At 34.1% G+C, this 144,179-nt stretch overlaps 1 long non-coding RNA gene and 1 pseudogene across 1 annotated transcript; both read right to left on the minus strand.

The window, feature by feature from the left end:
• Nucleotides 1-37,443: 37,443 nt before the first annotated feature.
• LOC135970819 (uncharacterized) lies at nt 37,444-105,181 on the minus strand. The gene is made up of 3 exons (XR_010586669.2): nt 105,063-105,181; nt 102,318-102,381; nt 37,444-38,095 (listed from the first exon to the last, which is right to left on the minus strand). It is a non-coding gene; the product is annotated as an uncharacterized lncRNA (long non-coding RNA).
• On the minus strand, nt 95,931-96,655 carry LOC102141601 (small EDRK-rich factor 1 pseudogene; annotated as a pseudogene).
• Nucleotides 105,182-144,179: the final 38,998 nt, after the last annotated feature.

Here is a 144,179-nt window from a genome sequence, read left to right on the forward strand (position 1 = left end):
CATTAAAATCTTTCAGTTCTTCCCATAACAGTTTTTGGACCTATAGTTATTACTTAAAATTCTATAACCTCATTTACATGCAAATATTATGCACTTGGTTTGCTACAAGTTAAAATAAAAATATTTATTGGACCTGGGAAATGAATAAACAAAATACTGACATGAGACATTTTTATTTATCCTGTATGGAGACTGTTGTTGTACAGAGTAATATTTTAACATATAAAGGATAGTTATTCAGTACATTAGGCATCTGGGTGTCAAAGAGAAACCTAGAAAATAAGGGAATCTTAAATTGTTATTTCCTATGTGATCTGGGTGTAGCTAAAATAGAACCAGTCGTAATCATTACTACTCCCCATAAAATATTAAGTAGAAGATGGAAATAATTTTCTGGAAAATAATACTTTTTTGAAGAAAATTAGGGTATTAGTTGTCAGAAAGTGAGTGAGAAATAAATAAAATGAACAATAAAATAACTTATTAGTGCAATTTAAACTTTAAAATGAGTGAACAATAAATAACCTACTAGTCTAAATTTTCAAATTTTCAACATTGATATTAGTTATCCCTTTATTTGAAGTGTATTTCATATCATATGAAATGTGCAGCATCAAAATAAAAGATAAAGAGGACCATTATATAATTTGTTACTTTATACCTTTTTTTCTTTTGGAAATTCATAGAAAATGAGGATTTGATACTCTAGAATTGAGATGCAGTTTCCATGACAACCATGAGGCACAATACTGCATACCACTGTTGAAATGGCATTTGAATATCAAAAAGAATCTACTTCATTTTGTATTATTATTTTTCTCGGTTTAAATGATAATAATATAATCTTGTATTTTGTTTTTAAGTAGGTGCATTTGTTATAATTTTAGCAAGGGAGGTTGATTGAAGAAAGAAATGTGTAACAAGTGAATCATTTATAAGAAATTCCATGATTTTTCTAATATTTATTATTTACATCAAGATGTCACAGTAAAAGATATTTGCCTCGTATAAAAGACAGCTTAAATTAAATATTTTAATTAGTGTAATATTCAGTAATTCAAATTGTTTCATGACATTTACCCTAATGTAAATTACTTTCAATGCACATGTATCAGCCTGACCCTCCTTAAATCTATATGGTAACATTTCCAACTTAGCTATGTTATCTCTATTACTGTGTACTCATAAGCAACCTATTTCCAAACTGAACACATTACTTCCGCCTAAACCTTCCTCTTTGCATAGTCCCTGAATTCTGCTACTGGCAACACTATGTTACCAATTGCCCAGCCTCAAGCATTAGTCACCTTTTGACTTTTTCTTCTCCTCGTCATCATATAATAAGTGAGAAACTAATCCTACATAGTCTATCAGAATATTCTGGTGATCTTCTAATTTAAACATTAGTGCAAAACTCATTTAGTATTGTCAGAAGAAATATTAATTTTCTATTAGTAAATGTTTACCTATTTGTACATGAATTACAAGCATTTCCTGGAGTCAAACATATTATCGTGATCTAGGAATGAAGAGACAGAGGAGTGGAAGAAGCCAGAAGGGCGAAACTGGAAGAGTATCCATGTTGCAGCGCTTGCTATTATTCTGTAACTGTGAGCAAAACAAGAGACGTTGTTTGGAAAGGAAATTATTTTTTAAAGTTACATGGAGAATAGTTCTTATAGAAGAATGCCTTAAAGGGGAAAGATTAGTGGCCAAAAAAACCATACACACACACACACATACACACAGACATAAATATCTTACCATAGTTCAAGAAATAGACAATGCAGACATGGACTAGAATATTGTGAGTGAGATTTTAATAGATTTGATGAGTTGAAAACTTGTCTTGGTGTTTTAAGCAAGGAGATATGTTGACTGGTTTAAAAAGTGGAAAAAGTATGGTGTTTTGTAAGTATTTGGAAGAATAGTTAGGATTTCGATAGATAAGTGGGAAAAATGGAAAGAGTCCTTGAAACAAGAAGAAAAAAAACATAAAAGAATTATATGAACAGTGTAGTGTTTGTTATGGAAAATAATATTATTTTTTTAAAATTGAGAAACCTAGAAAAATAAGGAATCAAAAAATAAAATTATGGTTAGTCTCTTTATAAAAATGCCAGATCATAAGGATACTTTTCATAAAATTATTTGCTAACTATTAGACTTCTTCCAGGTTCTGAATTATTTTCATACTAAGCAATTAGGTTAAATGAATAACCAATAATATAATTTCAGTGGGCAATTTTGACAAATGAGTTAATCTATAATTTTACTAGCTATATGTATACAAAATCAAGATTGTGCAAAAAAAATGTATATTTTCTTGGATAACTTCAGAATCAACCTGGGATGTTGAATATATATGTTTATATCTGTGCACACCTGAAATTCCATGATACCAGTTAAAAATATACATATAAATATTCAAAGGGAAATAGAACCAGAAAGGCAACCATGATAGACAAGATTTCAACATTTTTTACAAGGTGAAGGTGGAAAAGGAAAGGGAACACAGAAAACTGAAAAACTGACTGCAGAGAGAGAAGACAGTGAGAAGCAAAACTGTTCATAAAGCACAACTATAGAAAGGTTCAGGAACTGAAGTTACTGGCTGAAGGGGCAGGTGGAGGTGAAGCTTGATGCTGAACGGAGGATTGGTCAAAGGTCTACAGTAAGGGTATTTAGACCATGAAGTCATATTCTCTATTGCATTTCTCTAGGTGATAACTCTTCCTCCACCTTACAAAGGAGAAACTGGACTAGAAAGCCTCCAGCATTGGACCCACAAAGCACAGTAGAAGCCACAAAGAACCTACTTTCATAAAGCATAGGGCTCAGTGAGAAATCTTCCTACTGTAATAACAGCAACACCCAACCATCAAGTGTGTCTGGTCTGTAAATATACCAAATACAAAGAAGATGGATGATTCCACTCAGGAGAAGAAATATTACCGTGGCAGAAGTATCTTTTTTTTTTTCTTTCACATTTTGTAGTCTTTCAACGAAATGACAATTTCTCTGCCATCACATGAAACAACTTTCCCTAAGACTAGAACTTCTATCATTTTATCGTTTCTAGAGGGATAACAGATAGAACAGTAGTTAACACTTAAATTTCATATTTATTCAGAGCACCATAAATTCAAACTTGTAGCATGCACCCAGGACCAATTATCTGTGAACTAGACTATTGAACCCAAAGCTTTTTTCCCCCGGGGTAAATATTTTGAGAAAATTCTTTAAAAGTTAATCCAGGACATGCTGGAAAGATCCTGGATACTCGCAGACTGTCCTTTTGCTTTCAAATAAACCAATAAGGTGAATATTATACAGAATTAAACATCTATCACCTTTCAAGACCTCTCCTGAAATTTCATCTAGGACTAATAAAAGGTCATGTTAAAATGACTACATTGTTTGTTCTTTCTACACCAGAAAACTAAAGAACTAACCATCTTTAGTTGAGTAGGTTATTTCATATTATATTTAGCATCTCTATTCATGGATAGTCTCATAAGAATAAGCTAGCATTTCCATTAAAGCAAAATATATTTTCATGATATATTTTAGTATTGCCTGACAAAGCTAAATATAATACTTAATGTTGAGTTTTTCAATGATATAGGCCTAGACATATACCCATTTTCACGTAAAATACTCTATACATATAAACACCATCATGTTTATAAGAAACAAAATATATAGGAGTTGCTATTCTTCGAGCCCTTATTATGAACCTAGTGCTACTGAATTAATGCTCCTGTGAGGACAGTACTATTTTTATATCCATTTGATGGACAGGAAAAGGCGTAGACGTGTTAAGGCAATTTCCCAGGTTATATCATTAGTAATTGTCAGAACCAGCATTTCCACCTAAGTGGTCTTGCTCCAAAAGCACTATGCTATACTGCCTCTAATAATCACAATGTAAAATATCATCATAAATTTATCCTATCTTCAGACACAAAATTTGTTCACACAATTTGAGTTTGAAAAGATCCTCTCCACTGATGAGTTTTCCTGGTCTCTGCTTACCCAAAGCTGTGGAGGCAGGCTGCTGTGTTCTTAATCCACTCTCCTTTGTTTCTCAGCACAATTGCTCATTGTTCACCATTAAAGTCAACCCTAGGCTCTATGCTTATTTCTACTTCTCACAGCTTATGGCTTCCTACTGCTTTAGCCAGTGTTTCTCCAAGTCTGATTCCTGGACAGCCTGAGACACTATCACCTAGGGTGCTTGTTTAAAATACAGATTCTTATCTCCAGCCGAAATGTATTCTATCAGATACTTTGTGGTGTGGTATCCAATAATCTCTGTTTTGTCACAAAATCTTTAATGTGGTGAGTTTTACACAAACAGCACATGTTATACTCATATTTCTGAATGCATACATAAGAAACTGTAATAGTTGTCATTCCTCTTCGTGGAGCTAAACAATGAGAATAAGGCTCTAGAGACACTAGAACTTGCTAGTCTAAAGACACTAGCTTTTTAAGCAAAACATTTTGTTTCAGAATGTTGTAAATTTTTAACAAGCACCTAGACAATTCTTAAGTTCATGATTTTTGAAAACCAGTGCGTTATTCCAACATCCCACTAACGATTTAGGATAATAAATATTACCTATTAAATTCCATAAGCTTCATAGTTACATCCAAACTAAATTCCTTTGTAATGCTGTTATAATTCCCTTTCTTCCTCATTTGAACTGGTTCTCTCTGACTGCAATGCTATATCATCAAATTTCCATGTGGCTTATTACCTCCCTCAGTTCAGATCTGCTCATCAAAAGTCACCTCAGCAGAGAACTTCCTAGACCAATTTACAAAATAACTCCTCAAGCGTGGAGGCAAAAGGTGCTGACCTAATTAAATTTGAAAAAGAGTGGAATCTGTATGACTAAAAGCAAAAGGAACTATACATAGACACTATACATTATTTGATAAAGTTCATTTTTCAAAGGAGTACATGTTAACAATTTTGAAACTACTATACACGTATACTTGAACTGAACAAACAAATAAATGAATAGCAGATGGTGGAAACCATGTTTCTCACCAATGAAGAGAGAGATTATAGATAAGCAAGGGACAAAGTCTACAATGACTCATACAACATTGGATTAGAGTTGGAGTCCTCAAATTAAATATAAACATATGTTTAGCATAATATACATACAGGTGGACATATAGTGAAAGTTATAGATATATATGTGTAGTAGCCTGTGCATACACACATGTATTAGGTTAGTATACACACATAGATTTCCAAACTCTCGACTGGAAGAGTCTAGACACTGCGACACTGCAGTAGCAGCAAACTCACCCAGTGCTCAGATCTTGGTTTGCATTATCTTTACCTTCCCCAATAAAAGGTATCAGGGATCCTTAGAGAACCAACTGATTCAAGGGCTGGGACAGGGAGTATACAAGATGAGCCTGGAGCATCTTGTAATGTCAGAAAGTAAGGAAGTGATTTTTAAAAAGGATGACATATCAAAGAGACACAGGAAAAAAGCAAATGATTTCCCAGTGGTCAAATCTGGACTGGTTTGTACAAGAAAATGAGCATTGGATTATAATCCAAAGTATAAAATAAATATCCATGACTCCATCCTGATATAAATGAATGATTGAATATAGTTTTTAAGTGAAGGGGACTAGACAAATCTCCTGTGCAGGAGAATTCCAAATAGTTGATGTAGATACTGCTTCCTTAGGGAGGTAGAGTACAACTTACAATTGCTTGAGTGTGAGCTGCATATAATGACTTTCTTCTAAAGAGCACAGTATGGAAAAAGAGAACATTGTTTACAAAGGAAAAACCTGACAAAGAGTACTTCAGCCAGGTAAAAGACTTTCATCAACATGTTGATAGAATACAGTCAACTTTCATAAGGCATGTTGATAGAATATAGCCTTGATGTGATGTCATGACAATGGCATTTTGCATTTGTGATTGTCCCAAAAACCCATACCCTTAGTTTCTGAGTAAAACACAAGACAAACACAAATTGAAGGATATTCTACAAAACACCAGACCAGTACTGATCACCACTATCAAGGTCATTAAAAAAGAGGAAAACCTGAAAAACAGTCGCAATTTAGAGGAGGTTAAGAGATATAATAACTAAATGTAACATGGTATCCTAGTTGGTGACCTAGAACAGAAAAAGGACATTAGGTAAAAACAAGGAAATCCTAACAAAGTTTAAGCTTTAATATATATCATCATTGCTTCATTACTTTTTACAAATATATCATATCAATAGAAGATATTATCAATAAACTACCTGTGAGTTAAAGAAGTATATATTTGCAAATTTTATGTAAAGTTAAAAACCTATTCTAAATTTTTAAAATGGAACATAATCTCTCAAGCACAGTATTAAATGCCATATAAACTTTTTTATTTTAGTAAAATATATCTAACATAAAATATACCATTTTAACTATATTTAAGTGTATAATTCACATTTACATTGTTGTGCAATTGTCACCCCTATTAATCTTCAGAACTTCTTCTTCATTCCAAGTTATAACTCTGAAACTCATTAGCAAACAACTTGCCATCCATCCTAGACCCTGGTAACTACCATTCTTCTTTCTGCGTGTATAAGAGTTTGAGCACTCTAGGTACCTCATACAAGTGGAATCATACAATATTTGACCTTTTGTGTCTGTCTTATTTCATTCAGCAACATGTCTTTAAAGTTTATTCTTGTTGTAGCATGTATCCGAATTGTATTCCTTTATAAGGATAAATAATATTTCATTGTATACAACACATTCAGTCAGTGGACATTTGGACTGTTTCAACCTTTTGGGTGCTGTGAGTAATGAACATTGGTGTAGAGATATCTGTTCAAGTCCCTGCTTTCAGGTCTTTTAACTATGTACCCAGAAGTGGAATGGTTGGATCACATGAAAATTCTATGTTTAATAATTTGAGAAACGTCCATACTATTTCTGTAGTGGCTGCACCACTTTATATTACTACCAGCAATACACAAGGGTTCAAATTTCTCCATATCTTCACCAACACTGTTTCTGTTTTATGAGGTTTCATGTTTGTTTGTTTTTCTTTTTGTTTTTTATAATAGCTACCCTAATGTTTGTGAAGTGGTATCTCATTACGGTTTTAATTTGCGTTTCCCTAGTGATTAGCCATGGTAAGCATTTTTTAAACGTACTTTTTGATTATTTGTATATCTTCTTTGAAATGTCAATTCAAGTCCTTTGCCCGTTTTTTAATTGGGTTGTTTTTTCTTTAGTGTTGAGTTGTGAGAGTTCTTGACGTATTCTGGATATTCCACCCATACTCATTATTTTTTCTTTGCACTAATTACCTTATATAATATATGTTATACTATATCCACATAACAGGAGCATAGAATATGTAAATGTAAGTTAATACTACTGCATAATGTAGATATTTGTAGTGTATTCTTATGGCACATATTTGTAAACATTAAAAATAGGCCTAGGTTGGTTCTTTCCTTGTTTATTTTATTCTTATTTAATGTATTTTACTCCAGTAAAAGTTAGAATATGTTAAAAGCCAAGATGTGTCAAATAAGGTGGATACTCTGACTCAGAGTTCACTTCAAACTTCTAGTATGTGTTCTATAGAAACCAGAAAGTCAAAACTAAATTTCCTAGATTTCCCTTTTGTCTGGAGTTCCCACGTGACCACATATAAACAATGATGAAGCAGAGGAAAATAGAGTTAGGGAGAATAGATCATGTGGTGGAAGTATTTGATTCCTCTAAAATAGCTGTGTTAAATTCTACTAGTTGATTTCCTAGATATTAGATTAATAGGTTCGAGGCAAGGTGTACCAACAACAGCGGAGTTTTGTCTCTGTATAAGATTCAAGATTGGTTTTGTTTTTTCCCCCAATACTGTACAAATTTAAATTATCTGATGGATCTCCTTTAAAATGTCCTTTATAATTAGTTACTACAATCCTGACCTATAAAGATAGGTTCCTAAAAATCTATTTTCTTTCTACTTTATACATTATAATTCATAATTTTAAAAATGAAATTACCTTCAATTACTCCTTCAGTAAACTATATACTCACAAGTGTGCCTGTAATTCTTTCCACAATTTTGGTACCAACAAATTTCTCATTTAGTGGCACAAATAAATGAGCGAGTAAATGGATCAATGAATAAGTGACTAGTCATACTATACAAAGCAGCTAAAGACAATGTAATTTTAGATAAATAAGTTCTATGACTGAGAGGAAATTGCTTAATCTCTCCCAGTTCTATTTATTTATAAAGTAGGTTTAATGATATTTACCTCATAGGATTATTGTATGAATTAAATAAAATAATATCTTTAAATTATTCATCAGCATGTCTGTTATATGTAGCACAATATAAATGTCAGATATTACTATGATCTGCAGCCTTCAAGAGATTAGAATTTTTGGTGGGTGTTAACAGGTTACAGAAGCACAGAACATGGTTATATTAACTAAATATACAAATTATAGAAATTATGACTTTTGTTACTATTGTAAGTTGTTGCTATTTTTATATTAAAATGTCCAATCAAATTTAAAAGATTACAAATCACACACACACACATATGTATTGTCACTTTTTATACAAATGATACCACATTTAAGACAAAGCTCAAAATACTTATAAATTATTGTAAGACTAATAAAAATTAGTGTAATAATTCACATTATCCTCATTTCTCATGAATAAGGATGACTTCATTTTATCAAAGTAGTTTTATTCTTAAGCCATTTTTAAATTTACCATTGTAATTCTGTAGCAATATATGTATTCCATGAACAACATATGTATGCCATGAACATAACCTTTCTAAATTTATATTTCAAAACTCTAACCAGAATAAAATCAGAAACAAAAGAGGAGATACGACACCTAATATCACAGAAAAATAAAGGGTCATAAGAGACTAATATGCATAATATTATGCCTACAAATTTGATAACCTAGAAGAAATAGATAAATTCCTAGAAACATAAAACCTAAATAGACTGAATCAGGAAGAAACAGCAGGTCTGAACAGACAAATAACAAAGCAAGAGACTGAATCAATAATAAAAAAAGATCACCTATCAAAGTAAAGCCAAGGACCAGAAAGCTTTGTAAAAAAATTTTATTAAACATTTAAAAAGAGCTAATATTAATCTTCTCAGACTCTTCCATGAAGTTGAAGAAGAATGAATTCTTTCAAATGCATTTTACAAGATAAGCATTATCCTGATAAAAAGTTACTCAAGGACACTAAAGGAAAAAAAAAAAATTACAAGTCAATATCCTCAGTGAACTTGGATGTAAAAATCCTTAACAAAATATTAGCAAAACAAATTTAACAGCACAATAAAACAATGATTCACCATGATTAAGTGGGATTTATTCCTGGGATGCAAGACTGTTTCAACATACACAAATTAATAAATGTGTTATACTGTATTAACATAAAAGAAGAAAGCCATATGATTATTAAAATAAGTGCAAAAAAATTTGACATAATTCAACATCCTTTCATAACAAAAAAATTCTCAACGAATTAAGTATAAAAGAAACATACTCTAACATAATAAAGTCCATAAACCTCATTTATGAAAAGGCCACAGCTAATTTCATACTCAATGAGGAAAAGTCAAAAGCTTTTCCTCCAAAATCAGAGACAAGGACAACTTGACTAGAAGTAGAAAGACTACTTCTAGTCAACATAATAATGAAATTTCTAGCCAGAGCAATTAGACAAGAAAAAATAATCCAAATTAAAAAAAAGAAATGAAATTTCTCTGTTTGCTGCTGACATGAGCTTAAATATAGAAAATCCTAGACTTCACCGAAAAACTGTTAGAATGGATACAGGAATCCAGTTGAATTGCAGGGTACAAAATCAACAGGCAAAAATTGGTAGTATGTGTTCACACTGACTATAAACTCTTGGTAAAGGAAATTAAGTAATCAATCCCATTAACAGTGGTATAAGATGATAAAATACGTAGCAGTAAATTTAACCCACTAGATGAAAGATCTGTATATTAAAAACTGTAAAACATTGAATAAAATTCTATATGACACAAATGAAAGGAAAGGTACTTCATGTTCATGGATTGAAAGAATATTGTTAAAAACTTCATAGTACCCAAAACGATTTACATATCCAATGAAATCCTATCAAAACTCTTAGAGAATTTTTTCAAGCAAATAGAAAGAAAAATACTAAAATTTGTATGAAACCACAAAAATAGCCAAAGCAATTTTGTGTAAAAATGATAAAAGTGGAAGCATAACACTACCTGACTTCAAAATCTGTTCCAAAGTCAATCAAAACAGCATGGCTTTGTTTTGAAACTGGCATAAAAACAGACACATAGACCAAAGAGACAGAATAGAGAGTCTAGAAATTCATAAACACATTTATGGTCAGTTGATATTCAACAAAGAAGCCAAGAATACGTAATAGGGAAAAGATAGTCTCTTTAATAAATGGTGCTAAAAAATTTGGATAATCACATGCAAAAGAAAGAAATTAGAACCTTATCTAACACCATATACAAAAATCAATTCAAAATGTAATGAAGTCTTAAACATAAGACCTGAAACTATAAAGCTATTAAAAAAAACACATAGAAAAAATGTTCCACAACACTGATAAAGATTTATTGAATATGACCCCAAAAACACAGGCAACAAAAGCAAATATAAGCAAATGGAATTACATCAAACTAAAAAGTTTCTCTACAGCAAATGAAACAATCAATAGAGGAATGGAATAGCCCACACATTGGAAGAAAATATTTGCAAGCCATGATTCTGAGAAAGGTTTTATAACCAAAATATATAAGAAACTTGAACAACTGAATAGCAAGAAAACAAATTAATCAATCAAAAAATGTGCAGAGGACTTAAACAGGCAATTCACAAAAGAAGATATATAAATGTCCACTAGATATGTATTATATTATATTATACTATATTATATTATATTATATACATACACACATATATTATACATATATATAAGCTCATCAACACTAAGTATTAGGAAAATGTAAATGAAAACCACAATGAGTTGTCACCTCACATATATTTGGCTACTAACAAAAAGACAAAAGATAGCAAGTATTGCCTAGGGTGTGGAGAAAAAAGAACCCTAATGCACTGTTGGTGGAAAAAATAAATTTAATACAGCCATTTTTGAATAGTATAAAGGTTTCTCATAAAAATAATCATAGAATTATGATATAATCCAGCAATCCAATATGTGGGTATATATACAAAACAATTGAATTCAGCATGCCAAAGAGACACCTGCACTCCCACGTTCATTGCAGCATTATTCACAATTGCTAAACTATGGAAAACTAGGTACCCACCATCAAAATAATGAATAAAGAGAATGTTGTATATACAAGCATTCCTCATCTATTGCACTTTGCTTTACTTTGCTTCACAGATTTCCACTTTTTAAAAGAAGTGTTTGTGTCGAGCCTACAGTGAGCCAGTCTATGCCATTTTTCAACAACATGTGCTCATTTTGTGTCTCTATGTAATATACTGATAATTCTCACAATATTTCAAACTTTATCATTATTATTATATCTGTTATGGTGATCAGTGATCTTTGATGTTACAATTGTAATTGTTTGGGGGGTGCCATGAACTGCACCCATTTAAGATGGCAAACTTATCAATAAATGCTGCTTGTACTCTGACTGCTCCTTTGACTGCCTGTTCTCCACCTCTCTTCCTCTCCTCTGGCCTCTCTATTCCCTGAAACACAACAATATTAAAATTGGGCCAATTAATAACCATAAAATGGCTTCTAAGTGTCCAAGGGAAAGGATGTGTTTAAGATTTCAATGGAGGACGTAACAGAAGATGTTGTGGAAATAGCAAGATAACTAGAATTGAAATGGAGCCTGAAAATGTGACGGAATTGCTGAAATCTCATGATAAAACTAATGAATGAGGAGTTGCTTCTTATGAATGAGCAAAAAAAGGTGGTTTCCTGAGACAGAATCTACTCCTGGTGAAGATGCTCTGAACATTGTTAAAATGACAACAAATGATTTGGAATATTATGCAATGTTAGTTGATAAAGCAGCAGCAGGGTTCGAGAGCATTGATTTGTATTTTGAAAGAAGTTCTACTGTGAGTAAAATAGTATCAAATATCATTGTCTGCTACAGATAAATCTTTCATGAAAGGGAGAGTCAATCAATATGGAAAATTTCTTTACATTCTTATTTTAAGAAATTGCCACAGCTACCCCAATGTTCAGTAACCACTAGTCTCATCAGTCAGCAGCCATCAACCTTGAAGCAACATATTCTACAAGAAAAAACTTATGACTAAGGGCTCAGATTACTGTTGACATTTTAGCAATAAAGTACTTTCTAAGTAAAGTAGGTACTTTTTAGACATAATGATATTGCACTTAACTACAGTATAGTGTAAGCATAATTTTTGTATGTGCTGGGAAATCAGAAAAAATTTATGTGGCTTGCCATATTGCAATATTCACTTTATTATGGCTGTTTGGAACCAAACCACAATATATCTGAGGTATGTTTGTGTAAGTAATGAAATATTATTCATCTGTAAAAAAGGAATAAATATCATCATTTGCAATAACATGGATGAACCTGGAAGATGTTGTGCAAAATGAGACAAGCCAGGCACAGAATGACAAATACCACACGATCTCACTTATATGTGGAATCTTTAAAAGTTGTACTCATAGAAGCAGAGAGTAGAATGGGGATTGCCAGGGGATAGGGAAGAGTGGTCAGTGGGGAAAAGGGACATGTTGATCAAAGGGTACAAAGTTTCAATTAGATAGAAGAAATACGTTTTAGTGATACATTGTACAGAATTGTGACTATAATAAATAATAGTATATTATCTATTTTAAAATTGTTAGAAGAATAGATTTTTTAAAATTGGCATCATAAAAAAATAAGTGTGTGAGGTGAAGGACTTATTAATTAGTCTGATTTAATCATTCCACATTGTAAGGAAACATCAGAACATCACATTATGCCCCATGAACATATACAATTATTATTTGTCAATAAAAAATAAAGAAATTAAAGAACATATTCTAATCAGATAAGCATATAATTTCTATTTTGGTTTATGTAATACACATCAGCACAAATATGACTTTTTCTGTTCTACCCAGTGAAATACACATTATTTCCTGAAAGTTTCAGCAAATCTGCAAAACTATGTTGGTTTTGACCCACTAGAATTTAATGAAATAAATATTTCTCAGTTTTAAAATTTCTTTGTGATTATGAATTTTTTTTAATATAACGTCTTCTGACATTACCTTGTAAATTGAACACAATACTTATTGTTGTGAAAATGGCATCCCAAAAATATTTAATTTTTTCCTTTGTACAGTAGACCCTTGTACAAAACAGGTTTGAACTGGGCCAGTAGGCTTATACACAGATTGTATTCAGCCTTTGCCACCTCGGAGACATCTAGATGCATTCCTTTTTCTCCTCCTCCTCAGCCTACTGAAAGTAAAGACAAGAATGAAGATTTTTATGATGATCCACCTCCACCTAATAGTTTTGAAATATATTTTCTTTTCTCTTCCTAATGATTCTCTCCGTAATATTTTCTTTTGCCTATTTTATTGCAAAGATACAGTATTTAATACATATAAGGTACAAAATATGTGTTAATCAAGTGTTTATGTTATCAGTAAGGCTTCCAGTCAACAGTAAGCTCTTAAGTTTTAGGTGAGTCATGAGGTATACAGATTTTCTTTTTATCTTTTTTTTCTTTTTTTTTTGTCCTCCAGGCTGGAGTGCAAACCTCCACCTCCTGAGTTCAAGCAATTCTCCTACCTCAGCCTCTCAAGTAGCTGGGATTATAGGCATGTGCCATCGCACCTGGCTAATTATTTGTCTTTTTAGTAGAGACAGGATTTCACCATGTTAGCCAAGCTGGTCTCAAACTCCTGTCCTCAAGGGATCCGCCCACCTCAGCCTCCCAAAGTGCTGGATTTACAGGTGTGATCCACCATGCCTGGCCGTATATACGGATTTTCAACTCCACAAGGCATCGGTACCCCTAACTCTTCCACTGTTCAAGGGTCGACTGTATATGCACTCACTTACTTAAAATCTCACTCTGAATAAAAAATGTTATAAGTGAATTAAAAGTTTTTTCCATTCTTAGGTACAGTATCTTAGCAGTAGCAGTAGTAGTAGTAGTGAGAGATGAAGCCAGCTAGACTTCCTGGGTCAAGTGGGGACTCAGAGAACTTTTCTGTCTAGCTAGAGGATTGTAAATGCACCAATAAGCACTCTGTAAAAACACACCAATCAGCGCTCTGTGTCTAGCTAAAGGATTGTAAATGCACCAATCAGCACTCTGTAAAATGGACCAATCAGCACTGTGTAAAATAGACCAATTGGCTCTCTGTAAAATGGACCAATCAGCAGGATGTGGGAAGGGCCAAATAAGGGAATAAAAGCTGGCAACCCGAGCCAGCAGTGGCAACCCACTCTGGTCTCCTTCCACTCTGTGGAAGCGTTATTATTTTGCTCTTCACAATAAATCTTGCTGCTGCTCACTTTTTGGGTCTGCACTACCTTTATGAACTGTAACACTCACCGCAAGAGTCTGCAACTTCATTCCTGAAGTCAGTGACACCACAAACCCACCAGGAGGAAAAAACAACTCTGGACATGCCACCTTTTAAGGGCTGTAACACTGCAAGGGTCTGCAACTTCACTCCTGAAGTCAGCGAGACCACAAACCCACCAGAAGGAAGAAACTCTGGACACATCGGAACATCTGAAGGAACAAACTCTGGATACACCATCTTTAAGAACCGTAACACTCACCCTGAGGGTCTACAGCTTCATTCTTGAAGTCAGCGAGACCAAAAACCCACTGGAAGGAGTCTATTCCAGACACAGTATTAATGATAATAATAATAGTAATGTCTAATACACAAAGAGTACCACTATGTTCCAGAAATATCCTACATACATTAGTTTTACTCAATGATAAGACAATTCATGAAAATCTGTTATTATCTTCAGTTTACAGAAAGAAAAACTGAGACTTAGAATAATTAAATGAATGGGCCCAGATCACACAGCATATTAAACTCTTGTTGTCCAACTTCAGAAAAGATGTGCAATACGCTTTATTTTTTATCAACGTCTTCATTTTTTGTTTGCAACTTTTATTTAGGAAATCTGGAGCAGTTTTTGGGCCAGGAAATATCAATGTCATTTTTACATGTTAAAATATACCATTTTTTAATGTATGAGATTGGCTAAGATTCAAAATTTACATGCACTTTTTTGGAAAGGGGAAACAGGCATTGTCTTGCATTCTCAATGGTGTGGTAAATTATTGAGGTGCTGTAGGTGACAATATAGCAATTTGACACAGCTATATTACTTTTTAGCTCCATATTTCATTGATTCTAAGATACCCATAACTGTACTATATTATATTGATTATGAGACATATTTTACCATCTTTAAAATTGGATATGTATATATATATATATATATACACACACACACACATATATTTTGAGATGGAGTCTCGCTCTGTTGCTCAGACTGGAGAGCACTGGCACAATCTCAGCTCACTGCAAGTTCCACCTCCCGGGTTCACATCATTCTCCTGCCTCAGCCTTCCAGATACCTGGGACTACAGGCTCCCGCCACCATACCCGGCTAATTTTTTTGTATTTTTAGTAGAGACGGGGTTTCACCATGTTAGCCAGGATGGTCTCGAACTCCTGAGCTCATGATCCGCATGCCTCAGCCTCCCAAAGTGCTGAGATTACAGGCGTGAGCCACCGCGGTCGGCCAAAATTGGATATATTAAATAATTGATGGAATGTACTATTTATCTCATGTTGTTTTCTCTTTCTTAGTGATACCAAAATAATGTCATATCTCACAATCAAAGGAAAGATTTGGCAAATATGATAAAATTCTATGCGTATATTTATCCAGATACACACAAATACAAGTAGTGTCAACATTGGTGTAAGAACTAACGTTAGAAACTATAAAACTAAAAATAAATTGTAATGTGCCCATCAATGGGGTGCTTTGCAATCTTAAAAAAGAAGAAATCAGGACTATATTAATTTTTTAAAATTACTTTACATTATAACATGTGGGAAAATATGTAAAAGAACACTCCGTTTATGTAAAGATCTTGGTTTACATATGGTTTTTATCATGGTTGCATCTAGGAGGGAAAGGGGCAAAAGCTGATTTTTCATTGTATACGACTTGCAACACTGAATTTTTCTCCAATTGCAAATTTTACCTTTTCAATAATTGAATACATATTTTAAAATATAATTTCAAAATACTTTCTCTATAACAACTTATGTTAGAACAATTGCTTTTAATTTTGAGATTAATTACTACTATATGGCTTCTGAAGTAGTTCTAATTTTTAAGTTTGAGAATATAACCATTATTTTTTCTTCTTTACACTCTTTCCTAAAGTAACAATAAATTAACTGTGATATTCTGTATCAGATATGTTCTATAATTATTTGAAATGTTATTATTTATGAAATTGAATTTTATTTCTTGAGTTAGTCAAAGTAAGATTACATTGGTTAATATGATTTTATTTAGAACAAAATATTTGCTGTTAAATTATTTCTTTTATGGCTCTACATATATAATATATATGGCTATATATATAACAAGAAATCTCTGCTGTGGGATCTGGAAATAACTTCTGTTCTATCAGAAAGTGAAATATATAGAATTAAATGATCATCAATAGCTTTGGGGCCAAGAGCCGAAAGAGTTAAACGTGGAAATGATGTTAACTCTAAATAGGCAACAGCAAGGTTCTAAGCCCAGAAACCAAAGAACCAATATTTTTTTATACAAACTACAAAAGAATGAACCTTGCCTCAGCTATACCTTGCCTTCTATATTTGTTGTTTGTGTAGCAGGAACTAAAAAGCCCTTTGGACACATCCTGGAGTTGTTTATTATCCTTTACGAAGGCTGAATCTTAGTTTAGAGACTTATCTAACCTTCTTCATTGACACTTTAGAGTATGAGCTCCAGTGAGCCATAAAAATGCTCATTTCATTGTAAAAAGACCCATCTGTTTCTTCAGTAGGTTTGTTTTATCCAGAGTTTTATATGACTATTGTGACTTTCTTCATGTTCAATGCTTTCTATATTTATTTTTCCTTTCATCTCTCTTTAGAGAAATAGAATTTGGTGTCCTCGTGTATTTTTAAATTTTTACTCTCTACTTCTGTCAAAGAGCAGCAATAATGAAATCATGTTGAGGTTACTTATTTGGAAAGCTAGAAGTATAACATTTAAAATCTTAAACTGAGAAATCTTGCACAAGTGACTAACCACAAACAGAAAGCTGTAATCACATGTTGAAATGAAAAATGCAAAGAAAATGTCATGCACTCCTCTGCTGTATTTAAGTGTAGGTGTTCCACAGAAAATGAAGCATAAACATTATCAATGTGTTTATTCTTGTGAAGAATGAGCATCTTAATGTCATCCTGAATAAATAATGTGGTTCTTGCTGAATTGATCTCTGAAGAAAGTACAAAGTATATAGCTAGAGGGGCCTCATTTACTCTGGTGAATAAACTTGTATGCTTGTGTAGGTGTCATATTTATATGCAGATGAACTAAACACCTGGAATCTTTAAAATAAATCATAAACTACTTACAAACATCTCTGCATTTTGTATACCAGTGGATAAATATTCACTGATGAAAAGTCATTCATTGGTAACTAATATTTTGTAATTAGTTTTTCTAATATGCAAGAAAGAACACAGAACCTCAAAGGATTCAGTAGAATTACACCACAGAGTTTCATATATAAACTTTCTTTCATCCTCTTTCTTATTAATTTACAAATAAATTTTGAATTTCCCAATAGCATTACTGAAAAGGTTGTGTGACACTGACCTTTCCTCTATCTATAATTCCTAAATGAATATCTAAAGGAGTGTGGCTGAGAAGAAGGAACTGCATCAGTCCTCTAGGGTCTCTGGATGCAATTTGAAATAGTTTCCAGCAGATGGTGATGGAGGTTGAATTGCCAGGTAGTTTACTTTTGATACTAGACCTAAAGAGCTCCAGATATACAGGCATGCAAATGATAAACAATCTAATACATGTTTATAACAAGACATGTCAGGTAAACCTGAGGTCTATTCCTACTCATATGAGATACTGGAGAGTTATATCCAACCTCCAGTATCTCCATTTGAATTTGTGCACTTTTTCTATGTATTAATTTATATCTGCCAATTCACATGATCGTCTGAAGAATCCTTTAGGGATAAAAGAAACTTGGATTCAACCGACATTGATGATCTATCATATAAAACATTTTTGGGTGAACGTGGACTAGGAACATTTAAGCAAACTTCATTGGGGCTCTGATAATTGAAATACTTCAAACTTCAGGGAGTAAAAGAGAACCAGTGATGTGTCTACTACCAGAGTTAAACGTCATCTAGTCATGGAATCACCATTTTCCATGACAGTGGTGTTGACAGAGATTTGAGGAAAATATCTGTTTCCTTTTGTTTGTGTCAGTGACTCTGTAAATTTAAAATAATTCATCATTTGTAGCAGTAATTTTTGGTCCTTAGACAATTTTGCTGTGGAATACTTCCTGACGGTGTGTAACTTAGAACCATGGGCACTCAACCTCCCATATTAAAGCTAGCTCTGATACATGTTATTGAAACACCTACAATGTCTGTTGTCTTCTGTCTTGCATTTAGAAGATATTTATAGAATTCTTGGGCCAAATTGTATGAATTTAGTACTGAGATTATTTTGAATATAGTGCCAAATTACTTTCCAGAAATAGCAATGCAAAGTCACACCAGTGGGTACTACTGCCAAAACACCTTTTTTCAGTATTACATCATATAAATTTTAAAGCTTTTCCAATTGTAGAGGTAAACATGGTATTGTGACTGTATATATTTTCATTAATTCTTAGAGAGACCAAAAATTTTCCCAAATGTATATTGCTCTCCCTATATATATATAAATTCTGTTTACATTATCCTGTTCATTTTATGTAGCACGCAAGTATCAGGTTGGTGCAAAAATAATTGTGGTTTTTGCCATTAAATGTAATGACAAAAACCACAATTATTTTTGCACCCAGCAAAATGTCTTGAAAGATTCCTCGCAGACAACATGTTTGGAAGGAAACAAATTAATCTGTATAAGACATGAACAGTGAATCAGAATAAGGTAGAGAAAAGAAAAGAAGAGAGGAGAATGAGAAGAGAGAAAAAAACCACAAGATTAGGAAGCTCTAGCCTAAGGGAAAATGGGGCAAGAAAATAATTTTCCAGAGTCAGGATGGTCAACAACTGAACAACAGAGGTTTCACCTATACACAGTTTATGATGCTATAATGAATATCACCACCATGAATCAAAAGAAAATGGTAATATAAACCCCTAGGAATTTGCATAACATTTGGGATAGCATGGGCTTTACCTTTAGAAGCAGGATTCTTGCTTCAGTCTCTAACTAATTGTATTTTTATCATAAAGAGTAACCTCAATTGACTTCCAAGTTGGGACAGTAATTAAAAGCAGCATAGGTTCTGGAGTCTCACTTCTTTGGTTCATATCCTGGATTCCACAATAACTAGATTTGTAAACTTAATCTCTCCAAAACTCATCTCATCTGTCAAATGTAGATAATATTGGTACTTACATCAAAGGGTTCTTATGAGGACTTACTGAAATAATCCTGATAAAACCCTCAGCTCAGTGTCTGACACAAAGTAAGAGCTCATTAAATGTCAACCATTATTTATATCTTTCTGCATGTGTGTGTATATTACATAATCGGGAACAAAGAATTTGTCACAGAAAATAATTTTATATTCTTCAATTTCCACTGAATATTCTAATATATGTATTTAGAAAGTATGTGCATTTTCTAAGTGCTTTAATAGTTTTCAAAATAATGCTTTTGATGGTATCATCTGGATATAACTTGTTTTATTTAAAATGTGGTCATAAAAGCTAATTCCCCAATTTTCATTATATATATGCAGACATAGACACACATATTTGCTGGTATAAGTTAAATTATTATTAACTTGTATTTTTGAATGACTAATATAATCAAAATATTTTTATCATTTATTAGCATTGGCATTAATTTTTTCAATTGGCTTTTCATAATTTTACTATTGGTAGCTGATCAAGATTTTTAACTGTACTGAAAAAAGAGGATTTGTATTATGCTGTAAATGAATAATTAATAGATGCACTTTTCATATTCAATCTGTTTGCAATGTGAGGATTACCTGATATTTTGCTCCTTTCTTATTTATTTGTTTATATTCCAAAGATTTTTAAAGACAGAATTAAGTCAGCTTACAAGTATATTAGCACTGAAATTAAATATCTAGAAGGAAGTTACAACTAAATAAAAAATGCATAACATATAACAAATGCCTACATATTTACTGTGGCAGTGAATTTGAGAAAAAGTTCTGATTAATTCAGAAACGTTCAAAAGATATATAATAAAAAGAAAACAATTATTCTGGATGAAAACAAATACTGAAAAATATATATCCTTTTGAAAAAAAAAATGCTCAATTTTTATTTTTCCTAAATGTTGCTTTAGTCTGTTTTTGTTTGTAGAGAGGATTACCTGACCGGGCGTGCTGGCTCATTCCTGTAATCCCAGCACTTTGGCAGGCTAAGGTGGGCCCATTGCTTGAGCCCAGGAGTTCCAGACCAGCCTGGGCGACAAAGGAAAACCGTCATTACTAAAAATACAAAAATTAGCTGGCTGTGGTGGCGCATGCCTGTAATCCCAAGTACTTGAGCTACTTGGGAGGCTGAGATAGGAAAGAATAGCTTAAACCCAGGATGGTGGTGGGGAGCTATAGAGCAAGATTGTCTCTAAATAAATAAGAGCAATATCTGAGGCTCCATATTCCTGGTTTATTTGGCTCACAATTTTGATGGCTGGAAAGTTCAAGGTTGGACATCTGCTTATGGTCAACAGCCTTAGGCTGGCTAGTGAAAGGGGGTTCTGAGTACAGAGATCACATGATGCAAATGGAAGTAAAAGAGAGAAGGTAGAGGTGCCAGGCTCTTTTTCACAACAATATCTCATGGAAACAAAGAGAATGAGAACTTTTGCTCCCCAGGGAGGGCATAACCTATTCATGAGGTATCTACCCTACTGACCCAAATACCTCCTATTGGGTCCCACGTTCAATATTTTGGATTAAATTACGACATGAAGCTTGAATGGAACAAATGTCCAAACCATAGCAAGGACTGTATGCATTTGGCTGTTTTCTTTTGCTTACTATTTATTGTCTGTTTACTGGAATAGAATATAAGCTTCATGAGAGTAGGTATCTTAGCATGTTTACCAATGTATCCTAAGATTCTACAAGGTGACTTCACACAAAATTGTTGCACAATATATAGTTTAAATGTAAAAGTTAATACAAACAAACAAAAAAGTAGAATAAACAAGCATATATGTACTACTCAGCCTAAAAAACAAACAAAAACCCTCACCACAGTTGAGCTGAAGTATCCAATATGGTATACACATTCTTTATTGAATCTTCATCTTTCCCCTGCAGAAGGAAAGACTATTTTGAATTTTTTAATTATTCTTATGCAGTTACTTATATGTTTATTATAAATTACTTTCTTCCAAAGCAATTAATACGCATCATTTCCATATCTTAAAACTTTACATGATGCTTGCTTTTTGTACTTAACATTTTGTTTGTGAAATTCATCCTTACGGATAATATATTTGCATTTCTCTACAGTGATCCATTATATGAATGTGTCACTCTTAATGGACTGAACTGCATTGCATCCTACCAAATTCGTATGTTGAATCCCTAATCCCCAATATGATATATTAGGAAATAGGGCCTCCAAAGAGGTAATCAAGGTTAAATGAGATTATAAAGATGGGTCTCTACTTTAATAGGACTAGTGTCATTAAAAGAAAAGGGAGAGACACTAGGTTGGTACAGAGAAAAGCTCGTGTGAGATCTCAGGAGAACCAAACCCACTGACACCTTGATCTTGAACTTCCAACTTCCAGAACCCTGAGAAATACATTTTTGTTATGTAAACTGTCCAGTCTATGGTATGTTTTTATAGCAGCCTTAGCTGAGTAATACAGTCACTATTTTTTTTTTTTATTTTCATGTTACCAGACATTTGGATCCTTTCTGTTTCCCCAGTAAAAACAATTGTAGATGTATCTTTCTTTTACTTGTTACCTTTGTACATGTGCAAAAAATCCTCTGGGTTGAATACCAAGAGGTAGGATTATTGCAACTTAGAATTTTATTTTTTCCAATCTGATTGATAGAGAATACTATCTCACTGTGTTTTAACTTTCCTAATTACTAGTAAGGTTAATAATTTTTCATTGGTTAGTGTTCAGTTATGATCCCTCTCATGTGGACATCCTTTTCCATATTTGGTCCATTCTCCTCTTGTGTTGTCTTCCCTTTCTCAATACCTTTATATATATATAAAACTTTATATATATATAAAACTATATATATATATAGTTTTTTTTTTTTTTTTTTTTTGAAACAGAGTCTTGCTCTGTCACCCAGGCTGGAGTGCAGTGGCGTGATCTCAGCTCACTGAAACCACCACCTTCCAGATTCAAGTGATTCTCTCGCCTCAGTCTCCCAAGAAGTAGCTGGGATTATAGGCGCTTGCCATCATGCCTGGCTGATTTTTGTGTTTTTAGTAGGGAAAGGGTTTCGCCATCTTAGCCAGGCTGGTCTCAAACTCCTGACCTCAGGTGATCCGCCTGTCTCGCCCTCCCAAAGTGCTGGGAATACAGGCGTGAGCCGCCGCGCCCGGCCAATACGTTTATATTCTTAATATTGGTAGATAATTTGCCCAAACTATGGATCTTACATTTCAGTTTTTATCATTGTGTCTTTAAATGTATTTTAGTAGAAAATTGACAGAGATTGCTCAAAGATCTGCTACTCAGATGGCATTAATATGAGAAATTCTCCACTGTAATATGTTTAGAAACAGAATATGAACATAAATAATATTGTCAAATAAATACACGATAGTTTGTTGACAAACTTTACATTCCCCATGATTATGAAGTTAATTTTTCATTTGAATTAGTCTAGGGTTTTCTAGGTATACCATCATTTCATTAGCAAACAGCAACAGCTGGACTTTCTCTTTATCAATACAGATTCCCTTTATTTCTGTCTCTTATCTGATTGCTCTGGCTAGAACTTACAGTACTATGTTAAATAGAAGTGGTGAAAGTAGGAAATTCCTGTCTTATTCCACTTCCCAGGGAGAATGCTTTCAGCTTTTCACTGTTCAGTATAATGTTGGCTGTGGGTTTGTCATAAATGACAATTTTTTTTTGAGATGGAGTTTCACTCTTGTCATCCAGGCCGAAGTTCAGAGGCATAATCTCGGCTCACTGCAACCTCTGCCTCCCAGGTTAAAGCTGTTCTCCTGCCTCAGCCTCCCGATTAGCTGGGATTACAGGCCCGCACCACCATGCCCGGCTAATTTTTTAATTTTTATTTTATTTTTATTTTTTTTTTATTTTTAGTAGAGACACAGGGTTTCGCCATGTTAAGCAGGCTGGTCTCGAACTCCTGACCTCAGGTGATTCGGCCACCTCAGCCTTCCAAAGTGCTGGGATTACAGGTGTGAGCCACCGTGCCCGGCCCATAAATGGCTTGTATTACTTTAAGGTATGCCTTTCTATGCTGATTTTGATGTGGGTTTTAAACATAAAGCGATGTAGGATTTTGTCAAGTGCTTTTTCTGCATCTATTGAGGTGATTATGAATTTTTTGTTTTTAATTGTTTATTTGGTGTATCACATTTATTGACTTATGTATGTTAAATCAACCCTGCATCACTGGTATGAAACCCACTTGATCATCTCTTTTATATCCTGTTGGACTTGGATTGCTGGTATTTTGTTGAGGATTTTTGCATCTATCTTTATCAGGAGTATCAGTCTGTAGTTTTCTTTTTTGTTGTTGTTTTACCCTGGTTTTGATATTAGGGTGATATTGCCTTCATAGAATGATTTAGGAGGACTACCTCTTTCTCTATCTTTTGAAATAGTGTAAGATTAGTACCAATTCCTTTCTGAATGTCTGATAGAATTCAGCTGTGAATCCGTCTGGTCCTGGACTTTTTTTGTTGGCAAATTTTTATTATCATTTCAGTCTCCCTGCTTGTTATTGGTCTGTTCATAGATTCTATATCTTCCTGGTTTAATCTAGGAGAGTTATATATTTCCAGGAATTTATCTATCTCCTCTAAGTTTTCTAGTTTATGCAAGTAAAGATGTTCATAGTAGCCTTGAATAATCTTTGTATTTCTGTGTTATCAGTTGTAATATCTCTTTCTTAGTTTCCGAGTGAGTTTACTAGGACCGTCTTTTTTTTTTTTTTTTTTTTTTTTTTCTTGGTTAATCTCGCTAATGGTCTATCAATTTTATTTATCTTTTCAAAGAACTAGCTTTTTGTTTCATTTATCTTTTGTAATTTTTTTGTTGTTTCAATTTCATTTTATTTTGCTCTGACTTTTGTTATTTCTTTTCTTCTGCTGGGTATGGGTTTGGATTGTTCTTTTTTCTCCAGTTCCATGAAGTATGACCTTAGATTGTCTATTTGTGCTCTTCTAGACGTTTTGGTGTAGGTATTTAATGAGATGAAGTTTCCTTTTAGCACCATTTTTGCTGTATCTCAGAGGTTTTGACAGATTGTGTCATAATTATCATTCAATTCAAAGAATTTTTAAAATTTTACCTCGATTTCATTGTTGACCCAATGGTCATACAGGAGCAAGTTATTTAATTTCCATGTGTTTGCATAATTTAGGGGTTCCTTTCAGAGTTGATTTCCAATTTTATTCCCCTGTGGTCTGAGAGAGTTCTACTTTAGATTTTCTTAAATTTACTGAGACTTATTTAGTGGTCTATCATATGGTCTATCTTGGAGAATGTTCAATTTGCTGAGGAATCAAATGTGTATTCTGCAGTTGGTGGGTAGAATGTTCTGTAAATATGTTAAGTTCATTTGTAATGGGATATAGTTTAAATTCATTGTTTCTTTGCTGATCTTTTGTCTTCATGACCTGTATGGTGTTGTCAGTGAAGTATTATATTCCCCCATTATTATTGTGTTGCTGTCTCTCTCATTTCTTAGGTCTAGTAATAATTGGTTTATAAATTTGGGAGCTCTAATGTTAGGTGCATATACATTTAGAATTGTGATATTTTCTTGTTGAGATAGTCCTTTTATCATTATATAATGTCCCTCTTTGTCTTTTTTTTAACTGCTGTTGCCTTAAAGTTTGTTTTATCTGATATGAAAATAGCTACTTCCTGCTTGCTTTTGGTGTCTATTTGCATGGAATATCTTTTTCCATCCCTTTACCTCAAGTTTATGTGAGTCCTTATGTGTTAGGTGAGTCTCCCAGAAACTTGGTTGGTGAATTCTTATCCATTCTGCCATTCTATGTCTTTTAAGTGGGAGATTTAGGCCATTTGCATTCAGCGTTATTATTGAGATGCGAGGTGCTTTTCTATTCTTTCTATGCTATTTGTTGCTGGAATGTCTTTTTTATTGTGTTATTGTTATATAGGTCTGTGAGAATTATGCTTTAAGGAGATTCTATTTTGGTGTATTTTGAGGATTTGTTTCAAGATTTAGAGCCCCTGTTAGCAATTATTTTAGTGCTGGATTGGTAGTGGTGAATTCTCTCAGTTTTTTTGGTCTGGAAAAGACTATCTTTCCTTCATTTATGAAGTTTACTTTCATTGGATACAAAATTCTTGGCTGATACTTGTTTTGTTTAAGGAGGTCAAAAATAGGACCCCAATTCCTTCTAGCTTGCAGGGCTTCTGCTGAGAAATTGTCTGTTGATCTGATATGTTTTCATTTATAGGTTATCTAATGCTTTTGCCTCATAGCTTGTTTTTATTATTATTATTATTATACTTTAACTTCTGGGGTACATGTGCAGAACATGCAGGTTTGTTACACAGGTATACACATACCATGGTCTACACCCATCAACCACATCACGGCTTTTAAGATTATTTCCTTTGTCTTGACTTTAGATAACCTGATGACTGTGTGCCTAAGCCATTATCTTTTTGCAATGAATTTCCCAGGTATTCTGAGAGCTTCTTGTACTGGGGATATCTAGATGTCTAGCAAGGCAGGGGAAGTTTCCCTTGATTATTCCCTCAAATATATTTTTCAAACTCTTAAAATTCTCTTCTTTCTTGGGGACACCAATTATTCTTAGGTTTGGATGTTTAACATAGTCCCAAACTTCTTGAAGGTTTTGTTCGTTTTTTAAATTATTTTTTCTTCATGGTTTTAAAATTCTTTGATGGATTGAATTAATTCATAATCCTTGTCTTCGAGCTTTGAAGTTCTTTCTTCTGCTTGTTTTAATCTATTGCTGAGATTTTCCAGTGCATTTTGCATTTCTCTACGTGGTCCTTCATTTCCAGAATATGTGATTGTTTTTAATTTATGCTGTCTATTTCACTGAAGACTTTTCCTTTTATATTCTGTATCATGTTTTTAATTTCTCTAAGTTGGACTTCATGTTTCTCTGCTTCCTCCTTGATTAGCTAAATAATCAACCTTCTGTATTCTTTTTCTGGCAATTCAGAGATTTCATCTTGGTGTGGATCCATTGCTGGAGATCTGGTATGATCTTTAGGGGGTGATAAAGAATATTGTTTTGACATATTACCAGAATTGTTTTTCTGGTTCCTTCTTATTTGGGTAGACTATGTCAGAGGGAAGATCTGGGATTCAAGGGCTGCTGTTCAATTTTTTTAATCCCATGGGGTGCTCTTGATATGGTGTTCTCTCCCTTCCCCTAGGAATGGGGCCTCCTGAGAGCAGAACTGTAGTGATTGTTTTTGCTCTTCTGGGTCTAGCCACATAGGGGAGCTACCAGGATCTTCGTTCATGCTAGGGATTGTTTGCAAAGAGTCCTGTGATGTGGTCCATCTTCAGGTCTGACAGCCATGGATACCAGCACCTGCTCTTGTGGAGGTAGCAGGGGAGTAAAGTGGATTCTGTGAGGGTCCTTGGTTGTGTTTTTGGTTGGTGCACCTGTTTTGTGTGGGTTGGCCTCAAGCCAAGGTGGTGCTTTCAAGAGCACATTAGCTGTGGTCATATAGGGAGGATGCAAACTTACCCTAGGGACACCTGGTTAAGTATTCAGGTTTTTTGGGCATTGGGCAGGCCATCAAGCTCTCAAGAGAATATGAGCTTTGTCTTCAGCAGCCAGGGCAGGTAGTGAAAGACCACCAGGTATCAGCAGGGATAGGCTTGTCTGAGCTCAGCTTCTCCATGGGTGGGGCTTGCTGTGGCTACTGTGAGAGAGAAGGGTATGGTTCCCAGTCCAGTGGAGTTATATTATTCCCCAGGGAGATTATGGCTGTGTCTGCTGAGTCATACAGGTCACCAGGAAAGTGGGGGAAAGCTGGCAGTCACAGGCTTCACCCTGCTCCCACACAGCCCATTGTCTTAAAGGCTAATCTTGCTCCTATCATCCCCCCCACAACAGCACCGAGTCTATTTCCAGGCAGCCAGTGACAAGGGCTGAGAACTTGCCCCAGACCATGAGCCTCCCCGTTGAGAAAGTAAGCAGATTCACAGTTTTTCGGCATCTCAGGGAGCCTGCAATGGTGTCCCAGTTCCTTCAAAGGGTCTGTGGATTCTCTGAGATTTTCTGGTATGTTCTTGCGGTAGTTAATGGAGCAAAAGTTTGTGATGTGAGTCTCCACACACTGCTCTATCCATCCAAGTGGGAACTGCAGGCCAGTCCTATCTCCTATTTACCATCATTCTAGTATGTCAAGGATTACCTATTTTCATTGACATGATGATCTCTCAAGAAAATATCTAGAAGTTCATTTTTATTCACCAATTTGCTGACGTTTATTGAATTATTTACTAGGCACAAGGTATAAATATGTTTAAGTCATGATTTGTGTCCTCATGTTAATCTCTAGAAACAGAGAGGTAAACAAATGACAACAGAAGATCCCCATTGATATAGGACAAGTGCTTAAGGCTGCAAATGCTGCAAAAGTGTATCAGAAAATGTTTCAAATATTGGATGACATAAAAACAAAAATTCATGCATATTTTAGATATAAGGAAAATTGAGAGGAAAAAAATGACACTTGCTTTTACAAATGCTCTAGTAATCTAATTGGATGACTTGTCAAGATCAACAATAGAATAAAAATAAATTTCAACCTTGTTGACCTCCTAGGAAAGACAAATATATTGTATATAGCATACTAAAATAAAATAATCTGGCAATGCAATAAAAAAGTATCAAGTTATATGGTTCAAAAAATGTGATTTGTCATTCAAATTACTTTTCCCAAACTTTTTCTACTTGGTAACTATTCTAGGAAGTTCAAAGGGCAAAATATTGGTTCTTGTTGCCTTTTTACAGGATAGTTGAGTTCGCTTTGTGAGCTGAAACTGCATGAGCGAGTGCTCATTTCCAAGACCTGTGAAAAAACTTATTTTTTTTTTTTTTTCCTGAAAACAATGGAATCAATGAAAAGGTATACTGGATAAGAGGAGAAATCTAGATCCCTAAACAACGTTCTGAAATGGCTTCCAGCTGTTGTAAATATGACCTACAAGTTGTTTACTAAGCTAGATGTAATATTTTGCTCCCTTGGAATGACAGTGATTTTTTTTTTTTGCCCAGTCTTTCTCAGAATGAACATGGTGTTAATATGCTATTACTCTGTTACTACTTAATTTGTGATGTGTATGATACAAAAAAGCAATCAATGTAGCAATAAACCAGCTTTATCAAATATTAATAAATTTGTCTTATTTGTTTGACTTTTTGAAAAATGAGTTCACATTTTTTGAATTCCTACTAACTTTTTAAAAGACTTATTTAGACTGATGTATGAAATATTTCAATATGTCTATAAGTACACAAAACAAAAAAATATACTGCCCAAGATTTATTACAAAATTATTACCTTCGTAGCCACTACCAAAGTTAAAAAAAGTTTGCCACAACCCACAGATTGCATTCCTGTCCTCTTTCATTACTATTCCGTCTCCTCTCCTTTTTTTTTCTTTTTTTTTTTTGAGACGGAGTCTCGCTCTGTCGCCCAGGCTGGAGTGCAGTGGTGCGATCTCGGCTCACTGCAAGCTCCGCCTCCCGGGTTCACGCCATTCTCCGGCCTCAGCCTCCCGAGTAGCTGGGACTACAGGCGCCCGCCACTGCGCCCGGCTAATTTTTTCTATTTTTAGTAGAGACGGGGTTTCACCATGGTATCGATCTCCTGACCTTGTGATCCGCCCGCCTCGGCCTTCCAAAGTGCTGGGATTACAGGCGTGAGCCACCGCGCCCGGCCTCCTGTCCTAAAGTAACCACAATCTTGACAATTTCTATCAGGGGCTTAGGCATCATAACAATCCCAGATCAACTAAATCAAGTATCCGTGATTAAATTTAATTGATTCTGGGTTGCAGTTCCTCAGAATGTCAATTTCACTGTAAGTAAAACTTGCTCCTGTATTCCAACACTTTAGGATCCCAATACAAAGATGAGGAATTTCTCTAGGGCATCTTTTACATCATGGAAATGTATGGACTCTAATTTTTGTTTCCCTGGTCTCTTGAGACTCTCAAAAATAGTTCCCAGGGTCTCAAACTCTGTTACCTCTTCCTGGATTGGCACATACCCAGAGGGCTAAAATGGCCCTAAATGCCAGGCTCAGATGCCTTGAATTGTACATCTTCCAATAGTTGGAGAATTGGTGACTTGCCAATTACTTCAAGTAGATGCTTCTTTAGTCTTTGTCCAGCTTTTCTTGTAGTTTTTAGTAGGATTGTTGATTCAGATTTACTAGTGCACCAATTCTGGAAGCTAAAGTCTCATTACTATTTCTTAAATACAAACATTACAGATATAATTAAAATTCTGAATTCTCCTTTCTTGATTGATATGGTTTAGATCTGTTTCCACCCAGATTTCATGTTCAATTGTAATCCCCAATGTTGGAGGTAGAGTCTGGTGGAAGGTGATTGGATCATGGGGGTGATTCTCCTGAATGGTTTAGCATCATCCCCCTTGCTTGTGACAATGAGTGATTCTCCCAAGATCTGGTCATTTAAAAGTGTGTTGCACCTCCTTGCTCGCTCTCTCTGGCTCCTGCTCCAGACATGTAAGACGTCCCTGCTTCCCCTTCCCCTTCCACCATAGTCGTAAGTTTCCTGAGCTTCTTGTACAGCCTGCAGAACTGTGAGCCAATTTAAACCCTCTTTTCTTTATAAACTACCTACTTGTGGGTATTTATTTACAGCAATACAAGAACAGACTAATACATTGATCTTAGTCACCTCTTTTTTCCCTTTGTCTAGCACAGAATTACTATCCTAAATTATAGTGATTTTTATTCCAAACATTTCATAGTGTTTTTCCATACATATGAGTTCATACTTAGTACATACTAACCAGTTTGCATACTTTTATATTTTAAAATATAATATTGAGATTCCCATTCTACAGTTGTCTTACTTCACAACATTTTTATGTGAAATTTCTTTGTTTATACATGAATTCTACTTCAAATATTTTATCAACTAAATAGCATCATTTGTAAAAATATACAAGTAAATTAACACTCTCCTTTAGATAAAAAAATACTTCACTCTTACAACTAATGTCCTAATGAATGATTTTACACAAGTAAAAGATGTCTGAGGAAATGAACTTAGAATGTAAGCAGTTAGTTTTAGAATATGTACATCTTCAACTTTACTAAATTTGTGTAATTATGTTCCAAAATTACCTAGTTTATATTCCCACCAGCACAGAATCTGGGTTTTCTTTGCTCTACATCCTTGGTAACACTTAATATTTTTAGAATGTTAACATTTATTTTCAATATAAAAGTTAAAAATATGATATTTCCTTTGAATTTGAATTTTTGTATGCCATTTTTTTTTCAAAAACATCTTGGCTACTATGATTTCTTCTCTGACTTGCCTGTTGATACATTTTAACAGTTCTCCTATTAGTTTTTTTTTGTTGTTGTTGTTCTTATTGCTTTGTAATATCTATATACATTTGAGGTCTGAATCATTTAGTTTTATATTTTTATAATTCCTATTGTCTCTAAGAAGCATTTATGTCATTTATGTTTGTATTTGATAGTGGCTTATTTTAATATTACCATATTTATCAATATTTTCATTTATACTGTGTTTTGTAAAATTTGTTTAAAAATTTCTTGTATAATATATAGGAAAACATAATTTAAGTTATGTGACTGTAAAACGTAATCTTCAGTGGTTTAAAATTACAGTGTAATATTTCACACTTACATCAAGTCCACTGTGAGATGAGTCAGTTGTGCATGCAATGATTGAGTGTTGCAGCTTGTTTATCCAGTTAAAATGAAAATATCCTTCCATTACTGTTTAATGACACCTTATAATCTTTAACCAAAACACTTCCTTGTAAAAGAGAAATGTAATAAATTATCCTCTAAGTTTCTCAAATAATTACCACAATACATCTTTTCTATGTATAAAATATTTTCAAGTAAATTATCTAATTTATGCAACATAGCACATTATTTAGTAGTTTAATAGCAGAGAGATCATTCAATCATGTGACTTTTGACTCCACAGAACTACTACGAATTTCATCTATGAGTTACTAGAAAGAGTAGTTATAAAAGAGTGATTTACTTTTGGATGATGTGGTGGCTCAAAGTATAAATTCCTCATTTTTATAATTGACCAGTGTAAAAGATTGTGTCAAATCTATTTCCTGTGTTTGATGGCAGGTACATATTCTGCCCAAGCTGTTATTTAAAACAACAAAGCATATTTCAATTGTGTTGATTTAACTGAGAGAGGCAGAAACTACACATTACAAGTGAAACTACGATCTTACCATACAGGAAAAAAAAAAAAAATGTATATGTATCTATCCAAACTAGCTTGTCCTTGTTGTGCTGAACCAAAGTCATGCCAATCACTGAAAAGAATTCTCCCTATTCAAAGTATATTAGCAGAGAGATACAAGCAGACCACGAACTGAGAAACAGTTCAAAAAGTGAAACAAAGCAGTTAGTCCCACACAGTCATTTTTTTTTTAAGTCTATGTTTTCTTGATTTTAAACTTTCCTTTCTATGTGTAACAGGAACATGAAAAGCATGTTAATATAATCATCTATCCTGTTTTTTTATTAAAATAGATATTGATTTTTTTTCTCTGATAAGAAGTTATGACATTCCACTTTCAAAACATACAAAAAGAACTTGTATCATTACAGTTCATTAAGTATGTTTCAATTTACTAAATATATCACATTTCTCAACAAATTTTCCAGTGTACTTGGAGTGGTTTCACCTGCTTATATCTGATTTGATTTTTAGCTCCTTTTGTTCATATTTTAAATAAATAAATATGTGTGTGATTTTTAAGCAATAGTATGGCAATGTAGGACTTCATGCACCTATTAAAATTTGACCCTATTAATCATTTGTCCAAAGTACCTGGCACAGAGACTTTGCTTATTTGCACAGAAACTGACTTTTTATCCTCGAATGCAATGTAGTAGGCTGACAGAACAAATATAATAAAGGATAATCCTTATTTTAAAATGTTTTCTGAAATTTAGAAAGCAAGTGATTACGGAGTGGTTGAAAAGCAATGAATTGGAATCACAGTGACTAGCTCTCTTTTAACCCTTGCATGGCCTTGGGAATTGTCTCCCCTCTGACACCTAGTTTTATCATAAAAACTGGCTATATTGTATGCTCCATATTTCTCCTTTATGTTTCATAGTCGAATAATTTTTACTCAGACACCGTCTTATAAAAATGGCTTCCAAGGAATGCTCTAAGGTGGGCTAACGCAAACAATATCCTAGCTTCAGACTGACCTCAGATATTTTTTGAAAGACAAGAGAGAGAAATTCAGGCATTACCTAAGATTCATCAAAATCTGTAAAGGGGTTCCTAATGATTTCTTACGATAAGGTTCCTTATTTTATCTTCTGTATAAGGAAAAAGCTCATGGGAGACTAGACCCAGTGACTGAAGCCTGTAATCCCAGCCCTTTCGGAGGCTGAGGTGGGAGGGTCACTTTAGGCCAGGAGTTATAGAGCAGCCTGAACATGTAACAAGACCCAATATCTACAAAAATAAAACAATAATTAGCTGGGCATGGTGACACATGCCTGTAGTCCCAGTTACTTGGGAGGCTGAGGTGGGAGGATTCCTTAAGCCTAGGAATTCCAGGCTATGTGAGCTATGATTACACCACTTCACTCCAATCTGGGTGACAGAGCAAGACCCCACTTCTAAAACAACAGCAGCAACAGAAAACAACCTCATAGAAACCTATTAGTAATTATAGATTTTGATATATTTATATCTAAATATATGTTTAGATATAAAAATATTTAGATATAAAAATATGTTTTAGATATGTATACATGCACAACCGTCTGGCAATATCCACAACCCATTCACGTTTCTCCAGAAAACTATACTCTAATGCCCAGATCAAAGGAGTCAGATAACACAAGGGCTTAAAGAACAGTTTAAGAATGTTGAACTTCATCTTAATGAGAGTAAAAAACCACTAAAAGGTTAAAAAGTAGTTGTGTAAGATGACTGAATATGAGTTTGGGGAATATCATTTTGGCTATATGAAGATTGTATGGAAGGAGCACAAATATAGTTATAAAAGCTATAGGAAGCCCAGTAAAGAGGCCATCACAAGATGCCAGGAAAGAAAAGATGGGTCTCTAGTGGAAGGCAGCTCCTGCAGAGTTGAACAGACTTGAAGAGAATTCAGAGCAATTCAGCTGTGCCCCGGCCTCTCCTGTGCTCTCTGATTGCATAGAGATCATTGATTGTGCAGTTGGTTAAATCTGAGACCATCTTCTCAAGCTGCATTTTTCCATATTACAGAAGGACTGGCCGAGAAATTATTCTCCCTCATTCTCTGAGATCGTTTTCAGTGAACTGTAGGGCAGCATCTAAAGAGTAAGTCAGAAACGCACTTCTCCCATTACAACTTTATATACCAGATAGGATCCAGTGACGTAAGTCATAAATGGTAAAGAAAAAACCCTTGAAGTCTCAAAAAAAGAAAACACTTTATATTCAATATATGTTAAATTTCAATATATGTTAAATAACATTTAATATATGTTAAATTTCCTTAACTTCTGAGACTTTTTGCCTAAAAAATGAAGAACACATACTTCATAAAATACTGTATTAAATGAAAAAAATATATATAGAATATAGTACCTGGCACAAAATAGGTGCTAAATAAGTACTAATTCCCTTCTTTCAAGTTCAACCCTTTCTTAGTTAACAGACAGGAAGTAACAGATGTCTTAAAAATATATATTGTTAATCCCTAAATATATGATTAATGGCCCAGAATAGAGATTCTAAAAACTGCAATCCATGCATCGATTAACAGTGGGGATACATTCTGAGAAATAAATCATTAGGGAATTTTATCATGGTGCAAGCATCATACAGCATACTTGGACAAACCCAGATGGTGAAGCTTGCCACACAACTAGGCTACATGGGATAGTCTGTTGCTCCTAGGTTACAAACCTGGGCAATATATTACTACTGAACATTGTAGACAATGGTCACACAATGGTAAGTGTATGTATCTAAATACAAAAAATGTACAGTAAAAATATGGTATTACAATTTTATGAGACCATCATCATATTATAATCTTATAGGACCACCTTCATATATGCGATCTGTCTTTGACCAAAATGTCATATGGTTTATGACTGTAGACCTTTCCAGCTTGCATTGGAAGTACCTAATTTATCATGCTAAATATATTTAGAATCTTTGTTGTGACCATATATAGAGATAATATTCGTTCTTCTTTAAGCCCCTATCTTTACCTAAGGAGTAGCTATGAAATAGTGACCTTTTTATATATTGAAATTCTGCAGTAAAATAATTTAACTTCCCTTCCCTGGCAGATTGGAAACAAAATCCCAAGGAAAGGGAATAAAATAGAATGTTAAAATCTAATCAATATCTATATGTTGCCAAAAATCTGTGATGCTCAGACATATCATCCACAGTTTCATAAATGTAGCTGTCTTATTATGTATTATCCTCCACACTCAGAGGGTTTCTAACAACTAAAAGAAAAGATTTGACCACAGATCAGAAAGTAACTTTGGCAATTAAAAAAAAAAATCAAAGAATGTAACTAGACAATATGTAGAAAAGTGGACAGTGAGGCAAGATGGTAAAGAAACATTGATATTCAGTGAATTAGAGTGATCATAATAGTTTGCTTTCTCTGCTCTAGCCTATGCACCCCTCTGTTCAAACTCAAATGTGTTTAAGTCACTACTTTGTGGGATGTGGGAAGTGGGACAGAATTTCCATACCACTCACGCCTGATAAAATGACCTCTGTTCCACCGCCGCTCTGACTAAACTTGTCGTAACTCTGAAACAAGAAGCTAGATTTAAATACGAGAAAGTGGTAAGAAATTCTTCCTTGCATACCACTGTACCATGAGGTGTTTTTTTTTTTTTTTAATCACATCTTTCTGTGAATTTCTCATGCCTGTTTTTAAATCTTTGACTTTTCCCATCAAAGTAATTAAGCTCATTCCTAAAAAGGTCATCAAGACTTAACCAAAAAACTAAATGTCCGCTATTTATCTTCTTACTATGAAATGGACAGGCAGTGAACCTGTGCACTGTTGAATGAGGCAGGCAGGAGGAAGTTGATTCTGCAGTGCCAATTGCATTGCATAGAAAGTCGTGCCTAGTCAGCTTGCAATTGTACTTCTGTCCCTTTCTCTGCCCCTTCTTTTACAAGCTATTTGCCTCCCTATCTCTCTCTCTTTCTCTCTCTTCCTTTCCCTCTCTCTTTCTACTCTCTCTCTCTTTTACAGTACCCTAAATTAACATGCCACAAATTAACATGTTGCAAATTAACATGTTACAGTTAAAACCCTAGTTTAGAACAGAATTCTCACAGAAAGTTCCTTTATTCTGAACTGTGAGGAGGGATGGGGGCATTTCTGAACTAGATTCATCTTTCAGTTACATCTCCTAATTACCACTCTGTTATTTATTTGTGGGGGTAGAATGACCTCCCCGTTATATATTCCCCACTCAATACAGGCATCATCTTATATTGTAATGGAAAATTTTTGAGAAGCACCATTAGACATACAAGAATTTTGAACCTAAATAAAACATGCAATTTATGTCCAATAAAAGCTAAAAATTACCTTGAACAAGCCGTTAAAACGTATTGTTCAACTGCCTCTGCATCTGCAAATGAAGACGTTTAACTCTGACCTCTAACGTCCTTTCAAAAAATTATAACACTTAAATTATATCATTAAATTTTAGTATCTTGTATAGCAGTTTATTGAAATGGCTTTCTTTTCTTTGGTTAAAAATTCATAGCAGGCAGAATTTAGAACCTAGTATTTAATAGAGGTTACTCTCTAGTATGGAAAAATGTATGGCAGACAGAACTGTACTTTAATGGTGAAATCAAATAATAAAATACAACTATGTATGTGTCTCTACCTATTCTCTAATATTACATAAGGAATCACATTATTTTTGACAGCTGCCTAACTCAGAGTGCAATCCTTGCTTACGTCTCAGTCTGATTCAGTCTTCATTTTTTTGCAGCTGATACCATTGGGGAAGTATATGAAGACATGAAGGAGAGAGCAAAGAGTCAAATTTGTATTCATTAGCTTACCAGACTAGGCTGCTGAATGAAAACTCCCCACAGCCCTTCTGCCTCCACAGGCACGACCACTTCCAGGTCTGTAGTGGAGTCTGAGTGGAATAAAATAAGCACTGTTACACTTTCCTTTCTAACTTAATCTTATTAAAATATTGATAGTTCTTTTCTATCAATGAGAGAAGATTGGTTAAGAGAAACAGGAATGCAGATTATGACAAAAATATTGCCAACACAGGACATTTTGTAGCCATATACTTGTTTTGTTTTACATGAATATGCATGAGAGTTTATTCTTATATTTTCACGTGAAAATATTTATATTGTGATAATATAGTTTGCCTTTGCACTTGAAACATGAGACTAGTTATAGATTGATAAAATATTGTCTTTTTAACACTCATGGATACATATATTGTTTCTTGAAGTGATGAAAAATTTATTGTTGCTAAGCTTAAACATAAACATTCTTATATAATTGCATGTGAATAGTTAAATGGTGCATAATTGGAAATGGAGCATGATGGGGAGAAGTATGAACCAGAGACTTTATTTTTGAAAGGAAGAAGTCTGAATTCTGTGTGCTTTATACACATTTTTCATGAAGTAGGTCCACAGCTGTAAAGAATTTATTCCATAGCGTACATTTATTCACCATTAACAATATTTCAAAATAACCCTTTGTGCATAAACACATGTATGAGAACAAGATAAACTTGTTTAAATTTCTACTGAGGATTGTTTAGAAAATATCCGAATGATCTGAATGTAACCATGCTGAATATGCATACATCTCTAATTTGTTAAAATATTACTAAAAATTAAAAATAAGGTTTGCATCTAGGAAGGTGACATATCTAGAGTTTACAAGATCATGTTTAACACTGTAACCCATCTATATAATTTGAATTTCCTTTTTTCATATGCTGTGTGACAAACAATTCCACCATTATAAATAACCTTCTTTATAGAGTCATACTAATGCTGCCATAAAAGTATTGCTTGATGTATTTCCTACATTTTTCTCTCCTTTGTGTTTGAAAAGATTTATAGTTATTTCTCTATTTAGCCAGCAGATGTGAAGTGATTTCAGGATGATCTGTATCCATCAGAAAGTGCCACATGTTTCTCATTTAATTCCATTTCCGTGGAAACCTGAAGACACTTCTTGCATCGTCTTTCAATTTCCTGAAAAAAGATAACTTTCATTATTTTGGCATGAGACACTCTTAGAATGCCCTATGTCAAGAATAATTAGAATTTCACTCTTCAGCTTCTCTCCTGCAGTATATTGACTGTCTAAAAGAGCCTCACTGTCTGGTGCCTGATAAATGTATTCTTGAGTATATGAACTGAAGTGAATCTGAGCCAAACCAGTGAGAGCTGTCCATGTGAAAGCCTAGATAAAGGTGTAAAAATGTACATGTTGAGACATTCATTAATTTACTTCATGACTATTCCATTTATTAAATAGAGGCTACTGTGACAGGCTAGCTCAGATGTTGTGTCTATGGAGAATAAGAAAATAAATTTGACTACACAGTTACCATGGCACTTGCAAATTGAGTTTTAACAGTTATTTTCATTTCATTAAAACAAAGCACTAAATTAGTACTGGTCCTAAACCCTTTCAAAAGAGTTTTGCAAACTGTGGGGGTGACAAAAGAAAGTTCTTATGAAATACTGGTAGAAACAAAGACAGAAAGCAGGGGAAAGCAATTATTTCTTTAAAATCACAAGCAAACTCTGCCTCATGCCTTACCTCACACTGCTTTCCTAGAGCCACCTGCCATTTCACAAGAGAATACTTTGTGCCTCTGCCTAGAAGACTTTGTGCTCTCTCTCTTTCCACAAAATTGAATCCTCTCTTCTCCCTTGTAACATTCAAATACTTCAGAGATTGTTCTTTCATAGCATTTTTGCCATACCATAATTGTGATATTTACCACATTGCATTTTAATATTGTATTTGTTTTCTTGCCCAATTGGATGTAAGCATTTAAAATACAGTGACATCTTATTTATATATGTATATAGGGGTGTGTGTATGTGTGTATATATATATATGGGTATATATATGCATATATAAGTATATATGTGCATTCACAAGGGTTTGATACAAAGTTGATGCTCATAAAATGGCTAATGAATGAGTGGATGAACAAATGAGAGAATGAATGAAGAGAGAAAAATATGATCAATCACATGTTTTCAATACTGAATAGAATGAAAACGCCACATTTAGTTCCAGGGTTGGTCAGAAAAGATAAAGAGATTTTTAATGGTTCTGAATTCAAATGTGGATGTCAAATTCCAAAGTAATTTACCCAAACATTGTTTTAATACTAGACCATATATTCGAAGAAAAACTGTTCCCCATTTAATTGCATTATTTGATTTTAAATATTAGAACTCTTATCTACGTGGCTAACAGAAAACATGCTAGACTTGTCTGAGCAATATAATGATCACAGAGTATATAAAATACAATTAATGTCCATCCAAATGTATTTAAAAATACAGTTAACAACCTAAGGAGCCATTTGTGAGAAATGTTGAAAGATTTTAAATAGCTGAATCTGGAAATGGATATTGAAAAGTGGAGGGGTTTTAATTAATGAGTTAAGAATCTTGACGTAATGCAATAGAAATGGGGCGGGGAATAAAGTTTGTTTAAGAAATTCCAAGGCATAGCTTTATTATATTACGGTAAGAATATGAAATGTAAAGATCAGTGTTTACCTATTTGCCTGATGCATATTATGAAGGTTTCAATGTAAGTAGTAGCTGTTTAAACAGAAAGGGAAGAAGAAACCAAGATGCTTATTTAAGAGGGTATAAGCAGACTTTAATGGTAGTATGAACACATGAGAAGCCAATGAGATGGTGAGTCAAAGTAGCCATACAGTTGCTTTCTACCTATGCCACTTTTGAATAAAGATTGATAGTAAGGTAGAATGATGTTGAATTAAGAATTGTTCAAATGTTATGTTTCTTAGAGAAGTTAATAAAATTAGCCTTGACTTGCTAATTTTGAGTAACAATTTATATATAACGTTAGAGTAATACTGACGCAATGGAAAGCCCAGGATAAAAAGAGGCTGAGATCGCTTGAAATGATCAGTTTAAAATCCAGTACTTGGATGTATGAGTGGTATAAAGGAGACAGTAGAGAATGAAATAAACATAGACAAAAGAATTAAACATGGGGTTAATGAGTAAGGCAATCAACCAAAAAACATCCATACAAGAAAACCACATTAGAGGCAGAGCAAGAAGCTAAATATCTAAGAATCGTGAAAGCATTAACATATTTTTTCCAAAGAAATATTCAAGTAGAGGAGTCAGACAAGTCTGTTGAAGGTGCAGAGTAGTTAATCCTGGTGATATCAGGAGTGGAGATATCCACTCACTCCAACTGCATGAGTGTAGTGGGTGTGTCTGGGATATCATTGATAATAAGTGTTAGAATTATGAAGAAAAATTTAAACATAAAAAAGAGAAAAAGAAGAGAGAAAAATGAAATTTGCTCTGTGCTCAGAAGGGGCTCACTCAGTATACATAACTTTATAAAGTATTCACTGGTTAGGTGAAAGATTAAAGGCCATGCAATTACTCACCCAAGGGGATACTCTAATATTGTTGGACATATAGAAATGGACAGGGGAAGACAGGTTCTCTGTGGCTTATCAAAACTTAATCATGAAGGATAAGATAATCAATTAAGACATAGACTATCTAGTACTGTCACAAGCACAAGTGAAGTTTTTGTTTTGGACTTTTCAATTTAGAGGGAAGTCAAAATTGGTGAACGTTTGAAAGCAAGCAGACATTTCCAAATAGAATTCTGGGACAAGGGAGAGAAACATTTTATTGTTCTTACAAAAATAATTATAGAACACCTATGTTTATAGACTAGAGAAAGTTTGTAAAAGGAAGCAAAATGCAAAGGCATTGCAATTTACATGGAGAGAAATATTTTACAGCAAGACATTCAAAATGTTACCTCATATCTAAGTACAGGCAAGTCATATTGTTGAGGTATGCAAGAAAAAGCAGTTCCATCAAGCATTCTATTTAAAAAAAAAAAACTGAAAACAACATAAAAATAGAACAAGCAATTCCTTGCTTTTGGTGATAAAGTAGATGATTCTGAAAGTTGTTCAAAACAATACTAGCTAAGGTTAATAGGCTTGCTGGAAGGTTGGAAGTTAGGAAGCTAGCCAATTTTATAGAACTATACCATGAATGATATACTGGCAAATTTTCCAGTGTATTTATGTTTTTTATTGTCAACAGAATGTGCACTTTAGATGCCAATTTCCTTCATCTCTCTGAGAATTTTCCTGAAATAATGTTTTCTTATAGCTTAGTTCCTGATTTGATTATCCAAACAATTATGTCACATTCTATTATATTGCAGTAAATGGTAGTATCCACCAGTTGCATTTTGACTTTTCATGAAATATTTTGAAAAGTTAACCTTTTGCTAAAGTTACAGGCATTGGAAAAAATCAAGTTTAAATTATAATTTCACCACTTAATATCTTGCAAGTTTATTTCCTTAGATGGAAAATTAGCTTAATAGTACCTCCATTGCAGAGCTGTTCTTAGAATCAAAAAGACTTGTAAATCTACTTGAATAGCACCTGTTACACAGTAAAGGTAGAAAAAAATAATAAAGGGCTTGAAATGCAAATTGATATTACACACATACACACACACATAGTATTATATTTCTAAAAAGGTAAAATCACAACTCTCATCTAAATATAATATAAACACATTTAAAATATGTAATTTAACTCATTAATCAATGAGAGAACATGTAAGATGTTATATCTGTTCAACAGATTATTCTAAAAGCAAACATACATACATAAACAGGAATGATGAAATTATTGTGCTCAATATAATAGATAATAAACTGGCTTCTTCTACAGGGTAAATGAAAATCAATTGCACCTCCACCTGTCAAAATGCATTATCTGTATATGGATAAGAATTACTTTCACCATTGTCAGTACCTACTACTTAAATGGTGCAAAGGCCGGGCACAGTGACTCATGCCTGTAATCCCAACACTTTGGGAGGCTGAGGCAGGCAGATCACAAGGTCAGGAGTTCGAGACCAGCCTGGCCAGCATGGGGAAACCCAGTCTCTACTAAAAATACAAAAAATTAGCTGGGCATGGTGGCACGCACCTGTTATCTCAGCTACTCTGGAGGCTAAGGCAGGAGAATTGCTTGAACCTAGGAGACGGAGGTTGCAGTGAGCCGAGATCATGCCATTGCACTCCACCCTGGGTGACAGAGTGAGACTCTGTCAAAAAAAAAAAAAAAAAAAAAAAAAAAAGTGTAAAATAGCTCAAGGTAAATGAAAAACAGAGATAATTCTGATGTATTTGCAGAAAAGGCTACCCAGGAATAATTTTGGTTGCTGTAGCCTTGCATTTCAATTTGTCCATTCACATTTATTTTTCTGACAGTCCTCCCAACTTATTTTCATATCATAATAACAAAGAAAGACTTTGTAATTAATAATTACAAAGAATTGACTAGTTTGGTTAGGTTTGGCCTGGTTGTTTATGTAGGTTCAGCAAGAGTTTTAATTAACCCTGTAGTTCTCCTTATGTGTTCTTTTGGAAATCAAATATCACAGAATATTTAAAAACCTACAAAGCCATAAAATTATTTTTTTAATTTTCATTTTTATTTTAGATTCAGGGGGTATACATGCAGATTTGTTATAAGGGTATATTTCTTGGTGCTGAAGTTTGGGCTTCTGTTGATCCTATTACCCAGATAGTGGACGTAGTTACCAGTAGAAAGTTTTGCAACCTTTGGCCCCTCCCTTACTCCAGCCATTTGGAGTTCCCAGTGCCTAGTATTCCCATCTTTATGTCTATGTGAACTCAAGATTTAGCTCCCACTTATAAGTGAGAACATGTGTTATCTTGGTTTTCTGCTTCTGTGTTAGTTTATTAAGGATAATGCCCTTCAACTCCATCCATGTTCCTGCAAAACACATGATCCCATTCTTGTTTATGGTTGCATAGTATTCTATGATATTTATGTACCACATTTTCTTTACCCGGCTCACTGTTGATGACCTAGGTTGATTCCATGCCTTTGCTATTATGAATAGCACAGCAATTAACATAAAAGGTCATGTGTAGTTTTGGTAGAAGTATTTATTTTCCTTTGGGTATATACTGGGTCATGAGATTGTTGGGTTGAATGGTAGTTCTATTTTTAGTCCCATGAGAAATCTCCAAACTGCTTTCCACAGAAGCGAAACTCATTTACATTCCCACCAACAGTGTATAAGCATTCCCTTTTCTCTGCAACTTTGCCAACATGTGTTACTTTTTGACTTTTTAATAGTAGTCATTCTGACTGGCCTGAGATGCTATCTCATTGTGGTTTTGATTTGCATCTCCCTGATGATGAGTGATATTGAGAATTTGTTCATGTTTGTTGGCTGCCTGTATATCTTCCTTTGAAAAGAGTCTGATTATGTCCTTTGTCCACTTTTTAATGGGGTTGTTTGACTTTTTTCTTGTTGATTTGTTTAAGTTCCTTATTAATTCTGGTTATTAGTCCTTTGCCAGATGCACAGTTTGCAAATATTTTCTCCTTCTCTGTAGGTTGTCTGTTCACTCTATTGAGAGTTTCTTTTGCTGTGCAAAAACTCTTTAATTAAGTCCCATTTGTCTATTTTTTATTTTGTTGCATTTGTTTCTGGGGTTTTCATGGTAATTCCTTTGCCTAGGCCAGCGTTTAAAAGAGTATTTCCTAGATTTTCTTCTGGACTTTTTTACAGTTTGATGTTTTACATTTAAGCCTTTAATCCATCTTGAATTAATTTTTATAAATGGTGAGAGATAGGGGCCCAGTTTTATTCTTTTGCACATGGTTAGCCAGTTTTCCCAGCACCATTTATTGAATAGGATGTCCTTTCCCTATTGTTTATTTTTGTCAACTTTGTCAAAGATGAGTTAGTTGCAGCTGTGTGGCTTTATTTCAAAGGTCTCTGTTCCATTGGTCTGTGTGTCTATCTTTTGTACCAGTACCATGTTGTTTTGGTTGCTGTAGCCTTGCAGTATAGTTTGAAGTCAGGTAATGTGATGCTTTCAACTTTGTTCATTCTGCTTAGGATTGCCTTGGTTATTTGGGCTCTTTTTGGTTCCATATGAAATTTAGGTTTTTTTTCCTAATTCTATGAAAAATGACATTGGTAATTTGATAGAAATAGTGTTGAATCTGTAGATTGCTTTGGGCACTACTGACATTTTAATGATATTGAATCTTCCTACCCATGAGGATGGAATGATTTTTCCATTTGTTTGTGTCTTCTATGATTTCTTTGGGCAATGTTTTGTAGTTCTCATAGAGATTTTTCACCTCCTTGGTTAGGTATATTCCTAGATATTTTATCTTTTGTGTAAGCCACAAAATTCACTTCTTTATGAATGTCTTCATAAGGAATTTTGGTTTATGCTTTTAAAGGTCTCTATTTGCTATGGGGAGGATAACAAAACAAAACCAAGAAATGTTCTCTGCCAGATTTCAACTGCAGTGCCTGTAAATCTGAGTAAATTCTTTTCTTCCTGAGGTCCCCAACATTTCTCAAAGCTCTTGCACTAGAAGGAATTTCTCTTTCTTACAATCTAAAATGTGGAGACCAGCTCGGTCAGGGAGACCCTAACCCAGTGGTGCTAGAGGAATTCAAGACACACACAGAGAAATATAGCGTGTGAAGTGGGAAATCAGGGACTCACAGTCTTCAGAGCTGAGGTCTTTGAACAGAGATTTACCCACGTATTTATTGACAGCAAGCCAGTGATAAACATTGTTTCTATAGATTATATATTAATTAAAGTATTCCTTATGGGAAACAAAGGGATGGGCCAAAACAAAAGGATGGGCTCTGGCTAGTTATCTGCAGCAGGAACATGTCCTTAAGGCACAGATCACTCATGCTATTGTTTGTGGTTCAGGAATGCCTTTAAGCGGTTTTCCACCCTGGGTGAGCCAGGTATTCCTTGCCAGCATTCCAATCAACACAACACCCACTTCAGCGTGGGTGTCATGGCCCTCACAAAATTTCACAGTGCTGCAGAGATTTTGTCTATGGACAGTTTTGGGACCAGTTTATGGCCAGATTTGGGGTCTATCCCCAGCACTAAAAGACTAAGCCAAATGAACAAGGTAAAAGGCCAGCTTTTCTAACAGAACTTTTATGCTTTGGCTCTGTCAAGAAAGCTAAACATTATTATTTAAAACTAACTTGTTACACTTTATTCAGTAAGCATCATTCTCAAATAAGATATTTGAAGTATGGCTATGACTGCACAATTTGTCAATTATGTGCTTGTAAGAAGGAGAAGATATTGCAGTAGAAACTATGTAGCCTACTTTTTTTTTGTTTTTGCAATGAAAATTAAGGAGACTTCAAGATGTTATAAATTCTGGAAGGTCAGAGAGAATCAGATATCATTTTAAGAGGTCATATTTCAATGTATAGAAGTAGAGTTTATTAAATTGTTATTGACTGTGAATAGCTTAAGAAAGAAGAAAAGAGTCTTCCTTACATATCTGGAAAATGAAACCTTAAAAATACATCAACAATATTCCAAGCAACCACCGGGTAATTTCCTTCAGCATTTATTCAGTCCTATGTGATTAGCTTTTGTTCTGCTGGATCCTGGCTTATCCATCCATTTGCCTGCAGCTGACTTACACTAGACTAAAATGAGTCCTGGAAATCCTACCTCAGTCAGCAGGTATGGTCTGGAAGTTATCTAAGTGATGTTTGGTCAGAAACCTATACACATGAGTCCATTTTTAAGGGTCAGTAGTTTGACATGTCTGGTACAATACTTTTCTACAAAACTCTGAGACCATGTTTATTTGTTGAATATACAAAGACTGGCTTGTAGCAGAACCTTCAAGCAAGTGTAAGAGTAAAATCAAAACTACCCACAGATGATAAGAGGATTAATTTCTGGCTGTGTTTAGTTTATTACTATAATTAGTATATCAGGAAGGAAGATAGTAAAATTCTCTATTGCAGTATAGTACATTCTGTCCCTAAAGAGTTTTGGTCAGTGCTCTTCCCAAGGGTATATACATATTATATAAATCAAGCACATTGACAAAACTCCAAAACTCCAGAGTTTTCCCATAAAACATATAGTTTCAGAAATATTTATTTTAATAACATTTTACCTGTACAAATTTAACTTAGAAAAAGTTGAGCATATCTTCTGACCTGACAATTTTCTATGCAACTCTTACAATAGTAACACAGAAAACAAGCCTATTTTTTTCTAGTGTTTCTTTTTATATAAAGAGAAAAATAAAATATGTGTGATTTTCCAAAATCCATCCGAAAAGTCTCAAATAAAATTTTAAGTGGATTTTTTCTTTACAACTTTAATGCTGGTTTTGGAACGGCAAAATCAAAAGCATTGTCGGAGATCTGAGCACTTGATTAGGGTGCCTGACTCAGGTGCCTGAGAAGCCACAGTTGGCATGTGTATTTAATTAAAGTGACAATAAAGCATTTTAAAGAAACATAGAATATGTTTATATATAGAATGTTTATAGAATATATAGAATATGACACAATTATAAAGAACTACATTTCTTACATGAGTTAGGAAACTCTGATGTCTCTCTCTCTCTCTGTAATAAAGAGCATTTCAAATTGAGCATAAGGCACAGAAAATTAATCTGATATAACACAGAATCACTGCTATCCAGGAAGATTGCATTGAATTAAAGAATAACCTTTTTTATTGTTGCTAAAGACACTAATTAGAAATGAAGGCCGAAAGTTTATACAAATTGAGTGAATGTTGCTAAAATTTTAACATATTTCATAGCTTTTTTTTTTGGAAGTAGGTATTATAAACCGGGGCAATTAAAATTAACCTTCCAAATGTTATCCTTCATTATGCTTGATCATTTTCTGGAACCAACTGACACTTCACCTTAGGACAGTAAGTTCTCTCAGGGGTCTATGAGGTCAAAACAATTTCTATAAATTACTAAGATGATAATCATGTTGAAATGCAATACAGTATTATTGCTATCTTCAAATGAATTTATAAACAAGTGTTAATAGATGTCAGTTTAAATTCACAATACAGTAAATATAGATAGCCACATAGACAAAGTTATTTGGGCAGTGCTCAAGAGTATAAAAATCCAGAAATTAAGAAACCTGAGAATTGCTGCGAATTTAGGAAAAAACCTTCACTTTTTCACTTGATAAAAGCACACACAGAATTGTATTTCTCTGACACCACTGTTACTAGTATAGTTTCAAATCCTTATATTAACAATATCTTTTAACCCAAGTAACTCAATTCTACTTTACAGCAAAAGCAGCTGGCTGGATAAAGGAGAACTGTCTGTCTTACACAGCATTACCGTTATGAGAACATGTAATGAAACTTTCTAAGGCCACATAGGTCTCCTTCACACATTCATGATGCAAAGCTATAGTCTCTCTTTATAATAGAAAATTTATGTTAAAAGGCATACAAACTTAAAATGATGCTTCATGCATGCTTGGGTTTTCTATCTTACTTGGAAATTTGTTAGGTATACAAAAATATCCTTTAATTAATCTAATAACAAAACAATAAGTTATTTAAACATCTTAGAAAGTATCTTCAAACTGACATACTACAGAGCATAATTACTGTAGAAATAAATAGGTTGACAAAATAATGATCCAACTTATTTGAATAGATTAAATTTTTCTTAATTTTAAACATTATGCCTGGGTAATTTCACCTTATTTGATCAGGAGACCGGTATAAATTTGCGAAAACAAACCTAAGTAGAATAAAGTGTTGTGTATGCTTTTACTCTACTTACCGCAAATTAATCATGGAAGAGACACAGCTAGCTTTTTTAAAACAAAAATTATCCAACTAATTTGTCCATTTTTATTCTAATTACGTGAATTTGGTATCTTCAAAAAGTCTTAAGATTTTTATTTTCCATAAGAAATTTCTTTAAGTTGAGAACATTTAAACTAATCATTTTTTAAATTTCTTTTATTTCTGGAACTTTGGAACATTTAGTTTACGTATTTATTTATCTCCATAAGCCAATTGGAACAGAGCTTATAATTTAAGATACTTTATAATGTAGGTTATTAATACCCTCTAGAAGGAGTAAAACATTTCACACTAACACAATCAGAGGTAAAGTCCTTTCTGAATTACAGAAACATAGACACAAATATCCATAGAGTACTTATAGTTTCAAATTTTTAACTTCATCCATAGGTAAAGGGTAAATACAGATAACTGATTAGATTGAGTTTGTTTCCTTCACATGGGCACCATATGTCTGAGCTGAGAATTTTATAAAAACATGAAAAAAAGAATAAAAACCTCATTCCCTGTCATCTTTTACCTGACAGAAAACAGATTCTATAATCCAACAGCAATGATCACCAAATAACCAGATCAGTAAGCCGAATTTTCAAACATTGCTGTCACCAATGGAGAATAACTTGAACACAGTAAGAACAATAGAAACTTAAAGCACAAAATTATAGGTAAAAATACAAGAAATACAAAATCAACATAATTAAAGTTCTGTTGTCACTTGTGTTTCCCTCTGGCAGCAAGAAAATAGCAGCAGACCAGCATTATGAGTTGCATTTCCCTGGCACCTGCTCTGCCCCAGGGTAACTCACTTGAACATCTCAATAGAATCTCCAAGATTTCAAATAATTTTTACAAACATATAATATATAATATACACATATGAAATGAACATACAGATATAAAATGAACAAGTATCAAAACTTTTATTTAATGTGTTGATTAAAAAAGGCACCAATGAGATATTATAAAACAGTTCAAAGGAGAATTGAAAGAGAGACATATATTAAATTATCAGGAATGTTGAAATGAATTTGATTAATAGATGGAAAACTAACTTATTTGAGTGAGAGAAGGAAATCAATAGTACCTCCAATGGAGAAAATTCATTTTGCATTGCCTATGAGAAAAATGATTTTCATCACTATCAGTTGTCTACAATTTAGAGTGGAAACATAGATCAAGACAGTGAAGGATTAGCTAGACAAAACACCCAATGATCTTTTTCTGTGCATTTCAAAGTCATTCACAATTATTCTTGACAGTATTATTGAGAATAATTTTCCTAATTGTTCCTAGTAAATGAACTGATCTCTAATTCTAAATAAATAACAAATGAATCTAATCAACAAAATTCCCAATAGAATAAATTATAACCTACTGAAGAAGTTAATGAAATTTGTAAAATTGCATATAACCAGCTTATTGAAAAATTGGATGTTGTAGGATGTAATCAGGGAGAAACTTTATTCTTCTTCACAATTTCCCTTTTCAGTGCATTTAATAGATTGTTTTTCTTCCCTAACTTTGAAGGAAATCACAAGAAGATCTCAATGATTTCTGGTTCCTTTCAGATAACATAAATTCTTGTCAGTTACCATCAAATCTTTAACCACTTTTCAAGTCTAAGATTTCTCTTTCCCCTGCTGATAAGTAAAGCAAAGGGAGGCACAGTATTCCTTTCTTGATCTCCTGCCCCATTCCATGGATTTTCATGGAAGCTTTAAAGTTTGAGGCAAGAGAAAAGGAAGAAATAAGGGTCAGAAAGAACTTCTGCGTTGGAAGATTGTAACGCAGCAATGGGCTCTTAGTATATGACAAACGCTATCTCTTTCTTTAGTGGCATTTTCTTGAGAGTCATGTAGTTTCCTGGAATTCCTAAAGTGGTTTACGGTGTTCCTTCTATCATTTGGTTGTTTATGTCCTCACCACTAAAGCCCGTCTCCTACAGGCCAGACTAAACTGCTAGCCTTTCCTATGGAGCTACCCTGACCCCAGGCTGGCAGTCCTCTTGGAAAGGGTCTTTTAGAGATGGCTCACTGTTGCCTGCCTTGTTCAGTATTTCCCATTAACACATGAAAATCAATGTCATTGCCTGGCAGCAAGTAGAAGTGTGCTCTCAGAGCAGTCCAAGGAAACTAGCTCTGGCCTCTTGCACTTAAACTTCTCAGACCTGAATACAGTCTTGGTTCACTTCAAAGTCCCACTTGGCCGGGCATGGTGGCTCTTGTCTATAATCCAGCACTTTGGCAGGCCGTGGCCGGTGGATCACGAGGTCAGGAGATCGAGACCATCCTGGCCAACATGGTGAAATGCCCTCTCTACTAAAATACAAAAATTAGCCAGGCATGGTGGCACGCATCTGTAGTCCCAGCTACTCGGGAGGCTGAGGCAGGGGAATTGCTTGAACCTGGGAGGTGGAGGTTACAGTGAGCTGAAGTGGCGCCACTGCACTCCAGCCTGACCACAGAGCAAGACTCCATCTAAAAAAAAAAAAAAAAAAAAAAAAAAATCCACTCTCATTTGTCTTGAGATAGGGAGGAGGCACCACCTCACCGCAGGGGTTAGAAGATGCTCACAATATACTAGCAATTCTTCTCTCTAAGTCCCTAGGAAGAAAAAATGTCATAGTGAAAAATATTGCATGTTTTCACAACTCTAGAGAGTATGAGCAAGGAAGTTTTTTAAAAAATTATTTTCTAACTTCTCTAGTTCTTTAGGAAGACCTCTGTTACAGCGTCTTCAACTTCATATTGCATATTTTTTCCTACTCCTGTATAGCCTACAGGTACTTTATGAGCTAATACTAGCAGAGTTTTTTAAAGCTTTAGGATTTGTAAAAATACCCTAGAAACTTCTTGGAGAATTTCTTCCTATATAATTTGGCTTACACTTACATAGTAAGTGTAAGTTTTCTGAGCAGATATAGAATCTATGTGCTTTACAGGAAGAGCTACTGTCTGGAAGGAGGAAAAAAAGGATATCTTTATTATAAATTATATGCATGTAGTAATGATAACAGTTACAGTAACGGAAATCATTTTGAATGCTAATTCTGTGTAAAAAAATTATTTCCTCTCTTTTCTCACTCAAATGATTAAGTCTATGAAACAATTACTATTATTGTTGCTATTTTTAGTTGGTGAAACAGATGCTTAGAGAGTTTAGAAGATTTGTCCAAGATCACCTAGCTAGTAAGTGCTTGGATCTGTTTATTATTATTATTATTATCATTATTTTAAACTGCAAAGCACAGACTCAGGTTCTTAAAGTATAGTGGTGCGAAAGGCTATGGGGTAAAGATGGAAGGTTGTTTTCTCCTCATAACCCAGTCTAGCTGATAATGATATTTGACATGTGGGAAGAATAATTAGGGATTATGAAGTTTTCTTTCCTCTCATAATTATATCAGAAAGCTAAGAACCACTTGGTGGATCATAATTACTATAATTCAGATAATATCTGCAACTTTATGAAAATGTGTGCCTTCGTTTCGTGACAATTACTTTTCCCCAATGACCTTCTAGCTTCAACAAAGTTATTGCATTTCCGTAAATAGAAACAGTATATGCATTTGTAAACATATTATGCATGCGTATATATGATAATGCATCTTAACCTACTTTTTTATCATGTATAGAAATACAAAAGAATGACAGTCATCCAGCAAATTTCTACAAACGTGTTACTAGTTTAATAAAAACAAGCCCATGAAATGCATACATTCCAACATTTCACCTATTAAATAGTGTAGTACTGAAGTAGTGTCTAAAGGCCATTCCACAAGCAACAAAAATTACCATATATAAATATTAATATGCATGGGATTGATAAAGAGAGCCAGATTTGCATTCCATACATAAAACTGTCAACTCACATTTCCATGATAAATCATGAAAAGAATGAAGGTGTACTCAGGCATATGAGCATTGCATATATTTTCTGGGCTGGCAAAGGCATTATCTTTGTGTGTCTGATTCATTTGTTGTGCTAATTTTCAAGATACTCAATATTTTACCACAAAGTTAATATGATAGGTATACCTTAAAAGTGTCATAGTGAAAAATATTGCATGTTTTCACAACTCTATAGAATATGAGCCAGGATGTTTCAGTTTTTAAAAATTATTTTCTAATACATTGAGAGTTTTGGTAAAACCCTTACCAAATAATCAGCAATTAAAAATATATATATACTCTCAGCCTCCAAGTATTAAATTGACTACCTTAGGATAGAACATAAGCCTTTTTAGTATCTAATAATATCTGTTATGTGAAACAGAAAGAAAATATAGTAATGCTTTCATGTGTTATACAGCTAGCTCCTGCATAATAAATGACTATGTTTAAATAACACTTAGTATAAACATGCATGCCTCCTCAACATATGCATAGGATCTTAACACTTCGTAAACTGAACTTCTCACATTCTCCTTCAGACCTATCCACTGCAAAGTTCCCTGAGATATATACAGTTCCCACTACTTTCACAGCTACTCTTTCATCTCAGATGATATTGTTCCTTTTCTATAATGGAGAGCTAGACTCCCTGCTTCTATCACTGGTACTGCTAATGCCTATTCTCAACTATTCTCAATACAATTACATTGAGATCCCTTTAAGACAAGTCAAATCATGTCACTCTTCTGCTAAAAATCCTGCAATGTCTTCTTCTTTTACCCAGAGGAAAATGTAAAATTATTTAAAGGGTTTATAAAGCCTCTTATGATCTAGCCTCTCATTATCATTCTGAAGTCATCTCTTACCACACTCCAATCTTCCAAACAAGACCGCCTCCAGTTACACTGGCCTCCATCCCATTGCTCTGATTTGCTTGCCTTAATCCTGCTTTGAGATTAGGGCATTCATTGCATTGGCTGTCTCCTCTGCCTGGAACACACTTTCTAATTTCCCCGACCCCAGAAATCCATAAAGCTAACTCTAATCATCGAGTCTTTACTTTCTCAACGTATCCTATCCAGGTCATTGTATTTTACTCTGCAACCCCAACCCCCATCACTGCCATTTTTCTCACACTGTTTTACTTTTGCTTGTCTATATCAATTAGAATATAAACTCCACAAAGTAAAATATTGTGTTCATTTTGTTCAAGAATGTATTTAAATAACCTAAAACAGGTCCCTAGTAAGCATTCAGCAAATATTCTAAGGGAATAAATTATCTGGATTTATTGCTAGTGATAAAGCATACACACACAATTTTAATTCTAGAAACAACAAGATAAGCAGTACAAGAAACATAAAATGCTATTGGTTGCAGAGGGAAAATAATGTTTTGATTGAGATGCAAAGTAAAAATGAATACTTTACAGAAGACTGTATTTGAGATAAGAATTTAAGGATTGGTAAAATTTTGACAAGTGGATAATAAAGGTATGTGTGCTACGAGAATCAGTCAAAAGAGGGATTAAGAACAAAACTGACCATTGTTTGCTTTTTATGTTTCATCATTCTACTCCACACCGGGATAACATAGATGAATAACCTGATCACTAATTTCAAATTGCTTACTGCTAGTGAAATGTGCGTGTGTGTGTGTGTGTGTGTGTGTGTGTGTGTATGTGTGTATCGTGATTCTAACAATCAATCAGTAGCAAAATAATGTACTAAAATAAAGAACATATAGAAGACTCCTCTGAGAAGGTTTCTCAAAGTTGAAAAAGGACAAAAACTTTAAAAAATCAATTTCTTTCAATAGTCCATAAATAGACTTAAATTATATAAAACATTTGATGATGCTGTCAATATGAAAGCTCAGTTGCAGCTGATTTTATAAAACATATTTACTTCACAGTTTAGTTTGGATATACTGTTGGCAAGGTTCTGGATTCCAAACCTACCTTGTCTAGCCACAGGAGTGGCATCCAGGAAGATGAATAAAAGGGAAGCTTCAGACAAATCCATGACATTCCTGGACAGAAAAGTTCTGCCACTTTATTCCTATTTGTCCTACTCCAATAAAAGTGGATGGACAATTTAGAAAAAGATAAAAAGCCCTTTTTCATTACTTTTATTATTTCATTACTCTTATCGTTACTCACAACTAAACTTCAGACCAACTCTAAACTTTTCTTCTTCTACCATCAGCCCCACTTACTTTCTTCTACCGTTTCAAAACACAAAATCGCCTACAAACATTTTCAACAGGTGAGAGAGGAAAAAATGAAGAACTGAGAATAACAAATAATGCCTCAAGAACCCACTAACAACACAACTGTATCACACACCTCACACTCTAAAACAACAAAATAATAATCTCCCCAAACCTACATAGGAAAAGGAATGTTCATACACTCTACTCTTTCGTCTGCAGTAGTTTTGAGTTTCATTTTTATTCACTTGTCCTTTCTACCAAAGCTAGATCTTTCTCTTTGTGTTTGTATTTCCCAGAAGGATTAAGGGAAAAGAAAATAGGGCAACTACTTCCCCTTCATTTTTGTTGTTGTTGTTAACTCATTTTCACCCAATCTTGTATTCAATACATTCTAAAAGAATAAATATAATCTCTGCAATGGAAAGCAGATGCTTTTCTTCAAAATATCTTCTCATAATGGCCCAAATTCTCTTAAACAATAGTGGCTACAATTTATCTGAACAACTTTTAACATGAATATTATACAATTATAGCTGTTTTTAATGTTCATGTCTTTGTAAATACCATATATTAATTATTATTGTGGCTGCAATAATGCTACAATATAAATTAATGAGTCAGTGCATAATCAACAAGGTGAACATCAGTAAAATGTTTTACTGGAGTCATTTGCTCTTAACCTCTGTGCCTTTTTGTATTAGGTGATAGACACCATTATCTTTTTTTTTCTTTTTTCTTTTTTTTTTTTTTTGAGATGGAGTCTCACTCTGTCACCTAGGCTGGAGTGCAGTGGCATGATCTCCACTCACTGCAACCTCCATCTCCTGGGTTCAAGCAATTCTCCTGCCTCAGCCTCTGGAGTAGCTGGGATTACAGGCTCATGCCACCACGCCTGGCTAATTTTTGTATTTTTAGTAGAGATGGGGTTTCACCATGTTGTCCAAGCTGGTCTCGAACTCCTGACCTCAGGTGATCCACCTGCCTCGGCCTCCCAAAGTGCTGGGATTACAGGCGGACACAATTATCTTTTGATAGCAGTCTATTTCATCATCCTTGGACCATATTTTTATCAAATAAAAATAAAATATACAAAGATACTGTCCAAATATTTTTAAAATATGTAAATTTAGATTAAAATAATCTTGGAGAAAGGAAGAAAATAAAATTCATCTTGTTTCAGCATTACTATTTTTTACTGGAGAAACGGATGACTGGAACTATTAAATTACTTCCAAAAGAACCAGGATTAGAACTCGGGTTTCCTACACTAGTTTTTGTGTTATCTTTTCATTTTAACACATGGCCTATTACCTCTTTATATTTTATGGATAATAAAATCATCACAATAGACTGCTCTATAAAATTATAAATATGCCTTAACATTTTTACATAGCAATATAATCTTTTTGTTGTTGTTCAATACGCAGTCCATCCTTTCAGCTATTTCAGTTGCTAGGGGTGCTATATAAAATTTTAATTGTGCAATATTGAACATTTCACATAAAAGAATGATGTATCTCATGAGCTTTCAGGGAGACAAGAAAATTTAGTCTATGGAAGAACAAAAGCAAACAAAAAGTAAATAGGAAACTTCACTCATGAGAAGTAAACAATAGTCCCCCATTGTAGGGGGTGTGATGGTTAATATTGAGTATCAACTTGATCCAATTGAAGGCTGCAAAGTATTGTTTCTGGGTGTGTTTGTGAGGGTGCTGCCAAAGGAGATTAACATTTGAGTTTGTGGACTGGGAGAGGCAGACCCACCCTCAATCTGGGTGGGCACCATCTAATCAGCTGCCAGCATAGTTAGGAGAAAAGCAGGCAGAAGAACCTGGCAGGACTAGGCTGGCTGAGTCTTCCGGCCTCTGTCTTTTTCCCATGCTGGATGCTTCCTGCTCTCGAACATCAGACTCCAAGTTCTTCAGCTTTTGGACTCTTGGACTTAAAGCAGTGATTTGCCAGGGGCTCTCAGGCTTCAGTCACGGACTGAAGGCTACACTATCAGCTTCCCTTCTTTTGCGGTTTTGGGACTTGGACTGGCTTCCTGGCTCCCCAGCTTGCACAAGGCCTGTTGTGGGACTTCACTTTGTCATTGTGTGAGTCAATTCTCCTAATAAACCCCCATTCATACATACATCTATCCTATTAGTTCTGTCCCTTTAGAGAACCCTGACTAATTACAGGGGAAATGGAAAGATCTTCGTTCCAAGACTCTCAGTAGATGCCTAATACTGTGCTAGTGCCAAACCTTATATATACTATGTGTTTTCCTATATATTGATACTTATGATAAAGTTTAATTTCTACATTAGACACAGTAAAAGATTAACAATGACTAAAAATAAAGTAGAACATTTATAACAATATGCCAGCATCACTAGTCTTGCACTTTGGGACCATAATTTTAAAAAGAGTTAATTGCACAAAAACACTGTGATGCTTCAACAGTTAATATCATACCCCAGAGGGATACTAAGTGGGTAGTGTGTGCAGCTTGGATACACTGGACAAAGAGATGATTCATGTTATGGGTGGAACCGAGTGAGTTAGTGTGAGATTTTATCATATTACTCATAATGGCACACTATTTAAAGCTTATGAATTATTTCTGGAATTTTCCATGTAATATTTTTGGACCCTGGTTGACTGTGGGTAACTGAAATAACAGAAAGTGAAGCAATGGATAAGGGACGACTACTGTAATACTTTAGACTACAATCTTAAATATTATAAGCCTACAGTTTCACATGCTGCTGCTTTCACATTTTGAGACTTGTGGGGCACAAAAGGCCTAAAGGTGAGCCTCCTTGCTCTCAACAGACATACTCTGACCCAGCTAGTTGGATCAGGTGAGGCAGCTGCTCCCCATCTGGTTCTCAACCTAACAGGTTTTTTATGCCTGCCACCTCAAACAAGTTATTAGAACAAGCTCATGTCTTTCCCAGGTACCTTACCCTCTCATTACTATGAAGCCTGCCTCCCACAGCCCTTGCTTGTTCCGCTTTGTCCCTCGTGCACCCTCTGCATGGCCTTGTGTCATGCCTGGTACTACTCTGGAGCTATGGGTATGTTTTAACAATAAACTTGTTTGATTACATTTGTGCAATAATGGTCATCATATATTTGGTGTTTTGTTTTTGTTTTTGTTTTTGTTTTTTCATATTAGGTAAAGGAGATGATATCTTCCTTAGTGGCAGGATAAATAAGAGGTAATCAAAACACCCCAGAGCATGGCATGGTGTAAAAAAAAAAAAAAAAAATGAAACAAACTAATTTTCCTAGATCTACATTTTGGAAAACTGCTGTTGTATTTTTCAGCTCCCAGTGGGGGTTTTTAATGCCCTTTTCAGCAACAAAACAAAACAAAACAAAACAAGACAAAAAAACATTGCATTACATACCATAGGAGAGTAATGGAAAAGAGAAACAAAAATTCAGGATTAATTCTAAACTCTTATACTCCTACACACTATGGATATAGATAATAGGTCCTGATTTAAAGCTTTCCATATTAATTTAATCCCTTGTAAACTCTGCTGTTTCATGGAAATTATATTTTAAGATGAAGATTAAAAACAGAAAAATAATATTTTGTCCGTTCACTTGTGTTGCTCCTTGATTCATTGAAGCATAATGAACAGAATTTTAGTTTAAGATTAAAAACTTGCAATTATGATGACAGTGAAATACATGTTATAGAAACGTGAAAAAATCACAACTCTTTATGACATTCAGAGACCATGAAAACACACTATTAAGAGATTTTCAATATAATAACTTGGAAAAATATAAGCTAATAATTTAAAAACTTTGTGAAAGTCAATAGATAATATTTTATAATATAAACTTAACATTAATTTTTTTAAAAATTCAACTCCTAGAAGATTTGATGAAAGGGAAACTTTTTTATTCACTTTATTGATAATGTTCAATTGTAACATTTCTGCTGCATTTAAGATAGCACAATCTCACTTTACAAGCAAATTACTCATATCTGTTTCCTATCTCAATAAGCACAACTAAGAGTATACAATTTTGTTTCTATTCACAGATGTACCATAGATATTTATGAGGAACATTTCCACATGTTGCATGCCTCCTTTACTTTTGTGAGTTTGTCCTTGTAGATCAACTTTATGGGTTTATCTTGACCTATCGCATTTATTTATAACATGATAATTTGAGCAAGAAGGCAAATGCACTTCCATTTTGACTCTGAACCTGGATGTACATATTTCCCTGACAATATGCAGCCTCCATTGTGAAGATTGAACTTGAGGATGTGTCTTAGAAAGACTCACCAGAATATTAATCAGATGTTAACAATGTACATTACTGCGGGTCTAATTTGTTTTTTCTGAAAATCTATCTTTGTGAACTTGACCAACTCATTATGCCTCAGTATGTTCTTTCATCAGTTAAAAAAAGGGGTTTGAGACTATTTCAGCAACAAAAATGCTATGAATATAATATTTTGACTACCTTTTGAATTTTTATATCTTTATTTTACGTTTGCATTCATTTAGGATATACAATACATTCAAAATCCAAGAGACATACAATTGTAAACAAGATGTTGAAGGCTTACCCATCACTGTCAGCCTAATTTAGCCCACCTCAATGCATTGGGTAACCACTGTCATTACTTTTGGATGCATCACTCCAAGGTGGCTTTATGCAAATGTAATTGTATACAATTATTTTCCTCTTTCTTCCAAAAAATAAAACTTGCTCTATACAATATTCTGAAGATTGGCTTTTTCATCATATGTATCTTGAGCTCTTTAGTATTAGAATATAGAAAGTTAACTTATTATCTTTTTCTGCTTTGTGATAATGGTATTATAGTTTATTTTACTAGCCCCTTATTAATAAATACTTGGGTTGTTTCCACTCTCTTGGTGTTACAGACAATATTTCAGTGAATTACTTTATGCAATAATTTATCCAATCTATGCAGAAACATATGTAAGATAAAGTCCCAGTGAGATTTGTTGTTCCTAGGCTAGAAGTATTTATTTTGATATATTGCTAAAACTAGTTTTATTAGAAGTAAACCATTTTTTCTCCCACCACCTATGTATGAAATAACCTGTTTCTCCTTAGTTTGGGAAAGAGAATATTTTCTCATCATTTTGCATGCTTGTTAATCATAGAAATAAAAATAAATATTGCTTTATTTCTAATTTGCATGTCTCATGAGTGAGTTTGAAGACTCTCAAAAATTATTTTTAGAAAACATTTAAATTTATTTTTCTGTGATTTATCTCTCAATATCTCATGTTTTATGTATCTTTGAAGTATTTGCATGTCTTAGTCCATTTATGCTTCTATAACAAAACACCTGAGACTGGATAATTTACATAAAACAGAAATTTATTTTCTCACATTTCTGTAGGTATGGAAGTCTAAGATTAAGGTGCCAACATATTCAGTGTCTGGAAAGGACTGCTCTCTCCTTCCAAAATGATGCTTTGCATGCTGTGTTTGTGAGAGGGCAGGAATGTTGTGTCCTTCCATGACAGAAGATAGAGAACAAAAAGGGGTGAACTTCTCTGTCAAGCCCTTTTATAATGGCATTAATTCATTCACAATGGAAGGGCCCTCATGACATAAACACTTCCCAAAAGGCCTCACCTTTCAACATTAGTACATCAGGGATTTAGTTTCCAATATATAAAATTTGGGGGACATATTTAGGCCATAGCATTCTGCTTCTGGCCCCAAACTTCACATCCTTCTCACAAACAAAATACATACATTCCATCCCAATAGTACCAAAAAGTCTTAACTCATTCCAGCACCAACTGTAAAGTCTAAGACCTGAGTCTTACCTAAACAACCTATGGGTGAAACTTTAGGTACAATTCATCCTGAAACAAATTCTCCCACTGTAATCTTGTGAAATCAAACAAGTTATGTGCTTCCACAATATAACCATAGGGCAGATAGAGATCAGACATTGTCATTCCAAAAAGGGGAAATAAAAAAGAATAAAGGGACAACAGGTCCCAAGTAAGTTGAGAACCCAACAGGGACAACATTAAATCTTAAGGCTTGAAAGTAATCTTTTACTCCATGTCCTACTGTCCACAGGCACTGAAGTGAGGGGTGAGCCCTTAATGCTCCTGGTGGCCTTACTCCTACAGCTTTGATGGGTATTGATCATGCTACTCTCACAAGTTACAATTAGGAGATTGTGGCCCTCCCAAGCTGGTGTTACATGCTGTGGCTCTACAGTTATGGGCTCTTGAAGCAGCCCATCCCCCATGGTTACTATACAACCTTGCCTTACCAGGGACTGTCTGTGGTGGTTCTGCTTCTGCAGAAGTTCTCTCTCCCTGGGAGGCTTTTGGAGACATCCTTTGAAATCTAGGGGAAGAAGGCCAGGCCTCCAGAACTTCTTTATCCTGTGCCTGCAGAATTTGTACCATGTGGATGCTGTCAAGGCTCACTGCTTGTGCCCTCTGGCATATTCAAGCATTCACTTTAAAACTGTTACAGCATCTGCAAACAGTCTCATTTATAATAGCATCAAAAAAAAAAAAAAAAAAACTCAGGAATAAATTTAACCAAGGAAGTGAAAGGTATCTATACTACAATGATAAAACATTGATGAAAGACATTAAAGATAATATAAATTAATGAAAAAATATTCCATGTTAATGGATTGGAAGAACTAACATTATTAAAATGTCCATATCCAGAGTGGTCTATAGATTTAATGCAATCCCTATCAAAATTCCAGTGTCATTTTTCACAAAAATAGGAAAAAAGAACAATAATTTTTATGAAACCACAAAACATCCTGAATAGCCATAACAATCCTGACCAAAGATTGAAAAAGAACAAAGCTGGAGACAACACACAAACAGATTTCAAAGTATATTACAAAGGTATGGTAATTAAAACAGCATGCTACTGGCATAAAAAGATACACCTCAACTCATGGAATAGGATAAAGAATCCAGAAATAAACCACACATCTATGGTCAATTGAATTTTGAGAATGGTGCATGAACACTGAATTCAGAAATAATAGTCTCTTCAATAAACGGTGATGGGAAAACTGGATATCCACATGCAGAAGAATAAAAGTTGACCTTTATCTTACACTATGTACAAAAATCAACTAGAAATTAATCAAATACTTAAATGTAAAACTTGAAACTGTAAAACTAATAGAAGAAAACGTAGAGGAAAATCTCCATGGGATTGTGCCTTATTGGATAAGACACCAAAAGCACAAGCAACAAAATCAAAAATAGACAAATGGGATTGCATCAAACTAAAAAACTTCTGCATATTAAAAAAAGATTAATGAAGTGAGGAGACAAGTCATAGATTGAAAAAATATTTGGGAATCCTACATCAGGTAAGAGACAAATATCTAAAATATTCAAGGAACTCATACTACAAAATAACCTTATTTACAAAATGAGCAAAGGACTGAATAGATATTTCTCAAAAAAGACATACAAATTGCCAACACATATATTTTTAAATCATCAACATCTCTAATCACCAGAGAGACGTAAATTAAAACCACACTGAGATATTACCTCACACCTATTAGCAGAGCTATTATTAAAAAGACAAAAGATAATAAGTGTTGATGAGATGTGGAGAACAGGAAACCCTTGTGCACTCCTGGGAATATTGTAAATTAGTACAGCCAATTTGGAAAACAGTACAGAGGTTCCTTAAAAAGCTAAAAATAGAATTAACATACGATCCAGCAATCCTACTTCTAGGTATATACCCAAAGAAATTGAAGTCAGTATCTTGAAAGGATGTCTACACTTTGATGTTCATTGCAACACTATTCACAGGAGCCAAGATATGAAAATAAACAAAGTGTCCATCAAGGAATGAATGGATTTTTAAAAATGTGTTATATATCCACAATGAAATATTATCCTTAAAAACAGAAAATTCTGTTGTTTGCAACAACATAAATGAACCCAGAGAACATTATACTAAGTAGAATAAGCCAGGTACAGAAAAACAAATACCATATGATAACACTTATATATGAAGTCTAAAACTGTCATATTTGTGGAATTAGAGAGTAAATGGTGATTTAGAGGTGGGGAATGTGGACAGGGAAAGGGGAGATGTTGGTCAAATAGTATGAAGATTTAGTTAGACAGGAGGAATAGGTTTTGGGGATCTACTGCACAGTATGTTGACTATAGTTAATAGTAACGTATTATATTTGTAAAAACAGCTAAAAAGGAAGATTTTATTCTCACTCCAAAAAAAGATATATATTTGAAGTGATGGATATGCTAATTAGCCTGATTTGATCATTATATATATGTATGTACTGAAACACTGTATTGTACCCCATAAACACACAATTATTATTCATTAGTTAAAAAAATACTCTAACCTTTACCCAGTACTAAGGTTCAAAGCTGGTTCTACAGTTTTAGGGATTTTTATAGCCACATACCACTCTTCTAGTATCAATTTCTGTCTCAGTCAATTTGTGCTGCCATAACAAAATACCTAAGACTGGGTAACTTATGAAGAACAGAAATTTATTTTCTCCAAGTTCTGGAGGCTGGAACTCCCAATAGCTAGGTTCCATCAAATCTGGTGTCTTACAAGAGCTGCTCTTGGCTTTCAAGATGGTGCCCTTTAAACTGTGCACTTCAGAGGAGAAAATACTGTGTTCTCACATAGCAGAAGGTGAAAGGCAAAAAGGAAAACTCTCTCTACCAAGCCCTTGTATAAAGGCGTTAATTCTTTCATGATGACAGAGCTCTCATGACCTAAACACCCCCAAAAAGGCCCCACCTTCTAAAACTGTTGCATTGGGGATTAAGCTTCCAACACATGAATTTTAGCAAACACAAAGCAATATATAATTAGGAAGATTAACACTTCTAATTTAGGTAGATGAGTTGAAAATACATTTTTCCTAATTTGTCAATTGTTTCCTGATTTTGCTTATAATGGGTTTTTTTTTCTATATTTTTTACCCAGAAGTTGACATCTGTATAATAAAACTCTAACATCTGTTGACATTTTGACTTTTGTATAAGAAAATGTATCAATATTTTTATTTATGGATTCCAAATATCAAATCATAATTGGAAAAACCTTCTCCAATCCAAGTTTATAAATGAATTTATACATATTCTCTATATGTAAGGAAATTAAACATATTTCTCTCTACTACATTTATTATTTCATTTGTTTACATTGAACTCTATCTCTTCTAGAAAATTTATGTTTTTAATATTGAAATATTGATATATATCCTGATATATATCAATATATCCTGATGAGTATATATAAGGAGACATTCAAACTTCACATTTATCTGAATGATTCAGTTTCTCCATTAGTAATTTTTTAACAGTACACCTTTATTATAATTTGAGGGACCATATTTATTATATATTACATTCTGGTGTCTATTTGGGTTTATATGTGAACTTTTTGCTCAACTTCTCTATGTCCTGTCTATGAATCAATACAATGCTATATTCATTTTGAAGCTTTAAGATATATTTTAAATTGATAAATCTGTTTCAATTTGCCCTCTGGAGTCTGCCACTGTGTTTTTTTAAGTGTGTTTGTTTTATTTTGTTGTTGTTTTTTTTTAACTCTAGGTTCCTCTTGCTGCTTATGGACAGCAATCCTGATGTCAGAGTTCCTAATAGTTTGTTATTTTGATAACCATACAGAATAAGTTTCTCTCTAATATAATAATTTTTTCTTATATTCATTTTTTTCAATATAATCTTACCTAATATACACTTTTTACTAAGGACATTTTTAAAAAGTAGTGAGAGCAGGGACAATTGTTGGAAACAAACATTCTACTCCTTGTCAGATGCTTTCCCTTCCTAAGAAAGCTTAGTAAGATCCATGATTAGTAAAACACCTCAAGGGAATAAGAAAATAAAATAGTTATTTTCCCAAAGATCTTAGGATTAGAGAAGCTGGGCATATTTCCAGCTTTCTCCACTTATCTCTTTTGGCTCCACTGCAACAAAATATCTTCCCTTAAACACAACCATGCCTGAAGGAGAAAAGTTAGTTAACCCTTTGATCTTCATATCTTTGAACCAATTTAGCATACTCTGGAATGAGGGATAACTCTGGTAATAGTCAAACTGCTTTGACATGTTAGCCAAACATTCACCCACAGAATCTCTCTCACTGGCCAGGAATCATTCATATTATTCAGAGACATTTTGGCAAAAAGTCTTATTATATAACATGTTAGCAATGAAAATTCTATGTGTCACCTAAGTTCTTCTGTCTCTATACTCACAAGGAATATTGTCCAAGTATGAAATCCATTCTAAAATTCTGTACTCTGAAAACAAATTTTAAAAAGAAATATATATATATACACACACGTGTGTGTGTGCATGTGTGTGTGTGTTTCACTAGTCTTCAGTCTGCCTGTTTGGGTCAAAGAAATCCTCAGCCCTTGTAAATTTTAGGTATCACAAACTTCCACTTCAGAGAGAATGGGGTTGAATGAGTCTTCTGACCCATTAATATTTCTAACACTAACACCTCATGTACTTATGTCAGAAAACAAGAATCTACACTTTTAGCTCCTGTTTTGCTTATCCACTAGAGTCCTTATTGACTGCTTATTGCTTTCAGCCTATGTTGGAAACTCAGGCATCTCTACTTCTTTCGTTAAAACTAATGGAATTCCAGAATCTAATAGAGAAATGTCCACTTCACCATTTCGAACTGTATATTTTTAAAATGCAGTCTGCTAAGCTATCCCAAAAAGAAATAATAGTCATATTCTATTGAAAATTCATCCTCACTAGTAAATATTTACAAGATCTTTGCTTAAACGGCCTGAGTAAAGTCCTAGCATTCTAGTATCATTTCCTTTTCCAAGTTTTGTTGTTGTGTTGTTCTTAATTCCCCCAAATCAATCTAATATTTAGGTTTTAAGTCTTTGTGCTAGTCCATATTCTGACCCCAAACTTTGAGAAAGATGGAAAGATTGATGGAAAGATGTCCACAGAGAAATATAAGTGATATAATTTTCTTACATGGAAGCTACCAAAACAACCATATAAATTGGGAACAATACAACATCTTCCCACATGAAGTTTCAGGCTTTACAAGTCCCCGGTTCCCTGTGAGGACTGATTATTTCTGCAGAAAATTCTTCTGGCCATAAGAAATGTGCCTTGCTATTCTGAAAATAAATTTATTCCTGTGACTCTTCAAAAACCTTTACTACTAACATGATATAAATAGCTAATAAAAATAATCTCAGTGCATTTAAAATTTTTCTTTGACACTGAATGAATTTGTGTTATTAGTCTCCTAGGCTGTCCAAGGGTCTACGTTTGTTTAACATAAGTAATTTGCCTAAAAATTTACAGGTAAGATCAAATCCAGATTTATAAGTCAGTTTCTATCTTTACGCATGCTGCCATTCTGCCTGTATATTGTCCTTGACTCCTACAGAACTGCATTTACCTCATTAAGCTTTGAAATTTCACCTCAAATTATATTGATAGAGGTACAGAAGTAGGTACAGAGCTTACTGTTCATCTATTAAAAGGTCACGAAAGAAATTACTTTAATATATCAGTATTTAGGATTCTTATTTCTCCTTCAGACACAATACTTCCTCATGGACACCGTAGATTGTGTAAGTAGATACATTTTCTTATTTTGTTTTGGCTTCAGGAGATTCAGAGTGAAATTCAAGAATGCACTTAATACTGGATATAGAATTCTGGCCTCATTCTAATAACATTTTCCTTGGAGTTGCCAATTTATAATTTTTATTTTACAGTATTTTATAAGAACAAAAATCAATAACTAATATATAATTGATAATAATGTAATTAATAATATCCAATATTATTATGTTTTACATGAATTATCTTATTTAACTCTCATTTTTTAAATGAGGTATTAACCATTCTTTTCCTAGTCAGTGGAACTAAAGATACTCAACCATCTTTAAGACTGTGACTTGGAAGCTCTGTATAACTTCTGCTAGCATCCCGCTGGAATCAATGTAGCTCTGCAAAGATAAGCTAGGGATATAGATTATAGATAAGTAGCTTTCTATGTGTATGGCTAAAACTAAGGAGGAGAAATCAAACTTCAAGGGATAGCAGACTCTATCAGCACTTCTTAGGACAAAATTGAGAGGAAGGAACAAAGCATCTAAGTTGCTGTTTGTTTAAACATGAGGCAATTTGGCCTGAATTATCTAACTAGATAATTTAGATTGCTTATATGCACTGATAAGTTATCTATTTTTCTCAGATTTTTCCATATATAAAGATTAAATTATGCTTTATCAATCTTTATATAAGGCTATGCTATGGCAAAAAAGGACTGAAAATTGCTTAGACATAATACGATTTTTTTGGAGAATATTCTACACTTAACTAAAAATGACCTCATCACCAACCATGCCCTTTGACAGTGATTTTAGCTTCCTTTCCCATCAAAACATACATAGTTGCTATTTATTGATTGATACTGAATATTATTTATTACTTCCTGTTTTAGTGGGGAGATAAACACTTTGGATTTTACTGGATTGGTTATCCTAGCCCATAGCACATAATTTAGTTTTTATTCATCTAGTAATAAATTTGGTGAATAATTTGTGTCATGAAAATGTTTTCAATAAATACATTGAAATTAATCTGTATTAATCTCAGTAGTTGAGTAATTCTGAAATATCTTACAACTATAGTTCACTAACTATTAAAATTTAAAATCACTCTGTATTGATAAGATTTTTTTTTGTAATATTATTCCAATCAACCAAATATTTATTAGGTACTAGGGTATTGTCTTTTTTATGTGTCTAAGATTGTTTTAATTTCTAAATAAATATAAAAACAGCAGGAACCATGACCTCCTCCCACAAGATACCTAGAAACTGAAGCTTCCTGGAAGATACAAACATGATTTGATGCATTTGTCCATGTTGGGGATGGGGATAAGGCAATTTATAAAGGGAAAAAATATTTATCACTTAGCAAGTCCCTATAACTGGAAGTCTGAAGTCTTATAATTGATCTAAATCAATTTTCTGTTTATAAATAAGTAAATAGAACTTTAAGAAGATTAAATTACATCATTTCAAACATGTATTAATTAATTAAGAATACATCTATATATTTAACAATATGTATTGAGCTCCTGTATGTCAGAACTTGCAGTAGGCATTGGAGATAGTGTAGTAATTAAAGTAGGTAAAGTCTTTGTTTTCATGGAGTGTATAGTCTAGTGAGAAGAGTGAGACTAATCAATTAAATGCACATGGATATAATTAATAGTATTATTAGTACTATGGAGAAAATGAACAGAGAGTTACTACAATATGTAAGTAGATGATCTCATCAAGGCTGTAGGATCAAGCAAAGCTAGTATGAGAAAGTAGCCTATTATCTGATATATGAAGGAGGAACAGATATTAGCTAGTTATTATTGACTCTATGGTGCAATTTTTTTGTCATTTTTTAACATTTTAAATTCAATAAATAACAATCAATGAAGCATCCTTAATTGGTAACAAGCCTGTCTGCCTGTTTTCTTTCCTTCTTTCCCGCCTTCCTTCCTTCCTTCCTCCTTTCCATACAGTACATCAAACATTATTGTAAAACTACAGTAAAATATTATTACACATCTAATAAAATAGATTAAAATAGTAATAATAATAATAGCAAATGCTGGCAAGGATACAGAGAAACATGATCAATAATAGGTTGCTGGTGGGACGGGAAGGTAAATGATACATCCACTCTGGAAAACATCTTTGCAGTTTCTTATAAAGCTAAACATGTCTCAACCGTATGACCGAGTCATTATACTCTCAGAAATCATAAACGTTCATAGTTCAAATGTTATTTGTAATATTCTAAAAATAGAGACATTTCAGATGTCCTTCAGTAGGTGAATGGTTAAACTCTGATACAACTATACAACGAAATACTACTCAGTAATAAAATGGAACAAACTATTGAAACACACAGGAATTTGAATTAATCTCAAGGGATTCATAGTGAGTTAAAAAAATAATAGCCAGCCTCATAAGGTAACATACTGAGTACATGTAGTAACCAGATTTTAGTTTCTAACACCACTCTCCAAAAGGAGGAATCTCCTTAGATAAATGGCTAATTCTAGGACTGAGGAAGTAAATATATAAGATGAGCCTGGAGCATCTTGTTTGGACGGAAAATGAGGATGCCTCAACAACAAAAACAAACAATTCCACATTCACTTGAAAGTGACACAAGAGCTAACTAAAGAGCCACCAGGGGACAAAGCTGGAAGAATTGGAGCAACAAAATAAAATAGGATTGAATTATAAAAAATATATAAAATAATTATTCATAAATTTATACTGATATAAAGTGACAAAATTAATGAATAAATGGAGGAGAAGAGGGAAACCATTTGGTCAGAAGAATTCCAAATAATTTATGTAGGCACTCCACCTTCAAGGAGGTAAAGCATAGCTCCACACTTCTTAGGTATGGACTACTCATGGTGGCTTCCTTCTGAAGAGTACAGTTTCGAAAAGGAAACAAAAAACTTCATAGTGGAAAAATCTGACAAACATTGTATCAGCTAGAAGATTAAAGAAATAGCAACAGTGTCATATTCATAGCATGTCTCTTGACAAGATGTGATGAAACTAAAAATGACGCTTTACCTTTGTGGTCTTTCTCCCCAAAACTGGTAATTTACTCAGTCTAATCATGGGGAAAACATCAGACAATCCAGTTGAGAGATATGCTTCACAATATCCAACGCTACCTTCAAGACCATCAAAACAAATACATCTTGAGACCTGTCATAGCCAAGACAAACCTAAGGAGACTTGACAACTAAATATAATATATTATGGTATTCTAGATGGGATTCTGGAAAAGAAAAAAAATATGTAAATACTGAGATAATATGAATAAAACATCTAATTTAATGCTAATGTATCAATATTTCTTTCATTCATTACAGCAATTGTACCATACTAATATAAGATGCTAACTATCAGGAAACTGAATATATTGGAACTCTCTGATTCATTTTCATGGTTTTCCTGTATATGTAAAACTGTCCTAAAAAGTAAAAAGACTGTCACCAAAGAAAGAAAAAAAGAGAAAAAAACTAAAGAGTTTACACAAATTCCATTTATATAAAATTACTTAAAAAATGACAATATCATAGAGATAGAGAACAATTAGTTGTTGCCTGGAATTATGAAGGAAGGAGGAAGAAAGGTGGCTTTAGCTATAAAAGTGTTCACAAAGGATCCTTATGATGGAATTTTTCTGTATGTTTGCTGGTGATAATCACACAACCCTACAAATATGATCAAATTGTATAGGAGTAAATACACACACATAAATTAATTCAAATAAAACATAAAAGCTGAATAATAGTAGATTATATCAATGCTAATTTTTGGTTATTATAAAGTGCTGTAATCATTCACAATTTTAACACTGGAGGGAGCTGAGTGAAGGGTTGACTAGATATATCTATACTATTACAAATTCATAGGTATCTACAATTCTATCACAATAAAAAAATTAACTAAAACAATATTGTATTTGCAATCACAGTGATTTAATGCTGTACAGTAGTTGAAGTGGGGTAGGTATGTGTGGTTATGAAGATCTTCACAGACAGGAAGAATATCACATGCAAAAGATGTGACATACAAGAGATTATGTAGTATTCACTGAACAAACATAGCAAACAGCCCATAAGGCTTGAGCTTCAGAGTCTAAAAAAATAGTGGTTCAATATGAAGGTGGTAGGGGTAGACACTGACCACATCCTGTGGAACCTCTGAGGACACATCACAGGTTTAGTTCTTAATTTTAAGTATCTTTGTAAGCCAGAAATTGGGAGTAGTTGATAAACATCAATTCTTTAGTAGATGCAACCAAGGATTCATTGATATTCTCGAAATGCCTGTGCTACTTAGAAATTCCTGTTCTAAGATTAATTGCATGTGCTCCTTAGATAGATTTGCCTAGATTTACATCACAGGTCTATCTCTTTAATGGATATTTGACCTTGATCCAATTAGTTAACACTTGTAAATCTCACCTTCGCATTTTATATTTAGACAGACTTGCCTACCAAACTCTCAGTATGTAGCAAGGATTAAAAAAAAATTCCATAAGTATAGTTTAGCATAATGTTTGGTACTCATTAAGCTTCATACAGATTTGTCATTGATTTCTGTTTTATACAGACTCTAAAAAAAATATACAACTAATATAGATTAATTAGGTAAAATATCAGAAAGTAGAGATGAAATAAAATTTAAAATACCAGGTACAGCACCCTGCATCCATGATCACTGTTAAATTCTATGTTCCAGTTAAACCCAATTATGAGAAAAGAGGCTAGTGAGGGAACAACTGAATCTGCCACATCCATCTTCCTCATGAAATATAAAGGCCCAGGATGGCACTTTTCCACTGCTGTATGTCCAAAACAACGAAGAGCATGATAAATATTGGCTAAAGAGATGGATAAATTAAATTTGATACATCATGGCCTCCATTTACCAAATAAAGTAGTCAGCAAAGCTTTCAACAAAAGTGATTAAGAGTCAAAGAGAAAGACATAGGGTTTGAGGAACGTGGTGAATCTTTAATATATAGTTACAGAGATTAAATGCATAAAATATACATTAAAAGGATTAATGCTGAAAAAAATGTTGAAGTTTGAACAGAAAGTGAAGACCATACAGGTGAAGTACCACAGAGTAAAATTTTTCTGTAACTTTCTCTCTAGTTATAACCTAGGATTAAAAGAAGAGAAGAGAAAAGCATAGCGACATTGAGCTTGTTGTAAGAGTTGGCAGATCAGGGATGGTGAGAGAAAAAGGACAGATATGCAGGAGTTGATTAAGGAGTGGATTTCACATAAAAATAGAGCAGAGAGTTGGGGTAGAATAGATTGCATGGTTGAAAAAAATTGGAATCATTGATAATATTGATGTATATAAAGAGTCACTACAATAGGATGAAGGTAGTGAAAGAATAAAAAGTTAGAATGCTATCATTAGAAAATCGTATATTCAAATTGTTCTATACATCATCTTTCAGCAGAACAATGGTCAGGTTAAGGTCAAAATTAGATGCACTTTGTTCACTTTATTATCTTCACATCTTATCAGTTTGTTTGTCCTGTTTCACATATTATTAAATGAACTATTTGTGTCTAGGCCAAATTGTAAATATAGAAATAGTTGGGATGGACACAATAATCCTCTTATACATTTTTAATGTTTATTTTATCATTTGAAATGTTGACTGAATGCTCCATAATATATAAAAGTGTGTGTATAGTACTATTTAATCAAATGTATAAAAATGTAAATATAAATATATTGGGAGTACAAACCATGAAATCTTTAAGTATTGATTGCATGGTAAGAAGAGGTTTGAGATTACTATTCAAAAGGAGGAAAATACTGATGTCAGTAGGTAATAATCAGAAATTAATAAGATAATATATATATTAAAGAAGAATGAAGTTGGAGATATAGAATAGTTTTTGGAAATTAACATCGATTTCCAAGTTATTCTTACATAATTATTCAGGGAACATCTAAGATTTATTTAATTAACAGAGAACATAATTTTTTTAAATGTTTAAAAGACAAAATGATATAAAAAGCAAGCCTGAGCAATATATTAAATGAAACAAAAACAAGAAAATAAACAACAAAAAAACAAGTAAAAAAACAACCCTTGGGGAAATCATTTACTCTCTCTGGATCTCAATTTCTTCATGAGTAAGTGAAAATAATTGGTTTCTATTTCTAGTCAGAATACATTTTTTTCCAAAAATGTTTTGAAACAACATAGGAAATAAGTTTAATAAAATGATTCTATTTTAACTTGAGGATAATCTGAGTGAAGGGAAGAAGAATGAAAAAATATTAGATGAAGCCGGGAAAAATAATCTTCCTTATCTGTAGGAATATTAACATCAATTTTTTGAAATGTGAAATTATTTATTAGTCACATGGCATAGAAGTACAAAAAAAATGTGTTTTCTATGGAACGTGTGAAAAAGAAAAGGGACATGAGGCCTTGATAGGTAAAGAATTGATGTTCCCTAGATGAACCCTGTATGACAGAAGCTGACATTAATGCAAGAAAAAACTGAAGGTCTTGGGAAGATGCCTGTGGTACTCCTTACTTTCATACACAAAAATGTCACAATTCTTTAAAACCAAATAAAGGTCACTGATATAGTAACTCACCTGCAGAGGAAAGGAATCAAGTGTGCAATACAGCAATAGTGCCAACAGAGAAAGATTCAGATCGAATGGCCACATAAGCCACTAGTTTTAACCTAAAGAAATTTGCTATAAGAGATTGAGTTCAGTCTTCTGTGTTTAGCAAAGTTGATCAAAGGAATAAACCACTTCTAAACATATAATCACTGACTATTGTACATAACTCATACAAAAAGAGAAAGACTTTTCAAATGGCTAAAAACTTTTTCCAGTGTTCAATCTCATGTATGAGACATTACTTTTTTTCAATGGTTTTAATTCTTTGTTTTATTTGTTGAAGTTTAATTTTCTTTTTATATGGATTTTTAAAGCAATGTATGAATAAGGCAGTGTGTGGCAAACAGGCAAAATTATTTAAATTATGTCCCCTTCTCCTGGGTGTCTTTGGAAATGGTGATTGTAGAAAAAAAATCTGCATAATAATATTTACAAGCATTTTGGGTATCATTTACATTAATAAATAAATAGAGTTGAAAAAAGGAAAGGTCTTATGATACCAATATGTATTTAAAGGTGTGACAGTTGTAAAACTTTATGGGTTAATATCTGAGGATAACATTTTATGTTTTCTGTTATTTGTCACTCTTTTTTCAGATTTTGACTTGCAATAATGATTTTGCCCAGCTAAATACTATATTAGTTTCAGAATCATTTATTTACTATTACTTTAGGTATATGATATATGGCTATAATATCCACTTATTTAAAAGAAGTACCTTCATTATCAATGTGCACATCTACAGCATTTTTCTAAAGTGCCTCTACTTGTTTAATTCTGAACTTGTAGTTATAATCTAATTATCAACTTCATTTGAAAAAACTAAATTCTGTAAGTGTTCTTAATTATTTTACTCAATTTTTTTTCTTTTTCCCAATTGTGTATTAAAAAATAGGACTACCGATGTATCAGAGTAGCTATTGAAATGTAGCCAGCAGATATCTCTCTTAGACTCATCCAATCAGTAGGATGTGCTCCTCTCTTTGGGCTACTACAGTTATAAAGTTACTTGTCAGGTACCTGTTCCTCAAGGTACTTTCAGTAAAATTTAAACAGACTACTAAATGTTAAGATGATCTAATTCCAAAGCAAGAGGAAAAAAATTGTTTGTATGTTTTTGTATTTAGAGATATAACTGCTTGGTTCAAGAAGAAAATTATGAGACATCATGAGGCTGAATGTTTAAAATTAATGGTGCCTAAGGCACAATAATCTTAAAATTGACATTTGGGGAGAAATGAACATTAGGTCTATCAAGGAAGTATATAATAAATGCCAACAATATGTGTAGCACTGTACTGTATTTGCATATATCCATTTAGTATATTTCTAATTTATGAAATTCTGATTTATTGAAGAATTTTAAAATGTAAAGACTGAAATTATATATTTAATCAGTTATGTGTATGTATGACATAAGTTAGAATTTAAAGGCACCCAAATGATGGTCAATTTTTCCCCTTTATACATGTCTCTACCACTTCATGTAGGCAGAGTGATTTACCCCATATGCTCTCTTTGCACTTATACCATGTCATGAATTGTGATACAACTCAACAAATGACAATTACTATTCATAAAATTATTGAAACTATAAAGTTCAGTTTGCAAATTTTATAACCTTCTTATACATCATTTTCTTTAAGGTTTAGTCACTCTTGTTTTTAATCACTGGCTATATATCCCTTGAACAAGCTTTTGTACACATAACCTTAACATCTGACAGCTAAATATGCATGCACATTTCCAAAAATGGAAAATAGCAATTTTTCTTGATGTAAACACTATAGTTATCTTAAAATTGACCCTGATATTTAGATTTGAGTTGGATTATTCTATTTGTTGGCTTTAGTAGCCATTTTTAATCATTTGCCCAAACTTAGCTTATTGTCGTCTATTACTCCTGTGTTTTTTAGTAAAATTTCATATTAATCTTACAGCTAAAATTTGTTCATTAAACTTTGTCATTTCATATTCAAATTATTTATAAACATACTTATGACATTTTATAAATCACACAGGTAATCTATACTTATGGAAAATATTAAAGCACAGTTTGCCTTTTCTCCCATTGCTATCTGCCATTTCCCCAGTTCCTTCATGCACAGCAAACCTCAGAGATCAATTTTTATCAAGATATTAGATAAATTGAAAGATATGCAATCTTCTGTTTGATACAAATAATAGAATACCACATCGTGGAAAACCAAAATTAACAATCACACCAATTTGGTTAAGTCTAAATCTTTACCTACTCTGTGCAAACAGATTAGCGTCTGGACATGACCGGGATGAAACATACAATCATGCTCATGAGTCTCACGTCACCACACTCAAGTGAACCCTTCATTATCCCTGGTAAACTTACAACTTTTCCTAAGCTACTCACTTTCCTAACATCAAGTGTGATTATTTCATTCATCTTTCTGCTCTTTACATCTTCAAAACCTCCTTCACTCAGCTAATCATTTCACTTCCTGTTTCACTGATAAGACAAAAACAATCAGAAGAGAATATCAGCAACCTTTAATAACCACATCTGTTCCTGTCACATATACTCTGCCTTCATTCCCATTATTCTGCACTCTTAGCAATGACCAACTGCTCATTCTTATACTCGATGACATTCTCTTTTGTCTTGTCTACTCACGGGCTAAACTTGGGTAAGCCTCCTCCTTTTCCACTATATTGCTAATTGATTTCTGTCTATTAGAGTATTCTCATGGTGTTATTTATATTATTTAAAGCACAACTGTTTAAGTAAACAACATCTCTTGTTGCTATTTTCCTCTCCAACTATTAGCACATTCATCTCCTTCATTTATAATGAAGCTATTTCTTCCGAAGTCCACCCTCCCCTTCTCTTCTGAGTCCAATTATATATGGTTAATATTTGTGATTGTTCAGTAGACATTAGAAAAATATCTACAATCAAGATTATTTGTCAAATTAATTATGCTATTTAAGTAATAAATATCCTTGTTCATTATTTTTATTTGATATTTCTTCAGTAAAGAGCTAAAATAATATTTGTTATAACTATCCTCATATTTTCTGTAAGTTTTGCTTCATGGTCTTTGATTCCATGTTATTTTCTGCATAGTTATTCATGAATGATGTCCATAATTATCTATCATATGGTATTAGTTTGCTAGGGCTACAATAACAAAGTACCACAAACTGGTTGGTTTAAATGATAGAAATTTACTTTTCCACAGTTTTGGAGGCTGAAAGTCCAAGATCAAGGTGTCAGCAGAATTAATGTACTCTGAGGCTTCTTTCTCTTCTCTCTTTGGCTTGTAGTTGCTAAGCAGCTAGGCAGTCAACTACGAGCTAAAGAGAGAAGAGAAAGTCTCTGTGACTTCATGGGGTCTTTTCTCTGTGTGTGCCTGTGTCATCATCTCCTATTCTTATAAGGAAAACATTCGTTTTTGATTAGGGCCCTCTGTAGAGACTTCATTTAAACTTAATTACCTATTTTAAGGTCCTATTGTCAAATAACAGTCACATTTTGAAATACTGTGGGTTAGAACTAAAACACATGAATTTTGAGGGGACACAATTTCACCTCTATACAACCCCTTTATAAACTTTCCCCTCTGCCTGCTTAGTTTAGTCATAAAATTCTCTTTGGGTGAATGTACTCTTTTCTGCCAAGTTGCTTTCTCCCTACTAGGAATCTAGCTTTTCACCCCCAGTCTCTCCTCTGCCAAAGCTTATTTGCTGTTATTTGCTCCTTTTGATGGTTCAGTGGGATAAAATTAAAGGCAATAACTTCCCACACTTTTCATATGGTCCACAGAAAACTTTTGGATTATTTGTCTGAACACTTTCAGAGAGTACAAGCTGATTCCAAAGCATCAGTAAGACTTTGTTGCAGAATTATAAAAGCGTTTAGTCAATCTGTCTCTTTTGTCCTGTACATTTCCAGAAGAACAGAAAACTCAAATCAAACCATTACTTCTAAAGAATCTTGAGGTAGTTCTACTCACTTTGCTTAAGTTTAGAGGTAACCCACCTCTCCTGGAAGGTAGGATGGAATTTTTAGAATTCCATTTACAGTCCACTTCCCTCTAAAATAAAGTTATTTTCATTAATCAGATCTCTGTCTCATCCATGTGTCCAACTTTTGCAACTCTTATTATAGTGATAACAGTGATTGTGGGCATAGCTGTGGACAGAAAAAAAAGATAGTAGATAAAACAAATTTTAGACATGTATGTAATATTTTATTATTTAGGAAATAAACAGAAATTAAATGTGATAAAATCTTAATGGACAGTAATCCTGGAGATGAAATATATATGTTTGTATCTCAGTATTTGTTCTTTATTTTAAATTTTTCCCAACAAAAATAGAAATAAAATATCGTTACTAGGTTGGTGCAAATATAATTGTATTTTTGCATTGTTGAAATTCATGCCATTTGATAATGGAATACATTCTTAAATAAATGTGGTTATCTTATACATTATTTTAATGGTCATTTCTCACTTTATTTTTTTGCTAATGACATTACTTGCTATTTATGTTTATTTTAGACTGTGGAAATGATGTTTGAAAAAAGCAAATTTGAGCAATTTTCTTATTCGAGTTCAAAATGGGTTGTAAAACAAGGGAGACAACTGACAACATCAACAATTCATTTAACCCAGGAACTGCTAACGAATGTACAGAGCAGTGGTATTCAAGAAGTTTTGCAAAGGAGATGAGACCTTTGAAAATGGAGTGTACTTCCATTATCAACTTCCGATGGCCAATTGACAGCAGTCATCAAAGTTGATCCTCTTAAAACTACACAAGAAGTTGCCGAAGAACTCAACTTTGACCATTGTATGGTTGTTCGGTATTTGAAGCAAATTAGAAAGGTGAGAAAGCTTGATTAGTGGGTGCCCCATGAGCTTAGCAAAAATCAAAATCATTGTTGTTCTGAAGTGTCATCTTCTCTTATTCTATATCACAGAAACGAAACATTTCTCGATCAGATTATGACATGTGATGAAAAGTAAATTTTATATGACAACCAGTGAAGACCAGCTGAGTGGTTGGACTCCAGAGGAAGGTCCAAAGCACTTCCCAAAGCCAAACTTGCACCAAAAAAAGGTCATGGTCACTGTTTGGTGGTCTGCTGCCAGTCTGATCCACTACAGCTTTCTGAATCCAGGCAAACAAAACCATTACATCTTAGAAACCAATGAGATGCACCAAAAACTGCAACACTCTCAGCCATCATTGGTTAATAGAAATGGGCCAATTCTTCATGACAATGCCCAACTACACGTAGTACAACCAATGCTTCAGAAGTTGAATGAATTGAGCTACAAAGTTTTACCTTATCTGCCATATTCACCTGACCTCGTGCCAACTGACTGCCACTTCTTCAAGCATCTTAACAACTTTTTGCAAGGGTAACGTTTCCACAACCAGCAGGATACAGAAAATGCTTTCCAAGAGTTCGTAGAATCTCGAAGCATGGATTTTTATGCTACAGGAATAAACAAACTGATTTCTCATTGGCAAAAATGTGTTGATTGTAATGGTTCCTATTTTGATTAATAAAGATGTTTTTGAGCCTCGTTATGATTTAAAATTTGTGGTCCAAAACTGCAATTACTTTTGCACCAACCTAATAGTTCAGGTCAGCATTTCTTTTGCCAACTTACGTGTTCTTAACAAATGGTTTAGTAAACCTGTATCTCTATATGAAACCCACTACCTTATAATACAAAGTAGCATTCATAGTAGTAAATTTTGTTATTAAAATTATGTAGATAGGTTTTTATTTTTTCTTTCTTGTTTATTTTCTCAAACCATCAACTAAAAGAGAGAACAAAATGATTTCTCCACCTTCTACTCCTTACCCAGTACAAATACTCTGGGGTACTAAAGATGCATGTGCATTTGTCATGATTCTCCTGAGAAACGTAACCAATAGTACAAATAAGGATGTAATGAGATTTATTATAAGAATTTGGCTCACATGATTATAGAGGCTAAGTCTCATGAACTGCTGTCTAAAAGACGGAGGCCCAGGAAAGCTACTGTAATTCTGTCTGAGTCTCAAGGCCTGTAAACAACTGGAGCTGATTATGTAAGACCCATGCCAAGTTCAACCCTAAAAACCAAGAGCACTGATTTCCAAGGACAGAAAAAGATGGCTGCGCCAGCTCAGTTAGAGAGCACATTCATCTACCTCTCTACTGTACTGAGGCTCTCAATAAATCAGATGATGCTCGCCTACATGGGGGTGAGGGTGATATTCTTTACTCAGTTTACCAATTTGAATGCCAGCTTTTTCCAGATACACCCTTACAGACACACCCAGAAATAATGTTGTATCAGCCATCTGGGAATTCCTTAGACCAGTTAAGTTAGCACATAAAATTAACTACCATGTAATATAAACTCCTTTGACATGTCATTCTTTGTCACTTTAAATCATAAGACTAAAATTAGTACCTTTTCAAAATAATAGAAAGTTTTTCACCATCCCTCAGGACACACTGTTCTAGTCTATGCTGTGTTATATTATGCTATTCTAATATTTTTTTATTCAATCAAAAATTATAATTCAGTACTTACATTGTACCTAACACTATTCTACACACAAAAATAATAGCAGTAAATAAAAGACCATATTCCTTTTCTCAGAGAGCTTACCTTTCAATTAGTCAGTTCAGTCTGTCTTTATATATTTTGTCCTATAGTTTCTGCCAATTCTAGGTCTCAATTCTAGGTCTCAAAAGCAGACAGGTTCATTGAAACTAAAAATCATGCAATCTAACAGGTGATTTGAGTTGCTCCTTCCAGTTGGGTAATTAGGTTCCTGAGATATTTGACATTAATGTTAAGACAGTGAGCATGGTGGCTTATGCCTGGAATCCCAGAACTTTGGGAGGTTAAAGTAGGTGAGTCCAGGAGATTGAGCCCAGCCTGAGCAACACGGTGAAACTCCATCTCTACTAAAAAGACAAAAATGTTAAATCAGCCGGGGATAGTGGTGCAAGCCTGTAGTCCCAGCTATTCAGGAAAATGAGGTGGGAGAATCACCTGAGCCCAGGAGGTCGAGACTGCAGTGAGCCAAGATCATGCAACTGCCCTCAAGCCTGGGCGATAGGAGTGAGACCCTGCCCCCCCCCCAAAAAAAAAAAAAAATATATATATATATATATATGAGTGTGTGTGTGTATAAAGACAACTGCTTGTAAAAACTGTGATAGGAGTGAGACCCTGCCTCAAAATATATACATGTGTGTTCATATATGTGTGTGTGTGTGTGTGTGTGTGTGTGTGTGTGTATAGACAGCTGTTTGTAAAAATTTTACTTCAAGACCAGTATTTAACTTCCTGGGAGAGTGGAAGTGAGACCTGGCAAACCATATCTCTAGACAAAATAGTACATTGAAATGAAAGGATAAGAACTGGATATCAGAGAACATTCAGGCATTCAGGGACTGTATTATGGATATGCAGATATAGTGTATGTCTATGTGGTCCCAAGGGCAGAATGCAAGGTCTCATGAAACAAGACTAACAACTTGTTTGATTCAATGCTGAAAGATAAGCTTTCAATGATGCAAAATGAATTTCTTAAGCTGAAGTTTTCAAGCACATAAAATTCAAGTCCAGCCCAAAGCTGAAGCCTGGTAAAGTCACAGTGAACCACTTTGAGATTCAAACACTTTATTATTTACTTTATGACTTTATCAAGAGAAAAAGATTAGCCAGAGGTGCTAGCTTCCTATGCTTTGTCCCAAAACAAAAAACTGCACTAAAACAAAATAGTACACCTTGGTGTAAGTAGCGGGATGCCCTGTTGCTGTTTCTAACTCTAGACTGCAACTAAGTGAACTTATGTTTCTGAAGTTCTTTTCTGAGTGTGGCACTCCAGAAGCTTCATCAGAATTCAGGAGGTGATGAGAAATTGTTTTATAATAACAAGGAGATCACGCGAGGTGAGCAGAAAATGGCCTTGTAGAAGCTCCCTGCATGCATTACATTCTCTTATGTTCCAGGAGCCACATAAGGCATTCTGATAAGACTCAGGTTAGCTGTGGTTCAAATCTTTGTTTGTGTGACCTTTATGGATATGCGCAAGGTCGCCAGGGTGCCATGGTGGAATCATTCTCCTATAGGGCCATGACCAAAAACACTGTAAGGCATCGAACTTGCTTAATGTGTTTCTTTTCTATTTTTATCTCTATAGATATCTTTAACATGCTACAAGAAAAATCAGATCAGCTTTCATTAGTTGTGCTATGTCAGTTTTAATCTAAAAGATAATGCATAAAATAGCATTTCTCACACTCCACTTTATTAAATTTCATTGGTAATAGACCCCCTCACCGCACTATTCAGAATGAAATGCTTTGTCCCTGTGTAACTGAATATGAGCTTCACTTCATGGAACACTTTTTCACTTATTCCAGGTGAGTAACAGATATTCATTGTCCACCATATTATTTGGGTTGCTATTGCCCTGCCTCAAACACAATTCCTAAAAATGACTACAGAAATTCCAGATAGCTAGATTTTTCCATCTATGAAACATTTTTAGCTAGGCTTATTACCTAATATTGCATTCTCTGCCTCCTTTTAAGGAATCAAATAGCTTTGCAGTATTTAAAGTATTATCCAAAACTGATTATTCATCATGGGTTTTAGTGCCTGGTGGTCTGGTAATTACCGATATATTTTAAAAGACTTTAAAACTAAATTAAAACTTGAACCATGCAATTACGCACAATGCATATTGTACGGACATCTAATGAACTCTATCATTTTGCTGCTAACAGCTGTTTTTTCCTCATAAATTCTGTTCATAGATTCCATTCACACTACCACACAAAATAAAAACAGGAAGTTAGAGGAGAGCAATAGAACAATATAAACATTTTCTTTTTCTCGTAAAATCTGGATCACTCTCTAATGACAAATCAAAAACAACCAAATAATTTAAATATATTTGAAAAATAATGCACAGTTCCTGACAACAGAGAGAGGAAAAAATAAGAAAAGGGGAGAAGGAGGAGAAGGAACAATGAAAGGAAGGGTAAAGAAAGAAAGACGGGGAGGCAGAGGAGAAGGTAAAAAAGAAGGAAGAGAATCATAAATTTTAACATATTAAGAATAATGATTCAGATTTAATGATTTAGACATTTGTCCATTTTTACTTCCCATATTTGTTAAAGAACTAACATATTAACAAATGAAGTTGCAGTCCCTTCTGTGTATTTTTACAATCACATTTCTCATCTTTGTTTCACATAAATAAACAGTCTCAGTTTATATATATCCTTGCCCTCACTTGAATAAGTTTACCATGTATGTATCCATAAATTTGCTTTTGTATATTACTATTATTGTAAACATACAAATGTTATTGTTACAATAAATATTGACAAGTTCTCTTTTTTTCTTCTTTAATAATATTTTGGCAATGTTTTTAACTTTAGTATATATTTAACAAAGATTTTGATCAAATTCTATGATAAATGAATGAATAAAATTGCTTGGCCAAAACTGGCATCTTTATAATGCTAAGTTTTGTCACCCTCAAGCACAGTTATGTCTTTAATTATTTAGCATACTTTTATTTCCTTCAATAGGTTTATCAACTTTATCCATAAATATGGATAATGTCTTTAATTATTTAGCACACTTTTATTTCCTTCAATAGGTTTATCAACTTTATCCATAAATATGGATAAAGGTTTCCTTTGTTAGATTTATCCTTGTATAGTATTTCTTGCTATAGTTATTAATGTATTTTCATTAAATTCTCCTTTTCTCTTTTAAGTTTTGTTTTATTTTGTCAAAATTATACACATAGTAAAATTGAGTATATTAAAATTGTCTCCACACTTTTTCTAAAAATTAAACAAGTCAACACTTGTTAACATCTGATTATATCTTTTTAAAATAGGTAACAGAAGTCTGATGTAACAGAAAATAACAATGAGGTTGGTTAAACCACCAAAGCAGCAACTGGGAATGACAGCATGAAAATGAAATGCAAAAATATCCACAATTTCATGGAAATACCCTCCCTCCCCAAAAAGCCAACTTATTCTTATCATTTCAAGCAGCATGTTTTACACTGAGTGGCAACTTGAATAAATGCAGCTGGGAATGACCAGTGAAACTGGGAAAATTTCTCACAGGAGCTGAATTAAGAGCAATGAAAAAAACTTGCGAGCAGTACTAAAAGATCTAATATTGCTATCTTAGTATATTCCCCTGAAAATTTTAGAAATGTCAAGCTAAGTCTCTCTTAGAAAAGAGTTCACATAGAGACCAAATACTGAGCACAAAATTGAAATTGAGCAGGGCCAAAATATTAGACATTAGATTTTGTGGGAGTAGATCACAGATAGCTAGTGATTAAAAAAAAAAAAAAAGTTTTAAAATGTGCCCAGGCTAATCTTCCCAGAAAGCCCACATCATTTAAACATCAGATACTGAAAAAAATAAAAAAAAATTAAAAAAAAATAAATTAATAAAATCTAATTCCATGCAAGTGTATTCCAAGACAATAAAAAAGATAAAAAGCAACTAGATAGTGTTTTAATAAATAATGGAAAAACACCAGAAACACACAACAACAAAGAAGATGAAAACATTGATTAAAACATATAAGTGGGGGAAAAATAAATTATAAAAAGTTATGCAAACATTGACACATCAACTAAAATTAGAAATAAAAAAGCTCAGAACTATTTGCCTAGACAAATGGAAGATATAAAACAAAACCTCTCAGATAACAGTAGTTACTGGGGGTGAAATTGGAGGGTGGAATACAAAGCAAAAAAAAAAAAAAAAAAAAGATACCACAGTTAAAAAAAAGCAGAGGAAAAGCAAAAGATGGAAAGGGGAAATGCATAAAGATATTGGAGAAATGAAAAAGCAGAAGAAAGGAACACGAAAAGGATTTTTAAAATCGAATATGATTAAAGAGTACGTATATTTGAAAGTGATAGGTAATAAAACACAAGCTCCGGTCAAGGTGTAATAATCCCATCTGGAACAACCAAAAGACAAGACAAAAAGAGAAGAAAAAAAAGCAATAGTTTTTAAGACACTTAATACCAGACAGAAGTGATACCCGAAGGAAGGAAAGCAAACCGGAGGAATCTTACATTTATTTCAGCTTATTGCCTTAAGAAAGGTTCCAGCTTTGGCACAGAGTCCTGAAGACTCCCTGAGTTGAGAAAGCTTAGTAGAGGCCCTGGGGAAGACTAACTGGCTATAATATGCAGGAGAACGTACCAGAGAGGAGAAAACTGCACAGGGAGAAAATTCTGGCTGTCTACAGAGTCTCCTCTGAGTACTCAGCAAAATACTGAGCATCATATGCATGTGAGGAAACTACTTTAGAATTGTGGGAAAGGTAATTCAATAAAATTAGAGGAAACAGTGCCTGGTACTCACACAGGGCAGTAAATAGCTAGACTGGACAATTTCAGGATATACAGGGCATTCAATGGAATATTCAGGAGACTCTTACCTCAGTAATGGATAATATTAGCATTATAGTAAACACTGCTATGGAGTCACCTAACAAATCAAAAATAAAAAATAGACCAAAGTGGATTCAACTGTTTCAAAGTAAATTAACTGTATTCTCAAACAAAAATCAAAAATATATATAGGAAATCAAATATATATAGCACCATTTGAATGTAAAATTCAAATTATCAGGCATCCAGTCTAAGAAACAGATGTAGTAAGAAAAAGAAAACTGACTTATAATGAGGACAAAAAAACAATTAATGAAAACTCACAGAGAAGTGACAGAAGCCAGAATTTTTTAAAAATAAAATTAAAGCCATTACTCTATTTCATATATCTAAAATTATGAAAAAATAGAGAAATGAAGGATATTTTTAAAATCAAGCAACTTTTTTATTATTATTATACTTTAAGTTCTAGGGTACATGTGCACAACGTGCAGGTTTGTTACATATGTATACTTGTGCCATGTTGGTGTGCTGCACCCATTAACTCGTCATTTACATTAGGTATATCTCCTAATGCTATCCCACCACGCTCCCCCCTCCCCACAACCAGCCCCAGTGTGTGATGTTCCCTTTCCTGTGTCCAAGTGACCTCATTTTTCAATTCCCACCTATGAGTGAGAACATGCGGTGTTTGGTTTTCTGTTCTTGTGATAGTTTGCTGACAATGACGGTTTCCAGCTTCATCCATGTCCCTACAAAGGACATGAACTCATCCTTTTTTATGCTGCATGGTATTCCATGGTGTATATGTGCCCCATTTTCTTAATCCAGTCTATCATTGATGGACATTTGGGTTGGTTCCAAGTCTTTGCTATTGTGAATAGTGCCTCAATAAACATACGTGTGCATGTGTCTTTATAGCAGGATGATTTATAATCCTTTGGGTATATACCCGGTAATGGGATGGCTGGGTCAAATGGTACTTCTAGTTCTAGATCCTTGAGGAATCGCCAACTGTCTTCCACAATGGATGAACTAGTATACAGTCCCACCAACAGTGTGGGACTATTTCCTATTTCTCCACATCCTCTCCAGCACCTGTTGTTTCCTGACATTTTAATGATTGCCATTCTAACTGGTGTGAGATGGTATTTCATTGTGGTTTTGACTTGCATTTCTCTGATGGTTAGGGATGATGAGCATTTTTTCATGTGTCTGTTGGCTGTATAAATGTCTTCTTTTGAGAAGTGTCTATTCATTTCCTTTGCCCACTTTTTGATGGGGTTATTTGTTTTTATCTTGTAAATTTGTTTGAGTTCTTCGTAGTTTCTGGATATTAGCCCTTTGTCAGATGGGTAGATTGCAAAAATTTTCTCCCATTCTGTAGGTTTCCTGTTCACTCTAACGGTAGTTTCTTTTGCTGTGCAGAAACTCTTTAGTTTAATTATATCCCATTTGTCAATGCTGGCTTTTGTTGCCATTGCTTTTGGTGTTTTAGACACGAAGTCCTTGCCCATGCCTATGTCCTGAATGGTATTTCCTAGTTTTTTTTCTAGGGTTTTTATGGTTTTAGGTCTAACATTTAAGTCTCTAATCCATCTTGAATTAATTTTTGTATAAGGAGTAATGAAGGGATCCAGTTTCGGCTTTCTACTTAAGGCTAGCCAGTTTTCCCAGCACGATTTATTAAATAGGGAATCCTTTCCCCATTTCTTGTTTTTGTCAGGTTTGTCAAGGATCAGATGGTTGTACATGTGTGGTATTATTTCTGAGGGCTCTATTCTGTCCCATTGGTCTATATCTCTGTTTTGGTACCGGTACCAAGCTGTTTTTGGTTACCATAGCCTTGTAGTATAGCTTGAAGTCAGGTAGTGTGATGCCACCAGCTTTGTTTTTTTGACTTAGGATTGTCTTGGCAATGTGGGCTCTGTTTTGGTTCCATATAATCTTTAAAGTAGTTTTTTCCAATTCTGTGAAGAAAATCATTGGTAGCTTGATGGGGATGGCATTGAATCTATGAATTACCTCAGGCAGTATGGCCATTTTCACGGTATTGATTCTTCCTATCCATGAGCATGGAATGGCCTTCCATTTGTTTGTGTCCTCTTTTATTTCATTGAGCAGTGGTTTGTAGTTCTCCTTGAAGAGATCCTTCACATCCCTTGTAAGCTGGATTCCTAGGTATTTTATTCTCTTTGAAGCAATTGTGAATGGAAGTTCATTCATGATTTGGCTCTCTGTCTGTCTGTTACTGGTGTATAAGAATGCTTGTGATTGTTGCACATTGATTTTGTATCCTGAGACTTTGCTGAAGTTGCCTATCACCTTAAGGAGATGTTGGGTTGAGAAAATGGGGTTTTCTAAGTATATAATCATGTCATCTGAAAACAGGGACAATTTGACTTCTTTTCCTAATTGAATATCGTTTATTTCTTTCTCTTACTGATTGCCCTGGCCAGAAATCCAACACCGTGTTGAATAGGAGTGGTGTGAGAGGGCATCCTTGTCTTATGCCAGTTTTTAAGGGGAATGCTTCCAGCTTGGGCCCATTCAGTATGATATTGGCTGTGGGTTTGTCATAAATAGCTCTTATTATTTTGAGATACAATGCATCAATATTAAATTTATTGAGAGGTTTTTAGCATGAAGGGCTGCTGAATTTTGTCAAAGGCCTTTTCTGCATCTATTGAGATAATCAGGTGTTTTTTGTCTTTGGTTCTGTTTATATGCTGGATTATGTTTATTGATTTGCGAATGTTGAACCAGCCTTGCATCCCAGGGATGAAGCCCACTTGATCATAGTGAATAAGCTTTTTGATGTGCTGCTGGATTCGGTTTGCCAGTATTTTATTGAGGACTTTTGCATTGATGTTCGTCAGGGATATTGGTCTAAATTCTCTTTTTTGTTGTGTCTCCGCCAGGCTTTGGTATCAGGATGATGTTGGCATCATAAAATGAATTAGGGAGGATTCCTTATTTTTCTATTGATTGGAATAGTTTCAGAAGGAATGGTACCAGCTCCTCCTTGTACCTCTGGTAGAATTTGGCTGTGAATCCGTCTGGTCCTGGACTTTTTTTGGTTTGTAGGCTATTAACTATTGTTTCAATTTCAGAGCCTGATATTGGTCTATTCAGGGATTCAACTTCTTCCTGGTTTAGTCTTGGGAGGGTGTATGTGTCCAGGAATTTATCCATTTATTCTAGGTTTTCTAGTTTATTTGCATAGAGGTGTTTATAGTATTCTCTGATGGTAGTTTGTATTTTTGTGGGGTCGGTGACGATATCCCCTTCATCATTTTTTATTGCATCTATTTGATTCTTCTCTCATTACTTCTTTATTAGTCTTGCTAGTGGTCTATCAATTTTTTTGATCTTTTCAAAAAACCAGCTCCTGGATTCATTGATTTTTTAAAGGGTTTTTGTTTCTCTATCTTCTTCAGTTTGGCTCTGATCTTAGTTATTTCTTGCCTTCTGCTAACTTTTGAATGTGTTTGCTCTTGCTTCTGTAGTTCTTTTAATTGTGATGTTAGGTTGTCAATTTTAGATCTTTCTTGCTCTCTCTTGTGGGTATTTAGTGCTATAAATTTCCCTCTACACACTGCTTTAAATGTGTCCCAGAGATTCTGGTATGTTGTATCTTCATTCTCATTGGTTTCAAAGAACATCTTTATTTCTGCCTTCATTTTGCTATGTACCCAGTAGTCATTCAGGAGCAGGTTATTCAGTTTCCATGTAGTTGAGTGGTTTTGATTGAATTTCTTAGTTCTGAGTTCTAGTTTTATTGCACTGTGGTCTGAGAGACAGTTTGTTATAATTTCCATTTGTTTACATTTCCTGAGGAGTGCTTTACTTCGAACTATGTGGTCAACTTTGGAATGAGTACTATGTGGTGCTGCGAATAACGTATATTCTGCTGATTGGTGGTGGAGAGTTCTGTAGATGTCTATTAGGTCTGCTTGGTGCAGAGTTGAGTTCAATTCCTGGATATCCTTGTTAAGTTTCTGTCTTATTGATCTGTCTAATGTTGACAGTGGGGTTTTAAAGTCTCCCGTTATTATTGTGTGAGAGTCTAAGTCTCTTTGTAATTCTCTAAGGACTTGCTTTATGAATCTTGGTGCTCCTGTAATGGGTGCATATATATTTAGGACGGTTACCTCTTCTTGTTGAATTGATCCCTTTATCATTATGCAATGGCCTTCTTTGTCTCTTTTGATCTTTGATGGTTTAAAGCCTGTTTTATCAGAGACTAGGATTACAATCCCTTCCTTTTTTTGTTTTTGTTTTCCATTTGCTTGGTAGATCTTCCTCCACCCCTTTATTTTGAGTGTATGTGTGTCTCTGCACATGAGATGGGTCTCCTGAATACAGCACACTGATGGGTCTTGACTCTTTATCCAATTTGCCAGTCTGTGTCTTTTAATTGGACCATTTAGCCCATTTATATTTAAGGTCAATATTGTTATGTGTGAACTTGATCCTGTCATTATGGTGTTAGCTGGTTATTTTGCTCATTAGTTGATGCAGTTTCTTCCTAGGATTGATGGTCTTTATATTTTGGCATGTTTTTGCAGTGGCTGGTACTGGTTGTTCCTTTCCATGTTTAGTGCTTCCTTCAGGAGCTCTTGTAGGGCAGGCCTGGTGGTGACAAAATCTCTCAGCATTTGCTTGTCTGTGAAGGATTTTATTTCTCCTTCACTTATGAAACTTAGTTTGGCTGGATATGAAATTCTGGTTTGAAAATTCTTTTCTTTAAGAATGTTGAATATTGGCCCCCACTCTCTTCTGGCTTATAGAGTTTCTGCCAAGAGATCCGCTGTTAGTCTGATGGGCTTCCCTTTGTGTGTAACTCGACCTTTCTCTCTGGCTGCTCTTAACATTTTTTCCTTCATTTCAACTTTGGTGAATCTGACTATTATGTGTCTTGGAGTTGCTCTTCTCAAGGAGTATCTTTGTGGTGTTCTCTGTATTTCCTGAATTTGAATGTTGTCCTGCCTTGCTAGATTGGGGAAGTTCTCCTGGATAATATCCTGCAGAGTGTTTTCCAACTGGGTTCCATTCTGTCCGCCACTTTCCAGTACAACAATCAGATGTAGATGTGGTCTTTTCACATAATCCCATATTTGTTGGAGGCTTTGTTCATTTCTTTTTACTCTTTGTTCTCTAAACTTCTCTTCTTGCTTCATTTCATTCATTTGATCTTCAATCACTGATTCTCTTTCTTCCAGTTGATTGAGTCGGTTACTGAAGTTTGTGCATTTGTCACGTAGTTCTCGTGTCATGGTTTTCGTCTCTATCAGGTTGTTTATGGACTTCTCTGCATTGGTTATTCTAGTTATCCATTTGTCAAATCTTTTCAAGGTTTTTAGTTTCTGTGCGCTGGGTTCTTATTTCCTCCTTTAGCTCTGAGAAGTTCGATCGACTGAAGCCTTCTTCTCTCAACTTGTCAAAGTCATTCTCTGTCCAGCTTTGTTCTGTTGCTGGCAAGGAACTGTGTTCCTTTGGAGTGGGAGAGGCGCTCTGATTTTTTTAATTTTCTGCTTTTCTGCACTGCTTTTTCCCCATCTTTGTGGTTTTATCTACCTTTGGTCTTTGATGATGGTGACGTACAGATGGGGTTTTGGTGTGGATGTCCTTTCTGTTTGTTAGTTTTCCTTCTAACAGTCAGGACCCTCAGCTGCAGGGAGAGTCGGTGCAGGACAGTGGGTACAGCCCAAAGAGCTAGAACAGAAGCAGGGCGAGGCATCACCTCACCCAGGAAGCACAAGAGGGAAGGGAATTCCTTTTCCTAGCCAAGAGAAACCATGACGCACAACACCTGGAAAATCGGGTCACTCCCACCCTAATACTGCGCTTTACCAAGGGTCTTAGCAAATAGCACACCAGGAGATTACATCCCGCGCTTGGCTCAGAGAGTCCCACACCCACTAAGCCTCCCTCATTACTAGCACAGCAGTCTGAGATCTAACTGCAAGGTGACAGCAAAGCTGGGGAAGGGGCACCTGCCATTGCTGAGGCTTAATTAGGTAAACAAAGTGGCCTGGAAGCTCAAACGGGGTGGAGTCCACTGCAGCTCAAGGAGGCCTGTCTACCTCTGTAGACTCCACCTCTGGGGAGAGGACATAGCTAAATAAAAAGCAGCAGAAACCTCTGCAGATGCAAATGTCCCTGTCTGACAGCTTTGAAGAGAGTAGTGATTCTCCCAGCATGGAGGTTGAGATCTGAGAACGGACAGATTGCCTGCTCAGTTGGGTCCCTGACTCCCTAGTAGCCTAGCTGGGAGATATCCCCCACTAGGGGCAGAGTGACACCTCATACCTCACACGGTCGGGTACACCTCTGAGACGAAGTTCCAGAGGAACAATCAGACAGCAACACTTGCTGTTCAGCAATATTCTCTCTTCTGCAGCCTCTGCTTCTGATACCCAGGCAAACAGGGTCTGGAGTGGACCTCAAGCAAACTCCAACAGACCAAAATCAAGCAACTTTTTAAATACATACATGGAATTTTTAAGATAGTGCTCAAGAAGACAACATAGCATAATAGAATTTTATCCAACTGATTAGTATATCATTACCTTCATATAAAATTAATTTTATGACATACAAAAAAGTACAAATAATATAACAAATACTCACATATTCTTCACTAAACTAATGAAATAAACTCAAATATTTTGAATCTCCTTGTGTACTCCTCAGATTGCTTCTTTCCTGTATTAGCAATTATTCCTCTTAGGTGGATAACTAAGAGATGAATCTCCCCAATTTGGTGTTTACTTTTTCCATGCACAGATCTTCATGTTTGCTATATATGTATATATCCATAGTACACACATTCAGATACACACATATTTTTCATCTATTCAATCAACAAATATTAAGTGGTATATACTATTACATTAAGTGCATGTGTTATTCTAGCTACTAGAAATAGGGCAAAGGACAAAACACAGACCAAAATCTTTCTTCTCATAAAGATAGCATTTTAGTAAATTTGGCAGACAGTGAAAAAATAAATTTCTAAAATATATAATATGTTAGATGAGGGTAAGAGAAAACATAAAGTGTGATCAGTGTCAAGTTTCACAGATGATGTATTGTTTCTTGAGTAAGTAGTTAAAAGAAATGATGGTTTGAGAATATACTGGATATATATAAAGAACAGTAAAGAAATATAGACAGATAGGAGGAGAGGAGCAGAAAGTGAAATCAGAGAGATAAAAGAGTGTAGAGGAGTGTATAGATTTGGACTGGCTATAGGCATTCATAATAACTTATTAATAACTCTTTGTCAGATGGTAACCAGTTGGCAGAATTTTATGCAGAGAATAGGCATGATATGATTGATATTTTAATCAAAAAATCCTGGTATGTTGAAAATAGACTAGATTTATTTTGTTTTTGTTTTGTTTTTCAGTGGTGGGCTTGATAGAAGGCAGAAAGTTCACTTGTGAGGCTGTTGCAATAATCCAGGTGAAAGATAATGATGGCACAGGTCAAGATTTTAGTTCTGAGCTGTTGGAAAGAGAACTACCATTAGCAGAAACAAACAAGCAAACAAATCTATTAAAAGAGCATGTTTGGAGGCAATGGCAGTAGAATGATCAGGAGCTCACTTTCAAACATAGTAAATTATATATGTATCTTTTAATATCAGCAAAGATGCCAAGGGTACAGTTGTATATATGAGGCTGGACTGCAGGGAAAGGAAGATTGTAAATATAAGATTTGGAAGTATTACCATATAAATGACACTGAATGGGCTTCAAGATAATTAGCATAATAGTAAGGAGAAAAGGCCCAAATACAGTCATGCATCATTAAACAAGGATACACTCTGAGAAATGCATCTTTAGGCAATTTTGTTGTTGTGTGAACATCACGTGGGGTTCTTACACAATGCTAGATAGTATAGCCTACTGCTCACCTAGGTTGTATGGTATACCCTGTTGCACCTAGGCTAAAAACCTATGCAGCATGTTTCTGCACTGAATACTGTAGGCAATTGTATTCCAATGGTAAGTATTTGTGTATCTAAACATAGCAAAGATAATGGGTTGCACAATGACATTATGGTGGTTATGATGTCACTAGATGATAGAAATTTTTCACCTCCATTATAATTTTATGCATCCATCATTTTATATACAGCCCATTATTGATCAAAATGTCATTATAAGGTGCATTAACTCCCAGTGAGTAACAAAAATTGGATTGTGAGATGAGGAGAAACCAGTTATGGGATTGAGATTATCTTTTGAGAAAGAAGGAAAACCAGGGGAGTGTGATGTCCTCAGAGTAACAAATATGACAAATGCTAACAGATCAAGTAAATGAGGACTGAGAAATAACCATGGAATTATCTTACTGGAAGTCACTGATGACCTCGATAAAAACCATTTTGGTTAGGTAGTAACAATGAAGTCTTGCTGGTAGGAGTTTAGTAGAGAATAGTGGAAGAAAAACTGGGAATCATGGGTATAGACAAGGAGATAAGTGGATCAGTATTTGAGAAATTCAAGGTTAAGAGGCCATTTAAAAATGTGAGAAACAACAGTATGTTTATATATTTATAGGAAAGTTCTAGTAGAAAGGGAATGGTTGAGAGAAAAAGAAAAATCACTTAAAGACTTTGGAAGATAGGGAAAAGATCTAGTTCGTAGGTAGAAAGGTGAAAGATGTGCACAGGAAAAAGTTGAAAATATGAGTTCAAGTGCAAGTGGGTTATTAGAAATTGTAGTGGGGGTTGTAGAAAGTCTCTTCTGACTTCCTCCTTCTTCTCAGTGAACTAGGCAGTAAGGTGCTTTATTAAGACAGCCCTAGAAAATTAATACAGTAAATCATAGTTAAGAGCAAAGTTGTGGCAATACTGGAACATTAGTCAAAAGACAGGAAGTAATGGCTGGAGAGCCCAATGACTGAGTGTTGGACTTACAAGTGGAGATGTTGATGAAGATCATTAGATGAAAGAACTTACAGGAACTGAGATGCCAGAAAATGGCAGATAATGGATTGTCTTTCAAATCATCAAGAACTATGACAGCACCAATGTTGGAGAAAGTGATGGGAAATCAGAAAGTAAAAGATTAAGTTGATACCGGGAACTGATCAGAGAGCTTTTATATGGCAAGTAGGAGCAAAAATAGAGGAATGGCTAGCATGATCTGATGATATAAGATTTAAAGCTGATATCATTATGTATGTTTAAACCTTTATTCAACTGATGTCATACTATATGCATTCTTCTTAGAAATGGATTTTTATGTAGCCTTACAGTTGACATTTATCCACATAAGTATATGTCCATTAATTTCTACTGCATAGTATTCCATTATATAACTATGGAAAATGTATCCATTCCCCTGTTAGTAAATGTTTAGTTTTTTCTAATTCTTGATATTATAAACCAAGTTGTTTTCCATTTACTTTTGTTTTTATCTTGCTATACTTTTAGTTATGTCTCAATTATTTAAAAATTAAACCTACTATCTTTTTGTGATAAGTCCTTTTGGAAATTTTATATTATTAACACTTATAAACAGCATTTTGTAAATTTTTTAATATTAATCTAACATTTTTTCATAATTGTCTCCATATTTCTACATTTTTACAAGTACTACTATTGTTATTATTTTACTATTTGAATTTAATACATATTCTTGTTTTCTTTTTAAAAAATGTACTTGAAATTGCAAAGTGGCTTTTGCTGCATTTCACAAGTATTGATAAGTATACATATCATACATTTTTTTCCATTCAGTTCTTCATATTTTTTTAATATCAGTGACCTCTACTTTGAATTCTACTTAAACTCGTAATTTGAAGAATGTTATGTAAGTTCAATTTAATGCTTTCTTTTGCCCCTTATATCCCGCTTCTTCCTCTGAACTTTATTTCTCCATTGTTAAAATTCATCTTCTCTTAATTGTTTTAGCAATGTTAAAGCCTCTCTTAAAAAATAATTTTAAGTAATTACTGAATTACAGATATTTAGATATAAGATTACAAGGTCTGACTAATGATTTTTAGTATTAATTAATGACTTTTATCTGTAATAAATATATAATACAGTCTAATTATACATTAATATTTTTATGCAATTAATACTTGGTCAACTTTTTTTATTTCTTGAATTTCAAAATTTCTTAGTCATTGAGTTTTAGGTATGATTATTTTAAATAAAATTTTGTTATTTTATCAAAGCTGATATTTCCTGTGTTTAAACAGGTAGATTTATATTTAGATTTAGTTCAACCATCTTATTCTGTGTCTTGTATTTCTGGTCCTCATGGTTTCTTTTCTTTGTTTGCAATTCCATTTTTGCTTCTCTAAAATTACTAGAAATTTTTATATAATTTTTTTCACTTACAATTTCAAATGTTACATTTCACATTTTTTGTACTTATAAACTTTTTTTAACCTTTTTATAGAAGTATATCACTCTTCCATGTACCACTTCACAAATTTTCAGAATGTGACCACGCTCATGGAACCTGTCCCAATATAAAGAAGTAGAATATCATGAATATCCCAGGAAACCCTTAGTGTGCCCTACAGTTACTATCACCATCTGCTTAAATTTCTCTGTAGTATGTCAGGTAGTTTTCTTAGATCCACCTCTCAGGTCAATAATTCTCTGGTTGGCTCTTCCTAATCTTCTTAGTCTGTTCATTGAGTATGATAGACAAAGGTATGCATCCAGGTGAATGGGCCATGGGGTGCCTAGATTAAACATTTTTCCTGGCTATGTCTGTGAGGGTGTTTGCAAATGAAATTAGAATTTAAGTTGGTGGATTGAGTAAAATAGATTACCTTTCCCAACATTGTTGGGTATCATTTAATCCTCTGAAGGCCTGAATAAAACAGAAGGTAAAGAAAGGAGGAATCTACCCCTTTTGTTTTTCTGCCGCACTACTTGAACTGGGACATCTAATATCATATTCTGCCCTTGAACTGGGATTTATATCATTGACTTCCCCAGTGCTAAGGCCTTCAGACTCAGACTACATTACACAACTAGCTTTCCTAGGTCTCCAGCTTGTAGATAGCAGATCATGAGACTTCTCAGTTTCTATAATTACATGAGCCAATTCCTCATAGTAAATATAAATAATATATAACAATATGTATATTATAAAATATATTTAATTCTATTTTGTTATCCCATCAATAAACTTCAGCATCTTTAGTTAGAAGTTTTTCTCTGTTTTCATATTTATAATGCTTTAATGCCTAATTCTGTTTATTTCCATCTACTAACATTCTAATCATATCATGTAATCCAGTTGTGTGAGTTTATTTTCTGCATTAACTTTTTTATTTTTCTCTGATTTTATTATTTCAGTTTCCTTATTACTGATAAGGATATATGGATTACAACAGTCCTGGAATGATTTTAGACAGAAAAAAATAAATAAATGTAGACATGTTTGGGCCCTAAGGCATTTATTTTTTATACTTGCCTTCTCTTCTTCCCTCCTTTATACCTAAGACCCTAAACAGAGCAAAAAATTTAAGGCCAAATATCTTTGTATGTATGTAGAGTTTTTCTAGGTCACTTTTCATAAATGGAGAATAACTATGAAAAGATTTTCATGCATATTTTAATGCAGGATTAGAAAATTCACTTTACCCACCTGCAACAGCCTGAGGCTGTCTCTCTGGTTTTCCTGGGTGAATGACAAGCCTACACCCAGCCTTTCATGCCAAAATACAGGGTAAAATTTACTGTGGGCTGCAGTGCCATCGGCTCTCACCATGTTGACTTTTATTATATTTTGTGCTTTTTGAATCTTTCTTTTATTATTTGGTGTTTACTTAGAGCTTACTTTGAAGGTTTTGTTTCATCTATGATCTCATGTTCATAGCAGAAGGGAAACTATCTGAATCAGGTCATCATGGTTTTAAATAGAAGAAAGCAGTGTAAATGCTTAACCAAGTTCTCCTATTAAAAACAACCAGCAGCTGGACTCCCCACATCTGTGCCTCCACTCTTATTCTCAATCTTCATATTTCAACTTTTTCTTTTTCATGGTTAGTGTTTTACTCTTTGAAAAATGCTTCTAAAACATCACACTAAGTCAAGCTGAAAGGTAAAATTTAAAATAGTTTTTAAAGCGTAAGCCATAACATACGTAATGACTGTTCAGTCTGCAGAATCTTGACCTTAGAGCTTATGACACACCCAGTTGGTAGTAGCACCCAGGTTTTCCAAATAGCCAGTCATCATTTTTCTTTTGTTTGCATAGACTTCTCATTAGCTGCCTTCTGCTTTTGTCGTATGATCTCAGAGTTCTTCTGCTTTCACTGAGAGGTAGTCAAGCTATTGTCTTTTCTTTTCCCCTTACTATTTTCCTGGGTTTTCTCCATGTTTTTTACTGGTGTGCAAGTTCTCATTGATTTCCACGGATGCCGACCACTGATAGAGCCTGGATGAAAGCGATTAGGGAAAAGCAACAGCTCCCTGGCACGCTAGGCTACCGTCACCACCATCTTCTTTTCTGTTTCTACATTTATCAGCTAGCTTTTGTTTTCTCCCCTAAGACAACCTGTGTGGGGAAAACTTTCTCAAACCATGGGCTTCCTCTGCTCTCGTGTCACAACAATCAACACAGAAGACTTCCGTGACAAAGTGTAGAGGGGAGTTTCCCCACACACCAAGCAGTGGACACCAGATGAGTGTCTTCCTATTCAATTCCAACACTGTCTATCTGGAGATAGCATCATATCCCACAGGGTGGGGCTCAGTCCCCAAAACTGCCCCTCACTCACCAGTCACAAATCTAGGCCTCTGAAATTCTGACCAACTGGCATCAGGCATTGGGGTTCCCATGACTCCCTGTTTTGGTTCAATTAATTTGCTAGAACAGCTCACAGAACTGAGGGAAACAATTGCTTACATTTGCTGGTTTTGCAAAGGGTATTGATGGAGAGTTGCATAGGGCAGGCATGTCGAAAATGGTGTGGAGCTTGCATGCCCTCCCCCGGTATGCCACCCTCCAGGAATCTCCATGTGTTCACCTATCTGGAAGCCAACTTAACCCAATCCTCTTGGGATTTTATGGAAGCTTCAGGACAGCAGTATTCCTTCCCCCCTAGAATATAGGGCAGGACCCTCTCTGAGAAAATTCTTAAGACCCATGATCAGAAAGGCCAGGGAAGAGTAGAGTCCTGCCTGGGGCAGGTGAGAGAAAGGTAGAAGAAAAGAGGGCAGGAGAAGGTCAGAGGCCTGCCCCTAAGGTCTAACACACCCAACATTATAACAAAAGACTGTAATAAGGGCTATGGAAGTTGTGAGTCAGGAACCTAGGATGAAAGCCAATATTTATCATGACACCACAAAACCAAATCTATCTAATCTCATCATTTGTACGTGACAGTTCTTCCATTTCATTCAATATCCTCCTAACACTAAAATTCTTTCCTGAGCTTATAATTCCCAGAAATACTTTCACTAATTGCAGGTATAGGAAAATCATTTTATAACTCTATTTTTAAAATATTTTATATTTAAATGATGATTTAAAATAGCCTGCTCTGCAAGACATAATTGCTCTGTTAAAAAAAAAAAAAAAAAAAAAAAAGTAGAAAAAAAAAAAGACCTAGCATGCTATAAAATTTTAATAACACCAAATAAGATGGTACTTGTTGGAAAATAAAGTATGCACAACTGTAAGGGGACATAAAGCTATCAAGAAAACTGCAGCTTTGCCACAATCCTTGATTAGCTCAAGTAACACTGTGGAGTTTCCTTCAAAGTCAATTCTTTGCTACCAGATGGAGACGTTCTTGTTTCTTGTTAGATATCCTAGACCATAATTTAATCCATTAGTCAGCAAAGAGTGGAATCATTCCCATACGTACTCCAAATATTCTCTTTCATTTCTTTTGAGTCTATGCTACAAGTCAATACTTTCCCTAGATGATTTCTTCAGGCTTTTTCATTTTATGCTTCAAGACAAACTACGTTTATTAAAAGTGAGGCTTTGGGTTGTACAACATTGCAAATGTACAAAATGCCACTTAATTGTACACTTTACAATGACTGATTTTATGCTGTGTGAATTTCACCACAATAAAAACATGAGATTTTCTCACCAGCAGTGTTGATAAAGCAGCACCAATTTCTGTTTATGAATCAAGTACACTGGTGATCTTGTCCTTGCTTTGGTTCAAACACAGAAATAACAACATCTGAGAGACTTTTCCTGACATCCCTAACATTTGTACCCAGTCTTCCTTAAGCTTTCTGGAGCATTGAAAATGAAAATGACAGTCTTCCTCTTTAACGTTTCGTTTGCAATTTTGTTTGTGTTAATATTCTTCTGATCTAATTTTCTTCCTATCTTTCTGATTCAAGTTTTGTTTGCTGGTTTTAATTTTTCCACCTACCCTTTTGATGTTAAAATTTCATGTAGTCAATAGACTTTTTATCTTGCAGTTCTACATTAAGTTTTTGTGCAACTGAAGCTCACACAACACTTCAATGTACATCTACCGCTCTGCTACACCTCAGACTAATGCAGTAAATTGCATGCATTCTTTCTTGCTACCAACAGGCTGCTGAATGCTTCTAGATTACATCATTTTGTTTTGAAGAGTACCATGTTCATTTTCTCCAATCTCAACTGTGCTCTCAGTTATTTCTACGTCTTCAGTCAACTGCACCTAAACTTCTAAATATTTTCTCCAGGAAAACTGAATTAATGTAAATTCTACAAAAAAGGCCATATTAGTCATTCTATAAATACATTGTCAGAATTAATGAATTAACACCTAGATCTTACTTCATATTTGGCATCTATATTTTAATTCATTCTTCCCTGCTCTATATTTCTTACAAAGATGTATTTGTTCAATGATTCATGGAGGCAGTAGGTAAATTTTGTATTACAAAATAGTCTGTTCATTTTTCCCTGCTTCCTTCAGTAAGCTTTAACTGTGAAACAGCTTAATTGCTACTGACAATTATTTGTTAGCTGTATAAAAGCCCCCTTTAGACCAATGTCAATGTTTGTTAATCTAACTTTACTTTTTTGAAGGAAAATTACTGGTATTAAATGTACACTCATGGAAGGAAGTAATGTTGTAATCAGTTCTGTGGATTCGATTAACTAGGGTGTTAATTAATAATACTGCTTGTTTGAAAGAAAACAATTTGTACCTGAATATTTCCATTTGGCTACCTAAAGATCTTTTAAGGGATTATCTGACCATTAGGATGCTTATTATCTTGATAAAATACCCTAGTTGGGTGATTACAAAATAATGTAATGAGATCTTTCTTAAACTCAAGTATTTTATACAATATCATAAATAAAATTCTTACTTACTGATGAATCAATACTATGTGATATCAAAATGATAAAGTTATAGCCCTATTCAATGTCTCTTTTTTCATATAATTTTAAATTAATATCTCTCTGGTCCTATCATTTTTGTAAAAATATACCTTTATAATTAACTTATTTAAAATGATTTACCACTTCTATTATTGAAATATAGTACATTTGCTACTTTATTAACATCATTGTCATTTTATCCAAACTTCTGCCAGTTTGATGATGTTTCTAAAATGACTCAAATATTCTGCATTGAAGCCATCCTATTTTCTTGATGACTTTGCTGAATAAATTATCTTTATCTACATGTTTCTTAACTTTTTTCTTTTCACAGGCAACTGAAATTAATTAAAAGAAAAATAGACATGCTCTATACTTTCTATCTTTAATTCAAACTATACTTGCTAGAGGCTGATGATTTAGTTCAGAGCTTCTACAAGACAATGAGTAAAACTGAGCCCAAACACCATAGCAATGCCAAGAGAGAAGCTTTCTCTCACTAACTGCCTTAGTCCATTCACGCACTGCTATAAAGAAATAAGTAAAACTGGGTAATTTATAAAGAAAAGAGGTTTAATCCACTCAGTTCCATAGGCTGTACAGGAAGCATGACTGGGGAAGACTCAGGAAACTTACAATCATGGCGGAAGGCAAAGGGGAAGTAGGCACATCTTAAATGGCCAGAGGAGGAGGAAAAGCACCAAGGGGAGGTGCTACACACTTTTAAACAACCAGATCTCAAGGGATCTCACTATCATGAGTACAGCAAGGGAGAAATCTGCCCCCATAATCCAATCATCTACTACCAGGTCCCTCCACATCAATGGGGATCACAATTCAACATGAGATTTGGATGGGGATACAGAGCCAAACCTTACTAGTAATCACCACTCTAAGTTTTTTGTTTTGTCTTGTTTTGCTTTGTTCTGTTTTAGTTTTTTTGCAAGAAGTTGGTTTATTCTCATACCTTCAGCTGCCTTGGCCAAGTCTTTGAAATAACTCCTTTTATCATTGATAAGTTAAGTAGTGAATTCAGTAAAGCAACGATTTAGCAGAAAACAAATGCACATATTATTTCACAATTTGGAACAAGAAGAAAAAAATACATGAGAAAAAGAAAAACATCATAAAAGTCAATATCTTTTGCTCTATGCTAGGGAATCTTTATTTCCTCTTATTTCACAGCCATTCACTATACTCACCATTCACTGAGTTATCTCACCCTGGATTTCCTAGTCTCGTATAAATCTACAAAACAATGCACTATTTTCTTGATTGCTTTTGCATTTCAACTAAGTAGGATGTTTCTATAATATACCAATATATTTGTATTATAAAGATCTATGGCTATACCCACCCCTACTTGGTTTCAATAGCATTTACTTTCTATGCAGTCTTTTATAAAATTCCACTTTGGGAAATCATTTCTATTAACATATTTTTATCAACAAGAGGAGGTTGTTCACACATATAAGTAACCTTGAATTCATTAATATAAACTTGTAATAAGGAAGTATAATTAAAAGAATAGGATGAGTTCAAATTCTAGCTTCAGTATTCAGCATCTGAATGAGATTTTCAGGTTATTTGACTTCCCTAAACCGAAAATTCCACAAACTCCATGGGATATCATCTGTAAAACATTTTAAAGAAGTTGTGCAGTTCACAGACTTGGAAGTACTACCTTGCATATGGCAACCTTTCAATGATAGAGAGATACTGGTATTATTAGTTTTATGCTCATCTCCCTTAGTTGAACAACTTTAAAATCTTTTAAACTATAAGATTTCGTAAGTCACAACAACTTCAGTTAATCCATTTTCCGCTCCCATTCATTTTAAGTACTCTGTATAAGAAGTAGCATCAAAATTTGACACACAACTCATTTTAACGTCAAAATTTTAAAAAAAATTACAAATCTGAGACATACCTTTTATATAATACCATGTGAAAAATGAGGAATAATTAGCTATCTAATTCATGGGTATGGATCTATGAAGCTATGATTAATAATTTTAACTTCATATGGTAATATTCTTCTCCAATAATACTTTATAGCTTCAAAACCATTTAGAACAGAGAATGCAAAAGTACAACAGAAATCTGCTAAGCATAACTTCATTACTCTAATTCATCATAATTAACACACAATTTTAAATAATTAACTTACCCTTGTTCAGCCTCAGTTTTTTTTCTTGAGCATTTTACAGTAGAGACAATATGATATGCACCACAGAGAAACTGAGAGAAGTTTTTACTGAAGACACATTTAATTCCAGCTCAACAGAAGAAAGTCAAAAGTAAAGGCAAAATGTTAACTATTAGCGTGGAGTTGCTCACCATCCTTTGTACTTCTAAGTTGTCTTTCAAAAGTGTAAGATTGAAAGGAGGTTAGAGTATAGTCTCTGATTTGTAGTATTTGTTCTGAATTGTCTGGAATTCTATTTGTTTTCTTGCCTAGTGCTGACATGGGTTTGATGGCTTTAAGTTTTTTGTCATTGTCCCCACAGGATTCTTTCCTTATCAGCTCTTGGCAGATTGCAACCATTTAAGGAAAAACTTCTTTACTGGCTATCAACCTTATTTTCATAGCTTCTTATTTCTCAGTGTCAAATGTATTATGTACATTAAAAAAAGTGCAATCATCCATGCCAGGCAATTGTAAGTAGAATTGTATTTTAAGTTATACAGCAAATGAAATTGACCTTGGTAAGCCTCATGACTTGTCAGAAATATGGCCATTCCTTCAATTCGAGTTTTATTCACAGAATGCAAGAGCTAAGCTTAAAGAAGGTATACTGTTTTAAGATGAGAAAGTCACAGCTATTTCTTAAGAATAATGGCATTTGTGCCATCTTCGGTAGATGACAGTGTGCTATTTTATTTGAACAACATGACAAGTGTCTAGTATTCTTTCATGTTCTGCACAGGTAATTTCCAAACTCTGGTCTTTTGCCAAGCAGCAGTGGCATTGGCAGGGTAGTCATTGAAAATTCAAAATTTCAGACCCCACCCCTCAGAAGTACTGAATTCTGGGGTGGGACTCAGCTGTCTGGTTGGTTTTAAACAGCTCTCCAGGTGGTTCTGGTGCACCCTAAAGTTTGGGAATGACTAGGATAAGCTATAAACCAAAATTACATGCAAGATGAATTTATGTACTTTAGTTACCATTTATTTTTGTAACCACCCTGGTTATAAAACTAGCTCTGTGAAAATAAATAAATAAATAGTCACAGAACATTGTGATTGGGAGAAAACTAGTAAATTATACCTTGAAAATTTGAAGCCCACCAGCTCCTCGTAGGCTGTAAAATGTCCACCAAGGAAGAAAAAAACTGAAATGACATAATACATAGAGTAAACAGCAAAGTGAAACCTTAAAAGGAGGACATCAAAAGTCAGAAAGAAAATAACCCCAGTCCCAAACCTTGCAATGTTCCCTTTGCCTCACTGATAGTCATAAACAATTCAGTAATTTAATACCGAACAAGACAAGCATTTGCTACATGTACATTGGATATATTTTCTACAACACAGTATATGAAAACAGTGAATCCATTCACCATTATAAAAAAAAAGTATTCACTGCCCAGAATTTCTTGAGAAAATATTGCTAGATTTAATAATATCTTTATAAATAAGACTGAAAAGTGGAGAGCTCCTCAGAACTTAATAGTTGAGACAGAATCAGGGAATTGGAAAAAAAATGCATTTTGTCTTCAGTCATTCGCATGACAGCAGTTTTATTTTAAAAGCTTTCTTGCTGAAACTAGAAATGCTTTGAAGAGAAACAATAAGAATCTTCATTTTGAAATCAGCTAAGCAAGAGTAAAAATTCTGCCAAGTGGACTGGCTGCATGTCAGGATCATTGTAAAAATAAGTTGTGGTGAACTCAGGCCTGAGTCAAAGGCGATGGCCACAAAGGGCAGGATAATGGCTGAGTGATGGAGATCGCATTCCATTCCCATCACTATGAAAATAGAAAGCAAATACAAAGAATGAAATTTTAATGTGGTTTGAAAATTAAAAGCAGTTCAGTGAGAGAATGGAAGGTTTGGTCTTTCTTCACCAAGAAAGGATATACAAAATAGTGTATCATTGTTCTTCAAATTCATGAATCATCAACTATGCATGCTACCAATTGCATCGTGATCATTTTATTGACCTGTGTAATTTTTAAAATGAAAATTAATACAAAGAATTAGAGTACATCACCTCATTCAAATATTTTAAAAACCTTACATCCTTATAATATCTATTTTACAATGAAGGGTCCTCTTTATTTTCAGATGGCCAAATTTTGAAAACAAGATTTCATTTGGAGACAAACATAACATGACTTTCAAAGAACAATCTTCAACACATAGAACTTTTCAAATCCTCAAGTCTCACATGATAGTTTTTCCTATGTATAATTAATAACAAACTGTCTCAAAACAGTTTTGTTCATCTAATGCTTATGCAAACTTAAAGAATATATTCTGCTATTGGCCACTGCATTTCCTACTTATTGGTAATTTCTCTATCAGATTAATTTGTATTGTTTTATGAAAGCAATTTATATATTAATCTAAATATGAGAAAATATATCTGGAGCTCACTACTTAAACACATGGTATCAATTGCTATTTTTCTACTTGAAACCAAATTAATACAAATAATGCATCTATTCTACCCACTAAAGAATGACTTTCTATACAAACAGTCTTGAAAATGATAATGTTTTAGAATCATAAAAAAAAATACTGAAATGCTATTTAGTTCAATTCCCATTGCACAGATAAGAAAACTGAATATCAAATTACAGTAATATGCCCTATATCACTTAGTGGCTGAAATAAGAGCTGAATCAATCCCCAGTATATTTTAAACTCTTTAGGGAATGACACTTTATTTTTTTTAACCGTTAAATTATACTGGGCACATAGTCTAGTGCCTTGCACATATAGTTACCAGATAATTTTTAATAAATGATCTCTAATTTAGGCCTTTTTTTTTTCAAATAGAAAACTAGGAATGCTATAATAATATTCATAAAATCTTGACTTATATTTCATCTCAATGAAATGTGAACTTCTCCAATATATAAGAATAATACCCTATTTGTTGTTTGGGTCTCAGAACATAGTATAGAAAATGTTTAATAAATGAAGTTGAATTAATGAATATATAAAAATAATATATCAATTAAAATAATATTGATGAATACATATTAGTAGTAATTAATGGATATTATATTAATCAATTAACTAATAGTTGAATGAATATGTAGAAATATATATTGCATGTATATTATATAATTTGTGTACATATATGTATATATGTTTAAAAGAAAGCAAACTATGAAACCAGATGTGATTATTAGTTTCTCTGTCATCTTAGCAATACTATAGTACAGTTATTTAATCAAATAATCTAAGTGTTGCTATGAAGGTATTTTGTAGATGTAGTTAACATTTATAATCAATTCACTTTAAGTAAAGAAGGGTACCCTAGATAATGTGGGTGGGCCTTGTCCAATCAGTTGAAGACCATAAGAGCAAAAGCTGAGGTTTCCCAGAGAACAAGAATTTCTGCCTCTAAACTATAACACAGAAATTCTGCCTGCATTTCCAGACTACTGGCCTGCCTGATAGATTTTCAACTTGTCAGCCCCATGATCATATGAGCCTACTTTTTAAAATAATGCATTTTTAAAATAATGCATACATTCCTTGAAATAATACAAAAGAATATGTATATTCTATCGTTCTGTTTCTCTGGAAAACCCTAAATATTATACCAGAATCATAAAATCAACTTGAGAAATATCTGATACCTCCTTCTACTAGTTTTATTAGAATATCATTGCCTTCTTCACATTAGGCATTCTAAACTATTTAGCAATACACAATTAGAAAACATAAAATATATAATATTTTGCTGATTAGTTGGTATATTTGTCCATTTCACACTGCTGTAAATAACTTCCTGAGACCCAGTGATTTACAAAGAAAAGAGATTTAACTGACTCACAGTTCCTCATGGCTGGGGAGGCCTCAGGAAACTTACAATCAAGGCGTAAGGCACTTCTTACATGCCGGCAGGTGAGAGAGAGAGCGTGCACAAGAAAAACCGCCACTTTTAAAACCATCAGATCTCCTGAGACTCACTCACTATTAGTAGAACAGAATGGGGTAAACCACTCCCATAATTCAGTCACCTCCCACCAGGATCCTCCCTTGAGACACAGGGATTACAATTCAAAATGAAATTTGGGTGGGGACCCAGAGCCAAACCATATCAGTTGGCCAAAAATGTGTGTAACCTCATCTCTTTCTTTTCTCTCTTTTGAACAAAACATTCATAGTCATAGCCAGGATTTTTATTAGGTCATGATTTGTATGAAAATATTAGGATCCTTCAACATGCAAACATGATTTTACACATTCCCACTTTTTGACCTGCTCCGAATATTTAATACCTTGAATATAATCACCTACTTTTCTGTGATGTGGCTATAACATGTGACAGAGATAAAACAATGTTTTATGACTTATTCCATTCCAAATTAAAACATTTATATTTACCTGAGTTATATTTTAAAAAACAAACAAAAAGACAAATTTGTTTAAACCAGACATCTGCACTAGTTATTTTACTCCCCGGTAAGTATGTGTTTTGAGAAAAGCTTTAACTGAAACCATCTGTTGATGACTCATTCACTCTTGAATCATCGAAAATATTTTTTTCTCCAATTTACACCAATGCATAACAAAATGTCTTTCAAAATTTCTGAACTACATTTTTTCATTAAAAACAGAAAGCTAAGCAAAGAAGTAACAAAAAAAAAAAAAAAAAAAAAAAAAAAAGAATGGATTAGGTACAAGTCAGAGTTCCAAACACTAATTTTCACTTGTTTTTAAGTGAGATTCATATTAACCCACTTTTGTTTAAATGTTGAGGCTTTCTGTTGATTTCACTGTGATGAAAGCCTGGCTGATGCAGTAGACCATTATACTTGAAAAACTCCTCACATATATTTTAAAAGCTCATGCCTTTCAGTGTATACCTAAAATCCCACAATAAGTAGAGGATAGATAGATCTGCAAAACCAAAGCCCACTGTATTAATTTTCTTTTGCTGCAAAACAAACTACCACAGGTTTAGCAGCTTAAAACAACACACATTTTATTATCTTGCAGTTTCTGTGGTCAGGAACATGGCTTAGCTGAGTACTTTTGCTCAGGGTCTCATAAGGCTAGTGTGGAGGTGTTAGGTGGACTGTTTTTCATTTGGAATCTTGACTGGGAAAGAATCCACTTCCAAGCTCTTTCTTTTAGCAGAATTCATTTCCTTATGGCTTCATGACTGAGAGTCCAAGCATTTTTGCTGGCTATCAACTTGAGGGGGTTTTCCTGTCCTAGAGACCACCCACAGTTCCTAAAAACCAACAGTAGCTCCTTGCCACATAGGCTCCCCCAAACTGATTGCTGACTTCATCAGGCAGATAGGTGAATCTCTATTTCATTTTGCCATGATACATCATACCTTACCCTTACATAAGGTAATCACAGAACCGACCTTCTATCACCTTATCATTTTTGCCATGTATATACATATTATATAATATATGTATTATATATTATATATAAATGAACATGTCTGTATATATATTATATACATGATAATATATAATATATATAGAGTTCATTTCTATTGGTTAGAAATAAATTTTAAAAGTTTTAAGTCTCACACCCACTCAAGGGGGAAGGATTACACAGAGGCACAGACACCAGGAGAGGGGAACCAATGAGATTTGCCTGAAGGTCTGTCTATCACACTTAAACTCGGCATACACTTTTCCTGAGAGATTTAAAATATTCTCAGAGGCTTCAAGCAGTCATATATTTATAATTTATTTTTACCAAATGCACAAATAAAAACACATGGAAAAAAATGTAGCTGATAATCTCATTGGTTCAAAGTGAAATTCCAAATGCCCGATTCTGCGATGGCTCTTTCTATTTGAGTCTTATTTCTGTATTTTTAATTTTGAGAAAATCATTATTATTATTTATACCACCAAAGTGTTATCCTCACTATACATCATGACCCAAATCAACTAATATTTTATAATTTAATTTATTTATTTATTAAAATGCGTATTAAATCTTACATCATTATCCCTGCTCTCTTGTGGTCTTCAGCTTTTCATTGGAAAGAGAATTGTATATAAATTTTCATTTTAACATATACAAGTTAAAAACAAGTTATTCTTATTTTTTTAAGAAATATAATTTAGAGTTCCTCCATTTATTAAAATTTGCAATATCCTTAGGTACACATAAAGCTTCACAGTAGCATGCTATATTCTTAAATTCAAAATAATTATTATGAATCCTGATATTTGTAAAGCAATCAATAGCCAAATCTCTGTGTGAGTTAGGAATTAAGTCATGTATGTATATGCTCATTACATTCCCTGAGATATACAGACAAAAATGTCTCTAAATGTTGCCAAATATTCCCTGGATGGACAAAGGGAGTAAAATGACCACAATAGAGAAATAATGTTTTATGGAAAATTTAAATAATATTTAAGTGGTCAAAACCTTTCATGTACAATCAAAGGACAGTGGGTCAGAAAGAGACTGAAGAACAATTAATGTATTCACTGTTACCAGACAGGTTAATACTCTAATCTATCAAAATGAACAAAGTGATACACTGTTGCAAATAATATTAGCACGAATTACCATTGGGTCTAAATTCTGTGTAATCAAAAGAATCTTGTTGGAGGATTACTATTTCTTTCCAGGAAACAGCATAACATGGAATAAGATTATTATAGCCAACAATGATTCACTTACTTTGATTCCTCAGTCTCTTTTCCTAAACACTAGTGAAAAATGTCAAACTATCATTCTCTGCAGTATTCCACAACTTTTATTTTCCTTTCCAATAGTGAATGTTTGTTATTCATTTTCTTATTGATTACTAGGTTCTAGGCACTCCTCCAAGCACTTTAGAGGAACTGTCTCTTTTCACGATCACAGTGAGCCTATGAGGTAGTTATTATTATTAAACTCATTTTTCAGATTATGAAACTGAAGCTCAGAAAGTTAATGGGAGTTGCTGAGGTCAGAGAGTACTCAGGTAGTCTGACGTTCCTTCCTCTGCCTTTGTCCTTTATTCTGTTCTACATGTCCGCTTCATACTGAAATAAAATAACTCAATACATTACATTGTCATTATCTAACTCAAGTTTAGAAAAATTACTTTTGTGATCCAGCACCAGGTAACAAAAAGTGGAAGACATTTAAGAGATTATTTCAACAATCAAAGTATAATAAAATTAATGCATTTAACTACAATAATCACAATGGATTAAGTACTAGAAGACTAATAAAAGGTAAAGAAAAAATTTCAGAACATGATAAATTCTGGAAGAAAGGTATCTTGAAAAAGTAATATCATTAATTGCAGATGCAGATAAACAGATAAATAATATATGAAAAGAACTCAGCTAAATAATTTACAAAGGTGATTCTTTTCTATTAAAAAACACACCCAGCATTTTTCTGATGGAGAAATTGAAACTGAAGAGACTAAAGACACCTTATCAAAGTAAAAACTAGTAAAGAGCAGAATCAGCACTCAACGCCAGATTTGTTGGCTCCAAGTCATGCCATGATGTAATCACTAAAATATACTGAGATACTGTACCAGAAGGGCAAGCAATTTGGGGAGAGATAATGAACTAGGATTGGGACATCCTCTTTCAATATATGTGAACATACATACATAGACACAAACCCACCCCTGCATATACATACTCAGAAACAATATTTTAATTCAAATTTTTTTAGAGATCATTAGATTCATATAGTTTTAAAATATAATAGAATCTATGTACAGCATTACCAGTTACCCCAAACTATAACGTTTCAAAACTGTAGTATATGATAACCAAGATACTGATAAAACCCACCAATTCACCAAATTTTCCAGTTTTACCTGTGTTTGTCTCTTCTGTGTGTATTTAGCTATATACAGTGTTAGACTTTCATAAGTTTATGTATCCACCAGCACAGAAGAGTTGTATCACTACATGTATCCCTCATGTTGCTCTTTTGTAACTAAAACAGTTTCCTCAGATCCTCTAACCAGTCCTTCCCCCCAAGCACTAATCATTTTTCTACTTCTAAAATTCTAAAATAACATTTTTTAAATGTCACATACATAAAATCATATGATATTATTCTTTTAAGATGTTTTTCCTCAGTATAACATCCTAGAGATTAATCCAAATGGTAGAATGAATAACATTTTCCTCCTTTTCATTGATGAGTAGTACATGGAATATAGTTACTACAACGTTTCAAACATTCATCTATTGAAGGACACCTGGACTCCATCTTCATTCAGTATAGACAAAAACTGTAAAGAGCCCATTTTGGTCTATATTGAATACAGCTCCTATGAACATTTGTGCACAGGTTTTTATGTGAACATATGTTTCAATTTCTCTGGAATAAATTCTGGAGAGCGCAATTGCTGGGTCATATGGTAATTGCATACTTTTATAAGAAACTGTCAAACTATTTTCCATTGAATCTGTACTGGTTTGCAGTCAAATGATCAATCCATGAGTGCTCCAGTTTATCTACAACATCATCAATATTAGGTGTTACCATTTTTTCTTTCCATTGGCCATTCTGTTATGTGTGTAGTAATATTTCATTGTGAGTTTAATTGGAATTTCTCTATTGGCTAGTGACATTTGAATAGATTTCCAAACACTTATTCATCATCTGTGTATTCCCTTTGGTGTAACGTCCATGTTTTTTGTTCACAAAATATCTAAATAGATAATAATAGTTCAAAAAGTATCTAAATAGATATTTTTCATTTTGTTTTGTTTTTGACATGGAGTCTCGCTCTGTCACCCAGGCTGGAGTGCACTGGTGCGATCTCAGCTAACTGCAACCTCCACCTCCCGGGTTCAAGCGATTCTCCTGCCTCAGCCTCCCTAGTAGCTGGGACTACAGGCATGTGCTACCATACCTGGTTAATTTTATTGTTGTTGTTCAGTAGAGACGGGGTTTCACCGTGTTAGCCAGGATGGTCTCAATCTCCATACCTCGTGATCCGTCCACCTTGGCCTCCCAAAGTGATGGGATTACAGGAATGAGTCACCACACCCTGCTATAGATAGTCTTAAGTGTTCTTTACATGTTTCAGATAATAGTCCTTTTCTTACGTCGTTTGCAAATAGTCTTCCCACTCTGTAGTCTTTATATTTTCTTCACATGACTTTTGCAGGGCAAACAATTTAATTTGTAGAGCAAAATTTTAGTTTTCATGAGATTTAATTTATCAATTATTTTTAATGAATTGTACTTTGGTGTCAAATCTAAGAATTTTTTGAGTAGTATCCTATTGCAAAATTTTTTCTCTCAATTCTTTAAAAAAGTATTATACCTTAAAAATTGTAAACTTAATTGTATGGCATCTATTCTGAGCTACATTTCCCATAAGTGGTCCTCCCTTCGTAGCCTCCCAAAGTACTAGGTTAATAGGCATGAGCTACCACACCTAGCCTGTTTGCTTGTTTGTTGGTTGGTTGGTTTGTCTGTGAGATAGATATCCATAGATATCCAATTTTTCCAGTAGCATTTGTAGAAAAGGTTATTCTCCATTAAATTGCTTTTGCATCTTTTTCAGAATCAACTGAGCATATGTGGGTCTATTTGCAGGTGCTCTGTTCTGTTTCATTGATCTGTCTTGATTACCGTAGCTATATGGTAATCTTGAATATCAGGTAGATTGATGTCTCACTTTAATCTTCCTTCTTGGGACTGTTTTAGCTTTTCTAGAGCCTAGGCCTTTCTATGAAAATTTCAGAGTGAGCTTGGCAATCTCTATAGAATCACTTACTAGAGATTTGATAGGAAGTGCATTAAACATATATAAATGTGATGAGAGTTGATACTTTTACTATATTGAGTTTTCCAGTTCAATGAGCATGATATATTTCCCCAAGTATTTAGGTCATCTTTGACTGATTTCATCAGCATTTTTAATTTTCAGCATACAGATACTGTAAGTGTTTAATTAAATATATAACTATTTTATTTTCTTTGGAGAAATTTTAAATATCATTGTTTTAAATTTTGGTTTTCATATTCTCATTGTTAGTATACAGAAATGTGATTGGCTTTTATACATTTATGTTGTGTCCTGTCACCTTCCTCCACGTACTTATTGGTTCCAGGAGTTTGTTACAGATTCCTTAGGATTTTTTATGTAGATAAGTATGCCATTGGTCAGTTTTTGTTCTCTTATTTTGTTTTCACTTTCCAATCTTCATGTCTTTTATTTATTATTTTCTTTTCTTATTGCAGTGACTATAATTTTCAATACTATATTTTATAAATGGTATAAAAGCAGAGGCATTTTGTTTTTTTGCCAATATTGGGGGAAAATATTCAGTCATTTACTCTTAGGTATGGTGTTGGCTATCAGATCCTTTAGATGCTCTTTATTCAAGCCTAGGCAATTCTCCTCTATTCCTTGTTTTCTGAGGGATTTTTATGAAAATGAATTAGGGTAGAATGGAAATAGGTTCATAAAAAGCTTTTCCTACAACAATTGATATAATCATTATGCTTTTCTTCATTAGTCTGTTAATAAGGTAAACTACATAGAGTGATTTTTAAAATATTTAAACCAGGCTTGAATAACAAGAATATATCCCGTGTAATCAAGTCATGTAATTATTTGTATACATTTTTGTATTCAGTGTGATATTATTTTGTTACTTTTTTTAGGTCTAAATTAATGAGGAATATTGGTCTGTAATTTTCAATTTTTGTAACATCTTTATCTAATTTTGGAATCAAATTATATCACCGACTTTGTAAAATGAGTTGGAAGGCATTTCCACCTCTTGTATCTTCTTAAAGACAATTTGTAAAATTGGTGTTCATTGTTCTTTTAAATATTTAGTAGAATTCTTCAATGAAATTAACTGAGCCAAGGTATTTCTTTTTGGGGAATTTTAAATTACAAATCAAATTAAATAATGTTTATGAGGCTACTATATCTATTTTATCAAGAGTTTTTATGTAGTTTTCAGATTTTGAGGAGTTGACTCATTCTGTTTGAATAGTTAAATTTATGAGTGTAGAGTTGTTTTTAGTATTCCCGGATCATTCTTTTAATGACAGAAGGGTCTGTAGTTGCATTGCTTGTTTTATGCCTAATTTTGAGAATTTGTGTCTTTTTTCTTTTTCTTTTGTCAATATTATTGGAATTTCATCCGTTTGATTACTTACTTCTAAGAATAAGCTTTTTGTCTTATTTATTCTATTATTTTTCTATTATCATTGCTATGGACTTCTGCATTTATCTTTATTATTCCCTTCCTTATAGTTGTTTTAAGTTTATTTTTCCCTTTTTCTTATTTATTGACAGAGGAACTTATATTTTTGACTTCAGATTTTTCTTTGGTTTAAATGTAAGCATTACGTGCCATAAATTTTCCTTCCACTTCTGTTTAATGGAACCCCGCACATTTTTATAAGTTGCATTTTCATTTCATTTAGTTACCTATATATTTCAAAATTGCTTTGAAATCTCATCTTTGACCATGAATTATATAGAAATTTATTGTTTAATTTATATCTTTGTAGGTATTTTCTTGTTGTAGTTCTGCTTAACTTCTTGTTGGATTCCATTATACTGACTATTTTATTATTGTATGATATCCTTATTTCTCTTAAGTAATTTTCTTTGCTCCAAAGTCTACATTATTGTATTTAATACAGGCACTCTAATTTTTATCTAATATTTGTAAGGTATATCTTGTTCCACTCCTTTACTTTCAACCTACCCATGTCCCTAAAAGTGAGATTCTTGTAATCTACATATAGTTGAATTGTAATTTTTTAAATTCACTCTGCCAATCTCTCCTTTGGTTGGTATGTATAGACTACTTCTATTGAAAGTAATTATTGATATGTTAGAGCTTAGATCTACCATTTTATAATTATCTTTCTGTATTATTTTGCTCTCATTTATTTGTTACACTTATCTTTCTGTACATTACTCGAACTTATATTTAGGATTGTGGTATCATTAAATTTGTCTTTTTCACTCTTTTTGTATAGTTCTTGTACTGATTGAGTGGCATATTAAAATATACAAATATGACTTTCACACTCTACTTGTATTAACATTTTACAACTTCAAATGGACTATGACCACATTATTTCCATTTTTGTCTCTTTACTTTCCCAACTTTTAAATATTATTGTCTTATTTTTCATATAATATTATAATTTTAGCTTTAATGATGAAAATGTTTTATAAAGCTTCTGAGAAAAAGAATACTCTATATTTTCTACCCATATTTCTTCTTTTTCTATTGTTTTTTTTCCTTCTTAATGTTCCAGATTTTCTTATTATTGTTTTCTTTTGTTTTAAGAGCCTTACTTAGCTCATCTTTATTGGTAAATCTGTTAGTGTCAAACGTATTTATTTTTTCTTCAGCTAATAATGTCTTTATTTAAGCTTTATTCAAGAGAATCATTTATCTGTATACAGAATGCACAATTTCCACATTTTTTTAGCATTTAAAATATATTGTATCACTGCTTTCTGGTCTTCACAAATTCAGACAACAAATACACAGTTTTTAAAGTTGAAGTTCTTCTATAGGTAGTGTTTTGTTTTTCTCAGAGTAGTTTCAAGATTATTTTCTATGCTTTTAGTTTTCAGAAGTTTAATTAATATGCGTCTTAGGTTGAATTTGAGGGGTTTATCTTGTTCCCAATTTTCTGAACTTCTTGAATCTATAGGTTTGTATCTTTCATCACTTTAGGGAGTTTTCAGCTATTATTTATTCAAATACTCTGTAATCTCAGCTCTATTCATTTCTTCTGACATCCTGTAACATGAATGTTGAATTTTTTTTTTTTAATTGCCAGAGCTGCCAAAGGCTTTCTTCATCTTTTTTCAGTTCATTTTCTCTGTTCAGATTGTGTCTTTGTCCATTTTCTGCTGCTATAACAGATGCCACAGACTGAGCAATTCATAAAGAAAATAACTTTATTCAGCTCATGATTATGAATGATGGAAAGTCCAATGCTGCCAGAATCTGGTAAGGATTATCCCATGGCAAAAAGAAGGGAGAGCAAAAAGTGGTTGTGAGAGAGAACTTGCATTTATAACAAAGCTACTCCCATTATAACTAACCCATTACCATGATAACTGCATTAATTAATTCATGATGGTATAACCCTTGTAACCTAATTACAAGTTACAGTCCCCACCTCTTAGTACTGTTACAATAAATGCAGAGGTTGTTAAGGGGTCTTTGTGGGGTTAGGTTTTCTACATTTCAGTTGAAGTGTTAAAATACTGATTCAAAGTAGACTGCATTATATTAAGTAAGTATATTGTAATCCCCAGAATAACAACAGAAATTACATACAGAGTAGATTAATTAAAATGAAATACTACAAATTATTCAAGTAATCCTAAAGAGGCAGGAAAGGGAAAACAGAGGGAATAAACAGAAAATAAATAATAAAATTGTAGACCTAATCTAAGAATGCCTATAACTATATTGAATGAAAAAAATCTAAACACACCAATTAAAAGACAGGAATAGTAAGTTGGATAAAAACAAAAATCTAGTGGTATTCTGTCTACAAGTAATGCATCTAAAATATACTGATTTAAAATAAAACACTAACGTGTGTATGTTAATATCAGACAAACTAGACATCCAAACAAACCAAAAATGTTACAAGACTTTAAGAATTTTACGTAATGCTAAAATGATCAATTCACCAAGATGAAATAACCATTCTAAATGTGTATGAAATTAGTTGCAAATTATACAAAGTAAAAATTTACCCAACTGAAAGGAAATATAACCAAATCAAAAATAGTAGTTGGAGATTTTAACATTCGTTTCTCAGTAATAGGTAGAACTTCTAGTCAGAAAATCAGCAAGAATATAGAAGAATGAATAAGTGGAATCCAATGAACATTTACAGAACACTATGATCAACAACAGCAGGATATACAGACTTTTTGTATTAGTCTGTTCCCATGCTGCTAATAAAGATATATGTAGGACTGGATAATTTATAAAGGAGAGAGGTTTAATTGACCCACAGTTCCACATGGCTGGGGAGGCATCACAATCATTGCAGAAGGTGAATAAGGAGAAAAGTCATCTATTACATGGCAGCAGGCAAGAGAGCTTGCATAGGGAAACTCCCATTTTAATATCATCAGATCTCACAAGACTTATTCACAACCAAGAGAACAGTATGGAGGAAACCAGCTCTGTAATTCAAGTATCTCCACCTGACCCCACCCTTGATATGTGGAGATTATTACAATTCAAGATGAGATTTGGGTGGGGACACAGCCAAACCATATCATTCCACCCCTGGCCCCTCCCAAATATGATGTCCTCACATTTGAAACCCAATCATGCCTTCCTGACAGTCCCTCAAAGTCTTAATTCATTCCAGCATTAACTCAAAAGTCCAAGTCCAAAGTTTCATCTGAGACAAGACAAGTCCTTTCCACCTATGAGCCTGTAAAATCAAAAGTAAATGAGTTACTACCTAGATACAATGTGAGTACAGGTATTGGGTGAATACACCCTTTCCAAATGGGAGAAACTGGCGAAAATGAAGAGGTTACAGGCCCCATGCAAGTCTGAAATCCAGCAAGATAGTTAAATCTTAAATCTCCAAAATGACTTTGGAGCTTTAAGTCATTGACTCCATGTCTCCTTTGACTCCATGTCTCACATACAGGTTATTTTATCTAGGTCATGATGTTGCAAGAGGTGGGTTCCCACGGCCTTGGGCAGCTCTGCTCCTGTGGCTTTGCAGGGTATATACCCACACCTGGCTGCTTTCATGGTCTGGCATTGAGTGTCTGAGGCTTTTCTAGGCACACGGTATAAACTGTCCATGATTCTGTCATTCTGGACTCTGAGGACCATGTCCCTCTTCTCACAGCTCCACTAGACAGTGTCCCAGTGGGGACTCTGTGTTGGGTCTTCAATCCCACATTTCTCTTCCACACTGCCCTAGCAGGGCCCCATCCCTGCAGCAAACTTTTGCCTGGACACACAGGCATTTTCATACATCCTCTGGTATCTAGGAGGGGGTTCCCCAACCTCAATTCTTGACTTTTGTGTATCCGCAGGCTCAACACCATGTGGAAGCTGCCAGGATTTGGGGCTTGCACCCTCTGGAACCATAGCCTGAGCTGTACCTTGGTCCCTTTTAGCTATGACTGAAGCAGCTGGGACATGGGCAGTAAGTCCCCAGGCTGCACACAGCAGGGAGCCCTGGGCTAGGCCCACACAATTTTTCCTCTTAGGCGTCTGGCTTGTGATATGAGGGGCTGCTGTGCAGGTCTCTTACGTGCCCTGCAGACACTTTCCCCATTATCTTGGTGATTTGCATTCTGCTCCTCATTACTTATGCAAATTTCTGCAGCAGGCTTGAATTTCTCCCCAGAAAATAGGTTTTTTGTTTGTTTGTTTGTTGTGTGTGTGTGTGTGTGTGTGTTTTGTTTTGTTTTTTTTTTCTACTGCATCATCAGGTTGAAAATTTTTCAAACGTCTATGTTCTACTTCCTCTTGAACATGTTGTCACTTAGAAATTTCTTTCACCAGATACTTTAAATCATCTCTCTCAAGTTCAAAGCTTCACCGATCTCTAGGACAGGGGCAAAATGCCACCAGTCTGTGCTAAAACATAGTAAGAGTCACCTTTGCTCCAGTTCCCAACAAGTTCTTCATCTCCATCTGAGACCACCTCACCCTGGACCTTATTATTCATATCGCTATCAGCATTTTGTTCAGAGCCATTCAACATGTCTCTAGGAAGTCCCAAACTTTCTCACATTTTCCTATCTTCTTCTGAGCCCTCCGAACTCTTCTAACCTCTGCCTGTTACCCAGTTCCAAAGTCGCTTCCACATTCTCAGGTATCTTTACAGCAGTGCCTCACTACCTGATACCAATTTATTGGATTATTAGTGTAAATTGTATTATACTACTAGTCTGTTCTCACGCTGCTAATAAAGACCTACCCAAGACTGGGTAATTTATAAAGGAAAGAGGCTTAATTGACGCACAGTTTCACATGGCTGGGGAGGTATCACAACCATGGCAGAAGGCAAATGAGAAGCAAAGTCACCCATTACATGGTGGCAGGCAAGAGAGTTTGTGTAGGGGAACTCCCATTTAAAAAACCATCAGTTCTCATGAGACTTATTCACTACCATGAGAACAATATGGGGAAAACCACCCCCATGATTCAATTATCTCCACGTGGCCCTGCCTTTGACACACATGGATTACTATAATTCAAGGTGAGATTTGGGTGGAGACAGTCAAACCACATCCCTTTTCAGATGTGCATGGAATGTTCACCAAGGCAGGCTCTTTTGCAGGGGAGAGTGGAGGCCGTAATAAAACACAGTTGAATAAATTTTTTAAAATGCAGATGATATTAATTGTTTTCTTTGAGCATAATGGAATTAAAGAAGACAAACACAGAAAGAGGACAGGAAAATCTTCAAGTGTTTGGAAATTAAACAGCACATTTCTAAATAATTTGTGGGACAGAAAAGAAGTCTCAAGAGAAAGTAGAAAATACACAGAACCGAATGAAAGCAATATCAAAATACGTGGCTATAGCCAGTCTTAGAGAAAAAGCACTAAAACAGTGCTAAAGCAACAAAGTAGCTAAAGCAATGCTCAGAGGGAAATTTATAGATGCTTGGAACAGCAGAAAACTCTCAAAGCTAAATTTCTACCACAAGAAACCAAAGAAGAAGAAATAGAAAAAAATAAAAATGATCCCAAACAAACAGAAGGAAGGAAATCCTAAAGACAGGAGCAGAAAATCAACGAATCTGAAAACAGGACATTAGCCTGTGCCTATAGTAAGATAACACGAGAAGACGGTGAATCAGTGAAAGGACGAAAAAGAGTCATCAGAGAGAAAAAGCAAAATAAACTATCTCATTTGAATTTTATGGATAAATATCAACAGGAATGTGCTAGACAGTAATATCAACACTACAAAGATCAAGCAGGAGAATTAGGAGCACTGGTTAAACTGTGACAATGGGGGAGTTTGTTCCTGACTTTTAAGGTAATGATAAAATCAAGGTAGTATAGAAGTGAAATTTCAGTTATCTCCCTGCTAAGACATAAAGATATGGAAATAATTTTGTAACCACTCTTAAAGAGAGTATGGGAGCTTGATCAGGTATCACAATTAAAGAAGAAAGCTTTAATATATTTTACAACTGCTTATGTTTCAAGATCTTACCAAAGAGCCACTGAGAAGTAAATAGAAAATGATCAATTGTGAGGTGATATAGATATGTGAATTATCCCTATTTCATCACTATACATTGTATTTATGTGTCAGAATATCACACTGTATCCATAAATATGTATGTACAATTATATGTCAATTAAAATAATAAAAACAAAAAGTGTGAAGTTTTGAGGGCCAAGAAAAAAAAAAGAAAATGAGTAATTATAAGATGAAAGAATGGAACAGTTCAGAAGGAATGCTGGATGAGATGAAGAATAGGCTGGAAGACGTGCCATCGCTGGTGTGGGGAGGAGGATGTTAAATTGGAAAAAGGGAATGACAGTGTATTGTTGGAAATTAGAAATCATGGACAAACCATGGAAAATGTTCAGATAATTTTTGAAAGATATAGATTGTAACCTTTTTAAAGCTTTAAATAACTTGTTTTGTTATTTGTAAATTTGGAGGCAGTTAAGTCACTCTAATAGTGAGACAGAATGGCTGTAGGGTCTTCAGAAAAGTGAAAAACCTGCAAAATTAAGATATGTTTGGGAATGTATTTATTTACTGAGATTTATTTACATATGAGTAAAAAGAGCACTGTTTAGCACAGCATATTCAAGTGAAATTAGGTACTATGATACTATGAATTTTACTGAAACAGGAAGCATGACTAATGAATTTCTCCAATATCTAGTGACAAAACATCTCCACCATTTTCATGCTGTAAGAGGGAAAGGATTGGGGCCTGACGAGGGGATGGACTTTAAATATCAATTAATGGGTACATCAACTGTAAACATTTTTATAATACTAATTGAATTTTGGAAATAATAGTACATGTTTACTATTCTCAAGACCTAATCAATAACAAAAACATTTCTAATATTTCCCTCCATATTTTAATCTGCTTTCCCAGTTACTTTTATTTATCTGCTACTTTTTCCTAAACTTCTTTATTCATTCTTTTTGTGCTCTTGTTACTACTTCTCTCTTTATTCTACCACTGCACTTCTTTTTTATTAGAGTGCACATTCTTCCTCACATTGTTTCTCCATCTTTAGCTCCACTAACAATCCATATTTTGACACTTATTTAAAAAAATCAGTAAGCATTCATAATTTACAATATTGAAATCTCTAAGAAAAAACTACTTATAAGATTATAATTTTTAAAATTAAATTACACACTTTAATATAACAAATTAATCATATAATATTAATATAATTAGTTATATTAATATATTAAATATATCATATTAATAAATTACATATTTATACTCAAAATATATGTTAATATGCAATAATAATTTAAAATCTATGCAGATATTTTTACTATAAATTGATCCAAAAACTAAAAGCATGTGAGTAGAACAACCTAAATAATCAACAGAAATGATTATCTTTTTCTCCATATTTGTTGTTATTTTAGCTTTCATTTTTATTATAATTTTTATCCACATCCATTAAATTGTGGAACTTCACAAAGAAAAGATAAAAGCACTTTTCAGAAAGTTTTTATTTCCAATTATAAATGTTCCCACCAATGAAGTTATCAAAAAAGACAAAGAAATTCGACCTCACATATGGCCAGAGAAAATTTCTTATGCCCTAAAGTTCTACTACACTTTCTGAATTTTACTATCATCTGAGGCATGATGTGTCTTATGGCAATGAGCATCCATAACAGAAAAGTGTTAATGCTTTGATTCACATTTTCAGTTTAATTAAAATTCTTCCTTGTCTTCAGACGGTTTTCCTTTATATCTGAAGTTAAATCCTTTTGTATCCTCTGCCTGTGGGCCCAAAGTGATTTATGTAGCTGCACTGGTAGACAGTTCAAAAACATGCTTAGAATCGTTTTTTCAACTTTTGCTATTTTGATTTAAATACATTCTTCCAACATCAAGAGCAATAACTTCCTGAGGCCTATGGGAAAATTGTACAAGTCATCTTTCTAGTTTCCTCAGTAATTGTGCCAGTACCAGAATAAAATGCATAGTATAACGACTGCATTAAATGGGCATATCTAAGCTTTCACAGAACCATTATAACTAGAAATGACATCAAATAAAGCTGAAAAGCATACATTGTGAAACACATTCTTCATAGAAATGGGAGTTCAGGCTTATAAAAACTTTCTGAAACTCTTGCACTTAAGTTCAACTGAAATGAGGATATGAATATAAAATATTTTAGTTTATAATTTTTAGTCAATTATGTTGGTAATAGAGACAATTGCAAAAATATCTGCAATTACAAGGCAAAATCTTGAATGGATAACAAGAGAACAGAATTAAATAGTATTATCTTCATAATTCTATGTGCAAAGGAGATGTTTATCTTATCAAAGTCATTAACTTTGGAATCAAGTATTTCTCTGTGTTCAAAAAATTAACATTAAAAATTGTCAAAACATTGATTTAAATTGTTTAATGTTAAATATCTTATGTGTTAATTTTACCTACTATAAAATCTAAAACTTTTTTATTAAAAATGTATTTCTCAGTGGTAAAAAATGTTGTAATTATAGGCTCTTCAACATACACACACACACACACAAACACACATAAATATTCCTAAAGAAACACCCTCTAAATTATATAGTAAGACTCCAGTGTCAAGTCCTACATTTATTCATTGAATGCATATAAGATTTTCAATGTGCCAAGCTTCCTTCTAAGCAACTTATAAATACTAACTGATTAAAAACTCATAACAATCTTGTATGTTATACAGTATTAAGGTGAGAATTTTATATATGAGAAAGACGATGCACAAAGGGTTAAATAACTTGCGCTAGGTAGGAAGTGTTGGAGCCAGATTGTGAAAAGGGGCTGAGAAGGGAGGCAAATCTTAAACTAGCTGAGTCCATGTAGTTTCTTTTAGCAGCAGCTGTCATCCACTACTAAAAAGAATGCAAATTAAGGGTCACAATTCTCTACATACTATCCACAGTTATCTATTTTGGATAATTAGACATTATCATCAAAGTTCCTAATAATCACTGCTTTGTTTTTCCTTCCTCCCCTTTCCCATCACCAGCTTCTTTCTTTTCTCTTTTATTTTGTTTCAATATTGAGTGAACACCAGGCATTTAACAAGACTTGAAGGATAAAAAACACAAGTCCTCACAATGTTTAAAACAGATAAGATGCACAGATCGGTATATAGATCAATATGAGCTGTACATAGGTGCTCACATCATATCAAGGAGCACATAGGATAGAAAACCTTACCCATTCTGGATGTAGGACCTTACTAGTGTTCCTCAAAGTGACAGCTAAACTGGGGTTAGGAAAAAGTGTTGGTAAGTTGATGCCACAGGGGTGGATAGAAAAGAGCAAATTATTAAATAAAATGAAGGAATATGAACAGTTCTGGGAACTACAAATTATGTGGTATAAAACCAGAAAGTTAAGCAGGAATTAGAAAATTAAGAGACAAATTAAGACAGTATTATTTTATGCCTAACATTACCACAAGACTGAAGGATTTGAATTATGGAAATATCTAAACTCTGTGTGGTAAAAAATATCATTTTATAAAATATACCAGGTGTTTTCTTGTTGAGCTGTTTGAATTATTTGTAGATTCTGGATATCAGTCCTTTGTCAGATGCATAGTTTGCAAATATTTTTTCCCATTCTGTAGGTTGTCTGTTTACTCTGTTGATTGTTGCTTTTACTGTGCTTTTTAGTTTAATTAAATCCAATTTTTCTATTTTTGTTTTTGTTGCATTTGTTTCTGAGCACTTGGTCATAAATTATTTGCTTAGGTCAATGTCCAGAAGAGATTTTCCTGGGTTTCCTTCAAGGATTTTTATAGTTTCAGGTCTTATGTATAAGTCTTTAATCCACCTTGTTAATTTTTGTATAAGGTGAGAGATAGGGTCCAGTTTCATTCTTCTGCATAAGGCTATCCAGTTTTTCCAGCACCATTTATTGAATAGGGTGTCCTTTCCCCAGTGTATACTTTTATTGACTTTGTCAAAGATTAGTTGGCTGTTGGTATGTGACTTTTTCTAGGTTCTCTATTCTGTTCCATCAATCTGTGTGTCTATTATACCAATACCATCCTGTTTTGACTACCATATCCTTTTAGTGTAATTTGAAGTCAGGTAGTGTGATACTTGCAGCTTTTTACTTTTTGCTTAGGATTGCTTTGGCTATTTGGGCTCTTTTTTGGTTCAACATAAATTTTAGCATTGCTATTTTCTAATTCTGTAAAAAATGACATTGATAACATAATTGGGATTGTTGAATCTGTAGATTTCTTTGGGCAGTATAATCATTTTAATGATACTGATTCTTTCACGAGAAAGGTATTTTTCCATTTTTTTGTGTTAGGTACAATATCTTTCATAAGCATTTTGTAGTTTTTTCTTATAGAGATCTTCACCACTTGATTAAATGTATTCCTAGGTATTTTATATTTTTGTAGCTAATATAAATGGGATTGAGTTCTGCTTTGGTTATTACTTTGATCAATATTGGTGTATAGAAATGCTAGTAATTTTTTCGCCGGGCGCGGTGGCTCACGCCTGTAATCTGAGCACTTTGGGAGGCTGACGCAGGTGGATCAAGAGGTCAGGAGATTGAGATCATCCTAGCTAACACGGTGAAACCCCGTCTCTACTAAACATACAAAAAATTAGCCGGGCGTCCTGGCGAGCGCCTGTAGTTCCAGCTACTCTGGAGGCTGAAGCAGGAGAATGGCATGAACCTCGGACGCGGAGCTTGCAGTGAGCCGGGATCGCACCGCTGCACTCCAGCCTGGGTGACACAGCAAGACTCCATCTCAAAAGAAAAAAAAAAAAAAAAAAAGATATGCCAGCAATTTTTTTGCATTTTTATTTAGTATCCTGAAACTTTGCGAAAGTCTTTTATCAATTCTAGTAGTCTTTTGAGGGAAGCCTTTAAGGTTTTCTTAATATAAGACAATTTGACTTCCTATTTTTCAATTTGGATGCCATTTATTTATTTCTCTTGCCTGATTGTTTTAGTTAGGATTACCAGAACTGTGTAGAATAGGAGTGATGAAAGCAGGCTTCCTTGTCTTGTTCCAGTTCTTAGGAGGAATGGTTTTAATTTCATCCTGTGGATCTGTAATATATGGCTTGTATTATTTTCAGGTATGTTCCTTTGATGCCTTGTTTGTTGAGGGTTTTTATCATGAAGGGGTGGTGAATTGTATTGAATGCTTTTTTATGCATATTTTGAAATAACTATATGCTTTGTAATCCTCCTTATGTGGTGAATCACATTTATTGATTTGTGTATGTTGAACCATCCTTGCATCCCTGGAATAAAACCCACTTAACTGTGGTGTCTTATATGTTTAATATGCTGTTGAATTGGATTTGTTAGTATTTGTAGAGGATTTTTGCATCTATATTCATCAGATACACGGACCTACAGCTTTATTTTTTGTTGTTGCATTCTTATGTGTCTTTGAAAACAGAGTGATACTGACTTTGTAGAATGAGTTAGGAGAGAAGGATTGTCTTCTTGATTTTTTGGAACCGTTTCAATGGGATTAGTAACAATTCTTCTTTGTATGTCCAGCAGAATTCAGTTCTAAATTTGTCCATTCCTGCATATTTTTTTGGAGAGATTTTTTATGACACATTAAATTTCAGTTATTAATCTGTTCCTGATTTTTATTTCCTCCTGGTCCAACATTGGGAGGTTGTACCTTTCCAGGAATGTATCCATTTCCTCCAGGTTTTCTAGTTTTTGTACATCGAGATGCATATAGTAGCATTCTCTGTATTTCCGTGATATCAGTTGTAATGTTACCTTTATCAATTCTGATTGCTTATTTGAAACTTCTCAGTTTTTTCTTGGCTAACGTAGCTGGTAGTCTATCAATTTTATTTATCTTTTCAAAGAAACAATTTCTCATTTTGTTGATCTTTTATATATCTTTTTGGTCACAATTCCATTTAGTTCTGTATTGATATTTGTAATTTTTCTTTCTTCTGCTATCTTTGGATTTGGTTTCGTTTGCTTTTCTAGTTCCTTAAGGTACAATGTTAAGTTTTTAATTTGAGGTCTTTCTTTCTTTTTTTTCTTTTTCTTCTTCATGTGGTCACCCAGGCTGGAGTGCAGTGGCACGATTTAGGCACACTGCCACCTCTGCCTTCCAGGTTCCAGCAATTCTCATGCCTCAGCTCCCCAAGTACCTGGGACTACCAGTATGCGCTACCATGCATGGCTAATTTTTGCATTTATATAGTAGACACGGGTTTTCAACATGTTGGCCAGGCTGCTCTCGAACTCCTGACCTCAAGTGATCTGCCTGCCCCAGCCTCCCAAAGTGCTGGGATTACAGACAAGAGCTGTACCTGCCCTGATATTTCTATCTTTTTAATGTAGTCATTTATTGGTATAAGCCTCCCTCTCAGCACTACTTTTGCTGTATCCCAGAAGTTTTGGTATGCTGTGCCTATATTTTCATTCTTTTAAAAAAACTTTTAAATTTCTATCATAATTTAATCATTTATCCAAAGATCATTCAGAAGCAAGTTGTTTATTTGTACAGTTTTGAGAGCTTATCTTTGTATTGATTTCTAGTTTTATTCCACTGATGTCTGAGAAGATGCTTGATATTATTTCAATTTTTAAAAATTTACTGACTTGCCTTGTGACCTAGTATATGGTTAACCAGAATTATGTGAATTTCATTTGCTTCACATTGTCATCAATATCTGGCATCATCAGTCTTATTCATTCTAGCTATTCATATTGGTATGTAGTGTTATCCATTTGTGATTTTAGTTTTCATTTACCAAATCAAGATTAAACAGGTTTTTGTAAACTTGCGACTTTTTGGATATTCGCCTTTCTTAAAATAAATATTCAGTTTATTTGTCCATATTTTCTACTGAGTTGTGTCGTTTGTACTAGTTTGCTGGATTGCTGTATTTATTGACATATATTTTGGATACAAGACATTTTGGCCAACATGCACTACAGATATCTTTTTCCACTTTTTGTTTGCTCATTTATTTCTGGAGAAAGACTCTCGCTGTGTCACCCAGGCTGTAATGCAGTGGCATGATCTTGGCTCAGTGCAATCTCCACCTCCCAGGTTCAAGCAATTCTTGGGCCTCAGCCTCCCGAGTAGCTGGGATTACAGGTGCACCCAACCACACCCAGCTAATTTTTGTACTGTCAGTAGAAACAGGGTTTTGCCATGTTGCCCAGGCTGTTCTTAAACTCTGAAGCACAAGTGATCTGCCCACCTCGGCCTGCCAAAGTGCTCAGATTACAAGTCTGCGCAACCATGCCTGGCCATCTTTTCCCACTTTCTTAATTTTGTTCTTTCCACTTTCTTAATACTGCCTACTGATGTAAAGAAAACCTTAATTTAATATGACTGAATTCATAATCATTTTCCTGATTTTTAGTGTTTTGTTTTGTTTTAGGAATTATTTTCAACCAAACTGAATGATGATATTATCATGTCTTATGTTCCAGAATATTTTGCTTTGCCTTTTTAACTTAGATTTACAAAATTTGTGGAATTGACTTTTGTTTATGGTGTGAGGTGAGGGATCAAGTTTCACTTTGTCCAAATGAATTTTGAACTGATCTAGAACTATTTACTAAAAATAGCATCTTATTACTTTTGCATTGCTATTTTGGTAATAATTGAGTCTTCCCATTGACTTCTGACTTCCATTGTTTATTTAAAAACCAAGTATAGAAACTATAAACACCTCTATGCAAATAAACTAGAAAATCTAGAAGAAATGGATAAATTCCTGGACACATACATCCTCCCAACACTAAACCACGAAGAAGCTGAACCACTGAATAGAACAATAACAGCCTCTGAAACTGAGGCAATAATTAAGACCGTACCAACCAAAAAAAGTCCAGGACCAGACAGATTCATAGCCGAATTCTACCAGAGGTACAAAGAGGAACTGGTACCCTTCCTTCTGAAACTATTCCAATCCACAGAAAAAGAGGGAATCATCCCTAACTCATTTTATGAGGCCAGCATCATACTGATACCAAACCCTGTCAGAGACACAACAAAAAAAGAGAATTTCAGACCAATATCCCTAATGAAAATTGATGCAAAAATTCTCAATAAAATACTGGCAAACTGAATCCAGCAGCACATCAAAAACTTATCCACCATCATCAAGTGGGCTTCATCCCTCAGATGCAAGGCTGGTTCAACATATGCAAATCAATAAACATAATCCATCATATAAACGGAACCAAGACAAAAACCACCTGATTATCTCAATAGATGCAGAAAAGGCCTTTGACAAAATTCTACAGCTCTTCATGCTAAAAACTCAAAAACTAGGTATTGATGGATGCATCTCAAAATTATAAGAGCTATTTATGACAAACCCACAGCCAATATCATAGTGAATGGGCAAAAATTGGAAGCATTCCCTTTGAGACCTGGCACAAGACAGGCATGCCCTCTCTCACCGCTCCTATTCAACATAGTGTTGTAAGTTCTGGCCAGGACAATCAGGCAAGAGAAATAAATAAAGGGTATTCAATTAAGAAAACAGGAGGCCAAATTGTCCCTGTTTACAGATGACATGACTGTATATTTAGAAAACCCCATCTCCTCAGCCCAAAATCTCCTTAAGCTAATAAGCAACTTCAGCAAAGTCTCAGGATACAAAATCAATGTGCAAAAATCACAAGCATTCCTATACACCAAAAAAGACAAACAAAGAGCCAAATCATGAGTTAATTCCCATTCACAATTGCTTCGAAGAGAACAAAATACCTAGGAATCCAAATTACAAGAGATGTGAAGGACCTCTTCAAGGAGAACTACAACCCACAGCTCAATGAAATAAAAGAGCACACAAATAGAAGAACATTCCATACTCATGGATAGGAAGAATCATTATCGTGAAAATGGCCATACTGCCCAAGGTAATTTATAGATTCAATGCCATCCCCATCAAGCTACCAATGATTTTCTTCACAGAATTGGAAACAACTACTTTAAAGTTCATATGGAACCGAAAAAGAGCCCGCATTGCCAAGACAATCCTAAGCAAAAAGAACAAAGCTGGAGACATCATACTACCTGACTTCAAACTATACTACAAGGCTGCAGTAGCCAAAACAGCTTGGTACTTGTACCAAAACAGAGATATAGACCAATGGAACACAACAGAGCCCTCAGAAATAATGCCACACATCTACAACTATCTCATCTTTGAAAAACCTGACAAAAGCAAGAAATGAGGAAAAGATTCCCTATTTAATAAATGTTGCTGGGAAAACTGGCTATCCATATGTAGAAAGCTGAAACTGGATCCCTTCCTTACACCTTATACAAAAATTAATTCAAGATGGATTAAAGACTTAAACATTAGACCTCAAAACCATAAAAACCCTAGAAGAAAACCTAGGCAATACCATTCAGGACATAGGCAAGGGCAAGGACTTCATGACTAAAACACCAAAAGCAATGGCATCAAAAGCCAAAATTGACAAATGGGATCTAATTAAACTGAAGAGCTTCTGCACAACAAAAGAAAGTACCATCAGAGTGAACAAGAAACCTATAGAATGGGAGAAAATTTTTGCAATCTACCCATCTGACAAAGGGCTAATATCCAGAATCTACAAAGAACTTCAATAAATTTACAAGAAAAAATCAAAAACCCCATCAAAAAGTTGAAGGATATGAACAGACACTTCCCAAAAGAAGACATTCACACAGCCAACAGACACATGAAAAAAATCTCATCATCACTCGCCATCAGAGAAATGCAAATCAAAACCACAATGAGATACCATCTCATACCAGTTAGAATGGCAATCATTAAAAAGTCAGGAAACAACATGTGCTGGAGAGGATGTGGAGAAATAGGAACACTTTTACACTGTTGGTGGGACTGTAAACTAGTCTAACCATTGTGGACAACAGTGTGGCGATTCCTCAAGGATCTAGGAGTAGAAATACCATTTGACCCAGCCATCCCATGACTGGGTATATACCTAAAGGATCATAAATCATGCTGCTATAAAGTAAAGACACATACACACGTATGGTTATTGTGGCACTATTCACAATAGCAAAGACTTGGAACCAACCCAAACGTCCATCAATGGTAGACTGGATTAAGAAACTGTGGCATATATACACCATGGAATACTATGCAGCCATGAAAAAAGATGAGTTCATGTCCTTTGTAGGGACGTGGATGAAGCTCGAAACCATCATTCTGAGCAAGCTATCGCAAGGACAGAAAACCACACACATCATGTTTTCACTCATAGGTGGGAATTGAACAATGAGAACACTTGGACACAGGGTGGGGAACACCACACACTGGGGCCTGTTGTGGGTTGGGGGGAGGGGGGAAGGATAGTATTAGGAGAATTACCTAATGTAAATGATGAGTTAATGGGTGCAAGACAACAACATGACACATGTATACATATGTAACAAACCTGCACGTTGTGCACGTGAAACCTAGAACTTAAAGTATAATTAAAAAAAAAAGAAAAAAATTTAAAAAAACAAACCAAGTACTACTCTAATTTTTATTACTTGAAAAATACATTTTTGTCTGCCTGACTTAAAAAGTGTCTCTTTATCTTTGATTTTACCAGTATCATTATAATGTGTCTGCATAGGTTTTTTTGCATTGTCATGATATAATTTTGTCTTTCATTACTATTGAAGAATTTTTAGTGATTATTTCTTCAAATGTTGTTTCCGTCTCTTTCTATCTCTACTCTGGTTAAGGATAAATGTATATTTGAGCACCTCATTGTATACTGTAGGTTTCTCACTTTCTTGGCTGTATTATTTACTACTTTTTCTCTCTGTACTTCTTTCTGAATATTTTGTTTTGTCCTGAATTCTAGTTTATTAATGCTTGCCTCATTTGTTTCTCATTTTCCTGTTAAATACAACCATTTCATTTTAATGTATTATTTTAATTTTATTTCAAAATTTTGTTTTTATATAAATTGTCTATGCTGTGTTTTTTTATAATTTCTATTTTCTTGCTAAATACTTAATCTTCTTTTTGTGATGTTGAAAAATAGACACTTAGCAGTTGTAAAGTCTAGTAAAAAGTCCTAATATTTCAGGCCCCTGTAGGTCTGTTGTTAATTTTTATTGTTTTTTTTGTTTTGTTTTGTTTTGTTTTGTTTCTGGTTCTCTTGTATGTTGATATCTCTTTTCATGCACCTGGTTATTTTATATAGTATGCCAGAATCTCCATTTGAAAGTTAGTTAAAATATTCCAGTCATAGGATAATCCCATTTTTTTTTCCCAGAAGAGATTGCTTTTGGCTAGGAAGGGATACTAAAAATCTTAGGTCATCTTTTTTTTTTTTTTTTTTAATTTATTTTTTATTATTATTATACTTTAAGTTCTAGGGTACATGTGCATAACGTGCAGGTTTGTTACATATGTATACTTGTGCCATGTTGCTCTGCTGCACCCATCAACTCGTCAGCCCCCATCAACTCGTCATTTACATCAGGTATAACTCCCAATGCTATCCCTCCGCCCTCCCCCCTTCCCCCTCCCCATGATAGGCCCCGGTGTGTGATGTTCCCCTTCCCGAGTCCAAGTGATCTCATTGTTCAGTTCCCACCTATGAGTGAGAACATGCGGTGTTTGGTTTTCTGTTCTTGTGATAGTTTGCTAAGAATGATGGTTTCCAGCTGCATCCATGTCCCTACAAAGGACACAAACTCATCCTTTTTGATGGCTGCATAGTATTCCATGGTGTATATGTGCCACATTTTCTTAATCCAGTCTGTCACTTTGCTCAACATCAGAGTGGAGCTTCTAGTCATCTGAACTGAAAATTTGAAGAGTTTTCACATCAGCTTCCTACCTTTGCTTCCTTGTATGTTCTAATCTTCTGTCTTGATTACACTGGAACTGAGATACTTTCAAATTTGCTATGTAGGCCTTCAGGCTCCTCCTGTTTCTTCTTGTATTTGCTAACACCCCCAAGTGAAAAGTGTCCCCAGAAATCTAGTTAATTTTTCTGTGTTTTTCTCCCCTAACATTTTCATCAAATCTTTCTTCATTAGTTTATTGCATCCCCAAGGCTTTGATAACACATAAAGTAAATATTTTGAAATGTTTCTGCTTACCTAATAAGAAAAATCAACCTGACTTTCCACACCTGCCATTATTGGAAGTGACAAAACTCTAGATATTTGAGTCATTGTTATCATTTGTCTATCTTCATTGGTATGTTCTATTTTTCATTGTGGAATAATAAATATAGACAGCCCTCGTGGTGGATTCTTTCCCTGAAAATACTCTCATTTTTCTCTGTCAGATGGCCAGGTTGTGCATTTTCCAAATTTCTATGCTCTCTTTTCCTTTTAATTATAAGTTTCAACTTTGAGTCATTCCTTTGCTCTTTCATCTGAGCTCAGAATGTTAGAAGCAGCCAGGCCATATCTTGAAGAATGCTGCTTATTTATTTTTTTTTTTTTCCGTATTTCTTTCAGCATTTTGTTTGTAAACACTTAACCAGTCTGTAAGAAATTCCAGACTTTCCCTTGTCTCCCTGTCTTCTTCTGAGCCCTCCAAATTCCTCCAGTCTCTGTGTATTACCCAGTTCCAAAGCCATTTCCACAATTTAGGTATCTTTATAGCAACACCCTATTCCTTGTTATCAATTGTCTATATGAGTCTGATTTGCATTTCAATAAAGAAATGTCTGAGACTGGATAATTTTTAAAGAAAAAATGTTTATTTGGCTTATGGTTTTGCAGGTTGTACAAGCATAGCACCAGCATCTAGCAAGCTTCTGGCAAGGCCTCAGGAAGCAAGAGAGACAGAGGGAAGTTGGTTCCAGAGTCTTTTAACAACCAGCTCTTACATAAACATATTACCATGAAAAGGAGCACCAAGCCATTCATGAATGATCTACCCCCACGAATGAAACAACTTTTACCAGGCCCTGTTTTCAACATTAGGGATTACATTTCAACATGAGATCTGGAGAGGAGAAACATCCAAAGTATATCACAGGTATGCCTCAGAAATGCTGCAGGTTCAGTTTTCAGCCACCACAATGAAGCAAATATTGCAATAAAACAAGTCACACCAATTTTTTGGCCTTCTAATACATTTAAAATTACATTTGTACTATACTATGGTCAAGTATGCAATAGCTTTATGTCTAAAAAATAATGTACATACTTTAAAAATATTTTATTGCTAAAAAATACTAGCAATCATCTGAGCCTTTAGTCATAGTCTTTTTGTTGGTAGAGGGTCTTGACTTGATGTTCATGGCTGCTGACCGATCAGGGTAGTGGTTGCTAAAAGTTGGGATGGCCATGGAAATTTCATAAACTAAGACAATGTAGTTTGCCACATCAATTGACTATTTCAGAAAAACTTTCTCTGTAACATGTGATACTGTTTGATAGAATTTTACCCATAGTAGAACTTCTTTCAAAATTGGAGTAAATCCTTTCAAATCCTCCTGCTGCTTTATCAACTAAATTTACGTAATATTCTAAATCCTTTGTTGTTATTTCAATAATGTTCACAACATATTCATCATGAGTAGATTTCATTTCAAGAAACTACTTTTTATTCATTTGTAAGAAGTAATTTCTCATGCATTAAACTTTTAACATGAAATTACAGCAATTCAATCACATATTTAATCTCCACTTCTAATTCTAATTCTCCTGCTATTTCTACCACATCTGAGATTACATCTTCCACTAAAGTTATGAACACTAACGTCATGAATCCTTCATTCATCAGTCATTTATGAGCATTGGAATCAACTTCTAAACTCCTGTTAATGTTGATATTCTGACCTCCTCCTATGAATCATGATTTTTTTTTTTTTTTTTTTTTTTTTTTTTTTTTGAGACTGAGTCTCACTCTGTTGCCCAGGCTGGAGTGCAGTGGCACAATCTCAGCTCATTGCAACCTCCACCTCTCAAGTACAAGCCACTGTCATGTCTCAGCCTCCCGAGTATCTAGAATTACAGGCATGCACCACCACACCTGGCTAATTTTGTGTGTGTTTTGAGCAGAAATGGTGTTTCACCATGTTGGCCAGGCTGGTCTCAAACTCCTGGGCTCAATCCATCCGTCCACCTTGGCCTCCCAAAGTGCTGGGATTACAAGAGTGCACCACCATGCCTGGCCAATCATGAGTGCTCTTAATAGCATTTAGAAAGGTGAATTATTTTCAGAATACTTTTCCAAGATCCATCAGAGGAATCGCTAGGGCAGCTATAGCCTTACAAAATGTATTTCTTTAATAATAAGTCTTGAAAGTCAAAATTACTTTTTGATCCTTGAGTTGCAAAATTAAAATTATATAGGAGGCATGAAGACAGCATTAATCTTTTCATACATCTCCCTCAGAGCTCTTGGGTGTTCAAGCACATTGTCAATGAGTGGTAATATTTTCAAAACAGTAATAATTTTTTAAATATCTTTTCTTCTGAGCTTAATTCTCAACAGTGGGCTTAAAGTATTCAGTACATCATACTGTAAACAGATGTCTTTTAATCCAGGCTTTATTTTTCAGTTTACTGAGCAATAAAGAGAGTAGATTTAGCATAATTCTTAAAGACTTTTGAGATTTTTCAGAATGATACATGAGCATTGGCTTGAAGTTAAAGTCAACAGCTGCATTAACTCACCAAAACGTGAACCAGTCTGTCCTTTGAAGCTTTGAAGCTAAGCATTGACTTCTCTTCTCTAGCTGTGAAAGTTCCTGATGGCATCTTCTTCCTATAAAGGCTGTTTCATCTGCACTTAAAAATCCATTGTTTGGTGTAGTCATTTTCATCAGTGATCTCAGCTAGATCTTCTGGATAACTTTCTATTGCTCCTCAATCAGCACTTGCTGCTTCATCTTGCACTTTTATGTTGTGGAGAGGGCTTCTTTCCTTAGCCCCCAAGAACCATCCTCTGGTAGCTTCAAACTTTTATTCTGCAGCTTCTCTACTTCTCTCAGTCTTTATAGAATTGAAGAGAGTTAGAGCTTTGCTCTGTATTAGACTTTGGCTTAAGGGAATGTCATGACTGGTTTGATCTTCTATCCAGACCACTCAAACTTACTCCATATCAGCAGTAAGGCAGTTTCATTTTCTTATTATTTGTGTCTTCGTTGAAGTAACACTTTTAGTTTCCTTGTAGAACTTTTCCTTTGTATTTGCAATTTGGTAAGCTGTTTGGCACAACAGACCTAGCTTTATGCCTATCTCGGCTCTTGACATGCCTTCCTCACTAAGCTTAAACATTTCTACCTTTTGATTCAAAGTGAGACATGTGTAACTCTTCCTTTCACTAAAACACTTAGATGTCACTGTAGAGTTACTAATCGGTCTAATTTTAGTATTATTGTGTCTCAGGAGATAGGGAAACCTGAGAAGAGGTAGAGAGACAGGGGAATGGCAGGTCATTGGAAAAGTCAGAACATACACAACATTTATCAATTAAGTTTGTTGTCTTATACGGGTGTAGTTCATGGCACCCTAAAACAATTACAATAGTAACATCAAAGATCACTGATCACAGATCACCATTAGAGACATCATAATGAACAATCTGAAATATTTGCAAGAATTACCCACTGAGACAAAGAGATATGAAGTGAGCACACATTGGAAAACGGCCCCAACACATTTGCTTGACTCAGGATTGCCACAGACCTGCAATTTATTTAAAATTCAGTATCTTCTGGCCCTGGGCGCTTTGGCTCACGCCTGTAATCCCAGAACTTTGGGAGGCCGAGGCAGGCAGATACCCTGAGGTCAGGAGTTAAAATGAGTCTGGCCAACATGGTAAAATCCTGTCTGTACAGAAATACAAAAAGTAGCTGGGCATGATGGTGGATGCCTGTAATCTCAGCTACTCGGGAGGCTGAGACAGGAGAACCGCTTGAAACCAGGAGGCAGAGGTTGCAGTGAGCTGAGATTGCGCCATTGCACTCCAGCCTGGGCAATTAAATGAGACACTGCCTCAGAAAAAGCAAAACAAAACAAAACAAAAAATGTTCAAAGCTCAATAAGATGAAGCACAGTAAAACAAGGTATGCCTGCATCTTTAAAACTAAATATGCCTCCTAAGTAAACTTATCTTCTCTAAAAAAAAAAAAAAAAAAACAAAAAAAAACAAAAAAACTAATGACAATCTTAATTAAAGAGTAATATGGACTCAGGGTCTCAGAATCATCACTTTCGTGTTTTTTTGTTTTTTGTTTTTTGTTGTTTTTTTTTTTTTTTTGAGTCGGAGTCTTGCTTTGTCGCCCAGGCTGGAGCGCAGTGGCACAATCTCCTCTCACCGCAAGTTCCACCTTCCGTGTTCACGCCATTCCTCAGCTTCTGAAGTAGCTGGGACTACAGGCGCCCGCCACCACGCCCGGCTAATTTTTGTACATTTTTAGTAGAGACAGAGTTTCACCGTGTTAGCCAGGATGGTCTCCATCTCCTCACTTCGTAATCTGCTCGCCTCAGCCTCCCAAAGTGCTGGGAATACAGGCATGAGCCACCACGCCTGGCCAGAATTATAACTTTCTTATGATCCATTTATTCTCTTCACTGTTACATTGTTTTTGATCTGCATACATTCAACACGTATTTTATTGAGTACCTAATATTAGCCACTCTACTCAAAATGATTTCTTGGAGATAGCTGGATTTCTATACCTAATTGGTAATTCAAAATCCATTGACAATACTAAACCCCTATAAAACTTTCCTTGGTTCTTATCCTTTGACTTACCTACAGTTTTGCCTTTTGGATAACTTTTCATTTTAGTGTACTGTAAGTGAATAATTACTTGTTCAACTTTCTTGTTTCCTTAATTTTGTTTCTCTTGCTGTGTTTCTAAAGTTTTTTGTTTGTTTTTAATATACATATACCTTTCTTTTTAGTTTTTCAGGCAAAATAATTATTAGTGGATTTTGGAAGAAGTCTTTGATTTTCTCCAAAATGCCCTGCAAAGTGTTGTTTTTCTATAATAATTATCAAGAAAACACCTGCATAGTACTTTGCATTTCTGCCTCTCTAGTAAGAGTCATTTGTTTATATTCACTATCTGTAATAAATAAGACTCCAACTCTTCTGTTGCAATGGGAAAAAATATATATATTTTAGATTCCATTTTGGAGGTGGCAGTTACTTTCTGATTGGATTCTAAGCTGGAAATAAATTGTCCCATTTTCTAAATTACCTCTTCCCAGAAGGAGAAGGGAATGGTCTAATGACTATTATTATTTAATCATTTTATGCACAGTATTTTGCAAAGCCGTAATTCCAAACATGGTTGATTTTTAGAAAATTTTAAAATTAAAAATTATATATGATGTTATCTAGACAGATTGAATCAGAATTCCTGAGGATAGAACCTAGAAATTTTTTGTAAGTTTGTTTAGTTTGGGTTTTAACCTCCTTTGGTAACTGTGATAATCAGCCAGGACTGATTTTCTGCAATAGATTGTTTATTTCTCTCAAATCAAATATTTTAGCTAAAAAACTTAACACTAGTTTTTACTTATCACTTATTGCATCCTGATATATCTCTATTTTAATTCATATGAGTACTAATTACCGTTTCCAGCCACCTAGGATTACAATACCAAGCCTAAGCATTTTTGTCTCTCTTGCCTTTGCTTCCTCAATTTCCACCCAGTCTCCAGGATATACTGATTTTATGCCCATCACATTTTTATCATATGCCTTCTCTTTACATTTTCAGTGTGACTATCCTAATTTAACATTTTTCTTGCTAAGACTTTTTTAAGAGCCTATTTTCCCTGACTTCAAGTTTAAGGCCATATAATCCATCCAATAACTTAATATCAAAACCACAGTTTGACCTTAGCATGACTTTTCTCGTACTTTTTTTTTTTTATTTTTTAGACAAGGTCTTACTCTGTTGCCAGGGCTGGAGTGCAGTGGTGCAATCATAGCTCACTGAAGCCCCAAACTCCTGGGCTCAAGTGATCCTCCCACCTCAGCCTCCAGAGTAGCTAGAACTACAGGCATGCACCACCACACCTGGCTAATCAAACATTTTTAATAGCTCCTAAATTTCTACAATGCACGGTGGTTATTCATAGGATGGCATTCAAAACTTGCTATTATCTGGTGAAACAGTGTATCCTTTTTAGCTTTGTCTCTCTTCTTCCCCTTCATGTATTGCTCCTTAGTCTACCTATTTACCCAACATGTTCTGCACTTTTTAGCTTTTATGTATTTTTGTACGGCATCCCTTTCATCTGATTTGTCTTCCTCTGTCTTTATCTGTTCAAATATCATTTATGTTTTAAAGTAAAGTTTAAATGCCACTTTCTTCAAATCTTACTTGGTCTCACATGGTTACAGTGATCTAGTTGTCTTCACAAACTTATTACTTTATGTTACAGATATTTTGCATGGAGCTTTTCCATACTTACATTGCTTGTAAGCTCACCAAAAGTTGAAAATGTAAATTATTCAGCTTTCTGTGCTTCTGAATGCCTGGCATATTGCCTTGCCCACGATGAAGGCACAATAATTTATGGAATAAATTGGTGGGTCTATGAATAAATAGTTAGACTGAGAATCATAAAACAACAGCAATATGACTATCCAGGCATCAGTAAAATTTGCTTACAAGATTCTAATGGGAGAAATTGAGAATAGGAGAGCAACAAACACATTAATATCATCTAAGAATTATTTCACTCAGATGAGATGAATAAGTGATTATGTTTGCCCGCGTTTCTGCTTCAGTTGTCTTAAGGGCATAACCTCATAATGCACATACACTGACAGAATAAATAGAAAGCTCTTTTGAGTGATTATTTAAAATTAATTTATTTCAATCGCAATACTTAGGTGAATGAATTCAAATGTAAAAGATTGTGTAGGAATGGGCATGATATATTGTTTTTGTTTTTAAATCAGTCTCATCTGGAAAAGAATAACTATTTTTAAAATTTGGAAACTAATCTTTATATATTTGTTGAATAATTTCTGAAAGCAAGTTGCCTCATACGTTTGTGGCTGTCTCAGGAAAAAAAAAAAAAAAAAAGGCACTTAAATCTATACTCATTATCTAGACCACTAGGAATTTTCTCTTTAAGAGAGTTTTTTTTACCGAAGAAAAATGCTCCCAAGAAGTCATTTGAATTATTTGCCTCTTGCGGTGTTTGTTTTCAACTAAAATTAAGTTATGCCTTTGGCCTTTAAGTCATAACATACATATCTTGTTCAAATACAAAATGTGGGGCCCATGTATTTTCAAAATATCAATAGTTTGTGTTTAAAGTAGCTGGGCTGAGAATTTGGCAAAATTTGAAAATTTAATATTTCTGTTTCCAATAAAGAATAACAATTTCTATGAGATTATCCTCAGATAATATGGCATCTCTTTAACAATTTAACTTATTTCTTCAGTATATGACTTTAAAAATATTTTCAAATGTTAACTTAAATGAATGAATAACCTCTAACGGTGTTCATAGAATTTATGTTCAGGTGATGACTAAATGAGCAACTGATTAAAATTGCAGAAATTTTATTCAATGTTCTTTCCATCCTCCTCATGCTCCTCTTCATGTTGAGGCTCCTTGCACTTTATTTATGCTGTCTTTCATTTGCCCTTAGGTAGGTAGAAACTGCTAATGGACTACGTGCAATCTCTTTTGATGATTGTTGTTTCTTCCCATGGTATTATTAGTCTGTTTATATATTTGGTTTTGGAAATATTATAATGGCCCTTAAAAAACACCTATTGATTTCTGTGAAAGATCTGGCCTCTTTATCATACTAAAGTTAGTTTCTTTCATGAAAAAAAATTAAGTCACTCTATGGTACTTCTTTTACCTCCATTTAAAAATGTTCCTGAAACTATTAAAAAAAGGGTGGCGGAGGGTTGGGGTATGTAACAAAGACATCAGTCCTTAGCAAAAAGTAGAGTGTTGTGATTTTATTTGTATTTATTTCTGGCAATTTACCTGTAGCTATGTATATGCCTAGCATGACCCACATGATTATACAGAGTGATAGTTTCATGTGCCTAAAAACAAGTAAAAACTGAAACTGGAAAAATTGATAATTTTACTCCACTGAAACTGAAAAAATAGATAATTTTATTAATTTTCTGTAGGAGGGAAGTTAGCCCAAATTCTTTTATTGATGAGAAACAAAATTTGCCTTGAAATGGATTAAACATTATAAACGGAGATATGGGATTATGTAGCTACAGTCTAAGGTAGACATGGCTTTAAGAAAGGATGAATCCAGAGACATGGAGGATGTTATTAGGACTCCAGCTCTTTCCATTCTTCTCTTTCCTGTGATTAGGGCTATTTCAAAAAAGTCGTTGCAGCTCTATGCTCACATCCTCCTTATGACTTGTGATCCTAGAGAAGATAGTGGGTGTTTCCTGGTAGCACCAGTAATGCAATGACAACTCTGACTGAGTCAGCCAACGCTCCAAGGTCTCCTGTAGCAATGTGGATGATGTGATTGACAGATTTATCAAGTGAGGAAGGGGTGGTTCTCAAAATAATATCATGCAGGTATGGCCATAAGCACCTAATATTGACTGTAGTTAGGTGTCGATCAGTAACTCTAAAGGGTGCATTGATAAACATCTGAGAAAAGAGTCACCAAAAATGGACCATCTGGTAAAACACTACTCTACAACATAACAAAAAGATGTATTGGAAAGAAGAATAAATATATAAGAATCAGATTTTGCCAGTAAGTGTTAAAATGCTTTCTTCTCTAAGACAGAACATCCACTTTCCTTGCAAAATAAGTCTTTTTGAGCAGGATATCATTTATATTCTTTTCTCTCAACATTATCTTTGAGAAATAATGGACTTCATATATATATATATATATATATTCTCCTGTATCCATAGTAACATCTAATGGGAGGGGCTAAATATGTTTCTTCCACTTAACTTTTTTTTTTCTTTTTTATTCAACTAATCTATCACTAATGTGTTTTGCTCCTATATTTTAAATATGTCTTGAATACATTAGCATCATGCTACCTGTCACCACTTTAATTTAGGCTCTCAACATAGGGTGCTATTGAAAATATCTCTAGAGTAGTTTCAGTGCCTACATTCTTTTTGTTGTTTCTTTCACATGGTCACAAGGATGGCAGTACTAAACAGTATATCAAGTTAATGGCCTTCTTTAAGTCTGTAGATATGTAGATGGCTCCCATCAACTACACTCATGATATGGCACAGCCTCAGTTGTAATAACTTCTCTGACCTTTTCTCATCATGCTCTGACAATGTAGAAGTACTTGTACTTCCCTTATTATGTTATGGTATTAGGTAACTTCATGTATTGACTAATTGAATACAAAGTTCCAAACTTTTCCTTCTGCTCTACTTTTCTATACACATTTCTATTATCACATTTACACAGGGTACTTTATCTATTTACATGCCTCGTTCTCATTTCTCACATTAGACTCTGTTTTCTTAAAAGCCTAATCTGCGACCTTACTACTCAAAGTGGTGTTCCACACCAGGAATATTAAGATCACCTAGCATCTATTTAAAAATGAAGAATTTTGTGTGTTCCACAAGGCCTGATGAATCAGAATAAGAATTTTAACAAAACCTTTAGGTGATTCAAGTACAGTTTAAATTTTGAAGAGCACTGATGTATGAAATATTCTTTTTACTTTAATACCATGTGTCTAGCAAATAGGCTTTTATATCTAGTATACAGTACATGATTTACACATTTTGCATTTAATTGAGTTGAAAACAATTTATTCACATCATAATTTTTTTGACCCTCAAGTTAAAATAATTGTACTGGTTTTTTTTTTAGAAATATACCAGAGTCTTGCCTCCTGAGAAGATAAAGATCCTATAATAATGCTATATTCCCAGACTACATATTTAATACTAGGCTGTTTCTCTTCCTTCAAACTTCAGAAAATGTCTTCCTGTTTCCTTTAAGCTCACCAGTGTAGTCATGAAAAGAGAAAATTGTGGTAAGTAAAATTTATTAGTGAAAGTTTAAGCTGAAGGGCAGACCATTGAAATGGATTGACTGCATTATTGGCCTTCAATTTTACAGCATTTGGTCAGACCCTTCCACACTGACCGTGGGTTTGGGTACATTATTGCTTTAGCTAGCAGAATAGACACACATTTGTTGGGGGCAGAGGCTTATACATTTCTATTTCGTCTCTCTTGCCCTTTATCTACATTATTAGAATTATGAGCAGAGCCCAGTAGGCCCATGTGTAGCAATGAAAGCCCAGACACTATAGAAGGCTTGGCCAAGATCAGCTAAAAGCCAACTTTTAGCTGAGGAGCACCTGACTATAGACATGTACATGAGCCCAATCCATCCCTGCTAAAGTCAGCAGAATTATCAAACCAAAACATTCAACCATGACCAAAATGACTTAATTTTAGGCTGGGTGTAATGGCTCACACCTGTAATACCAGCACTTTGAGAGGATGAGGTGGGTGGATCCCTTGAACCCAGGATTTTGAGACCAGCCTGGGCAACATGGAAGAACCCCATCTCTACAAAAAAAAAAAAAAAAAAAAAAAAAAATTTAAAAAAATCAGCTGGGCTTGTGGCAAGCACCTGTAGTCTCAGCTACTCTTAACGCTGAGGTGGGAGAATCTCTTGAACCTGGTAGCTGGAAGTTGCAGTGAGCTGAGATTGTGCTACTGCACTCCAGCCTGCTCAAGAGAGTGAGACCCTGTCTCAAAAAAATAAATAAAAACTAAAAAAGATTATGCAACATTACTGGGGCAACAGATAACAGCTACAGTGATGGAATGTAGTTCAAGTATCTCCTCAGTTTCAGGTGTGGTTCATTCATAACTCAAATAATTTTTTATAGTTCTTAAGCTTAAAAATGAATAAAAAGTGTTCTCTACACTAAAGTACCTTAATAATTATAAATATTAAGATAAAAACATTGTTTACAGATATAATAAAACCACTTTTAAAAGTCTTTGAATCTCTGTAGGAACCTGATTAAGCATTCGTTATTTTCTTTGAGTTGTACTATCCTCATCTCTGGGTTCAGATGTTGAGATAAGATAGCTTACCTAAGTATTAGGTAAGAGTTACTGAAGAGAATATATATTTCAACATGTATATACAACATAGATATAGTAGGAAATTTATTAAAATGCAAACAATGCAGTTATATAAATAGATAATTCTAAGGAAGGACAGAAAGATGTTTTGCAATGTAAATTTATCTCATTAGGTTATTATAATTCTTAATTAGGAAGGCTATTCTTTAGATTATACGTTTGCTAATTAATTCTATCTTTTGAAAGATTTGAATCATTTTTATTACAAAAAAATTAAGAGTTTGAAAAATCTAGCAATCGTGCTTGTGTCATAATGACATCTAGGCGACCAAGAGCTGAGGTATTTACACATGGATGAGGAAACAATGAAAGTTACTTTTCCTAACATTGTAGATTAGTTCAATCAAAATATTTCAATCTCCCACTGGCCAAGGTTGGGATATGGGGTGGTAAAGTGGAGAAAGTAGCAGCTGAGAGTTGTCAGCCAACACTCACAGCAGCTGTGCAATGGGTTCATTGCTGGGAAAGGAGATCCAGACAGATTGAGAGGTGGGGTCTCAATTTTCCTGATTATCAGAAATCTGCTTTTATTATTCCTGCGTATTTTTCCACTTATTCTGCTTTTATGCATTCAAGTCTTCCTTGCTGTGGTGCTTCAGCTGCTTGTGACTCTTTTTTTCCCAGATATAAACCAAAATATCATTGTTTGTTGTCCAGTCTACATAAGTGGAACGCCAGTTGAATGCCATAAGAATGAACTAAACGAGTCACTTAGTGAATTTTAAGTAAATTCTATCACAATGCTTAAGAACAGTTGGTGGAGCCAGGCGTGGTGGCTCATGCCGGTAATCCCAGCACTTTGGGATGACGAGGCGGACAGATCACGAGGTCAGGAGATCAAGACCATCTTGGCTAACAGAGTGAAACCCCGTCTCTACTGAAATCTCAAAAATATTAGCTGCAGGTGGTGGTGGGTGCCTGTAGTCCCAGCTACTCAGGAGGCTGAGGCAGGAGAATTGCTTGAACCCAGGAGATGGAGGCTACAGTGAGACGAGATCACGCCACCGCACTCCAGTCTGGGTGACAGAGCAAGACTCCGTCTCAAAAAAAAAAAAAAAAAAAAAAAAAATTGATAATGTTTTCTATCAATCCTCAGGTTATTCCATAGTACATGCTATATGTTGTATGCATTTGTTAGTTTCAGCTCTGCGTGAGTCTACTGTTTACTCCAAATTTTTCCAAAATTCAATTACAGCAACTGTATCCTTAATCAGCAAGTGGACTTACATTTTTTTGTTTTTAATAATGAAAGTAAACTTTATTAATGTAGTTTATAGATTTTTAATTATAGAACTACAAAATATGTTTTATTTGTCTTCTAGATATTGTAATTGCCACTTTTGTAAAATAAAAATAATTGCGCTTTGTGTTTTAATGCATTTTCTAGTGCATCCATGACCCTTCAAAAAAGAAACATGAAAGTACTTTTTATGCTGTTTCTTTTCTCTATATCCCTATAAACTCAAATTTCCATGCTGCAAGAAGCTCGCTAATATTTTGAAGGAAAAATGTGTAGTGGGGTGTCTTAAGTGTAAGAGAGTAGAAGTCTCAATATTACATTAAGCAAAATCTAGAAGAAATTTAGTACTTATGAAAAGACAATGATACAAAAACAAAATGTCACTTATTATAATTTTATGAAGTGATTATAGATTAACCCATCTTCAATACAAATCACAGAGGCATACCATTAAAAAGATGCACAATTATATCAAATTCAGTATTTCACAAATGCTGTTTTTTCTCAATGCAATGGAAGACTTACGCTGTCCAGTTTCAATTTTGAGAAAATGTCTAAAAGAATCAATATTTTATTTGCTATTTTTAGGAATGTAATCCTATTTATTATTTTAATGTTTTTATGTAGTGTTCAGAAATCCCTAATATTCTGCCTACTTTAATAGTTGAGGAAAACCAATAAATTTATTAACCTATCTACAGAAGTCACACAAAGTTGTAAGGAAGACTAAGTATTCTAAGAGCAGAAAGTGACAAAATTCTTAGATAATCGCTCTGCCTCTATTTAAGAATTTACCTACTTCATTACAGATTAGAAAATGCTATATCAGCCCGGTGAGTTGGATTGTATAATTATCTTCTGATAGCAAGAAAACTAACAATCTGGAGAAATTAAGAACAAATGCCAACCACCCAACCAAACAAAACACAAACAAAAATTAAAATACCAAAAAAGTTTAAATATTAGAGTTTACTTCCCAGTGTCTTTTTAATTCATACTATCAATTTTCATGTACAAATTGAGCTATTTTTATGTGTAGCCTACGTAATATGCTGATAATATAAACCAGTTTAGAGCAGCACTGTTGCATCCCTGTTCCATAATGAAAAAAAGATAAATTATATGTGACTCCTATTCTTTCCTTTAAATGTTTATGCAACTATTGAAACCATATAAGAAATTTTGTAGTATATTGGTAATTTGGGTTCCAAGTCAATAGCATATAGTTAAATGCAGAAAATATTAACAAAATTGTTTGTCATTAATAAGAATCTACTGACAGAAATCAACAGGGTAAATCTGCAAAATAAAATGTTATCTTTTGATAGAAATTAAACAAGTTTGACTCCCTCAAGTAGGGCTTTTTTTAAAGGAAATGGCAAATGCACTTGTATGCTGAGAAAATATCA

The sequence above is a fragment of the Macaca fascicularis genome, chromosome 5, assembly GCF_037993035.2.
Source record: "Macaca fascicularis isolate 582-1 chromosome 5, T2T-MFA8v1.1".
Classification (NCBI taxonomy): Eukaryota; Metazoa; Chordata; class Mammalia; order Primates; family Cercopithecidae; genus Macaca; species Macaca fascicularis.